The sequence below is a fragment of the Ruditapes philippinarum genome, unplaced genomic scaffold, assembly GCF_026571515.1.
Source record: "Ruditapes philippinarum isolate M1 unplaced genomic scaffold, ASM2657151v2 ctg315_1_1_1_1, whole genome shotgun sequence".
NCBI classification, from domain to species: domain Eukaryota; kingdom Metazoa; phylum Mollusca; class Bivalvia; order Venerida; family Veneridae; genus Ruditapes; species Ruditapes philippinarum.
In genome coordinates this window covers 154,164-291,491 of record NW_026854342.1, presented here as the reverse complement: position 1 = coordinate 291,491, position 137,328 = coordinate 154,164, and the positions used below count along the sequence as shown (strand labels likewise).

The 137,328-nt window shown below is 31.8% G+C and overlaps 1 protein-coding gene across 6 annotated transcripts; it reads left to right on the top strand.

Annotated features, from left to right (window-relative positions):
- Positions 1 to 31,012: 31,012 nt before the first annotated feature.
- Positions 31,013 to 136,290, top strand: LOC132739868 (BAI1-associated protein 3-like). Of its 6 annotated transcripts, none has more exons than XM_060727683.1 (29): positions 31,013 to 31,067; positions 36,871 to 36,958; positions 45,639 to 45,692; positions 67,853 to 67,936; positions 69,058 to 69,225; positions 73,016 to 73,082; positions 95,428 to 95,689; positions 96,156 to 96,372; positions 97,816 to 98,019; positions 98,714 to 98,817; positions 100,218 to 100,335; positions 101,474 to 101,491; positions 109,597 to 109,812; positions 112,173 to 112,333; positions 113,476 to 113,527; positions 114,840 to 114,875; positions 120,901 to 121,070; positions 121,701 to 121,824; positions 122,398 to 122,466; positions 122,796 to 122,972; positions 123,691 to 123,897; positions 124,649 to 124,717; positions 126,628 to 126,774; positions 130,940 to 131,050; positions 132,134 to 132,217; positions 132,734 to 132,815; positions 133,089 to 133,251; positions 133,731 to 133,933; positions 134,647 to 136,290. In XM_060727683.1, exons 3-29 carry the CDS (start codon positions 45,690 to 45,692, stop codon positions 134,742 to 134,744), a joined length of 3,414 nt encoding a protein of 1,137 aa, XP_060583666.1. In that variant the 5' UTR covers positions 31,013 to 31,067; positions 36,871 to 36,958; positions 45,639 to 45,689; the 3' UTR covers positions 134,745 to 136,290. The 6 variants fall into 6 exon arrangements, with proteins under 6 accessions (XP_060583666.1, XP_060583661.1, XP_060583663.1 ...); XM_060727684.1 differs by having other exon boundaries at positions 31,060 to 31,075; XM_060727678.1 differs by lacking the exon at positions 45,639 to 45,692 and having other exon boundaries at positions 31,022 to 31,075.
- Positions 136,291 to 137,328: the final 1,038 nt, after the last annotated feature.

The following is a 137,328-nucleotide window of genomic DNA, read 5'->3' as shown; positions in this document are numbered from 1 at the left end:
AACTGTATTGTTTACTTGAATTGCTGTATTATTTAGAAAACCGTGGTTTCAGGCCCTTTGTTGATAGCGCGATACAGGGGAAGGTTGGGCATTAAGATTTCATATGGGGTAATGATTTCCCTTTGTATGGTGCTTAAGCTGATTACAACACTTTTATGGGTAATTTTTTGCATAGATGACTTGCTCTCATTTAGGCAATTAAGAAATATATTTTTTCTTATTTCTCTGCTGTGATGCAATTTTTTTTTCATATATACTACCATTAAAAAATCTGCCCAGAACAATTTTTTGAATGTAGTTGATTTAATGTTATTACCATTTGGTACCTTCTAAATAGTTGAAAATAATTTCAAATTATGTAAGTTGTAAATTGATCACATATTACTATTTACTTTTTTTGGCAAACTAGAATATATTTTTAATTTGTATGTATTTAATCTTTGATTGATTACACATATGCTAAGTTACATATTTTATTTACTATTTTGTTAAGATTGATTGATTCTGAGAAAATCCGAGTTTCATTTCCATGCCAGTTTAACAGTTTTGTCCTTGAATGTATTTCTATATATTTCTGTTAAACTATTTTGTTAAGCTACCTTATCAATTTTTGTCATGAAATGTATTGATATATACTTAATTTATTTATTGTGTTGAAGTAGCTTAACATTTGCATAACAATTTATATGGTAGTTTTAAAATATTACTTAGAACTTTGGAACTACAGTAAACTTCACATATAGCGAACACGGTTATAGCGAACTTCCGGTTATAAGGAACAAATTTTTTGGGCCCAGATTTTGCCCTTCTTTATTTAATGTAAAAAATTACGGTTACAGCGAACACGGTTATAAGGAATTATCGCTTATAAGGAACCATTTTTCAGTTCCCAATGCCATAAAAAGTACAGAAAATTACACTTTTATAACGAAACTACAAATATTGGCTATTCCGTAAACAGAATCACGCATTTTTTCTACTTTCGTTTTTTCATCGGCACAGATTACAACTTGGCCGAATGTAGCGGATATATTAGGAACAAATAATGACGATGACAGTCAATCTTCCGAAGACGAGATCTATTTGGATTATCTGCCGGTTGTGTCAAAAAATGAAGCTATTGATTGTTTGCACTAGATTAGGTTATACTTTGAGTCTAATGCACATGTTGGAAAAACAGTTTTTAAAAGTTTATTGAATATTGAATTTAACCTGAAGAGTTGTAAACATTCCCACACTAAAATTAGCGACTTCTTCAAAGCAAAGTGATTATTTTTGTGCATGATACTGTATCGTTAATAAATAACAATATTGCATATGGTACATATCATATAATTATCTTATAGATATATTTATACATACAAATTATATTAAAAAGAAACAACATTGCAATTATTCCTTAATCAATATAAGGGAGACAACAATGACGAACTCAAGAGTTATTTCTCTTAATCAAATGCTCTTCTAAATGGAGGACGATGGTAAACAATTAGTTCGTTATATGTAAAACTGTTCGCTATAAAAACTTCTGATACAAGGAACTAATTCGCTATATGCTTACAAGGAACTCCGGATATAAGGAACAGATTTTGAATGTCCCAGTGAGTTCGTTATAAGCGGAGTTTACTGTACAGTAATTCTTAGATAAACAGGCGCTCCAATGAATTTCAGTGGTTCAGCTAACATATAAATTTATCGGTTAACTTGAAATTTTATGCTGTTCTTCTACTTGATATTATACAAATGTTAGCTGGTTAACATTTCAGCTAATGAAATTAATTTTAGTTTTGTTAAATCAGCATCCCAGCTTAACTGTTAGACTTATTGATAATTTACGTTCTACTTTAATATGAGATTTATCCTACAGTTTAAAATCTTTTTTTGAAATATTACTTTGATTTGAGAATTTGTAAAGCCGGTGTAATATTTTTCTTCATCTAATGAAACTGATTTTTCGATTTTGTTAAACTGGCTTAACAATTTATTTGAGAATTGATATGCTGTAATTCCACTTGGATATGAGAATTTGTTAAGCCAGCTTAACATTTCTCTTCATGTAAGGAAAATGATTTTTCGATTTTGTTAAGACGCCATAACAATTTATCTTACAGTTTAAAATTTTCTTTGAAACATTACTTTGATTTGATAATTTGTTAAGCCAGCTTAACATTTTTCTACATGTAAGGAAAATGATTTTTTGATTTTGTTAAGCCGGCATAACAATTTAACTTACAGGCTGTAATTCCACTTTGATTTGAGAATTTGTTAAGCTGGCGTAACATTTTTCTTCATCTAATGAAAATAATTTTTGATTTTGTTAAGCTGGCGTAACAATTTAACTTACAGGCTGTAATTCCACTTTGATTTGAGAATTTGTTAAGCTGGCGTAACATTTTTCTTCATCTAATGAAAATAATTTTTGATTTTGTTAAGCTGGCGTAACAATTTAACTTACAGGCTGTAATTCCACTTGGATTTGAGAATTTGTTAAGCTGGCGTAACATTTTCCTTCATCTAATGAAAATGATTTTTTTATTTTGTTAAGCCGGCATAACAATTTAACTTACAGTTTGAAATTTTGTGCTGTAATTCCACTTGGATTTGAGAATTTGATAAGCTGGCGTAACATTTTTCTTCATCTAATGAAAATGATTTTTTTATTTTGTTAAGCCGGCGTAACAAATTAACTTTGAAATTTTGTGCTGTAATTCCACTTGGATTTGAGAATTTGTTAAGCCGGCGTAACATTTTTCTTCATCTAATGGAAATTATTTATCTTACAATTAAAATTATTTTCCATTTTGTTAAGCCGGCATAACAATTTGTCTCACAGTTTGAAATTTTCTTTGTAATATTTATTTGATTTGAGAATTTGTTAAGCCGGCGTAACATTTTTCTTCATCTAATGAAAATATTTTTTTGATTTTGTTAAGCTGGCGTAACAATTTAACTTACAGGCTGTAATTCCACTTGGATTTGAGAATTTGTTAAGCTGGCGTAACATTTTCCTTCATCTAATGAAAATGATTTTTTGATTTTGTTAAGCTGGCGTAACAAATTAACTAACAGTTTGAAATTTTGTGCTGTAATACAACGATTTGAGAATTTGTTAAGCCGGCGTAACATTTTTCTTCATCTAATGAAAATGATTTTTTGATTTTGTTAAGCCGGCGTAACAAATTAACTTACAGTTTGAAATTTTGTGCTGTAATACAACGATTTGAGAATTTGTTAAGCCGGCGTAACATTTTTCTTCATCTAATGAAAATGATTTTTTTATTTTGTTAAGCCGGCGTAACAAATTAACTTACAGTTTGAAATTTTGTGCTGTAATTCCACTTGGATTTGAGAATTTGTTAAGCCGGCGTAACATTTTTCTTCATCTAATGAAAATGATTTTTTTATTTTGTTAAGCCGGCGTAACAAATTAACTTTGAAATTTTGTGCTGTAATTCCACTTGGATTTGAGAATTTGTTAAGCCGGCGTAACATTTTTCTTCATCTAATGGAAATTATTTATCTTACAATTAAAATTATTTTCCATTTTGTTAAGCCGGCATAACAATTTGTCTCACGGTTTGAAATTTTCTTTGTAATATTTATTTGATTTGAGAATTTGTTAAGCCGGCGTAACATTTTTCTTCATCTAATGAAAATATTTTTTTGATTTTGTTAAGCTGGCGTAACAATTTAACTTACAGGCTGTAATTCCACTTGGATTTGAGAATTTGTTAAGCTGGCGTAACATTTTCCTTCATCTAATGAAAATGATTTTTTTATTTTGTTAAGCCGGCGTAACAAATTAACTTTGAAATTTTGTGCTGTAATTCCACTTGGATTTGAGAATTTGTTAAGCCGGCGTAACATTTTTCTTCATCTAATGGAAATTATTTATCTTACAATTTAAATTATTTTCCATTTTGTTAAGCCGGCATAACAGTTTGTCTCACAGTTTGAAATTTTCTTTGAAATATTTATTTGATTTGAGAAATTGTTAAGCCGGCGTAACATTTTTCTTCATCTAATGAAAATGATTTTTTGATTTTGTTAAGCTGGCGTAACAAATTAACTTACAGTTTGAAATTTTGTGCTGTAATACAACTTGGATTTGAGAATTTGTTAAGCCGGCGTAACATTTTTCTTCATCTAATGAAAATGATTTTTTGATTTTGTTAAGCCGGCGTAACAATTCAACTTACAGTTTGAAATTTTGTGCTGTAATACAACTTGGATTTGAGAATTTGTTAAGCCGGCGTAACATTTTTCTTCATCTAATGAAAATGATTTTTTGATTTTGTTAAGCCGGCGTAACAATTCAACTTACAGTTTGAAATTTTGTGCTGTAATACAACTTGGATTTGAGAATTTGTTAAGCCGGCGTAACATTTTTCTTCATTTAATGAAAATGATTTTTTTATTTTGTTAAGCCGGCGTAACAAATTAACTTACAGTTATGTCAATTAAATCACTGTTAATTAAAAGATACAAATACATTTATGTTGATTTTTTGCTTGTCTTTGTTCTTTTCTTTCTCAAAAATGGTAAAAAGGGCATCCTTTTTGTAGTGTAATTTGGCCATAATTGGTACGTGAATTGGGAATGAGTGGACATTCCCTTTTTAAAATAGAAATGGTTATATAATGTGTTATTTGTCTAGCCATTGATAAGCAAAATTGGTGTTTATTTGACAACGTTATCATACAAGGTCTGCTTTTTAATTCCCTGAACATATATATTACTCCTAAATGTATTTATAGTTGTGAACAATTTATTGTTATTAATGTTTTAAGTAGTATTGGTAATTTGTTTTGAAATTTCAATATACATAACTAAGATCAAACCTGTAGGAATAATTAATTTTGTCATAATTTTATTTCATTCAGTATTTGTTGTATTTGTTATATGATGTGGCAAGAATTAGGTTCGCGGTCAAATAGGAGGAATATCCGAAACTTAACACAGTTCTTGCATAGAATGTATCAAAGTCGCCCTGGTAAACATCATTTGTTCTAATATATCTTTGAAGACTAGCATTTTGTTTTAGCTGAAAATGTGTTTAAGCAAGTCTCAAATGTATGATACATGTTAATTGTTTATTCAAGGTTAATGAAAGTAATGGACGTACATTAAAGTAATTCAAATAAAATTATACTCGTGTACCCGCTCGTAGCTGAAAATGCACGAAGGTGCAAATTTGACCCTCCCCCAACTATTTGCTCGTTTTTCTTATGTCAGTTTCAAATACTAAGTTTTGAATATATGCTATATCTTTTTGGATCGTTAATAATATGCCACTGTATATCATTTTTTGTTTTGAAAATCAAATGTTTTACTTCAATATCAAAATGATAATTTAAGTATCAACACTTGATGACACATATTGATGACACATATTCACAATTATGGTTTTAAAAATTGTGTTGTTTTTTGTTGTTTTTTTTTCAATGAAGATGACCTTCTTTTGCACGTGTTTGATATACATTAAAATCTCTATATAAGCATTTCTTGTACAACTATAAGACAAATTATACATGTATATAATTGCTATTGTACCGGGCGTGATAAGAAGGCTTAAATTTTCTTCCCCTATGGTTTGATCCCATACCATTAGGTAGTTAATACTTTTACATAGATGCAGCCATAAAATAGATATGATATATTTGAAGAATTGCGTGATATCACGGAAAAGGTCATTTCATATACATTTATATAACAAAAATAATGATGGCCTTAGTTAATGCCTTAATTGGCCTCTGTGAGATTACTTTACATCTTCCAAAATATAACATCTCTTCACGATGTACTGTATAATGTATACATCTAAAAAAAACACCCTAAAAAGGATTTTAAAAATTAAATTTGCTTCGGGATGAGTTACATACAGTTTGATTATTTAATATTTTGCTAATACTTGTCTTTGAGGTTTAAATTAAAGTCGGTTTTAAATCCTTTAATCATGTCACGCATATCAATTTTATTGTCAGTATCTGCTCTCAATCTTGATTTCGTCACAAACAGAAATGAAAATGTTTGCAGAAGTCTTTAAATATATGTTCTGCTGCATCGTCAAATCAAATATTCTTCGCATGTGATTGCTTATCATCAATGTCATTCTAATTTTGGGGTTCTTATGGGGTTAATTTTATGCTGTTCTGAAATAAACTTCTTAATATTCTAGAACAATACAATAATTTCATGTTTGTAATTTGTAGGATAATTGTCAATTATTCTGCTATCATTGCTATCATGAAACGAACGGTAAAAATCGCTTTAATGGTATTTTTTTCTGTTTATCTTTTTAACTCAATAGTCTATTTTTTTCGTTTATGTTATTGAATTGTCTTTAAACGCGGGAAAAAATATTGTAAGAGAAACTCTGTTATCTTGATTGTTAGATGTTTTGTTTAAAATGTGTTCCTTTACCCAAAATTGTTGTTCCCTATTGTCATTTGTTCCTAAGCAGTATGTTTTTCTAAGACATCTAAATATTGATGAATGTTGTCAAAAACATAAAGTCGAGTCTGTTTGATATTAGGACATGGAGAGAAAAAAATATTCAAAATGTAAAAATAACGTGTGCGTGATGATTTGCAGTCTTCGGAGTTGCCATTGCAAAAAAATAAAAAAAAAAAAAAAAACACCAAAATAAAAAATGATAACTATTAGAACAGGACATGTTTGTTTCCATCTTTTAAAATTATTTTATTAAATTTTATTAACTTGAATTTTTTTAGTGGAAGGTTGGAAGGGGCGGAAATATTACTTTTTTTCTTGCATAAGAAAATATAATGTTAAAGAATGATTTGTGCACGCAAAACTTATTCTTAAGTTTATGATGCAAATACAGATTCAAGATTCAAATAACTTTATTTGTGTTCAAAGGCCTCAGGCCCAAAATACATAGCATACATACAACAATATAGTAATATGGTTGTGTCACCTTAACAATGTTTATTAATGTGAACAAAGACTAGTTGTTTATGTTATCCATTAAAACATATACATAAAACATAAGCTTCCTTAATGTGAATATATCACGTGTACCTATTAATACAAAAATATCATGTAGTTCTTTTCCGACAAAATACCAATTGAATAAATAATTATCACGGATTTGTTTGTATTTTTTACATATAAAGAAAGCATGGAATTCACAATCTATACTATCATTACAAGTTGTACACAAACGTTCTTCCCTTGGGATATTATTATGTCTGCCTATTTCTATACCTAATTTATGGTTGGAGCAACGAAAATTACAAAACGCCTTTTTATGTTTAAATGGTATTTCTATTAATAAGTATCGTTCAACATTTAAAAGTGATTTAAATTTATTATAGTGAAAACATCTACTAGAATTCGTTATATTTTCATACCATTGTTGAGTACAACAATCAATAAGTCTTTGTTTGAAAAGTTTAAGGAACATATTCGTGTCACCAATTTCTTGAGATATCCAGACAAAACCAAAACCATATCTAAACAGTACATGTTTAACTTTGGTAACCCAACATATTCGACCTACATCGTCTAGTGTCTTCAACATAAAATAACACTGTTTAGGATATCTAGATGAAGGCATGGTCAGAAGTTTACAAACATATCGTATGCAGTTTGTCATGTACGAAATACTTAAGGGCAATCTACCACATTCCCCTAAAACCATAGCTGTATTTGTAGTCTTTTTAACAGATAACAATTCGCATGTAGTATAAAGTTAAAGCTAGTCACGTATTAAACAAATTTCATGAAACATTTGAAATGCAAACCGCGCGATTAATTTACAATAAAAAGAATGTGAATGTCTCTCTCATAAAATATCATTATAAAGTGTAAATTTTATTCAAATTAGTCAGAATATATTTAATTACTGGAAGTAAATTGTTAGAAATTCTAAGCACATGGGGAATAGGATAAAAGCAGGGATCAGAAAATCAATCACTATGCGGGCTTCAATAAAATGGCGTCGTTTTATCTATATAGAAATCTGCATAAAGAGTGATCCCTCGGAAGCAATAGTTACAACACAATATAAAGGGATTTTTCATTATCCTTAATTTACAGACTCAATCAAACCGAGTCTGTAATTTTCATTTAATTTTGTTATGACTAATGCGTCCAAGGATCATTCTTAATTCAGATTTTTATCGTGTTTAAGATTGAATACTGCTTAAGACCATGCTAGGGTCGTGAGGGATATGGCAGTTTTTCACTATCCCTGAATTGTACAAACTCAGTCCAACCGAGTCTGCAATTTGCATGTATTTTTGGTGTGAATAATGCTTTCGAGATATCACATTTTATCCAGATTTTTTGTGTAAAAAGGTTTAATACTGTTTAAGCCTGTGCTAGGCAGCGTGAGCGATTTTGCACCTACATTATTTCTTATAAACAGACTTAATCACATCGCATCTTCAATTATCATATTATGGATTCTGCTTTCATTGCTCTGTAGGGATCTCTCTTTTACAAGAGTTTAACTTATTTTGATTGCAACAATTCTGTGCAGCGTCTTTTTCATAACAGCTATATAAATTTGCCGATTCATCATTTTCTAACTTGAGAATTACTGTGTTCTCTCAATAAGTAATGCATTTCAATCGTTGCATGATTATCACGATAATGATAACAATCAGAAGTCATTTCTGATTCATTTAAGTGAAGAAATATGTTCTTCCCTAAGTAAATTGTAGACATATTTCTTTGAAGACGTTATCACGGAAATTCAGACAATAATCTGTATCTTATTTATTCGTTGTCACACAATAAAGTGTTTTAACAAAAGTACCAGTGCATGCTTTCTTTTTTGCATTTGGAATTTACTATTTGGTAAACAACAAAATTGTAAATATCATTAAATGCTGCAATTAGCATGTTTTCTAATCATCCATTTCTTTGGTTTTGCTATATGTCTGTACATGTACAGCTTCTTTGGACGTCCAACATACACAACATACCTGTTTAGTATGATGAGTGAGTTTAATTCTAACAGACCTGGGTCCGTACTCACAGTGTCTGAAAAGGCGGATGGACCTTCATTAAGCCTATAATATATACATAATTATAACAGGGTACCTTCAACGTGAATTTTTAGTCTTCGGTAATCTGCATTGACGTGGAAGTTATTGTGTTACGTTTCATACGTCTGGTCAGTCATGTCGGAATTACAGGGGCGCACTTTGTCAAGTTTGTGGGGGGACACAAAATATTTAGGTCTAATTATTGTTGATTATTGACCATGGTTTACATTATTATTTCAGTTTTCATAAAAAAAATCAATTAATGGTCATAGTTTTATTCAATATGCTCTGCCTATGTTTTGATTTGCACTATTCTTTTCTGTCGTTTTCATTTTGTTTATCATAACAGATATACGCTTTATATTGTGGTGTTTTATTTTATATTTGACATTTTCCAGTACAAAGGATTGATTAAAACTTCACACGTCAGATGAAAATAATTAAATGAGATAAAATACCCGCGTTTTATTAGTGCGTAGGAACAAATCTGTTTTCAACAAATAATTTTCTCTGTAAGTACAGCGTTTGCTATTTTGAAATTTAGTGTAGTCTTATAAGTAAATAAATACTATGGGATGTTTCTGTTGTCAACCAATATAATAAAAGACCTTTATTATTTTTAAAGACCCATTAAACTTTATAAATGCAAACACTTTAATTGTTCTTAAGTTATTTATGTTTTGTATTCTGTTACAGTTCTCAAAATGTTCTCATTGGCCGCATAGTTGAATTACATTTAGCTTCTTTGCGTTTTGGCAATAAGTACATTTTTAGTGATAAAGTACTTTGTATGAAAGTCCAAATACAAATTAATTAACGGTTTGTTACCTTTAACACAAATTATTTTTAAAACTTGGTGTTATAAAGCAACTAACATTTTCTTAATCCATTAGTGCGAAGTTATAAACAAATTTTTGCCCTTTCTACAGAAAAAAAATATTTTTGAGGCTAAATATGCCTTTATGTAAAATAATTTTATCCCAAAGTCTTTGAACAATGTCTTTTAAAAAAGAACTGTTTCACCAGGTGAATTTCCTAAAGACAAAGAAAATATGTCAACTAAATTGTCAAATTCTATCATTTACTTTAAAGTTACATTGATTACCATTTGTTTAGGTTATGTCTCTTATATTTATCTTTGAATAAATTGGTAAGATGTATTTTTCTATTACAAAGCTTTTCCTCATATAAAAAGAAAACATAAACATCATACATCATCATTGTGACATACAATTTAGTTATATTTGTAGTAATAACTTATGGTGAAAATACATGTTTAAATTAATGTTCTTTTCCTCTAGGCATGTTTCATATACAATGTTTCGCTTCCCGCAAAAGAATATGCTCTTTGTAGCAAAGAGGATAAATTTGATTGATTGATTGATTTGTGTATCATTTTCATCCATTTAGAAAAGGTTTTGTAAAATTATGTATATTGTTTTTGCTCGTCTCAGAATTGGTTTACATTACATTATCAAGACATGAAAATTTAACGTTTTCTTTAATGTAATATATTGTGTTTTATTCAATAATAATTTGATTTGAGAAGAAAATATAACAATTTATATGGTTCATTATTGATATATATTAATATACGATTGCTCGAAAGAATCCAGCCGAAAATGAACGTTAGAAGATAGATGTTCAACCTTATATTCCAAGCTGTTTCGAGTCAAAATTTCTACAAGCTTACCAAGATGTAAGGTTTTTGTAACAGATATGATGAGTATGTCTTTATTTTTCTAAAACTGTTTCAAAGTGTTTTACCATTTAACATATCTGTTTTACATCAAAGCGTCGACCCTGTGTGTTATGTATGGGAAAATATATAAATTTCCCATATATTCTCCCTAACGTAATATAATTTGTTCCAGTGCGAGACGATGCTTTTATGATAATTCTCTTTTTTACTTATTTGACACAGACTTACTCTATTCTCTCTCTTAGATATACTATACTATGCATTTTGCATAGTTCTTTATCTTTAAGTGCTTCGTATTTGCAATTAAAGGCGATTCTTAGTTTTTTGACGCAACAATTATTCAAATATATCGAGAAATGTTGATATAATGTGTTATTTGTCTAGCCATTGATAAGCAAAATTGGTTTTTATTTGTCAGCGTTATCATACTAGGTCTGCTCTTTAATTCCCTGAGCATATAATTTTAAGTCCTAAATGTATTTATAGTTGTGAACAATTTATTGTTATTGATGTTTTAAGTAGTATTGGTAATTTGTTTTGAAATTTCAATACATATAACTAAGGATCAAACCTGCAGGAATAATGAATTTGATCATTATTTAATATTGTTTTTATATTAAAATTTGTTGTATTGAATTATATAATGTGGCAAGAATTAGGTTCGCGGTCATATAAGAGGGATTTCCGAAACTAAACACAGCTCTTGCGAAGAATGTATCAAAGTCGCCATGGTAAACATCATTTGTTCTAATATATCTTTGAAGAGTAGCGTTTTGTTTGAGCTGAAAATGTGTTAAAGCAAGTCTCAAATATACGATACATGTTAACAATGGAAAGTAATGAATGCACATTAAAGTAATTCAAATAAAATTATACTCCTGTACCCGCTCGTTACTGAAAATGCACGAAGGAGCACATGGGACCCTCCCCCAACAATAATGCTATTGGCTCGTTTTTCTTATGTCAGTTTCAAATACTAAGTCTTGAATATATGCTATATCCTTTTGGATCGTTAATAATATGTCACCGAATATCATTATTTGTTTTGAAAATCAAATGTTACTTTAGTATCAAAATAATCATTTAAGTATCAACACTTGATGACACATATTGATGACACATTTTTAGCTCACCTGTCACAAAGTGACAGGGTGAGCTTTTGTGATCGCTTTTCGTCCGGCGTCCGTCCGTCCGTCCGTCCGTCCGTCGTCCGTCCGTCGTCCGTAAACTTTTGCTTTAAATGACATCTCCTCATAAACCACTGAGCCAATTTCATCCAAACTTCACAGGAATGTTCCTTTGGTGGTCACCTTTAAAAATTGTTCAAAGAATTTAATTCCATGCAGAACTCTGGTTGCCATGGCAACCAAAAGAAAAATCTTTAAATATCTTCTTTTAAACAACCCTAAGAGCTAGAGCTTAGATATTTGGCATGAAACATCTTCTAATGAGTGTCTACCAAGTTTGTTCAAATAAAAGCCCTGGGGTCAAAATTGGCCCCGCCCCGGGGGGTCATTGATTTTCCCTATATGCATATAGTAAAAACTTAAAAAATCTTCTTTTAAAGAACTGTAAGAGCTAGAGCTTAGATATTTGGCATGAAACATCTTCTAGTGAATGTCTACCAAGTTTGTTCAAATAAAAGCCCTGGGGTCCAAATTGGCCCAACCCCAGGGGGTCATTGATTTTCCCTATATGCATAAAGTAAAAACTAAAAAAAATCTTCTTTTAAAGAACCCAAAGAGCTAGAGCTAAGATATTTGGCATGAAACATCTTCTAGTGAATGTCTACCAAGTTTGTTCAAATAAAAGCCCTGGGGTCAAAATTGGCCCTGCCCCGGGGGTCATTGATTTTCCCTATATGCATATAGTAAAAACTTAAAAAATCTTCTCTAAAAGAATCGTAAGAGCTAGAGCTTAGATATTTGGCATGAAACATCTTCTAGTGAATGTCTACCAAGTTTGTTCAAATAAAAGCCCTGGGGTCAAAATTGGCCCTGCCCCGGGGGTCATTGATTTTCCCTATATGCATATAGTAAAAACTTAAAAAATCTTCTTTAAAAGAATTGTAAGAGCTAGAGCTTAGATATTTGGCATGAAACATCTTCTAGTGAATGTCTACCAAGTTTATTCAAATAAAAGCCCTGGGGTCAAAATTGGCCCCGCCCCAGGGGGTCATTGATTTTCCTTATATGCATATAGTAAAAACTTATAAAATCTTCTTTTAAAGAACCCAAAGAGCTAGAGCTAAGATATTTAGCATGATACATGTTCTAATGGGTGTCTACCAAGTATGTTCAAATAAAAGCCCTGGGGTCAAAACTGGCCCTGCCCAGGGGGTCATTGATTTTCCTTATATACATAGCAAAAACTTAAAAATCTTCTTTGAAAAAACCCAAATAACTAGAGTTTAGATATTAAGCATGAAACATCTTTAAGTAAATATCTACAAAGTTTGTTCAAATAAAAGCCTAGGGGTCAAAACTGGCCCTGCCCAAGAGGTGTCAATGTTTTTAACTATATGTGTATAGTAAAAACTTAAAAAATCTTCTTTTAAAAAACCCAATGAGCTAGAACTTAGATGTTTTGCATGAAACATCTTCTTATGGGTGTCTACCAAGTCTGTTCAAATAAACAAATAAAAGCCCTTGGGTAAAAATTGGGCCGGGGGGCGGGGGGGGGGCTATATACAGGTGAGCGACCTCAGGGCCATCATGGCCCTCTTGTTTGTTGTTGTTGCTGTTTGTTTTTTGGGGTTTTTTTTGTTTTAGTTTTTTTGTTGTTGTTTTTTGCTGTTGTTTTGTTTGTTTCTTTTTTCAATGCAGATGGCCTTATTTTGCAAGCGTTTGATGTAAATTAAAATTTCTATATTAGCATTCCTTGTACAACTTTAAGACAAATTATACATGTATATAATGGCTACTGTACCGAACATATTATTGTCTGCGTGATAAGAAGGCTTAAAGTTTCTTCCCTTTGGTTTGATCCCATACCATTAGGTAGTTAATACTTTTACATAGATAAAATACATATGATATGCTTGAAGAATTGCGTGATGTCACGGAAGAGGTCATTTTATTTACATTTATATAACAAAAATAATGATGGTCTTAGTTAATGTCTTGTCCTCTGTGAGATTACTTTACATCTTCGAGTAATTACACATCTTTACGATCTACGGTATAATGTATACATCTAAAATACACCCTCAAATGAATGTTTGCCATTTTAATTTGCAACGGGATGAGTTATATAGTATTTGATTGTTTAATATTTTGCTTACACGTGTCTTCGAGATTTAAATTAAATACGATTTTAAATCCTTTAATCATGTCACTCATATCAATTTTATTGTTAATATCTGCTCTCAATCTTGATTCCGTCACAAACAGAAATAAAAATGTTTGCGGTAGTCTTTAAATATATTTTCGGCTGCATCATAAAATCTAATATTCTTCGCATGTGATTGCTTATAATCAATGTCATTCTAATTTTGGGGTTCTTATGGGGTTAATTTTATGCTGTTCTGAAATAAACTTCTTAATAGTTGGAAATATGCTAGAACAATACAATAATTTCATGTTTGTTATTTTTAGGATAATTGTCAATTATTCTGCTATCATTGATATCATGAAACGAACGGTAAAAATCGCTTTAATGGTAATTTTTTCTATTTATCTATTTAACTCAATAGTCTATTTATTGCGTGTATGTTATTGAATTGTCTTTAAACGCGGGAAAAAATATTGTACTCTGTTATCTTGATTGTTAGATGTTTTGTTTAAAATATGTTCCTTTATCCAAAATTGTTGTTCCCTGTTGTCCTTTCTCCCTAAGCAGTGTGTTTTTCTAAGACATCTATAAAATTGATGAATGATGTGAAAAACATAAAGTCGCATCTGTTTGATATTAGGATTCGGAAAGAAAGAAAAAATATTCAAAATGTAAAAATAACGTGGGCGTGATGATTTGCTGTCTCCGGAGTTTGCTATGGCAAAAAAAAAACAACAACAACAAAACACCAAAATAAAAAATGATAACTATTAGAACAGGATATGTTTGTTTCCATCTTTTAAAATTATTCATATTTCGTGTCAGATCAACATTAATTTTATTGACATGAAATTTTTAAGTGGAAAGTGGGAAGGGACGGAAATATTACTTTTTTTCTTGCGTAAGAAACTATAATGTTAAAGAATGTATCAGAATTTTACAAGATGATTTGTGCACGCAAAACTTATTTCTTAAGTTTATGATGCAAATACATTTGCATGTACTGTAAAGTTAAAGACGTATTAAACAAATTTCATGAAACATTTGAAATGCAAACCGCGCGATTTATTTACAATAAAAAGAATGTGAATGTCTCTCTCATAAAATGTCATTTTAAAGTGTAAATTTTATTCAAATTAGTCAGAATATATTTAATTACTGGAAGTAAATTGTTAGAAATTCTAAGCACATGGGGAATAGGATAAAAGCAGGGATCAGAAAATCAATCACTATGCGGGCTTCAATAAAATGGCGTCGTTTAATCTATATAGAAATCTGGATAAAGAGTGATCCCTCGGAAGCAATAATTACAACACAATATAAAGGGATTTTTCATTATCCTTAATTTACAGATTCAATCAAACCGAGTCTGTAATTTTCATTTAATTTTGTTATGACTAATGCTTCCTAGGATCATTCTTAATTCAGATTTTTATCGTGTTTATACTGCTTAAGACGGTGCTAGGGTCGTGAGGGATATGGCAGTTTTTCATTATCCCTGATGTACAAACTCAATCAAACCGAGTTTGCAATTTTCATGTATTTTTGGTGTGATTAATGCTTTCGAGATATCACACTTTATCCAGATTTTTATTGTGTTTAAGGTTTAATACTGCTTTAGCAAGTGCTAGGCAGTGTGAGAGATTTTGCACCTTACATTTTCTCTTATAAACAGAATTGATAACATCGCATTTTCAATTATCATATTATGGATTTTGTTTTCATTGCTCTGTAGGGATCTCCCTTTTACAACAGTTTAACTTATTTTGATTCCAACAATTCTATATAGCGTCTTTTTCGAAAAAAAACTATATAAATTTGGAGACTCATCATTTTCTAAATTGAAAATTGCCGTGTTCTCTCAATTAGTAATGCATTTCAATCGTTGCATAATTATCACGATATTGATAACAATCAGAAGTCATTTCTGTTTCATTTAAGTGAAGAAATATGTTTTTCCCTATGTAAATTGTAGACATATTTCTTTCAAGACGTTATCACGGAAATTCAGACAATAATCTTTATCTTATTTATTCGTTGTCACACAATAAAGTGTTTTAACAAAAGTACCAGTGCATGTTTTTTTTTCGCATTTGGAATTTACTGTTAAGTAATCAAAAAAAGTGATAAATATTATCAAATGAATAATTTCTAATTATGTGCTGTGCTGTGCTGTGTTATGTGCTGTGCTGTGCTGTGCTGTGCTGTGCCGTGCTGTGATGTGATGTGATGTGATGTGATGTGCTATGCTATGCTGTATGTCGAATTAGGCTTGTCATAATTAAACGGGCCCACTTTGTCAAGTCTTTGGGGCAGGGACAAAATGTTTTAGGTTAAATTATTGATCATAATTTAAATTCAGATTTTATTAAGAAAACTATCACTGGTCATAGTTTTATTAAATATACTTTGCATATGCTTTGATTTACAATTTTCTGCCATTGACACATCTAGTTTTCAACAGATGTACGCTATATTGAGTTGTTTTATTTCACATGTGACATTTTCCCGAAACAAAGGATTGATTAAAACTTCACACGGCAGATGAAAATAATTTAATTAGATAAAATGCCCTCTTTTTATTAGTGCGTAGAAACAATTCGATTTTCACAAATATTTCCCTCTGTAAGTACAGTGTTTTCTATTTTGAAATTCAGTTTAGTCTTATAAGTAAATAAGCACTACTAGATACCAATGTTATTGAAAAAAAACAGTAAAATTAACGTATGTTTGGAGATGAGTTTTTATACTGGCCGTAGGGATTAACTATATGGGCCAGAGTATCTGCGCACTTGCTTGTCTGATCATAGGGGACTTTTCAAGCAGAATCTTCCTTGACCTTCTCTTCGTTGTTGGTGACTGGAGGAGACGACAATACTGTCAAGGCATCACGTTTTAAACGAAATCATAACAAAAACGGACCTTGTTAGCGCCACCCTACCGAGTTAGTCTTGACAGGTCAACCAATCGTCTCTGGTACTTGAGATGACTTGACCTTTACCTGTTGTGTGCCTTCTCCGCCTCTGGAAGGATTTGGCGAAGACTTGACTTAACCGCATTTACGTCATAATACAAATACATGTTTTAACAGCTTTGATCAATTTGTGACAAATAAATCACTATTTGTTCTTTTACTTTAATTAGTTCCTCACGTCCTTCTTGCGAAACGTATCAAATGTAGTTGATTGCGTTTTTACATATAACAGATATTTTATATATACTGCAGCAAAAGAAACAAAAAACATCCTATATATTTCTGAAAATCAATAATTAGTCACCGTACAATAAAAAAAATTCTTCAAAAAAGCAATTGGGGCCGTTTTAATAATTATCACAGATAACACCTAAAATAAAAAGACATGTTTTGCAGCAGAAAAAATGCAAGACGGTCTTTCCTTGTAAAAAGTAAAACTTGTGTTATAACACTGAATCAATAGATATCACATTTATTGTTGTTAAAAGTGTCTCTTTTCCAAGGATACAAAGGGAGGATGTGGGTACAATTTTCCGTTGCTTGAATTTAGTGCTAATAACAAATGGCAATGTGAATTATTCCAAGTGTTAAAATGTGAGGAACTCTTGTTTTATTACAGGCACACTATGCCTCAAGACATATGTTTCCTTCCTTGATTAAATAGGGCAATCAAGTTTTATAATGTTCTTCAAAGAGCATGTTAAATACTAATCACCTAAAGAGAGTAGCGTTGAATGAGACAAATTTGTCATAAAAGTAGCAAATTGTAAACAAAGTAGTTTTTTGACTTCCATGCAAAATACTATCTCACTTTAACTTAACTAACTGCCAAAAGGCAAACGATTGTTCAAGTAAATATCCAATGAGAATTGTTTCTAAAACTGAGGACCTCCAAAATGAAGAAAATTTCTTAGGAAATAAAAATAAAAGATTTCTTGGACTTAATTGGCCTTTAAATGTAGTATGTTTGAAGTATCATGATTTGTTGAGCTGAAATAACGAAAAATCAGTCTTACTAATAGTATAAGCAACGATTAATTTAACAGCAACATTAAGACACTAAAAACTGGTCGAATTTCTTGTTTCAGTTTCTGTAACAAATGTGACCCTAAAGTTTTGAAAATAATGAAGTATTTCTTTACCTTGCACTTTGTGTAAATGTTATGTTATGAGACAAATTTTGAATAATTATACATTGATACATAGTGTCAATGTACCGGATAATCTTTTTCACTTATGACATATGACATTGTACATAACAAACATACCAAGCAGAAACGTTCAAAAAATGTTAATGTTTTTTTGTTGTTGTTTTTTTTCAACTATAAATTTCTTTCAAACGCATTTAAATACATGTACTTTAGTTAGCGAATGGGAGTCTGCGGTTGATAAGATAAAAGTAAGATGTTAAATCAACAAAAAGAATACTGCCTTGCCTACTATTTTGAAAAAAAATGCCCATCTAAATCAATATTTTGTACATGTATTATTTTATCTATAACAAGTACATAAATCAATGTTTTTGAGATGTAGGGAGATAACTGAAATTTAAGAAGTATTGCATTAGCTTTGGGTTCATTTTAACTCCTACCTGTTTGGTCTAAAGAATTATGGCAAATCAACTTGGGAAATTTCACAATAAACTGATTTATCTTATTTCAAAATCTTATCACTTCAGTATTTTGCTAGTTATACATCGCAAAGCGATAAATCGTTTCCGTCGCTGGTACAATTTGTAAAAGTTCGCCTTTGTAGTCACTACTCATACGTGCACATTTTGTTGAGGCTGTTTATTTCCATGATTTCGAGTTATGAAAAATTACAAACTTATTTCCTTTGTTGGTTAAAATTCTACCATAATAATGAGTTAAACATTTCGGTTTCAGACCAGATCAACTACTCTTTTTAGTTAAATGTAACTCAAACGCATGTACCCTTAAATTTAATAGGCATATTTATAGTAAAGTACTTTTTTATTTTAAAGATGAAGACTTTTCATGAAATAACATACAACATATGCAACTGTAAAACATAGACTATGGCATCCAAATATACTGTTATCTTTACACAACCGTGTTTTATGCAAAGTATGCATTGTTAAAAAGTGCACAACATTTAAACGTTTTTAATGGCATTTTGCATCATAAAATATCATTGAATATTATACAGAATTTATATTTACATGTTGGCCAGGGCTTTTGCATTATCTATCTTCAACTAATGTCATACCCCTAGGGGTGACGTAGACATGTGTCAATGTTTTTTCCCTATCTTATACACAGTAAATCAAACATCCAAAAATACGAGTACATGCACATATATCTGTCTTGTCGATTTATCTCTTTTTTCATTTTATGTAGGTCAAGTTCAAACCAACATAACTGCACTACCCATAGTGTCATTAGTGTTCTAGTTCATTCAAAGACCACGAAAGCATCAACATTTTTGAAAGTTGAAACTGTGGTTATAGCGAGGAGACAAAAAATAACGACCGACCACATTGCATATCACATGTTTTTGTTTTTTCTCCTGAAGGGCCATTTAAGAACTATTTCTTCACTTTTGACATTAGGAGCAAATATCTATACAACAGGCACAGGCATTCATAAGCTTAAAGCGTTTAAGGATTGCCAATTAAGAAGTTTACGTAGTACATGTATAAAAAATCATTTCTTAGAGGATATTTTTAAAAAGAAAATTTGAGAAAATTAATGAAATGAAAAGAAAATGTTTCTTTTCTCCAGAAGCGCCATTTTAGAACTGTTCCCTCACTTTTGACATTTTCCAGCCAGAACGCTTGATTAAAATTTAGCATTAGAGACAACACTTATTTAATTATGTATAATAGAAGCACTTTTGATGTTACGTGGGAAGTGTTGAAGATCAATGCTAGGTGTCGTCTGTTGTTTTCCTGAATATAAACATTTTTTTTACTGTAAAATTGAAAATGTTATTAAGTTATTTGGAATTAATGAAGTCTCGTAGCTGTTTAGCAACTCAATATAATAATGCCATAAAGCTTTGAAAATTGGTAAAGATTGTACCAGGGATTTAATCGTCATAACTATTAAAAATCAAAGAGAATTTAATTTTACAATTCTCTCGCATTTTGCTATTTTATTGCTTTTAAGAAAATTTCTTTCATAATAAAGAATTATTCCAAAAATAACACAATTTATAAAATAATTATTAATCTTTTGGTTTCTAAATCAGCTCGTGTACATATCAATGAATAGTTTCAATAAGGTCGAAACATAGTATTTAAGTAATTTCAATAAGCCATGTGCTTGTTCTGTAATAAATTTCTTTAGATGACAAAATGCGTAAAAATTAACTTAACGTTAGATACAAGGATAATCAATATAAAGGCTAGGGAGTTGTTGTTTTTGAAATTTGAAAATACTTATATAAGAAATTAATACTTGGTCAGTCAAATTATTTTTAAAAAATCCTGAATAATTGAATTGGTTTATGTTAGGATTGTACTTTATGTTGGCCCTACATACATGTATACCGTTAGAAAGCTTGATTCACAACAAAAGTTGACAAGTTTGTGGACACACTTTCTTGAGGACCCAGCTTGTAACAGGAGAGGAGTTTAACAAAAATGTTAATGACATCTCAAAAAGATATTTAATTCTTAAATATTAAGGAAAATACTACAGAATTTTACATTGTTAACCATTGGGAATCATGTATGGTCATTGAAAACCAAATAAATGTCTAAATTATTAAAATGATTTGTTCATGATTACTAATAGTAACTATTCTCGTTAGCTATGGACACAGAAGGTAAACAAACATTGCAAACATGAGTGTGTAATGTGCCAGTTTATAATAGCTGTTTTAAATTCATTGCACATATTAAACATGCTATGCTTATATTAAACATGCTATGCTTATATTAAACATGCTATGCTTATATTAAACATGTTATGCTTATATTAAACATGCTATGCTTATATTAAACATGCTACATTAGATCAGATTGACGGTATTGTAATGAAAGATTAGTAATATTTATAGCTAATCATTTTACGTGATGTTTGTATGACTTGTCAATAATCCTCCAAGAAAAGACTTAACACTACGTCAGTCAAATTTAAAGAACATTCTAATTAATCTTCTAGATATTTAGCAATGTATCATTTGGCTCAATGCAATCATGCAAAGGCTATAGGTGTCTCATTACTGCAAATAATTGGCAACAATGTGATATGACACTTTGATCAAATATTTATCGGATGCAGTCAGTGTGTAATGTAATATATTGTGCAGCAATGAATACCATTATCGGAATAAAAATTAATTTCGTTCATTTAAAAGACCTGATATAGATTGACATAAAACGTGAAATTTGTTAGAACAATCATTGTATCAGTGTTCTTTTAGCAATATGAAACATATATTTAGAATTATTTTCTTCACCATTATTAACTTTAGACTGAAAAGAAATTTAACTAGTCTCACTAGAAATATATTCGTCTCTGTGTGTGTGTTACATTTTCTGAAGCTATTCTGAAGATTGTCTGGCTTTCTGTTTCTTTATGTTTCATTCACCATATTATATTACTTCAAAAGCAAATCTTTTGAAAAGGCTCATTATGCCTCAGAAATGCGTCAAAAGCCTTTCATGTTATGTGTTTTTATTTTTTCTAAAAGATAGTTAATTTGCCAATTACCTGAAGTATCCTTTCTTCTGTTGCTTTTTGGCAATTAGTACAGTTATATTGATTACATATTTTGTACCGAAGCTAAAATACTACATTATTTACATTTTGCTACCTATATGGCAAATAATTTCACATTTAGCGCTACTTTGTTCATGTTATAAGGATCTAACATGCACTCAATGTATTATTTAAACATTTTAAAACTAAAAGTTACCATATTTAAAGAAGTAAACTTTAATTCGTTTCTGAGGCATAATGTGCCTTAAAACAATGTTATCACACTGAAACTGTAAATTTACTTTCATTGAAATATTAAAATATGTTTTTATGGTTATTTTTTACTGGAAAAATGTTCGCAATTCTTCATATAGATTTCTAGTTACAAAAATTTCATTAATTAAAAATATACTTTATGTGCAATTAAGAAGATTTTAAAGTAGAGGTTGGGGTCTGAAATATATCAAATTTACACACAAAATATATGTGATATTTATTTATTAATTTTGTTTATTTATTTATTTATTTATTTATTTATTTATTTATTGTTATGTAAATAATTGGAATGATTCGGATTTACTACATTATCTATCTACATGGGTGTTTGCTTGTTACATGGTGAACGCATATTATGAAACATTTCAAATGCATATAGCGTGATCAATTTACAAAAAAAGGTAACTATCCCTCTCTAAAATGTAAGTTTTATTTAAATTACAAAGAATATATATTTAATTTAAAGCAATAGTTTGTTTAAAATTCTCTGTCCACATAAGTAATGTATTTGGCTACTCTTATTGATAAAAGATTTGTTGTTAATTAGGTTCAGTACAGCAAATTAAAAGTGATCTATATAATGCGAGATAAAGCGAATGGTCTTGCCCTTTGAATGCAAAGACCTTTTTTTTCTAAATACAATGACTCAACATAAAATCAATTCGTTTATATTTATTTTGATTTTGACACACATTTTATGCAACATTAAGAGATATCAAACAAAATCACTCTGGAAAGAATTAATAAATAACAATCTATATTTCACAAACAACTTCGAGCGTTGAAGGTTGATAAACTGTGTGAAATATATAGTTATTCAGATAAATTAAAAGTGATGATAAAACTTTGAAATATTACTAGCAAAGGACAAAATCATTTCACAAAGCTTATTACTTATGTGTATAATGCCATCAGGCGACAATGTTTGCGGATTTACCGATGAATGAGTGAAGATAAATGAGTATGCAAATGCATATGTTTTTTTTTTCTGTAGAAACAAGAAATAAACCCACCCTGGGTTGCGATCTATCTTCAAAAAATATACAATAAAAACCATTTGGAGAATTCCTATTTGAGCGGTTGAAAAAGAATGTGCCTATCATTTTCACTATCTGGGATTTATGTTTTCAAAAGAAAACAAAACAAAAGCAAAACGACTGTATATAAGTTCACATATATAAGCAGACATTAAGCTAATACTTAGCTTTCAAGTGTAGCGTAAGTAGAAATTACATTCAGTGAGAACATATTCTATCGTTTATACGTAAATATTCTTATCTTTGTTCAATATAGACCGTGCTTCCTGACAAATAAATATCCATTACTATAAAGCAATAACTTATCGAATTTGTAGTTAAATATTGTTTATACCACGAGTAAAAGTATTCAAATTGCCAACATGAAAAATGGCAGTAGTTTGCGGGAAAACAAATGCTAAAAGACCTTACACCCTAATATCAGCGTACGTCTTTTAAAACAGTTATTTGCTTATTTGCTGGCCGTCAAAGTCATTTCTCATTGCATTTATAAATAAACGTTATTTTTGCTGTCGCAAATATAAGCTTATTTTAACTGCAATAATTCTGCACGGCTTGTTTTCAAATCTGCCAAGTCATCATTTTCTAAATTGAGAATTGCTGTTCTGTTAAAAAGTGTTGCACAAAATATCATTTCATTTGTTTAGTTGATAACAATCAACAGTTATTTCCAAGATCACATTTAATTGAAAAATGATGTCCTTTTTCTAAGTGAATAGCAGACAGAATTACGGAGGCTCTCTTACCGGAAGGCAAAATTAAAAAGATATCTTTAAAACATTTCGAAACATATGTAAGACAAATTATTTGACAAATAAATAGTAATTTACGCCTTCATAAAACTTGTAACAAATTGTTAGTCATGAATTATTTCAATTTGTCAGTCAGTGAACTTCTCTGTGTGCACATGTGTTACGCAAATAGATATACATGTACAATGTACTGTTTTCATTTTGTTTATCATAAAAGTTAAACGCATTTCATTGCGTGTTTTATTTTAGATGTGACATTTGCCAGTACAAAGGCTTGATTAAAACTTCACACGACAGATGACAATAACTGAATTAAATATAATGCCCTCTCTTTTTACTAGTGCGTAGGAACAATTCAGTTTCCAACAAACAATTCCCTCTGTCAATGCTGGCAGTGCGCGTTATTTTTAAATTCGGTTTTATCATAAAAGTAAATTCTAGTAAGTATGTGTTACCTTTTAGCCATGAAACTAGAACCAATTTTCTTTATGATAAAAATACAACGTATTAACAGATTGTTTCTATTATTGATAACTACATCACCATTAAAAGCACATTATTTATCAGAAACGTATAATTTTTAATTTCTTTAAAAAGGGCAAATATGAATTTTATTATCTTTAAATGATAGTTTCAAAGCATGCTAGATGTTTGTTCCTTGAAAAAAGTAACAGAAAATGTGAAATAATCTGTCATAAAATAAGAAAAATGTTAACAAAGTAGTATTTTGACTTCAATACAAAATACTAATTCACCATAACTATATTGCAAAAAAGCAACAGATGAAAAATATAGTTCATGTAATTGGCCGATGAGTAACTTTTTGGATGCTCTAAAAGTAGATCAAAACAGAAAACTTTTGAGAAACAAAAATAAAGCATTTCTGAGGGAGGCGGCGGGAACTGTAAATTGCAGTTACTCTTGCATTTAAATGACAATGCCAATTACTCCAAGTGAAAATTGTATTTTGATGGATGATTGAATTATCATGAATTTGTTGAGTTGATGTTAAAACACAAAACAAAAGTTTGAGACCATTGTTAAAAGAACATGGACTTCATCAGATAGGATGAAATATATAATATGATATGATATGATAGGACAGAAGAGGGGAGGAGAGAAGAGTATGGAGGATAGGATAGGATAGGGATATTTTTTGTTCTAACACTATTAAATTTATACCATATTATTACTTGTATTTGCCGCTGTATGTATAAATATATTAATAGATAAATAACATACCTATGAAAAAATATTGTGTTTTTTTGCACTTAGTGTATATGTTATACACAAGAAATATTTGAAGTCCTAATAAATTTCGTGATGTTCAAAAGAGAAAAATCTTTCATTACCCTGAACTAAATGATCGCTAATACGATGCCGTGGGATACTAAGATATCCGGTGTAATGTATATGTAATTTCCTGAATGCCCATTACATACATTATTTCAAGGGACAATAGTTATAGAATATATTCATCGGGATATATGATTAGAATGTAGTTTATTAATATCTCAACTAATTAATCTCGCGTAAGCATTATTTTGAAACATACTTTGAATAGTTAATACTGACAGAGTTATTCAGAGCCCTATCAAGGCCAGGTCATACCGGGAAGTAGGACTTTTGAATAGAAAATAGCGGTCTACCAGATTTTTGAAATTTTTGTGCTAAAAAGTAAGCGTATTTCCGTCTTATGTTGTTGTGGGATGCATTCTACGACAATGCAAAACAACTCTTCATATACGCAGTCTTTACCGTTACATTGTTGCAATCACGTTTTATGCGACCTCCTACGTCGACACAGTACGTACTGTTTGCGTTAACGCATGTGACGTGATCACTGGAAAGATCGAAATATCCATCAATGGGCGGCAACTCGGCAAGCTCCGTTACTCCCTGTGCCTCCTTTTCCAATGCAGGGATTTCGACTCCCTTATTTATTTTCCTAGCTTATTTGGCTGGTATCTTTTCTATATACATGTATAAAAAGAAAGGTCATATATTGATCATGACAGTCTTACCTCAATGCACGAGTACGTGCGCGTTGACGCAGAACTAGTTTAAACAGGACAAATTAACGCAGGAGTATCGTTAAAATCAAATACAATATTCAGTTATATTGACAACAAAAAAGCAGCTATCTATACAACACGAGCGCGCACATACATATGCTTAAAACGTTTAGAGGATTACGAATCAAGAAGTTTTCCGAGTATAAGAAACACATTTCTTTGATGATATTTTAAAACACAAAACATTGAGAAAATTAATTAAATGAGAAAAAAATGTTGTTTTTTTCTTCTCTTGAAGCGACATTTTAGAACTGTTTCTTCACTTTTGACATTTTCCAGCCAGAACGCTTGATTAAAATTTAGTATTAGAGGCAACACTTATTTAATTATGTATAATGAAAGCACTTTCGATGTTACGTGGGAAGTGTTGAAAGACATAAAAACATCATTATTGTTTTTTCTGCAGATAATCATGTCATTTAAAGCAACTTAAAAAATACACAAGTTCCCGGGTATTTTAAAGAAGCCACCTAGCTGTTTATAGTAACACTTTAGAATAATAGCAGATTTGTAAACCGTGGGTTGTACTGTCATATCTGTAATGGAATAATGTGATGGAATAAGGCTTGGGTCGTACAATCATTTTCTGTAATGGAATAAACCAAAATGTCATAACTTTTGTATAAAAAGGGGCAAGGGTAATTAAACCGAACAGTTCTCTCGTGGATTTAAACATGAGTTTCAAACAAGTTAAATGAAATGAAAGTGAATAGAGATTCCTCTTTTCTTGTTGCGATGCGTTCTCTTTGAAGATATTTTCGTTCATATATACAATCGCGAAGCACAAATGATTGTCACGAAATCATTTAGAAAATGACACAAATTGTGTTTTATTGTTGATGGTTTCATTTTATAAATCTGGCCGTGCACATACTAATACCATCAAAACAGTTATTATATAAAATGCATAGGGTATATTTAAAGAAAGAAAACATATACACATATGCAAAACACAACCTAAATCATTGTAATCGAGTCCGGCAGTAAATCAAATGATGATGCTTTAAACATTCATTCTGATAATACACATACAAGATTTGTTAAGTATCACAGTCATCTGATACATATATTTTAACTACTATGTAAACCATACATGTATTAAACTTTTTCAAAATAAACAACACTAGTTTCAAATTTTCAAAACTTCTCATGGAGTTGACAAAATGTTTGTACTAAGGTATAATATTTTCTCGACGGCCCAAAGTTTATTACTACATATTTTGACCGAATATTTTACAAAATCATCAATTATCAAAAACATAAAATAAATACGCACTTGCCGAATACATTCTATCCATTAAGGGATCATTTTCTTAAATTGAAAAACAAAATATATATTACAGCTTTAAAAATAATTTTTGAATGATAATATGCATGTATATGGTCCAAATGCATGCATCATTCTGAAAAAGTAAATTGGTTTATAACATATTTTATTCCTTTCTTTCTACAAATATATAGGAAAAAATAAAAATACATTTTTGAAATAAAAGGTGTTGGACCACAAGTTCATATAACATTAGTAATTCGGTCCGTCCCTGATACGGAAAAAAAAGGTAAATCTGATGGTAATGGCTGAAAACAGAAAGAACATTGGCTATGAAAAAAAAGAAGGAAACTGAAAATATTGACTGTACAATCATATAAAACGCGCTGCATTCAATATAATTGACAACATTTTAATGCAAGATTAGCAATGTCAGATCTTCTTGCGTTATTTCTGCAAGATATATCAATAATCCGCCAAGAAAAAGGCTTAACACTTTGTCAGATATATTGAAAGAACATTCAAATTGTTACTCGTAGTTTTTTTTTAATATTTGAGACATTTAGCAAGTTATCATTTGGTTGAATACAATTGTGCAAAGCCCTGAACGATTTGTGATGAAGCTTTGATTAATATTTTCCAAATGCTAGTGAATATTAGCGTACTATTTTGTGCAGTTTCACGCTTAATCAATCTAATGCTCAATGAATACATTTGCAGGAAGCATTTTTTTCTTCATTCGTTCATTTAAAAGACGTGATAAAGGTTTACATCAAACGTGAAATATTTTTATAGAAATCATTACGCTAGTGCTTTCATCAGCAATACTATACAGTATTAATTTGGAATGATTTTCTATCTTTGTCATTTATACGCTTAAGATTGAAAAGAAATTTAATTAAGAAAATAGTTTTACTTCAGATATATTCGGCTGTCTTTGTTACATTTTCTGACGCTATTCAGCAAATACAAGTCTGCTTCCTTAAAAGAAGCATAAGTAGAGTGTTATTGCAGCTGTGGAAGATTTGTTTAATTCGATGAATGTATAATAAATAGGCAGAATAATTTAATAATCAGCTATTTCCGTCAGTCTCCGGATGTAACGCAAACGATATTTTCCGGTTTTCCCTTGTACCGATTTGTTCAGCTCGATGTTATTTTTTCGTTTAAGTAAAGTCGTGTTTTGAAACCGAGCATGCGCATAACATTTTTGTAGACTAGTTCTAATAACTTTAGGCTTTAAATGAGATTCATTTACTTCAATTTGATACTCAAAAATGGATGCCACTAGCAATCATTCTCAACACTGTTGATAGGTCTGATGACCTATGTAATGTGTAACGCCGGATAGCGTTAACTGAGAACCAAATCTCCAAACCGTAATATAAGCGGTTCTTATCCGATTCTTACTCGGCTAATCTGTTCTTAATCAGGCAATGTCCGTTCAATATTCGGCAGAAAAGTGCAAGATTTTAAAATATGCTTTTGGTTACTTTTTAAGAAATTCTTATCAAAAATGTGATGTTGCGAAAATTGTGATCCTATGAATATGTAATATACATTTTTCTATTCAGAATTTCTTGGATGTCCCCTTACCTTTGCAATAACATGCAAAAATATGGGGAATCAATGTGCACATGGCATGTTCTTGGAAGTTTGTTAAAATATACTAGATAATAGCAACAATTAAAGGTTACACATTTTCTGTTTTCATAATAGCCCATATTATATATAGCCCAACGGTAGTTTTTAATAATAAACAAAAGAAATACCTAATAAAATGGCAAAACACCTGTAAAAATGCAACATTATATACATTACTTATCCGATCTTTACTTGTAACGATTACACCCGGTGAAATTGCTTTATTATTATGTTTCATTCATTCTATTTATACATAAGGCATAGAGGGGTGGAAACCGGATGCATCGGCTTCTTTCTCTCTTCTAAAAATTGTAAATATTTCTTTGCTGTTCAATTAAAATTAGCTAGCTGTACATAAGTCCGTTAAAAATGTACTGGTGTCTTTAAAATTGCATAAAATATATGTAAATTTTCATGTTTTCCTAAAGAAAACATTATTCCCGGTGATTTTGTTTTTACAAAATATTAATGTTAACAGAAAACAACACCTGTTCATGTATCTACAATTTTCCGACAGATTAGTATTATTCTATATGTAGTTTTAATCATTTCGTGGATAAACGATGTATATCAGATTTATGTAGCGTGAATATTTAGTTTTACTAACGTTAGTTACTTTAAATGGCCAAAAAGTTTTCATATACACCGACAAAGCGTATTTCAATAATGTACCAAATGAGTCGTGCATGAATTCAAAGCTGGTGAATAAAAGTGAAAGTAAAGATGAGAAGAAATTGATGTGTTTGATAAAGGAATGTTTAAAACATATGAGGATTATTATGTGTATATGTATGTTTCCTATAATACTTTTTTTGTTTTTACGATATACTTAGTTTAATAATATTTTATTACCTTTTTTTCTTTGTTCACAATGTCGTATGCAAATATAAGACTAAACATTAACAAATAAATTTACAATATTAACATGGATGTTGTAGTTGTTCATGAAAAGCAAAAGCGTCGGACCACAAGTTTTAACAACATCTGGGACACAACTGTTTTAGTCCCAGACAACATTGAGAGTTGGCCCTTCCCACATTGTATGTCCAAATAAGCGTTTGATAGTGGTTAATATATCCACGGATTTATAAATCCGTGATATATCGAAACTTCATAAAGTAACATATAGAACGTTGTATTTTATGCATGATACTTCGGTGAGGAGGGCTTTTAAAGATTTCTTGACAAAACTCTCTTATGTATTGAATACATGTGTTGGACTGTCTTTTGAACCGTGTTGCAAAGGGAAGATTTGAAATCAAAATAACAACGGGCGAAAATTGCCATTAAATTGCTTTTTCGATCAACAAAAGTAACAAATAATACGGAATTTACATTTATCACACTGGAACCTTCAAACTCTAAAGTTTTTCAAAAGCATATTGTAACATTTGATCATTATTGCACTCGTGTCTATCATCTTATATTACCTATACATAAATATTACGAATTATTATTTCAGAAAAGTGTAGATCTGTTCGCGTAAAGTAAGCAATATTATTCACGCATAAGATTGCAACTAATTAAAATGCTTTTAAATGCTATTTTTGTGAACCTTTATTTGGAATTGAGACACATATTTTTTCTAACTTGTTGAACTTCAAAACCTCCTGTTTTTAATAAACGAGTAGAAAAGAGTGGAAAACCCGACGTAAATAAACAGTCATTTGTCAACTTTCAAACTATATACACGGCCATCCTACATGAATACCTTAATTGTATCTTCAAAATTACTAAAGGTCAAATCCGGATTTGACAAGTTATTGAAGACATTCATATACATGGTCATGTACATGTACATAGGTCGAAAGTTGACAACTTAGCTAACACTTTTTTGATTAAAGGAAACCATGACATATCCTTGATGGGGCTTGGACTACATTGTGATTGTTGATGATTTTTTTTTTTTTTTTTGCGAAATAGTAATAAGATCTAGATCTATGTTCTGAAGTGACTTGGTGTTAGCCTAAAGTTTAATGTTCTGTAAGAAACTCATGATTAGAAATTTGTAAATTCCTAAATAGGACTAAGAAACTCATAATCATAAGTTTATGTGTCCTAATTAGTGTTTTCCAACTCTTTAAGTTTTTGAAAGCATTGAATCTGCATGAATCTGGGAAGACACATATTGTTGTCAGATATGGGTTTCGTATACGCACTTGTACTTGTAGCATTAAAAATACTTATTTGTATTGAATTACGTTCTATCTGCATATTCTAGAAGTAGTAAACTTTTCAATAATATCAAATACGTTTCTCATTTCCTGATCCTATCCAGTCTACGATATTAATAAAGCAAGAGTTACTTCCCTTAGAATTAGGAACGCCATTTGCAAATAGCCAATGCATGTGTGGAAGTCATAAACAAATTAACAGAGTAAGATGGTAACAATTTATGTTTAAGAATGATCTCATTTTAGATGTTTTAGCTCAGTCAATAATCATTTAATGATAGTTAAGATGCTGATGTTTTATTAGGCAATCTTCTTAAGTTCTTTAAATTTCAAATTCAAAGCAGGACAACAAACAAAAATTGATATAATTGTCCGTGTCTCCATGTGATTTAAAATGTTTTACAGGAACGTGAAGTCTTATTAATAATTTCCAGAGAGTTTTTTTAAAAAATGCCTTCTTTATTATCAGTGCTCTTTTTCAGATGTTGGGGAAGCAGCCATGCCCTTAATTTTGGGGAAAAATTACACAGAAATATTTGCAAAAGAGGAAGAAAAAAACTTAATGCAAATTCAATTTTTGGGAAAAACTGCATGATTTTAAAGATTTTTGGGGGGGTGGGGGAGCAGCCCTTAACCTGTTCCTTCTATAGAAGGAAAAAAGCCCTGATTATCAACTCATGTCACGATCATCAATATAAGAAACCAAAATAAAACACTTTTTTACTTATTTAAGATTATATTTTGAATATCTAGCATGACAGCTATAAATTGTGCCACCTTCTTTAATTGTTGTTTACAAATTTACATTTGGCATTAAGGTGTTTTGCTCTGTCCTTTTAATTTATCGAGATAAAAAAAATGTACTGTAAGTCTGTATTATTCTTATTACAGGAAGTTAAATACACTTCACAGAGTTACTCCTTTCAGCACTTTCCTTTGTTTTTTTTTATACAAATATGACTGTATGGAGTAATCCTGATGGAGTAGTTTTAACTATAAAAGCTACAAAACCACCTGAGACATGTTATTTATTGACTATTTAAGGTAGATGTATTGAAGAAGTTTCATATTATGGGATGGTGCACATTAACTAAATATCTCCCACAGGAACAGTTCTACATATTAACCAAACAGTTTTATTATATCAAAGCATTTTTTCAGCAAATTGATTGTCAGGTTTTCTTCTATTATTCTGTATGTTCTGGGGTTGTTATTTAGTTGCAATTTCAGATTCAAGGGTTTCATTAAGACAATTATACAATCAAGGTTTTAGTAAGACTCACTGCATAAGGCAAACTATATTTGAGGGTTTCTTTAAAGCAACTTATATTAAAGATTTTTTTATCAAGACAAGTTGTATTGGAGGGTTTCATCATGACAAGTTGTATTGGAAGGTTTTATTATGCCAAATTATATTCAAGGGTTTCATTATGGCAAGCTGTATTGTAGGGTTTTATTATGCCAAATTATATTCAAGGGTTTCATTAATATGGCAAGCTGTATTGCAGGGTTTTATTATGCCAAATTATATTCAAGGGTTTCATTAATATGGCAAGCTGTATTGCAGGGTTTTATTATGCCAAATTATATTCAAGGGTTTCATTAATATGTCAAGCTGTATTGCAGGGTTTTATTATGCCAAATTATATTCAAGGGTTTCATTAATATGGCAAGCTGTATTGCAGGGTTTTATTATGCCAAATTATATTCAAGGTTCATTATGGCAAGCTGTATTGTAGGGTTTCAAACTTTCATTATGGCAAGTTGTATTCAGAGGTTTTTATTATGGCATTATTAGATTCAAGGGTTCTGTTATGGTTCCATTAAAGCATGCTGTATTCATGGGTTTCTTTATGACAGGCCATAATCAATATATGAGCCGCATCATGACAAAACCAACATAATAATCCGCGCAGTCTGATCAGGATCCATGCTGTTCGCTTACAAACCCTATAACAAGTAGAGAAACCGATAGCGAACAGCATGGATCCTGATCAGGCTGCGCGGATGCGCAGGCTGGTCTAATTCCATGCTGGTCACAAATGCACTATGTTGGTTTTGTCGTAACAAAAGCATGTTTGAATAGAGGCTGCTTGAACACACACTTTTATTGGGTAACTTAATGACAGACCTTAAGTTTTTGCAAGTTTCCAATGCCAATAACAAATGAATATACATGTATTTTCTGATTTTTCAGTGAAAATATTCAGATAAAAGAATATTAGTTGTATTCAAATTTATTACCTGGCCAAATACATTATGTATTACTCACAGCAAGAGCGTAATGTATTAAAGTAGCAATTATCAACAACATAAAGCAAATTCACTGTACAGTCATTTTTAATGATTTGTAAAATTTAAGAAGATATATCTTCCTTTGAAAAAAAACAAAACCTTCTGTAGGCTATCTAAATTATCTTCGGAGGTACTTTTACCCAGTTGAAGAGAACTCTTTGAAATATTTCTAGTGTGTAGTTAGGAGGAGTTAAGGGAATACATCGTCACTTTAGTGCAGTAACGTGTTAAATCTTTCTAAATTTGACAGGAGTTAATGAGTTATTGCAGTATGTTGATGACATATTGTTTAACAGGAAAGATAAACATCAGTGAGCTGGTGACTCTACAATAGCTCAATAGTTATTGGTATGGTGCCAGCCTACCATTAGAGCTTTCAATTTTCCTCCTATTCTACGTAGTGCCGCAAATCATGTGCTCATGTATTATGCATAGTAACCGGAGCACTGTTAGTTACTGTATCTCGTAGTATTACAGGACATTTGTGCACGACTAATTCAATAATCTGAATATTTTCCCCGAAAAAACAGGAAATGTAATCATTTGTTATTGGCATTGGAAACTGGCAAAACCTTAAGGTTTGTCGTTAAGTTACCCAATAAAAGTGTGTGTTGCCTCTATTCAAACATGTTTTTGTAAACTATAGAATATATATTGATTATGGGTAACAGAATGAAATACGGTCAGGTATAATATACAGTGTCGCTAAAAATCATTAAACCTTGTCATCTATATATTTCATCCATCCGTGTTTGCAGTGTTTTAACATCAATGAATTTGGATAAGTGTTGTATTGAGGCAGTGCTCCTGAAAGCATGGTTTAACGGATAGAACTAAAAGACCTGTATGGTAAATGCTTTCCAATTGGATTTTACTGAGGCATGAGAGTGGAAATGGTTATTCTAGAGTGCTTGCGGATATTTATTAAAGTAGAGTTCGTTCAACAGGTTTAATATTGAACAATTACAATGAATTATCAAGGGTAAATTATATAAATATTTTTTATTTAATACTTCGCAAATATAATTGATATACAAGATTTACTTTTCTGATTTAAGATTACTATCTTTAAATTGTTGTTATTGAGATTATTTTCTTTATATGATGATATTAATTTGAGATTGTTGATGATTCATTAAAGGTTTAGCAAACATCACATTTACAAAGTGATCTGTAAACTTCATCTAGCTTAATGCAATTCTCTTTGAAGAAAAAAAAACAGAACAAAAAAGAAAAAGAAAAAATAGCTGACACCAGATTAAGTTCTAATGTAGATGTAACAAAATTAAAAACTTACATTTACAGCCCTCGTATGGTGGGGTCAGCCAAAGCCAGGATTCTATTTTATTATAAACTTTAGTAAGAAAAATCTTAAAGAAAAATTTAATTCAGCAATCACAAGGCCAGTGTTTAGATATTTTACAGATATTTTACTTGACACTTGGCCTAGCACAGTGAGACCACAACAAAAATTACTAAGATCATGGTCCACATTGACTTTGACTTGGTTTTATAAAAGAGATAGAGACAATCTACAACAAAATCAGTCATTGAACTTAAGATTTTGAATTTACTGGCCCGAATTTTATTTTTGAATTTATTCTACTTTATATTTAACTAAATTTTATTAACATTTACGCTGGCCCGAAATAATTTTCCAAAATTTACGCAAGTTTTATACATGCTACCACCTAACATTTATGAAAAGAAAGAAAATACTTTTTCTTTCCACATGTGACAGCTGTTGTTATGTCACATGAACTCTGTTTTTATATCTGCCTTTATACATCTTTAAACAGGCATGTAACTTTTGGTTGGCCTTAATTCATGACCATTTGATTTTGCAATGAGAATTTATTATACCAGTAATGAAAATTATTTACTTACAAAATATGTTTATTTTTAGCGTTTTTGAAGTCAAATTTGAAAACATATATTGCCCATTGTTTATAATAGGAATTTGATAATTGATTAAAGGGACTCCACTGAGTTTTTTACAGAAAGGGACTAGAAATATTTTTTTGTACCATTAACTTATGTGCACATTTTCAGATCATTTCCTGCCAGAATCATAAGTTTTTGTATTGCAAAATGAAAAGTGTTGCAACACTTCACTTAAGATAAATCATGCTAAGAATCGCACAAAAAATTGATTTTCATTAATGAGCAGCGTCAGGACAAAACCAACATAATGGGTTTGCGACCAGCATGGATCCAGACCAGCCTGCGCATCCGCGCAGTCTGATAGGATCCATGCTTTTCGCTTACCAACCCTATTACAAGTAGAGAAACTGATAGCAAACAGCATGGATCCTGATCAGACTGCGCAGGCTGGTCTGGATCCATGCTGGTCATAAACCCATTATGTTGGTTTTGTTGTGATGCTGCTCATTTAATTTTAAGTGTTTCACTTGATTTATGTAAGAATTTCAAATTTGATTGTTTTAGGCTTTTTGTGCCCCCACGTTAGTGGCGGGCATTTAGATTTACCCTTGTCCGTCCGTCCGTCTGTCCGTCCTTCCGTCCGTCCGTCCGTCCGTCCGTCCGTTCACTTTTGTGTCGCACGTAACTCAAAAAGTATTTGACCTAGAGTCATGAAACTTTACAGGAATGTTGATCAGCATGTGTAGTTGTGCACCTGGGTATTTTCGTGTGGATATTTTTAGTATTTTCAGAGTTATTGCCCTTGACTTAGTAAAATTTTGCAATTTTCAACTTGTGTCGCATGTAACTCAAAAACTATTTGACCTAGAGTCATGAAACTTTACAGGAATGTTGATCAGCATGTGTAGTTGTGCACCTGGGTTTTTTCATCTGGATATTTTTAGTATTTTCAGAGTTATTGCCCTTGACTTAGTAAAATTTTGCAATTTTAAACTTGTGTCGTATGTAACTCAAAAAGTATTTGACCTAGAGTCATGAAACTTTACAGGAATGTTGATCAGCATGTGTAGTTGTGCACCTGGGTATTTTCGTGTGGATAGTTTTAGTATTTTCAGAGTTATTGCCCTTGACTTAGTAAAATTTTGCAATTTTCAACATGTGTCGCACGTAACTCAAAAAGTATTTGACCTAGAGTCATGTAACTTTACAGGAATATTGATCAGCATGTGCAGTTGTGCACCAGGTATTTTCGTCTGGATTTATTTAGTATTTTTAGAGTTATTGCCCTTCACTTAGAAATTTTTTGCAATTTTCAACTTGTGTCGCAATTTACTCAAAAAGGATTTGACATAGTCATTAAACCTTATGGGCAGGTTGCTCAGCATATTTAGATTTGCACCTGGGGTTTCGCTTCTGGATTTATCCAGTATTTGTAGAGTTATTTCCCTTGACTTAGTTAAAAGATTGACAGAACAGTGGCGCGGTGGGGGCACCCGTGTCCTATGGACACATTTCTAGTTGAACTCAGTAAAGCCTTTAAAGAATCCAAATGCAAAAGAACAGTACTGTTTTATCAAATTCTTACTATTATATGAACTTGAATCCTTGACAGGACAAATTTAACATTGAAATATATTTTGTCCTATTCTCTTGGTCATTTTAATGAAGATTCATACTTTGGATTTGAAGTTACTTCATAGTTGGAAAAAAACAAATTTTGTTTTACAATTAATATAAGGTACTTTATATTAATGAACTTAATGCCTGCAAGCTCTTGCATTGACATTTTGTTCAGACTGTTATTGTCTGCATTTTGTTTATTTTCAGGGTCCAAGAGTCGGATGGTAATTTCTTTGAAAATTTTACAGCGTTGTCATGGCGTCAGGAAAATAAACGTCTTAGAGCAACCAATGAGGTTTGTTTTTATTTAAATATATATATGAATACAAATTTAATTTCACCAAAATATGAAACCACATAAAAAATACATAATTATTATACAAATCAATTAAAAAAAATTTTAGATCCGTAGTTTACCTGTTATAAGAAAATGATTGTTTCTTAATTATAAAATAATTTCGGTGAATTTAAACCTAAGCCTCCTTGTGGCAATGGATTCCACACCTGGGACCAGTGCAGACCAAAATCAAGTGGCACCATCCATGCTGTCTGATCATGGTCTGCACTGTTTGCTACTCTTGCAACTTCAAGTCGACACATATTTTAAAAATGATAAATGGTTTTGTCCAGATTGAAAGATGTACAAGTTCATTTAAAATATTTATTGTGCTAAGAGTTAGTTCAAGTTAATTCATTGTGGTAAGTGTAAATTAAATTTTTTTTAGCCTTCAGCATAGAAAGTATGTCATATTATTGAATTTATCTTTTTATTGTATTTTCATTTGTTCTAATAATTTATCATACACAAACCATCATTACTGTTGACACTTAAGGACACAACCTCTGGTGAAGGAGTTATAAAATATGAAGTAAATTCAGATGTACAGGGGTGTATTTTTTTGTCCTGTAAAGATTCCAAAATTTAAGCCTTATCAGCTCTGAAATAGAGATTTTTTTTAAACTCATATTTTTTTTTCATTTTCACCAAACCAAAATTGAAGGTCTTTCTACATGCATTTTCATTCTTTAATATCTCATACAAAGCTTTTTTTGAAAGTGCAAAGTAGAAAAGTTACAGTTACCAATACTGCAAAATTGAAAAGTGACAGTTACTGTAAAATTGAAAAGTTACTGGCGTCAATTTATTACAAATTGGATATTGGAACTTCATATATTTTAAGATCTTTGTCAAAAGCAATCAACTCTGATATTGATTTTTGTCTTGTTGAATAAAATTTCACTATTTTGATATTGAAATAACTTTATACATAAAATATTAATTGTTAAGAAACTCTTATTTTATGAAATTATAATGAAGACACTAGATCTATTAATTTTTATACAAAGTTATATTTGGTGAATATTTAATAAGGTTGTTATTAGAATTTCCCTTAGATGGTCAATTTTGAATTTGAAGGGGTGACATTTTTGGTTTTCCTGCTTTAAGTTTAGAATTATCTACAAGTGAGTTGAGACCAAAATAATGCACCTATTATGTGTAGATATACATGTACATACATATGGAACAATAAGTTCCACAATTTTTGTTGTTCTTGAAACTTCATTTTCTACTATGACCTAATTTCTACAAGCAATAAGTAAGTATGTGACATCTAAACAGTTAGTGCAGTTTATACTTAGTCAGTTGTTGTGTAAGACCAGAATCTGCCAGTAACAGATTGCACCTCTACTGTGAGTGTTGGTTTTGACATTATAAAAACAAAGGAAGGTCATTTAAGGTATGACTCCCCTAATGGCCACTGTAAAGAACTGAAAAATTGATAATATAATAATATTGTAAGCTCCATTATTGGACAACTCAGAATGCAAAATTTAAACAAAGCTGACCTTATGGAGACTTTATAATCTTGAATATTAAAAGAGATCTATTTCAGAAATAAGGAAACTCTAAATAAAAATTAATATCATACTTACGAAAAATGTTTTCCTATTAAAACTGCATGCCTCCAGATAAAACCAAAAATTTCAAGGAAATCAAGCTTCAGAAAAAAGTACTAAGATTTTAAAAAAAGAGTAAAAATATTGACAATTCAAGTAATAATTTACATGTACCATGCAATGAATTATTGATTTTACAGTATTTATCACCATATTTCTACTGTGCGACTAACACAGTGTTAAGGACTTTTTTGTCATGGTTTGCTCTTTATTCGGTAATTTATATGGATTGAAGTGCTGTTTGCAGTGTAAATTAATTTCTTTGTTCACTTAGAAATACTTTACTTTTTAATACATTTTCAAAATTTTCATGAAAATTAGTATGAATCTCATGCTGCTTTAATAATTTTTTAGAAGCATATTATACTATTCAGCTAATTAACAAACCACATAAGCTAAAATTCATGATTATTTCTACTCATTGACAAAATTGAATATTATTTTGGCTGAGTGGTTAATGTTGCGGACCTCAGATCACCCCTCACGGCTGTTACTAAGGTTTGAAGCCGTCAGGAATATGGGAAAGCTATCCGGGTAGTTTAACAGAATGTAGGTGGTTCTACTTAAGAAATGTAAAAAAAAAAAATGTAAAAAAAAAATATCATCAAATTCAAGAGAAAAAAAAAAGCTCCCTTTATTTATTAGCTCACCTGTCACAAAGTGACAGGGTGAGCTTTTGTGATCGCTTTTCGTCCGGCGTCCGTCCGTCGTCCGTCGTCCGTAAACTTTTACTTTAAATGACATCTCCTCATAAACCACTAGGCCAATTTCATCCAAACTTCACAGGAATGTTCCTTTGGTGGTCACCTTTAAAAATTGTTCAAAGAATTTAATTCCATGCAGAACTCTGGTTGCCATGGCAACCGAAAGAAAAAACTTTAAATATCTTCTTTTAAAAAACCCTAAGAGCTAGAGCTTAGATATTTGGCATGAAACATCTTCTAGTGAGTGTCTACCAAGTTTGTTCAAATAAAAGCCCTGGGGTCAAAATTGGCCCCGCCCCAGGGGGTCATTGATTTTCCCTATATGCATATAGTAAAAACTTAAAAAATCTTCTTTTAAAGAACTCAAAGAGCTAGAGCTAAGATATTTAGCATCAAACATGTTCTAATAGGTGTCTACCAAGTTTGTTCAAATAAAAGCCCTGGGGTCAAAATTGGCCCCGCCCCGGGGGTCATTGATTTTCCTTATATGTGTATAGCAAAAACTTAAAAATCTTCTTTGAAAAAACCCAAATAGCTAGAGTTTAGATATTAAGCATGAAACATCTTCTAGTAAGTGTCTACAAAGTTTGTTCAAATAAAAGCCCTGGGGTCAAAACTGGCCCCGCCCCAGGGGTGTCATTGTTTTTAACTATATGTGTATAGTAAAAACTTAAAAAAATCTTCTTTTAAAAAGCCCAATGAGCTAGAGCTTAGATATTTAGCATGAAACATCTTCTTATAGGTGTTTACCAAGTTTGTTCAAATAAAAGCCCTGGGGTCAAAATTGTCCCCGCCCCAGGGGGTCATTGATTTTCCCTATATGCATATAGTAAAAACTTAAAAAATCTTCTTTTAAAGAACTCAAAGAGCTAGAGCTAAGATATTTAGCATCAAACATGTTCTTATAGGTGTCTACCAAGTTTGTTCAAATAAAAGCCCTGGGGTCAAAATTGGCCCCACCCCGGGGGTCATTGATTTTCCTTATATGTGTATAGCAAAAACTTAAAAAATCTTCTTTGAAAAAACCAAAATAGCTAGAGTTTAGATATTAAGCATGAAACATCTTCTAGTGAGTGTCTACAAAGTTTGTTCAAATAAAAGCCCTTGGGTCAAAATTGGCCCCGCCCCGGGGGTCATTGATTTTTCCTTATATGTGTATAGCAAAAACTTAAAATCTTCTTTGAAAAAACCCAAACAGCTAGAGTTTAGATATTAAGCATGAAACATCTTCTAGTTAGTGTCTACAAAGTTTGTTCAAATAAAAGCCCTGGGGTCAAAACTGGCCCCGCCCCAGGGGTGTCATTGTTTTTAACTATATGTGTATAGTAAAAACTTTAAAAAAATCTTCTTTTATAAAGCCCAATGAGCTAGAGCTTAGATGTTTAGCATGAAACATCTTCTTATGGGTGTGTGTGTGGGGGGGCTATATACAGGTGAGCGACCTCAGAGCCATCATGGCTCTCTTGTTTATTTATTTATTTTTTTTTGAAATTTTTTCTCTCTCTTGTGTAGTATTTTTCTCATTAAGTTTCCCATGAGAAATCAGGAGTTGTGTTGAAGCAAATTGTATGAAACCTTTTGATAAGAAATTAGTTTTAAGAAGATATTTTATGAGCTGGTTATTTCTTCAGAGACTTTGTATGAAAGGTTACAATCATGAACTCAAAAGTTGTGAGGCTGTATTTCTTTCTTAATTGAGAAAAAGAAGCCCATATTTATGGATATATTATGGCACTGAGTCTGCTGTGAAAGGCTATATACATGTATGGAAGGAAGTACACTGCCATATATATAATAGATGAATTACTATTTTGAGACAATCCCCTTGGTTGTTTTGAAATGATGAATTACTATTTTGAGACAATCCCCTTGGTTGTTGAAACTTTTTGAGACAATCCCTTATGGTTTATGCAAGAATACCTTTTGATTTTAAAATGTAAAATATTTAATTATTTATGCATTGTTTCTTGCTCCATTCAATAAGGTTTAAGTGATTTGGTGTATAAATTTCTAAACTTAAAAGAACTTATTGACCTCTTTAGTAAAATTTAAAAATAACTGCTCAACTTCAATTTAAGTCTTTTGTAAAATTGTAAATTTATCAACTGTGAGTTGGGTAATATTTTTGAGGATTTAATTAAAATCAGCTCCTTTAAATAACCTTATACTTTAAGGATCTGATGGTCACCATTTGGAGGTCACTTTGAGCATATTTCTTTATTATCCGTGGTAGATTTTTCCATTACAAGTGATTCACTTGACCTAAGCAAGAATTTCAAATTTTATGTTTTTAGGATTTTGACCCCTGGTGAGTAAATCTCCTTTTAATGTAATAATGATGGAATAATAATATAGGTAAAGTTTGTTTTATTTGCTATATTGATGTTAAGGTAAATTCATTTGAAATAATAGCTCTATGAATTTGACTTAATTGCCAAATTGAGATTTTTTTTATCTATTGATTTAACTAAATCTTGTAAATCATGAACCATTATAGAAAAATAGATCATAAGAAGGAATTATTTTCATTAAAGTTATCTCTCAAGTATGGAAATGGCAAACAAAAATCAGTGTTTTTAGATGCGGGCAACTGCACAGATGCCATATTTAAATGTTAAGGGAGATCTCTATCAAATCATATTATATAATGATTTATAGGATGAATTTATACTGAATCATGCAGGTTTATCATGTTTGTTTTGTGAGATTATGATTGTATGAGGGGGCAATTGAGACTGCTGTCAATTTTAAAAACTTTTTTTCTTGTAAAACATGAATCATTATAGAAAAATAGATAAGCAGGATATTATCATCAAACACTTAAATAAGGGCTAAAATTTAAACTAGTACTTTGCTGTCTTTTGTGCAACTTTGTGAGTGCCATTAATTCATTTCCAAAAAAACCAAAAAACTTTAAATTATGCTATCAAAATATAATTTCACGATTATATAGGTCTATTGAAAAAAAAAAAACGAGAAAAAGGAAAAATTAGACACATTTTAGGACAGCAGTAAATAACAAATTTGTACCTTCATATGCTTTAAGTCAGTCATGAATATTAGCCATAACCTTTTTGCACTTAAAACTGTCCAATTTAAAGATGTTTTATTGTTGATTTGTTTTCAAGTGCAAAATAATAACTAGAGTATAAGATGATAGAAGATGTAGATTTCCCAGGGGGACTGTTTATTATTCTGCATACAGCAGCCATGATGTTTGGCTGAATAGAAAATATATCTGGGTAATGCAATTTATATTGATAAAACTGTTCATTTGGTCACTCTGGCTAGACATTTTTTTGTTAAATTATAGTTTTCCCATCAATCCATCATTATTAAGTCACAAGTTAAAGCCTGAAGGCTCATTATTTTGAGGAAAAAAAGTAACAGTGTCATAGCCAATCTATTTAGCATTCAGTGCAAAAATAGTTTCATAAGAATGGTTTTCTTTAACAAGATAAAGTTAGGTGTGCCATGAATGATGACTTTTGAGGTTCTCATCTTGTCAGAAAACAAATTTATCACATATCTGTGCCGCTTTTGTGACTAAGTAAAAATGGTATTGCACGGCCGTTCATATATTAAAAAATTGACGCGACGTCTTATTCATTATATAAACATAGCTTTAAGACGCACTAAATGTAAGGGTTATACTATAGGTGCGCCAATGAAAAATTTCACTGCAAATGATCTTTATTTTGGTTATGTGATAAAAAGAATATTAAATTCACGTAAGTTCATTACTAAATTTATCGAACTCGTTGAATGAAATATATTATGCTCACCAGACTGGCTTGCATAATATAATTTTAATCGACTCCTTCAATAAATTCAGTATTGAACGCTTACACTCATTCTGTTGAATATCCTATATAAGTTTTGATAAAGCTGCATACCCATGGAATTATAGCTGTCATTGGTCACTCATTATAGAATTTTTATTTCATGAATCAAGAACAAAGTTTATATTTTTTGTCTGGTAATTAGTAATTTACCCAAATTAACAATGTTTAATCAGCCATCAGTTATCATGTAACCAGAGGTTTTTTTTTTTGTGTATTTTGATACTTAAACTTTGCACTACAGATTATAAATTTCACATGAGTTTTTGTAAAATTTTATTTAACAAGCTCACAAAATTGTTATAAAGCAGCCTTGAGTGCTATATGGCAATGAATCTGACATTGAAATCAATGAAAATAAGCTTATTATAATGTTTTACAGGCCATGTTATGTTACACAATGTGTAAATGATATGAGTTTATTATAGATTGTTAAATACAGTATTGAATTCTATTTAGAAAAGTTTACAGCTGTCAAAAATAGCGCTTCATCCAATATAGGTTTTCCAGCTGTGTATGAGTCCAATAGAATCAGTATTGTATTGAACAGATTGTATTAGGAGTTCTTTATTAAAATGACACCAACAGTTTTTTAACATTTACGCGTATACAGAAGTACAATAAAGATTTGTATTTATGCACCCAGAAAATGAAAACAAGGCTAGACAGAAAACAATATTGATTTGACTCAGAAATTGAAAATGGGCCTTAAGATGGAGTAAAATATTGATTTGATAAGAAGTTTTGGACCCAGAAGATGAAATGGATCTAGATAGAGTACAGTATTGATTTAATAAGCAGTTTGGGACTCGTAAAAGGAAAATGGACCTAAATTGAGTGCAATATGGATTTGATTTGAACTTTTTGGATTCAGAAAAGGAGTTTTGGACTTGAAAAAATGAAAATTGATCTAGATAGAGTGCAATATGGATTTGATACCGATTTTTGGACTCAGAAAATAGAAACATTTAGTCTAATATGATAACTTTGGATCTAATAATGGAACATTATATGTGATGCAAATGCTGGAAGATTATTGGTTACATTTTATAAGGTTTGAAATAAAAAGAAATATTATAATAACAGTTACATTACATGAAAAACATTTGATATCATATGATAAATAATTATTCTCATTTCTAAGAATCTGTTATTATTATGCGATGAAAGAATTTTTCAGCTATTACTGCATTGAGAAAAATTATTGAATTCATTGAATTAATTCATTTGCGAAAATAGCTGTTTATTTGATATTGTGTACAGTATATATATAAATTACTAATATTCAAAGTTATTAGATGTGGGCACAGTGAGTGTTAACAATAAGCTAGAAGTGTTGAGAATCGCAATCAACTTACAGTTTTTTTTGTTGACATTAGATCCTAATAAACATTTTCTGAAAATATATGACACTTTATTGAGAGAAACTGAAGAACATGACAATTAAATATTGCTTGTCTGTTATTGTGAAGTCACTTTATTTCGTGGGCATGAAATTTCATGGTTTTGTCACAAAGAACATTTTATATGGGTATTGTTCGTGGACTGTTTATTTTTTCAACAGTTAAAAAGTAAATAATGTGATGCAAAATAATCTTAAAGCAGACAAAATGAAATTTCGATGGATATTAAATTCATGGATTGACATATCCATGACAACACAAAAAATTAGTGCCCCACAAATTATAATGATTTTGCAGTATATTAACAAAAAAATTTAATATTTTTAATGTTAAATGTAAATCTGGCAATTTCAAAGCATATAGATCTAATCCTAAAACAATAAATATTTCAGTGTAATTTCAGCACTGATTCAGTTTGGTTTAAAATTATGTCCCACTCAGGGAATTGTAATCTCATTGCTGGAAAAATTTAGACACAAGTGTGGAAACAAATTGTGTCAAAGTGTCAAAGACTGTGTTTATGTTTCTTAGAAATAGTAGAATATTGGAAAGAAAATTGAGTTTTGTTTTTTTAAGTTTAATGTTATACTGAGTAAGAGCAGAGATATGGAAGAAATATTTTTTTATTCAATGAGATGGTGTGATTTCTAATTGTAACATAATGAGCTGTTATAATTATGGTATTGTTCCAATGTAACCATCAACTGATTGAGGCCGAGACAATTTAAGATGTTGATGTCTAGCATTGTCTAGTTGACCGATTTCAGAAACAAAAATGTTTTATTAATCATGACCCCTAGAGGTCAGAAATGGTTCCCCTTGGCACAAAATTTACAATATGGGATATTGATATATATGGGAAATGCAACATTCATTTGGACCTTTAAATTTTTAAACTTTTATTGATTTCATGAAGACATTTTCAGTGGTAATATTTTTGAGTAACATTTCAATATTAAGTTACCCTTGTACCTTTGAAAGCATTTTTTCTTTAAAAAATGGTATCTTTTGCTTTGTAAACAATTTTAAATGTTGAAATTAAAATTCATACTTTTGCATGACCACAGATTGTAGAGTTGTTACCGTAGAATCAAGTTACAAAAGTATAGAGCCATCCAATGGTAAATACAATTGTTCTTAATTACAGTGTTATTGTTGTGTTACCATTGCTCATTGAATTATTTATTTCAGTTATTATTGTTCAATGTTATTTGAGACAATTATACAGTATCAAGAGAGTACTGGAATATCTAGGTGGGCATATAATGTTCAATAGGTTTTTGGTTACAATTATAAGTCAGTGCAAATTTTGTGCAGTCTCATTTATTGAAGAGGTTTCCTACAGTGTGAATTTGAGTCAGTTACTTACATTAAAGGCCCATTCTAGCTTTTTTTTCATTCCTCAAAAACTTTTTATTTTTGGTGTCCTGTTATAGCTTCCAGAAAGTTTTTAATTGGCCAATTACCTGCACCATCTTTTGCTACTGGTGCCTTAAATTGGCAATTAGTACAATTATCATAGTGATGTTGAGTATTTTGTATGGAAGTCAAATTACTTTTCTGTTTACATTTTATTACTTTTGTGTTAAATAATTTTACATTTAGCCATCTTTTCTTCAGGTGACAAACAACTGACATGCTCTAAAATCATTTTTTAAAAGTAATAAAACTCAAATCTGCTTTTTTAAAAAAAAGAAGAATTTTTTTATTTGTTTCTGAGGAATATAATGTGCCTTTAAAAGATCTATGTATGTTTCACAAGCATTTTTGGGGGGAATATTATAAGTTTTGCCATTGTATGTCTGTATGTCTGGCAATTGTTGGGGCAGCTTTGTCCTATGGTCACAATGCTTAGTTTCCTATACATTTATCTACATGTGGACTATTATCGATAATATTTTATATTTATTATGTGTGTGAGATGTTGTTATTAAGGAAGATATTGTGTTCTATAATTACTAGTAAGAATACAATCAGTAAGGTCATTAATTATGTATAGTTCTATACAAACCATTGATTTATCTCACAATTTTATTGTCTTACTGAAGACGCATTACTAATTTACCACTGGGCCATTATCCACTCATATAAAACAATATAAAGAGAGCTTAGAATTTGTTTCCATATATCTTGAGTAATCAACAGATTCTAATAATTGAAATAATTTTGAGACAGTCTAAAAGTATGAAAAGTGATAAAGGTGAAATCATATTCAAAAAACAGGCATCATAGATAACTCACATAAGGCAAAAGAATGTCACTCTTTTGTTTCTATTATTATGTTGTTTTTTTCCATAACAATTTTCTTTTGAGCTGTAACAATATTATTTTTTGTTTTGCATATTATTATGCCTTTTGTTTTGTGTTTAAGTTATGTCTTGTTTTTTATGCTAAAATGTCTTAATTTGCTTTATTAATTACACATTTTGTTGTTAGTTATAACAATTTTGTTTTGCATTTTGCCTTTTTCAATGCCTTGTTTCACATTATTTCATCTTGATTGTAAACATTATTACGCCTTGATTTGCATTAAAATACCTTTGTTTTAACTGCGCCTTTTGAATTGCTTCATGTTAATACACATTTTGTTCAGGGTTATAACGCCTTTTGTTTCACAGTATAATACTTTATCATTCTTATAAGAACCTTTTGGTTCACATAACCAATACCTTTACTTTGCTTTATGTATTTTTTTTTACATAAATATATTATGCTTTTCCATAATGTTTGTTTTGCCTTTGTTAGTGCTATAATGTCTTTGTTTTGCATTTCTTCACTGTTTTGCGTTTGAGAAGTAAGGGTCGATGACTTATAATCCAGTTTAACCTCTTTTGCGTGGGTTCGATCCCTGGGAGATGCTTTGGTAGTTTAGCGCAGAGGAAGCTAGTCTAGTGCTGGTGTTACTCTCCAGGAACGATGGTTAGGAAACTACCTGCCTATATGACTGAAATACTGTACGGAAAAGGCGTAAAATGAAACAAACAAACACTGTTTTGTTTTGTGTAACTGTATTTTAAATTTCAAATGTAACTTACTCAAACTACAAATAAAACACAACACTGATTTCTATTGTTTTCATTAAATTCTAGCTGTGACCTAGATTTCAATTGATCAAATCTGGCAATAAAAGTCATTTGATTGTTCAGATTTTAGTGACACCTGGGAAGATTAAAAAAATATTAAATTGTTTAACTTACTGATCAATGAATTGATTTTCACCAGTGAGGAAGAAGTGTTTAGTTATGGTGTTTGATAATTAAACTGCGGGTATGTAATCAACTGAAATGCATAGTGCAAATAGTGGAATGACAACATTTGCGCTATTATATCAATTCTGATTGTCATCGTGACTGGCTCATTATCTCTTGTTGCCATAGCAATTTTAACCTTTAACCTGCTTTAAATTTTTATAATGGATTTGCCCCGTTTTGAAATTGGAACAGTTCATTCTAAGTTTAAGGTACTTGATATAAAAGTACAAAAACTGAGCTACAGTTGGTCATGCTGCACAGAGATGTATGCAGAAATTTAGCTTTATCGCGTGCTCTATATTGGTGACAAAGGCTTAATCACTTTCGATTCCAGCACTGTTCAAATGTTAATGGTATTACAGGGAATATCAATGTTGTTTATTCGAATGATCGTACAAAAAAATTATTTATTTCATAATTTGTTTCTATGACCATTAATACTTTCTGAACTGACTAGTTGTTCCTTTATTATCCACTGCCGAAAAGGTGGTGGGGGATATAGAAATAGTCTCCGTCCGTCCTTCCATCCGACATTTTTGTCCAGAGCATATTTCAAAAAGTATTTGAGATATCAACTTGAAACTTCATTGGTGGATAGACCTCATTTAGAAGGAGTGCAGTGCACAAGAATGATAACTCTACTCTGAATAATTTTTGAGTTATTGCCCTTTGTTATTTTTCAAAATTAATTTTTGTCCAGAGCAAAACTCAAAAAGCCTTTGAGATATCAACATAAAGCTTCATAGGTACATAGATCTCTCTCAGGAGGTGTGCAGTGCACAAGAATGATAACTCTACCTTTCATAATTTTTGAGTTATTGCCCTTTGTTATTTTTCATACTATTTTGTCCTGAGCTTATCTCAAAAAATATTTGAGTTATCGACTTGAAACTTCATAGGTGGATGGATCTCATTGAGGAGGAGTGCAGTGCACAAGAATGATAATTCTTGCCTGCATAATTTTTGAGTTATTGCCCTTTGTTATTTTTGAAAATTAATTTTGTCCAGAGCATAACTCAAAAGGCCTTTGAGATATCAACATGAAACTTCATAGGTGCATAGATCACACTCAGGAGGTGTGCAGTGCACAAGAATGATAACTCTACCTTTCATAATTTTTGAGTTATTGCCCTTTGTTATTTTTCATACTTAATTTTTCACCCGAGTTGAGCATAACAAAAGTGTTTGAGATGTCAACATGAAATGTCATAGGTGGATAGATCTTATTGAGGAGGTATGCTGTGCACAAGAATGAAAACTCTTCCCTATAAAATTTTTGAGTTATTGCCCTTTGTTTTTTTTTTTCATACTATTTTGTCCGGAGCTTATCTCAAAAAATATTTGAGATATCAACTTGAAACTTCATATTAAGTGGATGTATCTCATTGAGGGGGAATGCAGTGCACAAGAATGATAACTCTTGCCTGCATATTTTTTCAGTTATTGCCCTTTGTTATTTTTGAAAATTAATTTTTGTTCAGAGCATAACTTAAAAGGCCTTTGAGATATCAACATGAAACTGCATAGATCACACTCAGGAGGTGTGCAGTGCACAAGAATGATAACTCTACCTTTCACAATTTTTGAGTTTTTGCCCTTTGTTATTTTTCATACTTAATTTTTCACCTGAGTGGAGCATAACTCAAAAGTGTTTGAGATGTCAACATGAAATGTCATAGGTGCATAGATCTTATTGAGGAGGAATGCTGTGCTTAAGAATGATATCTCTTCCCTATATAATTTTTGAGTTATTGCCCTTGGTTCTTTTTCATACTATTTTGTCCTGAGCTTATCTCAAAAAATTTTTGAGTTATCAACTTGAAACTTCATGTGTGCATAGATTTTACTGAGCAGGGGTGCAGCACACAAGAATGATAACCTACCCTGCATTAATTATTTTTCAGTTATTGCCCTTTGTTATTTTCAGCCATCAGTATTCACATAGGTTTCAAATCTGTTATCACTTCAGCCATTAGTTTTCATTACCAATAGACCTCTTAAAATTGAATTATTCTGCTGTACTACATATACATTCTTCCAATGAGCATACCCATTCGGCGGGGGATGGCCATGTTGACATGGCTCTTGTTGATACATGTAACATGTAATATACGTAATTTTCATTTTCTCACTTAATATTCAAACTTTATGTTCATGCTGTTTATCAAAATGACTGATAGCTATATCACAAAGGCAAAATATATCTTGATGGTGGGGTGTTGGTAGTTTTGACTCCAGATCACAGCAGTAAGCCACATCCAATTCACCAGAGCAGAGCCTAGTTCAGCCACCCTATCATTCCTTGACAGGATTTCAAGCAGTTTACCAGTACTCGTTGCCTTTACTTTTGCAAGGAACTGATAACTTTCGCACAATAATTACCAGAGCAGAGGTACAGTGCAAATGACCATACATGTATAAAGGATTTCATGATCTAAATCACAACAAAAGTGACCTGAATCAAACACGGTCGCCCGATTCAGTCTAATGAGCTATTGAGCATTAAACCGGACAGCTACCAAAAAATATATTTTGCAATGTTTTGCATCATTTTTTGACCAGATTATTTTGCCTTTTTTTGATCACATGAATATTGCAATCATTTGAAATGTGTGAACATTTTGTTAATATTTAAACAAGACTAGGAAGAAAGTGCCTTTTTTCTCAACATTTCTTATTTATTGCCTTCCCTTAAAACACTTAAGTCTCATTTCTTTGTACAATAGTATATAGTCATTACAGATCTTTTCCTTAGGTAAACAGAGATATTCTCAATGCCAAAATTTACATTTTTCCCAATCATTTTTGGAAAGCATAAAATTCCCAATTGTCAGTCTGCTTAAAACAGTAATGTTGTGGCTGATTTTCTACATGTTCTAAGACTAATATACAAGTGGTGGTGTGGCTGAGACTGTTGTTAACACATCAGACTTGTTATCTAAGGATTAGGGGCAAGACATTGTTTCCTTGAAAAAGAAACTTTACACTCATTACTTAATAGTACTGGTTGGTTCTAGGAACAGATTCTGGAGTATGTCAGTTATAAGCTTATATTGACTATCAATACAAACTAAAATAAATCAGTATAAACCATTTTTTTTTTACATACACGCCAGTATTACATGTTTTTTTAATGTGAAATTATCTAGCTAAACCCTTTGATGGGTTGAGTATTGTTGCTGTTCTTGCTGCTTTATTGACAGAAATGATAGAGTCTGTGGTCAATAATGATGAAGGAGAATTGGCATTTCTCATTTGTATCCGGAAAGTCACTGTTAGCAATTAATTGATTATTCGATTATTCCCAGTTTTGTCTTTCTTTGGCAGTCAGAAATTGTTTTTGTTGGTATCCACAAGAGGGTTTAGTGTAGTCAGCCCTTGTGTCAGAAAGAACATTAACTTATGGTCATTGATTTATTTTTATGGCATTTAGCTATCTAAATGTAAATGGACTTAGAGTGAAGAGATAACTCGGCTACTTTTACTTTATGATGAAGCTGTAATTCTTATCTATTTGCATGAAGACATTTTATACTTGCTTAAAGATGAAAGGATTTAGTTTAATGGAATATTCCTGTTTGTATAATATTGCCTTTTCCCATTGAGTCATATTATGGAGCATGACTTTGGTTACGAAACAGAAAAAAACAGAAATAAAAATGGTTGAGTCAGGAAGAAAAAATAGACTTATCTTCATAATTTATTATTATGTTTACTGAAGTATTATGCAGATATTCTTGTTGATCCCTCAAAAAAGTCATTACATTGCAGAGCATATATGATTTTATTTTATCAATTAATATATTGCATATTAATGCAAATTATTGTATTGTGTCTCCCCAGAAATATGGCTACATGATGAACAAGTTTGTTTGTGTTGTAAGATTATAAGTCACACCAAAACTGTCAAGGTTGCAGAGCAACCTTCTAGCTTTAAACAAATTTGAGTGAAGACCTCAGGTCCTACTCTGTGCATTATTTCAGGCATTGGCAGACCCCAGGTGTCCCCTGTGCATTATTTCAGGCACTTGCAGATATCTGGTTCTCCTCTGTGCATTATTTCAGGCATTGGCAGACCCCAGGTGTCCCCTGTGCATTATTTCAGGCACTTGCAGATATCTGGTTCTCCTCTGTGCATTATTTCAGGCACTGGCAGACCTCAGGTGCTCCTCTGTGCATTATTTCAGGCACTGGCAGACCTCAGGTGCTCCTCTGTGCATTACTTTAGGCATTGGCAGACCTCAGGTGCTACTCTGTACATTACTTCAGGCACTGGCAACCCTCAGGTGCACCTCTATTTCAGGCACTGGCGGACTTCAGGTGCTCCTTTGTGCATTATTTCAGGCACAAATTGACCTCAGGTGCTCCTCTGCATAATTTCAGGCACTGGCCAACCTCAGGTGCTCCTCTGTACATAATATGAGACACTGGTGAACCTCAGGTGCTCCTCATTGCATTATTTCATGCACTTTCAGACTTCAAGTGCTTCTCTAAGCATTATTGCAGGCACTAATGAACCTCAGGTGCTGCTCTGTGCATTATTTCAGGCACTTGCAGGTCATAGAAGAGCATTAACATTCTGCAAGGTAGCTGGATACCAAGCTTCCTGGCATGAAAGAATGCAAAGCCTCTTTCAGGATTTGAACCTGTAGCAGTCATGGAATTTCAGGCCCTTAACATTACTCGGCCATGGAAACCTTAAGAAGCCCAAGACTAGTATAAGCACAAGGGATCCTTTTGTAGTATGTAAATATTCTTCTCTGTTGAAACTACCAATTCTAGGAATGAGATATAAAGAATTTCCAAGATTTAGAAGAGGTGATAACTTCATAAGCAGGTACCAGATTTTTGAGGTCAAGGGTGAAAGTTCAATGTCAAAATTTTAATCTTGATTTTGAATCTTTTCATGATATTTGGTTCCCATGTTTATATCATATAGATCATTAATTTTTTTGCAGAAGCTGAATTTCAGACTAGATGTCAGGGTCTTTAGCCATTGAATTACTGCATTTTTTAACCATTAATTTGAGGGGTTTGTGATGTCTTCACAACTATTCTAAGCGTCTTTTATTGGTGTTATAGTCTTCACTTTTAAATGCACTGTGTGGCACTTGCAATTTCTGCACACCAAACTGGGCGGAGTGTTTTATTTCAGTAACTTTGAAGTTAATAAAGTGCAAACTATTTCTATAAATATTTCTCTGTAACAATAAACCAGTGTTTATATTAATTGATTGTGTATTACAATATAAATGAAAATACTAATGCACTCAATCTTTTGTTAATTATGATTATAATCAATGTATTGATTGTGCTTTAATGTTTATAAATGGATTGATTTTATAATTAAAGTAAATGAAAGCTTTTAAACTAGGATATTGATAATTAAGGTCCCAGCACAATATTCTATACAATAAAACAACAGTAGTACACTATGATAAAGCTATTCATATGACGATCTCATTAATGGCCCATTAAGTCTGAAAAAAAATCAAAATAGTCCCTCTCTTAGCAGCTATTTGAATACACTTGTTACTTCGAAAGAAAACGAAAGGTGGTGGGACATTCGACCAATGCACAGGAGCCTTTAGAAGTGCTATCCTTTTATCATTTCATGCTATCATTTAATCATTTCAAATTAGCTTTTTTTTTTTTTTGGTAACTGTGTCACGTAACATTTTCCAAAAAGTACTCATTAGCCATAATAACTCTGAACCATCATTTGCGTTTTGGCAATAAGTACAGTTAAAGTGATTAAGTATGGAAGTCAAAACACCGCTTAAATGTTTACATTTTGCTACCTTTGTCACAAATAGACTGTTAAACTCCGGAATTAAGAATGTTTGGGGGTTTTCCCTGCTAATCTGTAAGTAATAGTTACCGTACGAGGAATAGGTCTGCATAGTATTTACAGACCCGGGTGACGATTTGAAGACCGAGAGAGCGTAGCGATCGAGGTTTTTAAAAGGCCACCGGGTCTGTAAATACTATGCAGACCTATTCCGAGTGCGGTAACTATCTTACCTACATGCCCTTTTGTTTTTCTATCCATACATCAGTTTTTAGCTCAGTATTTATTAATATTACTCACAAGAAACATATTACTTATGTACTTTATCATGTTTAAGAAAGCATTCCAAAGCCAAGCAAAGATACCATCCGCTACGCTCTTGTAATTCATTCGTTCACAAATCAGGTGTTATTTGAATATTCTCGTGATTTTCGTGGGGTTTCATTAGGTAATGTACTTGTTGAGTTGAGTCACAGAAAATGAAAACAGAACTTGTCGAGTAGGGAAAGGTAAGATCATTATTTTGATATGTGAATACATAACATATTAATAATATAAACACATACTGAGGAAGATAAAAATGTTTTCTAATCATAAAAACGGAACACTTTATCTTTATATATAATCATGGTAAATAGATGATCAGGCTATTTCTTATAAATATGTAATTAAAATATACGATTTTTTCAAAGGAAAGTACAAGACGGGGTTCTATGAATAAATATTAGTAATACATGTAGTTACACCGTTATGTAAGTTGAGTTTTGTTGTTGTTGTTTTTTATGATGGCTGTTTTTAAATGTTCTTAGAATTTCATCCATGTTTGGAAGAATTTTCTTTCCGTGTATTATTAATTAGCATCATCCGTTATTAGACCGCATGTGTAGCAACGCTATATGTCGCAACAACGCTATATGTCGCAACTAACGCTAAATGTCGCAACGCTGACGCTATATGTCGCAATCAACGCTATATGTCGCAATCGCATACCGCTAAATGTCGCAACGTTGCCGCTATATGTCGCACAAAAATCGATTGCCGCTAAATGTCGCAACGTTGACGCTAAATGTCGCACTTGGTAGAAAAAGTAACAGATGGAACTAAAACAAAAAGTAAGTGTTAAAACATTTAAAGTTTATACCATTTACACATGAAAACATATCCTAGTAAGCAAACAAAAGTTGTATTTTGCGGTCTATGGCAAAAACTTTGTATGGCCATAGAAACGGCTTTTGATAAAAGGGATGGATTTGGTTCTCAACCACGGACCAGGTGTGAGATCAAACTTTCTCTTTGAGGATGTCTTTCTCACAAAATGCATCAACAAAAACGTTTGGATATACATGTATATTTGTTATATTATTTGACATAACTGAGCAAACCGCTTGTTAATGCTAAGGGTGGGCTATATCTTAATCTATATTTTATAATTTTATTATACATGTTCATAATCTGACTAGATAGGCTTTACTGCATGTAAGTATTAAATAATATCCAATTGATATGTTGATCGATATTCGTAACTATGCGGTGTATTAATTTAGGTTTATGACAGAATTGTTATACTTTCATAACTTTTTATATCTATCTCAATACTTCTTTGGGAACATTAATGAATCAATATACTATGGAATTGCCAAATGTTGACTGCCTACTGCTTACTGTCAACTGCTTACTGTCAACTGCTTACGGCTTACTACTTATTATTCACTGCTAATAGCATTAAAATAAAAATGGACGACCTATTACAACTATGTTGGTCAAAAAATTATTCAGTTGCCGAAATAGTTGCCGTTCTGGAGGTCAAACACAATATAGTGCAGTGGTATGTAGGCCACTTCCAACAGCATTGATGTTGGGTAAACCCTTTAGCGATGTGGTTGAGGTGTCCGCCTACGGACCAAGAGGTCTGTTGTTCAAAACCCGGTTGGACCCTTGGTATTTTTCTGCATTCTAATTTACTTTAATGGTGTCAGAAGTGTTTGACGGACTCATGCGGTAAGCAGGGAGTGTCATTCAGGAGAGCTGGCTAGCTCTGAAAAGTAAAGAGGGGAGGAGTGTAGTGGTTGTAGGTATATAGGCCACTTCCATCAGCCTTGATGTTTGATTAACCCTTTAACGACGTGGTTGAGGTGTCCGTCTACGGACAAAGAGGTCTGTGGTTCAAAACCCGGTTGGACCCTTGGTATTTTTCTGCCTCCTAATTTACTTTAATAGTTTACAGGTACATATATATTCTTAGATCAACATTTAAAAGAATTCACTGATAAATTAATAAATGCATGGACTATAACATGGAATTCCATAAACGACAGCCAACTGTTGACTGCTTACTGTCTACTTCTGACTAACTACTGCCTACTGTTAACTGCCTACTGCTTACTGTCAACTGCTTACTGTCAATTGCCTACTGTCAACTGCTTACGGCTTACTGCTCATTGTTCACTGCTTATAGCATTAAATATACCAAAACCTAAATAATTATGCTTGTCTGTGCAATAAATCGTTGATAACTCGGTCGGAATCCTTTGGCTGATACATTGCAGTAAGCAATAGTGTAAGCAGCGCGCAGTAAGCAGTCAACAGTTGGCTGTCGTTTATGGAATTCGAGAATATACTGTATTATAATCAGGAGACTGCTTATGAATTTTGGACGATTTAGTGGCCTAATTCTCGAAATAAGACGTATAATTAGAGAATCTCGTTGGGCAAATGCCTGGTTACACCTTCGCCTTTGCGTTGATGCCATATGTTGGTTTGAAATTGTAGATATATGGTATGGAAGGCCGTAAACGTTTGTAGGTCATATAATAATGTTTTAAAATATATGAGATAGGTGAAAGCTGAAACTGATATAACGTTGGATTTCATTTTTTTTTAAATATCACAATTAGTACTAAGAATTTGTTTTCGTCATTGTACTTCGTTTATATTTGAAAGTTTGCTTTCCAAAAGTTTTGTTCTATTTCTTTGATTACAAATGGGAGATTTGTACATAATATTTATCATAACATTTACATTAAGTTTATAATTTACTATTCTTAAAATGATAACTAAAACTCTAATGCTATATCATGTTTTATGTAGTTTTACGGTTACACTAGTCGTTTATGAATATTATTGTTCACTTAATCATTACAGTATCAATTAGCATTATTTGATTTCAATATACTTGTTCTTGTTGGAAAATATGGATTAAAATGATTTGCACAAACTTGAGTTTATTTTTTTGATTTGACTTTGTAATCATGGTACCTTACCACATTATTAACTGTATAACATTAACGTGTATTTTATTTCTTGCGGTGCCTTGTGCTGCAGCATTGCGGCCTTGCCGCATAAACTGGTTCAAAGTTGTTCATGCGGTGATTTTCTCCGCATTAAAGAAATACTTTTTATGCGACACAAAGGTTCCCTGTCACCGCATAAAAACAATTAAAATGTTTAAGACTTTTTTGTATTAGTGACGGGGTGTTTTTTGACGTTAAAAAATAAAATAAAGATAAAAAAAAAACATTTATCTCCTGCTAAAGTTATGTAAATGTGCATCAATCAAAATTGAATCGGCGTATGACATATTTTTTACCATTTATTGGACTGACGGACATTTATGATCATTCGTAACGTCATTTTAAACATTTTTAAGAGATAATTGTTAATGACAGGCCACGCAAGTTTGCCCGGTTGTGTACTAAATTTTTATTATGTCGTGAAATTGATTTCGCTAAATCGTGAAAATTTGCCGCCGCATTTGTCGGAACAGGCGCGCAAGTTTTAGAGGCATATCTAGGCATACCAGTAACTCGATTTTGTAAATGAAAGAAAATTATAAAATAAGATTATTTTACTTTAATGTATTAGAACCGTTCTACGGTAGTCTACAATGGAATCCCTGTTTAAGGGATAAATTATTATCGAAAGTTGTTGAAATATTAATACTTTACTTTGTTTGGCTTGAAAATATATAAACTCAGGTTCAACGTCTTTATGTGGCAAAAAGGCACTGTTGCGCCGCATAAAAGCAATTTTCGCTTTATGCATTGCACCTAGCCGCATAAACGTGTTCACCACTATTATGCAAGGAAAATCACCGCATCAATGACTTTGAACCCGTTTATGCGGCAGGGCTTCTATGTGGCGTCACAGTGCCTTTATTCGGCTGCGAAGCATCCAAGTCTTATATGATTTTATATACTGTATTCCTAGAAATGTTCGCGGATACAATATTTCGCGTTTTTCACAACGTCGGCATTTTCGCGGAGACAAACTTTCGCGGATATGTAGTAACCGCGAATTCCGCGAATGTTAAGTCGCTACGGTCTAAATTACAGCTTTTAGAGGCTACGTTTTTGATGCATAACCTTGCCTGTTGGGTGCTTTTAATTATTTTATTTTTTTGACAAGTCGCGCCTAAAGCGCAACGTTACTCGATTCATTTCATCTATTGACTAGTTGAACAAGGACGGTTGTTCCGTGAACACTTTCATGTTTCCTTACCTTTTTTCATTATGTTATTAAGTAAGATTTAGTCAGACCCGTTAGCTTTTATTTCTAATTTGAATCCTAACTGACTTTATCTTCAAAATGTCGATACTTTTTTTTACACATTATCGGACTGTACATCGCTTTCATTATAACAACATAACAGCTGTTTATCAATGTAGCACTTTATCGCTTTTGTACTTTTTTAACAAAGGATTACACCTACTCCAAGCAAATAAAATCCAAGTCATTCAATGTTCGCAAACTGTAAATGCGTTTGTCAACGCTGTGACTAGCAAATAACGTTAATAAGCATGATAATTACTAATAATTGATATTTTGTTTTTCAGCGTGCAAACTAGTATCAATAACATACATAAATTATTCTTTACACATTTCTATAGCTTATGTGTTTATATGTTGTTTTTTGTGTAAGTAGATTAAAGTAAATATTCTGCACTTTTTATGTTATATTTGGCTGAAGCTAGAAATGTTCGCGGATTTGTTATAAGTGACATATTCGCGGCTATAAAGATTCGCGGAATCAGGCCTACCGCGAAAACCGCTAACTTAAAATGCGCGAAATCTTTTCTAGGAATACAGTAACACACATGATTTACTGCGGCACTACACGATTTATTTTACGAGTTCCCAATAAAAACACAAGTAAATAAAAAATGTCTCGTACATAATTTTAACACTTTGGGGCACATTTTAAATTTCTCGCATTGTTGCAAAACATTTTTATTTTTCATTTTTGTCAAATGAAAAGAAAGTATTTTCTCATGTCCGTAAACATCCAATGGACTGGACGATTTCAGATTTTCATGTATAGGGGGTAGGTAATCGAGACTAAATATCATGGTACTAGACTATAAAGCTCAGGAAATGATGACGCATAGAATCTTGTTACCTGACCTGTCTGGATCTAAAGGGACACTGTTATGTATTGGACAAACACGCAAACTGTGTTACATTCTCATAATACAAAATGTATATCTGAAACTATCCATCTAACCTTTTTGCCTTAAAACTAGAAAATAAGTTCGTTATGAAGAAATGTATATTTTTTATATTTAACGCATTAAAGTTTTTGCAATCAAATAAACCGTGTGATAAGGAAATATTTTACTATTATAATTATACTTTAGTAACAATTCCCCTTTAACCCAGTAAAATGTTAAGATCAGATTGTAATTTATAACTTCGTGGTGTAACATAGTAATACATTTTTTTGTTTTTTACATGCTGTTAAGCAATTTGGTAAAACTCAACAGCTGCCTTTTAAATAACAGTTTTTCATGCCTTTCCATCAAACAATTGTTTCGCAGCCATTTTACGCTTGTATAGTTATATATATTATATTAAAGTATCACGGTTCTGTTATACCTAGTTGATGTTATTGTGACGTGTGTGCTTTTCATTGGTCAGAAAACTGTTTGTGGTGCTAAGGACAATGCTTCAACGGAATGCCTGGGTTACATACAAGTTGTTTGAAATTTGTTCAAATTCGCATAATAAATGATAACGTTATGGAGCGGACAAGAATTTGACCTTCAAGTGTGACCTTGACCTTGACGCGGTAGGGACCTTGATGCTGCATGGGACACAATATCTAATGCCGGTGAACATTTGTGTGAAGTTTGATCAAATTAGCATAATAAATTAAAACGTTATGGAGCGGACACGAATTTAACCTTTGACCTTCAAGTGTCCCGCTACCAACTATTTTGATGTTTGGTATTAAATAGTAATAAGACACATCACGCAGTAATAATATGAATTCACGCGGCTTATATTTAATTTCATTTTGTTACCGATATAACCTCTGTTAATGCGATATATGTATTTGTGAAAGGTAGTTTTGTTACAAATATAAATGGAAACCAATCGGTCAATGTGCCTGATCTGATTTGACTTTTCCACCAAGTGCGACATTTAGCGTCAAGGGGTTGCGACATTTAGCGGCAATCGATTTTTGTGCGACATATAGCGGCAACGTTGCGACATTTAGCGGTAGGCGATTGCGACATATAGCGTTGATTGCGACATATAGCGTCAACGTTGCGACATTTAGCGTTAGTTGCGACATATAGCGGCGTTGCGACATATAGCGTTGCTACACACATGTAAGCACGCGGTCTAGAATGGAAGCGCAAGTCGTATTCTTGGTACTGGTATACAAAATCCAAATTGTAATGTAAAAATAACTGGGAAAAAATGAGAAAAAAGGTCTTATACTTAAGATGAACTATACAGTACTCTCACTGAAAGTAATATTTTGGAAAAAGGAAAGATGCAGAAGTTGACTTTGATTCGATATACACCAATAATATAATCGTCGTATATATCCTATAATGCAGAATTGTTAAAATAATGCAGGATTGTGCAAATTCAGACATAGTTGTGGAAATAAATACCGAAAACTAGTATCTTATGAATATATATAGTTCGGCAAATGTGTTAGGTATACCGAAAAGCAAACTTTAAAGAAAGGCTTAATGTGCGTTGTTATACTCATTAATATCGGCGAAACACAAAACTTTAACGCCAGAACAGTAGCCAGTTCGTTTTTCTCACAAATAATCTGGAATATAAGTTATGAGGGTACTTACAGCCGTATACGCTAATTTATTTCGATTAATCTTTGAAATATATATCGACCCTTTTTCCTATTCAAAGTGGTCATTGTCCCCCCCCATCCCCCACAATTTAGAGTTATTTTACGGTGAATATTGTGTACTGTAATGCACGAGTTTCTCGACTTCACATAGTTTCTATTGTATAGAGAACAATAGAACAATAACCGGTCGGTATCTATTTGCAGACCTGTTAACCGGTCGGTAAGTGATTTACTAGACCGCTTTTAACAAGGAGCCGGTAGGTAAGTACAAATAAACTTTTACTGTAATAGTTTTGAAAATAAGCCTAACAGGTTGACAAATCTATTGTGACAGGTTGTGCACCGTGAATTTCTAATACTGGTAAAAGTTTGTTTGTAATAAATAAATAAATGTTTTAATAGGTGTTAATATGAAACTTGGTATAGTCTTGCTCATCATGATAAGATGCAATTGTAAGACAAAAAGCATAATTCTGAAAGCTATGTTTTCAAAGTTATGGTCCCTTTTACTTTTGAATTTTTATCAAAATTGCCTATAAAATAGAATGATTTTGAAAATTATAATGAAAGGTATCATCATGAAACTGGGAATACTAATGATTATCATTACAAGATATGATTGTTAGACAAGGGGCATAATTCTGAAAGCTTAAATATTCACTTATAATGCCCTTTTTAAATTTTGAATTATAATTAAGTTGAATAATTTCATAACTTATACATTTGTATTATTAAAGATATCAACATGAAACTTGGAATACTTTCATTATGACAATGTACAGTTGTAAGACTGAGGGGCAGTTAATCATTAAGACAATATTACAGGAGTTATGTCCCTTTCTAACTTGAATACTGATAGAAAGCATTTAGAATTGACAGACAAGCATTTACACTGCATGCGGTGCTCTTGTTTATCCCATGGGATTGCAGTATTTAGAATTATTTCTTTTGGTAAATTGACTTTAATAATCTGGCTAGAAAATCTACTGTTTATGAAAATAATTTCAAACAATGACTTGGTAAGTGTACATTAGAGCTAGCACATAATAGTTTTCAAAAGATTTACACATTCAATAAATGAATTCAATGATACATTTTCACAGAGAAACTAATTCAACAAGTGTGAAAATAACGGTTACTTATGTGAACATAAGTAATTTAGCAATTACTAAATTGAATTCGTGGCAGTATATAGCCCCCTTGACAAATCTAATTTTGTAAATGCTTATTAATAAACTAATGAACTTAAATGCTTAACTCTTTGACCAGTCATTCTAATGTTGTAAAAACAGGTGTTTTTAAATGACATAATATGCTCATTTACTTAAAATTGATTATTAGAATTTTAGGTGAATATTGCATGATGATTGATTTTGCTTTTAAAAGTCAAGGAACTGTTATGTATGTAAATGTCAACTTTGATATATGAGGTGGAACTTAGATAGAGAGCCTAGATTTGTAATCCTCCAAGGACTGTAGTTATATTCTGCTTTCTGCAAAGTAATGATATATATTGTAAAGTAGAAAATATTACTCTTATTACTTTACTTGTGTATAGATAAATCATTCCTACAGTAAAAACGAGTATACTCTGAAACTTGAAATTCCACACTGGTGAAAATAAGCGCTTACGAGGCCGTGCTAAAAGTTATTTATTCTGTCTTCAGAAATGTTTGAAAACAGCAAAGTTAAATATGACATCAGGTGCAACAATTACAAAAAGAGCATCATACATATTGACTCAACATAAGGCTAATGAGGGTGTGACATTTTCAAGTAAATTTGTATTTTGTAAAATCAAGAAATTCAATAATGTTTAATCATATTGAAAACAAGGAAAATATATAAAAAAATCAAAGTGACTATACTGTTGGACACTTTATGTGGGACAGCTATGCAGCTAGCTTAATTGGAATGTCGGTGGTTCTCCTCAGGTGCCGCCTGTTTGTGTCTGAAATTATGCACTTAAGGGAACCAGTGAAGTCTTTAATTGTCACAATAAAGCTGGAAAGTTGCTTTATGACCTCTACTATGTTTAAATTAGCACCACGTAAAACCCAACCACGTAAAACCCAACCACGTAAAACCCAACCACATAGCTTAAGTTAACCACAAGTGCGAACTATCAATCATAATACTGCGCTAAATGTACAAGTTGTTGTAGCTTTGTGCTCATATTACAAAATTACTCGCTATCATTGATACTGACGTGTAATTCATTATTAATCATGATTTTTTTCTGTCTGAGAAATGAATAATGTTACAAATATGTCTTATTGAATTGAAGAAGTTTTTTTTTTCCATTTCTATGAAGTGAAGTTAAATTCATCGAAATTTTATGAAGAAAAACGCTTATCTTTGTGTAAAATTCCATTTTCTTCTATATCATCCCAAATCTATGTGCCAGAAAAGATAAATGATAATGTTGCCGTGTCTTTATATATTAGGAGAAATTCTCATTTGTTAGAATGGAGAGATAAATTGTCACGCCAGAACTTGACACAGTTTTGTAACTATCTGTTCCGTGAATGAAAGTAAACTTTTCTCTTCATTCTTCCCATGAGGGTAAGGAAGAGTTTTCTTCAGTTTATTGGCCAATTTCAGCTTTTGGCCAATTTTATGATATTTGTTTAACTGTAGACTTTATCACAGGGTTGTAAAAACTGGGTATTTTTTGTCAAAAAATGAAGATTGCTTATTTAATCAGCATTTGATTTTGTTATTAAAAAGTTGGTCTGTTACTGGTCAGGGACCATCAACCGGACACTTTTTGAACATTTTTCTATACAAATTTCATAATTTTAAAGCTAAAGGTACGAAAATTTGACACAGTACAGCTAGGTTCTTCTCCTAACTAAGAACTAGTTTGTTTAGTTCTGATTATGTTGACACTTATATCCGAGGCCCGTCAAGGAGGGTATCAAAATTACCTAAATTGTACATACTACAGTACCATGTGTCCGGACAGATATGTAATAACGTTGATTTAATTCAGATAAAAGCTTTGGTGTTCTTTTTTTTTATTTTTAACATGACACACAATATTTCAGCAGCAAATGCTGAAGATTTGGATATTCTATTGTTTACTTTGCAAATAATTATTGCTGTTATATGAGGTCAGGCATTGCTTTCTTGACCCCCGAATTTCAACGTCAACATTCTTGAAATAGACATTAAAATATTACCATTTACGGAGGTTGAAATAAATTTATTTACTTAATTATAGAAGAAACATGCATTTATTGTTGATAAAAAAGTGACTGACAACCATTGAACAAAGAAAATTCTAAATCAAGCATTTTCGGGGCCGTCCGGGTTTGGTGGTTGTCCAGTTTTGGTAGTCCCTAACCAGTAATGTGCCCATATTTGAATTGCCAAGTAAAATGTGGTATGTTAAGCCAATATTTGTTCTTGCTAATATCACATTTGCTATGTAAATATTGAAAAATTTGGTCAATATCTCTGATTTGCCTAGAGTGTTGAATAAAGCGTTTTACATTTCTGAGCCAAGATGATATTTGTAAGGCAAGCTGTAATTTTTTGGTAACACAGTTTATTTCTTTAACCCTTAAACTATGCTAAATAATTGTTAAATGTACTTGTTCATCTTTTGTTCCTTGAGTGCTTGAGTTAGAATCAACCAACTTTACAGGAATAATGATCAACATCACTAAATTACAGGAATAATGATTCACATCACTGTGAAGCTATGCACCTGGGACTTTGCATGTGGATTTTTTTCAGTTTTGTTATTGCCCTTGACTTACAGTAGTATAAATTTGCAATTTTCAACTTGTTCACGCATAGCTCAAAAAAGTATTTCACTTGTAGGCCTGAAAGTTTGCAAGAATGTTGGTCAGCATGTGTACTTATACACCTTGGGGTGTGCTTGTGGATTTATTCAGTATTTGTAAAGTTCTTGCCCTTTACTTAGTAAAAGATTTTTAGTTTTCAAAAAATATTTGACCTAGAGTCATAAGATTGACAGAACAGTGGCGCGGTGGGGGCACCCGTGTCCTATGGACACATTTCTAGTTATGTGATCGATTGTTTCACTGTACAATGTATTATCACAAATTTAATATTCCCTGTATATAATTCACTGTATTATCTCAGATATTATATTCCCTGTATATATGTTTAACTGTATTATCTCATATCTTATATTCTCTGTATATATATTTCATTGTATTATCTCAGATATTATATTCTCTGTATATATGTTTAACTGTATTATCTCAGATATTATATTCTCTGTATATATATTTCACTGTATTATCTCATATCTTATATTCTCTGTATATATTTCATTGTATTATCTCAGATATTATATTCCCTGTATATATTTCACTGTATTATCTCAGATATTATATTCTCTGTATATATTTCACTGTATTATCTCAGATATTATATTCTCTGTATATATATTTCACTGTATTATCTCATATCTTATATTCTCTGTATATATGTTTAACTGTATTATCTCAGATATTATATTCCCTGTATATATTTCACTGTATTATCTCAGATATTATATTCTCTGTATATATTTCACTGTATTATCTCAGATATTATATTCTCTGTATATATATTTCACTGTATTATCTCATATCTTATATTCTCTGTATATATGTTTAACTGTATCATCTCAGATATTATATTCTCTGTATATATTTCACTGTATTATCTCAGATATTATATTCTCTGTATATAATTATGTTTCACTGTATTATCTCAGATATTATATTCTCTGTATATATGTTTAACTGTATTATCTCATATCTTATATTACCTTATATTGACATAGAGTTCTTTTGATATTTATAAAATAGTAGTAGTTTACTTAGTTTGTGTTTTTATTGCTTTATGGCAATATTCATAACAATTCATTACTTCCTAACAGGTGCCCGTAAAATTCTAATATATCCAGTCAAGTAGCTTTGCATAACCATGTCTAAAATAAAAATTTCTCTCCAATTTATTCGCGAAATCATACAGACTTATTCGCGCAAACAAATATTCGCGCTTCGTGGCCATCCGCGAATAAAGCGAATATTAATTAATATACGTTGGGTTATTTCACTGTATCATCTCAGATATTATATTCCCTGTATATATTTCTCTGTATTATCTCAGATATTATATTCCGTCTGTATATATTTCACTGTATTATCTCAGATATTATATTCCCTGTATATATATTTCACTGTATTATCTCAGATATTATATTCCCTGTATATATATTTCACTGTATTATCTCAGATATTATATTCCATCTGTATATACTTCACTGTATTATCTCAGATATTATATTCCCTGTATATATATTTCACTGTATTATCTCAGATATTATATTCCCTGTATATATATTTCACTGTATTATCTCAGATATTATATTCCCTGTATATATATTTCACTGTATTATCTCAGATATTATATTCCATCTGTATATATTTCACTGTATTATCTCAGATATTATATTCCCTGTATATATATATTTCACTGTATTATCTCAGATATTATATTTCATCTGTATATATTTCAGTGTATTATCTCAGATATTATATTCCTTCTGTATATATTTCACTGTATTATCTCAGATATTATATTCCCTGTATATATATTTCACTGTATTATCTCAGATATTATATTCCATCTGTATATATTTCACTGTATTATCTCAGATATTATATTCCCTGTATATATATTTCATTGTATTATCTCAGATATTATATTCCATCTGTATATATTTCACTGTATTATCTCAGATATTATATTCCCTGTATATATTTCACTGTATTATCTCAGATATTATATTCCCTGTATATAATGTTTAACTGTATTATCTCAGATATTATATTCCATCTGTATATATTTCACTGTATTATCTCAGATATTATATTCCATCTGTATATATTTCACTGTATTATCTCAGATATTATATTCCCTGTATATAATATTTAACTGTATTATCTCAGATATTATATTCCCTGTATATATTTCACTGTATTATCTCAGATATTATATTCCCTGTATATATGTTTAACTGTATTATCTCAGATATTATATTCCCTGTATATATATTTCACTGTATTATCTCAGATATTATATTCCCTGTATATATTTCACTGCATTATCTCAGATATTATATTCCCTGTATATATTTCACTGTATTATCTCAGATATTATATTCCATCTGTATATATTTCACTGTATTATCTCAGATATTATATTCCCTGTATATATATTTCACTGTATTATCTCAGATATTATATTCCATCTGTATATACTTCACTGTATTATCTCAGATATTATATTCCCTGTATATATATTTCACTGTATTATCTCAGATATTATATTTCATCTGTATATATTTCAGTGTATTATCTCAGATATTATATTCCCTGTATATATATTTCACTGTATTATCTCAGATATTATATTCCCTGTATATATATATATTTCACTGTATTATCTCAGATATTATATTCCATCTGTATATATTTCACTGTATTATCTCAGATATTATATTCCCTGTATATATATTTCATTGTATTATCTCAGATATTATATTCCATCTGTATATATTTCACTGTATTATCTCAGATATTATATTCCCTGTATATATTTCACTGTATTATCTCAGATATTATATTCCCTGTATATAATGTTTAACTGTATTATCTCAGATATTATATTCCATCTGTATAATGTTTAACTGTATTATCTCAGATATTATATTCCATCTGTATATATTTCACTGTATTATCTCAGATATTATATTCCCTGTATATAATATTTAACTGTGTTATCTCAGATATTATATTCCCTGTATATATTTCACTGTATTATCTCAGATATTATATTCCCTGTATATATGTTTAACTGTATTATCTCAGATATTATATTCCCTGTATATATATTTCACTGTATTATCTCAGATATTATATTCCCTGTATATATTTCACTGCATTATCTCAGATATTATATTCCCTGTATATATTTCACTGTATTATCTCAGATATTATATTCCATCTGTATATATTTCACTGCATTATCTCAGATATTATATTCCCTGTATATATTTCACTGTATTATCTCAGATATTATATTTCATCTAATTATATATTTCAGGATGACAGGGACAGCACAAAGCCACCTCCCTCTGAGACACAGTTTGTACAGAAACCTAGATTACCAGATCTCTCCAGAAAAGAGGTAGATGTTGACTGTTGTTAGTATACAAGTTGCTGAGATGATATATGGGAAAAGATAGCTAGAATGACGTAAATAAGACTGGAGGTGCTAGCCGAGGTATTTATATAATATTTACTTCAGGAAGGCTATTTTCTCCCATACATCCATCAGTAATTGTATAATGATTTTTTTGATAAGGTAAGTTATTATTGACGATAAGTTAATAAGAAAACCAAACAACTTTTAAGAAGCGCGGGGCAATTTTAATGATTTTAGTGTTGTACAATCAGGGCCTTTTGAATTAGCGTGTTTCCTTTGGGAACATACAGTTAATCAGATTTCTTGAGTTCACAATATATTTTTGTGAGAAAATAAGGAAATGAAATTAATTTATGAGTACGATAATTTATGATATTATGGTGTGGTATATGTAATAGAAAGAGCACCGAAACACAAGGCTATCTGATTTGTACGAGGGGGCGTAGCCCCCGAGTATAAATCAGATTGCCGAGTGTTTTGGTGTTCTTTCTCTTTTGTATCATAGTTAAACATAAAAACACGTTCCCTGTTGTCATATACATTCCCTGTTGTCATATACATCATATCATGTACATTTGATTAGTGTATAACCTTTTATACCCTCAAATTACTGATTTTATAAACTATATAAATGTATTGTATAACAATAGTATTTGATGCCCAAAAAATGTGTTGAGGTTGTGCAATATATTCTTACTTATTGTCGCTGTAAATCCAGGATAATTATAAGAGCTGTCATCGATAGAAATGATATTAATGTATCAATTATTTTCTGTTGATCAATAACCAATACCCATTTTAGAAAATTAATAATTTAGAAATTATGAAATTTCACCCAAAATATAATTTATGTGCAGAAGCAAATTTCATAGAATGACAAAAACTGGTCAGCAAAAATCATGCAATGGGTATTTATAATTAAGACACAATCATGTTTTTTTTACTGAAAGCATTTAAACAGGTTTTAAATAATGAAAAAGAATTACAGACAAGTAATTAATATTTAAAGTATAAGTAATTTATAAATTTTTAATTTATCGATGTATCTTTGATATATGTTGATGTAAAAGACATGATAATAATAATAGACACTAATTTTACAGTTTGAGCTGCTGTATGTGGAAGTATTGTACACCATCAAACATAAGATTGGCGTGACCATCGGAGGTCATCTACCATTTATACAGGATCTCTACCAGTATGCACAAGAGGCCTTCAAAATCTCTCCCGAGGATCATGCTCGCCTCTTAGCACAAGCCACTAAAGAGAAGGTATGCCACACAATGTTTTATATTGTAATATTGCATTCACTTAAAAGAAACTTAAAAATTGAATATGAAAAAAAGACATCTAGGAACAACAAATTGATTATCCGTCTGTTGTACAATATTTAAATTTTCTTTGATGTTTTTAGGAGTTAAACTAGAATTGTTCAAGAAGAAAGGTGTTGACCTTTACCAAATCACATTTTGAGCTATTGTGCACACCCAGGTGTGGGCGTAAGTGTTACCGCCGCCGTCGCCATAACACTGGTTAAGTTTTTGCGTTCAAGTTGGTAACTCCAAAACAACTGAAAGGAATGTGTGAAAACTTCACACACTTATGCAAGAGCATAATAGAAGGACACTACCAAGGCTCATAACTCTTAACATGTATTTTGACAGAATTATGGCCCTTTTTGAAATTAGAAAATCTATATTATCCAAGCTCTTGTTTACTATAAAGCACTGAGATAAGTAGAGCGCACTATCCTACTGGCAGCTCTTGCAGGCTTTCTACTGGTCCCTACTTTTCCTACTTTTCCTACTTTTCCCTACTTTTTTCTTTTGATCCCTACTTTGCCCTACTTTTTTCTAAAATAGCCCTATTATCCCTACTTTTTCATTTTGAAATGAAATGAAAAAAAAGGAGATATTTAAAATGGTGTTTCAGTTGTATTTTCAGTTGCAATTGATGAGTAGTTAAGGTGTGTTAGTGTCTCCTTGTGATGTCCATCCTTGAAAGACTCATGGTCAGAGCTGCATTACTGGTACTGGTACCTCAGTATGTACTGGAGCAATTTTGCAAGTACTGGTACTGATACTGAATTACTCTTACAAAATTTTGCTACTACTCAGGTACTGGTACTGCATTACTGTCTTAAAAAAGTGGTACTGCTACTGCATTACTAGGCAGTATTTTTGGTTTTGATAAAAATGTCATTATTTTTATTCATAAAGTAAAGCTGTAAATTCCATGTATTATTTTATTTTTGTGAAAAAGTAAGTTATCAAATCTATAAATAATTTGCTGCAATATTCCTTCAAATGTTAACATAATAATCATCATAAAAAAGCACCAAAGACTTAAAGTAAAATTAAATTGAGATAAACAGAGTCAATAACTCTTTACTGGTAAAATATTCGTATTGCGATCTTATTACTTTGTATTTACTAGTAAAAAAAAAGCAAAATAAACACTAATTTATTACTTCTATTCTAAATAATCATATTTCAAGTGATATTGTTAGCACCATAAAAAAGTTATTTACTTTGGTATAAATTGAACAGAGGTGTGAAGGTGTAAAAGGCAACAAAAAGACTGGTGGGTTTAAAATGTAAGATTATTGCATTGTATTACAGTTGACTGGTTACAAAACAATAACATATGACATGAATATATGATGATTATTGTTTGTAAAAAAGTATGTTTGTTCATTTAAGTTGTAAAAATGTAATGTCAACTTTAAAGTAAATGATTTTATTTCTTTGTTGAATAATGTTTGCAATTATTTTGTATGACACTGTGTATTTATTCAAACTTTGATGAATATATAAAAGTATTAGTACTGGTACTTAATTACTTCCCCCAAAAAAGTACTGGTACTGCAGTACTGAGCTAAAATCCAGTACTAGTACTGGAAATGGTACTGCAAAACTTGGCAAGTACTGGTACTGGTACTTAAGTACTACACCCTTAGTACTGATGCAGCTCTGCTCATGGTGCCTTGGCAAAACATTCAGCAATATTCTGCCTATGAGGTGCCTGTCTTTCAAGCATGGACTGAACTGAAGATACACACAGCCTGATGTGGTCTTGGTGATTTTATGTTTTGCTAATTCTTAACTAAAAAGGTAAGAAATTCCTACTTTATCCCTAGTTTTTAACATTAGAAATCCCTACTTTGCCCTACTTTTTGGTAAAAAAATGCCCTACTTTTTCCCTAGTTTTTTTTGGTAGAGGCAGTAGAAAGCCTGCTCTTGTACAATCTTAACATGTGATTTCAAAAGGGAAAAGGAGAGGTGTAACTCCTCATAACATCCAATGAATTTAGTTTTGTACATAGGCAGATAAGGAATGCTTAAGGTTCTGGTTTTTGAATTTTCTGAAATGTAATTGAATTGTTTTAAAGTGTGATGTTGAATTATATCAGGATTCCTCATTGAGTAAGATGTCTGTTTGTGCCACAGATGAGATTTACAAGTACAACTAATGAATTGCTGCACATCAAAGCTAAATTTTGCTTTGATATTGTCATAATGAAGTGGATGTTTCAATGAAACATGTCAATCTGTATTGAACAAATTACAGGGCTCTGTGTGGGTAAATTGAATAATGTGATAAACAAACTGTGAAAATACAGCCAGTTCATCATTGTTAATTTGTATGTTACCTGTTACCAAATGTGACATTTCTGCCTTGTGTCACATTTATCTGAGTGTCACAGACTAACATAGACATCACCTACTTTGTTATATGGTCTGCTTTCACTCTGTCTTGTTTTTAATCTAGTTAACTGTACAATGATTTGATAGATATTTGGCACCCAAGGTTCTGTATTGCTTCAAACATGTTTTCATGTCACACTAGTTAAACTAGATTCTGCATCAGTGTGACAGTCTACTGAGTTGAGTCTTTTGAGTAAATACTCAGTCAAATCAATTAAAACTTAGTCTGTTGACATTGTTACAGTCTATTAACACTGAGTATAATAAGTTAATTCTAAGTATATTTATATTGCCACAATCTGTTAAGGTAATACTAAGTCTGTTAACACTTCAACAGTAAAAATTTAGTCTATTGAAATCATGACAGTCTTAATTCAGTGAAAACTTAATCAAGTTACATTGTTATAGTCTTAATTAAGTTAAAACTTCATCATTTGACATTGTGACAGTCTTAATTGAGTTAAAACTTAGTCAAGTGACATTGTGACAGTCTTAATTGAGTTAAAACTTAGTTGGCATTGTGACAGTCTTAAATAAGTTTAAACTTAGTCAAGTGGCATTGTGACAGTCTTAATTGAGTTAAACTTAGGTTGGTGACATTGTGACAGTCTAAATTGAGTAAGAACTTTGACATTGTGGAGGTCTTAATTCAGTTAAAACTTAGTCAATTGGCATTGTGACAGTCTTAATTTAGTTAGAACTAAGTCCATTGACATTGTTACAGTCTTAATTAAGTTAAAACTTAGTCAATTGACATTATGACAGTCTTATTTGAGTTAAAACTTAGTCTGTTGACATTGTGACATTCTTAATTGAGTTTAAACTTAGTCAAGTGACATTGTGACAGTCTTAATTGAGTTAAAACTTAGTCAAGTGACATTGTGACAGTCTAAATTGAGTTAAAACTTAGTCTATTGACATTGTGACAGTCTAATTGAGTTAAAACTTAGTCTTTTTGACATTATGACATTCTTAATTGAGTTAAAGCTTAGTCAAGTGACATTGTGACAGTTTCAATTGAGTTAAAACTTAGCCTATTCACATTGTGACAGTCTATTGATTTACAACTGAGTATATCGTATATTGAGTTAATAATTTTTCTATCAAATTTATAGTTGAATAATGAATTTAGTAAGTTAATTCTGTGTAAAATACAAATAATTTATAAAAATTATTTCGTTTAAAAATGTAACTATTATCTCTTATCTATTTAAATAAACTCTGCAAGTCTTTATTATTTGAGGTTTTCTTGTTTTTTCTTATATCCTTAGAAGCTGCTTTCAGCAGCATGTCATTAATTTCACATTAGTCCCAATTAGTTATTGATTGATTTATTTTGTTCATTGTCTTTCAGCCTCCAATAGTTATCCTGAATGTTACAGTGTTACAAGCTAGAAATCTTGAAGCCAAAGATGCTGATGGTATGTACATTTAGTATGAAATATAAAAACATGCTATATCATATTGCCTTTTATATACCTCAATATTTGGTAATCTACATGGCTATTTCATGCTGTCGATAAAGCTATATCACACTGCCCTCTATATTTAAACAAGACTATATCAAACTTTACATGATAATTGAGGATTTGGCCTATCTGAAACTGCATATCAAAGGTTTTTTACTTATTTTTGTTTTAGAAAATAAAATAGAAATGGCCCCTGATTTCATTTCAGTCCCATGTATGTCTATTAGCAATTTGGGTTCACTTGTTATTATATTACTTCAACACAGATACAAAATTCACAAAAGAACTTGAGTCTATTATAAAATTGTTTGTTAGCCTAGGACAATCATGCATGCTACACATCATCTCCTCATTGAAGTGACAAAGTTACTTTTGCACACTTGAAGAATATTCCTTTTCTCTTGATCTATAGCCATTCATGTGTCCTGCAGGTTTCTTTGCATGGCTAATAATGTGTAGATCTTAGAGTTCAGGCCAATTCACTTAGTAATTTAGTACTTCCTTTTCCTCATAAAAGTATAATAAAAACAAGTAAAAACTTTTTCTCTTAGGTATTAAAACAAACTCTCAAGTGATGTTAGAACTATTGAATTAAAGTATATTAAACTTTGATTGCTTTAAAATCTCTTTAATCAAGAGGCAAAGCCAGAAATAACTTCCAAACAAAATACAAATTTTTATTTGATTGTCTGCAATTCTATAAAATAACATGTTATAAATAAATTACTGTCATACAAAAGATTGTCTGCAATTCTATAAAATAACAGGGTTTTAAACCTATCAATTTCACATTTACTGTCATACATATACTGTTACATGAGACAAGTAGAAAACTGATATGTCAGCAAACAATTGCCATAGAATTAGTAACTGAAAATGCAGAAATTTAAGAAGATGCTACATTATTGATAAATGCCAGAGAATGTATTGAGAGTGCTATATTAGAAACTCTTAATAGTTTTATGACTAAAGTTAATATACAATGCATATAAAGGTTTCATATAGTATAATTAACAACTCTTAAAGTCACACTTAAACATCTGAGTCTAGATATATAAAGTATATGCATTGTTCTGACTTAAAAAAAGAGAGAGATTCATTCTGCAAATTAAGGATTAAAATGATACTTATTGAAAATACTTGCACATTCAGCATTATATAAGAGTCTGAATGTGTGCATTATTGTCTAAATGTAAAAATAAAAAGTATTTGATAGTTATTTAATCTTAATGGAACTTTTGCCGTTTAAAAAACTAATTAGATACCTAAGGAGAGGTTTTATGACTGACTGGAGGGTACAACTGGTTTCTAATAAAATATTGATAGTTTCATTATATTTCAGTAATTATCTGTACTCTTTTGCTTGTGTCAGAACCAGATCATAGCAGTATTGTCTGTTCCCAAAAGTTTTTTATATGTCAGTTTTTATATCACATTAAGTCTAACTCAGTGAAGGCCAATAGTAGATAGGTTACAGAACTTTAATATCCAGGGAACCATACATTATACCCACACCCCAAACCATCCATCCCCCACACCCATATACCCCCACACCTGCACCTCCTTGAACAGCAATTTACTGAAAGGACATAAATCTGATGCCATTAGTTTTATTAATACCAAATCAAATAAGAGAAAGTATATTTAAAATGATCAATATAAAAAGGAAGAATTTACATCCAAGGCTGTCAGGTAAATTCTAATGTCCAGTATAGGAAATAGCTCATGACTGAAGAACTATACATTGATGTTAACCCTTTACCTCATATATACGCGAAACAACGCATTTTCGACCCCCCCCCCCCCTTTTTTTTTAGGCCTGAAATAGTGAAAAAATGTCCTATTTGAACCCCAAACACATGTTTTCGTTTGAGAAATGTTGCTAAAAAAAGTGAGCACTTTTTCCGCGCCGTCCCCCATCCAAAAGATACATCAGGGGGTTGCCAGAAGGGGGATGTGCCCCCTTCTGTTTGGGGGGTTTGAAGGGGGGCTGAGTCCCATTCATCGCCAAGAAAATTTTGGACTTGTAAGAGGCTTAAAATGACCCCAGGTCGATCATAAGGTAACGTGTAACCAACGCTGAAAAGCCTTTACCCTATCTCAATCCCTTGAGAAGTTGCAGCACTTTGAAATAAATTTTGATGGAAAAAATTGAGGCAAAATAGTGTATTTTGGCAATTTTGAGATGTCCCCTCATTGCCATGGTAACAGGAAATTTTAGACTGAGCATGTCGTTACAAAGGCAATGGTCCAGTCAACATTTCTGCCAAGTTTGATTAGTATTGAAGCATTTTTCATAGTTTCATAGCAGTTTGAACTTGTAAGAGGAGGCTTTTCAGTGAAAATGGCCATTTTCACAATATGCTCATGGGGGAAAGGGTTAACTAAAAAAATTATAAATGTTACAAAACAACAATTTTTCACCAAAATTAGGTAAAAGACCACATGTTAACATGGAAAAACTAGATTTTGGGTGATTCCAAAGTTTTTCATCATTTTTTGTTAAACGCCAAGTTCATTTCATGATAAACTTAAAACTATAAACTGCCATGAGAAATGAATCAATATAAAATGGGAGTTACTAGAATATTTGAATCTCTTTATCAATAACTTCTACAGAACTTATAGCTAGTGTCTATAGAAGTTTCATGATCATGTTTAATATTTTATCATTCTGTAAATTTCTGTTATATCTGCAGCTATTGTTAAGATATTATGACAAAATTTGCGACTGAATGAATTAATTATGCTCATACAAGTATTTCTAAATTTACATGATGCACTTTATATACAAAGTCAGACAACCATTCCCAATGGTCCAGATAGTAATTTTTATGTCAATATCAATGTGGAGTAAATGAATTATACATCAAAATCTATTCCAGGGACTTCTGTTAATGATCTAGAAAATTACCTAATTACATTAAAGGTGTTTTATTATGGCAACTGGTCGTTAGCAAAACTGTTGTCAGAATGTAACCTTGTCATAACTGATATACATTAACAAGTCTGATTATGTCCTGCTTAATTTAACTGGTTATTGACCCTCAACCTTCTGGAACTGAAATGATTAAAAAATAATGGAGAATAAAGATCAAAAACGTTTTCTGACAGCAGCCCCCAGCTTAACCCTGAGCCACGCTGATAATTAACACAAAGGCACCAAGTTAAGGGCATCTAACCAAAAATTTGAGAAGACAGAATAATCTAATTAAAGGAGAGAAGGATCCAAGCAATAACTGTTATAATTTACAGTTTAATCAGAAGTATAATAATAGAAATACCAAAGAGCATGTTACCAAAAGGGCTGGTACAGAGGTAAAGCCTCTGCCATCAGTATGAGCCAGACCAACCTGTGCTTTTGTGCAATCTGAACTATTGCACTAATTTTTTTATATGTCTAAAAAACATTTTGACCTTATTGATATGCACCTGGATGTCTATCTGTTAGCATTATGCTGAGCCCAATCTGTATCTGATTGCACAAGCAAATTGTCATGTTGGTGTATTATTTCCCAGCCCTTGCTGTGCTCTTGTATTTTGAAATAGAAATCCCTTAAACTTAAAATGAACCGTTCCAATTTCAAAGAAGGGCAGATCTATTACATTGATTGAGCAGGTTACTAGAGAGACTAATATTTTGTTATAGAAATCCCTTAAACTTGAAATGAACTGCTCCAATTCCAAAAGAAGGGCTAATCCATTATATTAATTCAGCAGGTTACTAGAGAGACTGATATTTCACATTGTACAAGACAATTGTTACAGTCTTAATTAGGTAGCAGCCGCAGTAACTCTTTAATGTCATGGATAGTGAGATTATTGACACTTATATCTGTAAAAAATACTGAATTAATAAACTGAAAATGAGATATAACATAACAAATTAGATTATTCTCAATAAGAATGATAATAATTGAGCTGACAATGATATTATATTCATATTATATTACTTGATTAAAGTGCTGAGTTGATTGAATAATGTGTCAAATTGTGACTCCGGCAGCTATTAGGAAATTCTAATAATTTGTTTTCCTACCAATTTAAGAGGGACATGTCAATTTTTTCAAAGAGGTTTTGATTTAGGTTTAAATTTCATTATGTGTATTTATCCTATTTATGTATTTATTTTGTTTATTTAGTTATTTATCTTGTTATTTATACTTTAACAAATCATATATCTTATTATTAACATAATGTCTAAATCATAATTTTGTAAATCATGCTTCCCAGATGCCTTTATATCATACTTCAAATAGCATCAAGGAGTAAATTCAATCTAATCCTCACCCATTATAAAATCTTGAAAGTTTACAAAAAGCTAGACCATAAATCATATAAAAGTTTTTACTATGAACTGATTATCTTGCTTTGTTAAATTATGATTACACACAATAATGTTTCTGGGAGCATTTTACATTTTTCTCAGCCATATTACCCTCTTACCAGAGTCTTATTGTTTTAAGTCAATACCAGGGTGATCTAGAATAAAGATGAATGAAAATTAATGGTTTTAGGGATGTCATTTAAATTGACAAGAAACAGTTTGAATATTCAAAGAGATTCATTATTTTGTCTCGCTATATTATTGTTTTGGAAGTCTATAATATCTTATTATCTTCTGCATGTCAAAATTCTATGTCGCGTTTATTTTTGTCTCTGGTAAATTAATTGCTTAAAAGGAAGTACATGTATAAGATTTCAGCACAATATTATCTGCATTGTCTCTTGTTTTTACATTAGTCAATATACAAAATGAATATGAATTGAAAACTGTTTTTAAGCATGACAATCAAGAATTCAATTTAGTTTATACAAATTTATTTTAGTTTGATTGTGCTGGAAGCTAATACTGTATAAGCTTATTGAAACACTCTTGAATCCGTTTCCGGAACCAGCCAGTACTGCATGAGCTGAATGAGTGTAAGCTTTTAAGTTTCTTGCTCATGGAAATAACGGTTTGCCCCTGACAGGTTTCGAACCCATGCAACCAGCAATCCTTGGCATTTTTAGTCTGACATGTTTACCACTCTGCCATGCTGCCATTCAATGACATGATTCAATTTGAAGTTGGGTGAAAATTAGCAGATTCAGCAATTTTTCAATCCTGTTTTTTCCCCATAATATTCCATCAGTATTATTATTATATAGCAGTCCTAATTTTTGTTTCCAATTTTCGTGTAAAAAAAGCTTCAGATATGCCTGGAAGTCTCAGACACTAGCTGTTTTGCATACAGAAAAAAAGTCATGAGGGTCATTCACAGCAAATTAGCCTATAGTACTTTCAAAAAGGCCTATTATAACTTTCAGATATGCCCAGCAATTATTGCTCATGAAATCACCTTTAGATATTATATTGAACTTAAAGAAACACTGTTATCTCAGTGACCTAGAATAAAGCGCAAAGAAAAATATTTCCAGAATCTCTTGATTAAAATTAATGTATTTAAAGTTATAAATGAAATGTCATATTAATTTAGGACAATATGGGCAAATATTAAGATTCTAATTGTTTTTTATAGTAGAGTAAAATAAAGATTTGCCTTTTAGTTGGAAAAAAACTTGCAGAATATATTGCAACAATTCCCATTCCCTAAATTGTATGCCAAAACTGCCAGACAAAAGAAGACTAAGTTATTGGCGGCTTCTGTTTTAAAACAGAAATTCAAGATCATCTCCAATTAGGCCGAGTAACAACATTATTGTTTGAACTATATGTAAATCATTATATATAAATACGCTAAATCCTTGATCAATAAATCAGTCAGAAAATGTTTGGGCATGGTTTAAGTAAATTGAATTATTTCCTAGGAAAGTGAGAGAAATTACTTACTTTGATGAGTGTTTTAAAGCAGGAACATGTGATGTAGAACTTGTCAGAAAATATGATGGTACAGTGTTTATAGTATTATATAGTTCCCAGGGGGCTGTTTTTATCATTTCGCAGAACATATATCTCTAACTTAGAGAGCTAAATAGCTTAATGTTATTTTCTTCAATATGTCTTTGTGTTTATTTTGTCGCACTCTAGAGAAAAGTTTTTTTTTATTCTTTGCATAGATATACAGCTTATGCCATTATCTATTTTCATTGTAAATGAGTATTTATGCCCTAAGTGAATTTTTTTTTTGTATAGATTGAACTATTGTTTGGCAATATTGACCTGGGTCTGATTAATTTCATGAGGATTTTCATTAGTGTTGCAATTTATTACATTTTGCCCTGTTGGTATTTAATAATTATTAAGTAAAGTCCTCGAAAGTTTAATTGATAATATTATATGTCCAATGGCCTTTAAGTTGTAAGTTTCATAATATGATGGAATTGTAAATGTGTTGTTTCAAGTGAATTCTCAATAAAACATTTAAAAAAAAGATTTCTTGAATTAACTACTTATTTCTTTTTTTAAATTATGTGTAGCATTTTTTGTTTAATTAAGGCTGTGTATCTTATTTTTCATAACTTTGGTAACTTATAATGTAATTGTTCATTAATTCATGTCAAGTGGTGCAATGTGGTCAATAAAAATGCATTATAACACAAAGTGGTCAAGTTTGGCAAAATATAATCAAAATGTAAAAAAAAGAAAATATTAGGGAAAAAATGTTTCATCAGGACTTGAACCTTACTAGCTTCCCTTGTTACTGAGTCTAGCAAGACAAGTGTTACAAATAAATTATATATACTGGTAATTTTTGTGTTGCCTGCTGCAGAGTAGAGGCAACATTTTATAAAGGAATCCCATTTCTGTCGTTTAATGTCTGTCCGAGCAAACATTTAGATACTTTTGTAGCTACAGGAACAATAGGTGAGCTTTATGGCTAAAAAGACCTATAGAGAGAACAATGAAGTAGCTACATATAAGTATCTTCTTATAATGTCTGTCCATCTGTCCGTCTGTCACAAAACTTGTATAAACTTCTCCTCAACTGCTTTACTAAGGTTATCATCAGACAACACAATGTAACCAGTGATCAATCTTGTAACTATGTTATACTAAATTCAAATTTCTCAGAGTGAAAAGTTAAGACTAAAGGTCATCAAATATTCAAATATTTTAGGACACTATGTTGCCAAACAGTACATAGGCATAATAAATTATTGAGTTAAAATAAATTCTATTTTGTAGTTTTCAGTCTGCTCTATGTCTATATCTAACCCTTGTAGACGCCTTTAAAGTACATATTGGAGTGATTCAATTGAAGCAATGACAGATGTATTAGGAAACAAATAAAGAAATAACTATTTAATCAATAGTTAATTTATGTCATAAACTAAAGGAACCTGACAGTAATGCTTATAGATAGCAGTAATTGATTTTCTAACGATAATGTTATTGAAACAGCTTCTTAGACTTATCCCTTTGAGAGATTTTATCATATTTTTGTTTTATCTTGAAGGCTACAGAAATTGGCTGAGTATTTGTTTTCAGTCATGCAATCAATAGCTTGTTTAAGTTGATTAACTTTGTCAGTTCCAATATCTAGTATGTCATTTACAGAACAGAATTGATATACAGGATCTTACAATAAACTTATTTGTTAACGTCTCCCCGCTTCCCCCAACCCTTACAGTCTCTCAGATGTGAAAAATCATTTATCACATTGAAATATAAAAAAAGCCATCCTCCCCTGAAAAAAAAAGCACTGTGCCTGCTTGAATTGAAATACCTTAATAATTCTATTTAGCGCCCAGACTTTTATTAGAATCATAGACTTTTCGAAAGTTGGGGATGGGCGTTAATTGGAGACGCATCTTCATAAGACAAACTAATTTTCTAAGCAAGGCTTTATAAATCCACTCGCCCCTCATAACGAATCCGAAGATAGAGCGGATGTTGATTTATAATTGCAGACAACGCTAAAGTCGATTTCGGTATCGTAACGTACCGGCTTAAGTCTGTTCTTTTCCGCACTTTAATACCGTGCATGTAGAGTCCGGTTTCCGAGCACGGGAATAAAAAATGAGCCTCACGCATTTTTACTGCAAAAATATTATGATTTTTCCCAACGAAATATTTATGTAAGGTTACCAATTAACTCTGTAATCTGGGATGTTCTATACAATTCAAAAAGTCAATGGAATATTTTGAGTCCGATCATTATGCATTTTTTACCCGCCAATATAGATCTAATTGTTAAAAAAAAGTAAGAATAGTTCTGACCGATTTTACTGACACAAGCATATATGTTCCTTAAGGGATTGATGCGGGATTTTGATATAAAAAGACAATCGTCTATTGTTCAAAATAATTTTAATCAGAACTAATCTCCCATGTTGGGCCCCAATACATTGAACCACGCACGTCGACCTTGCTGACGTAATGAAATAGGCGCGTGAGTTTTGGCATCTCGGAATGGTTATTTTTTATACATGTATATATATCTTATACACAAAACACATTGAATTATGGCAACACCTATGCTTGTGTCTATAAAATCTGTTATTAAGGGATATCACGTTTACAAATATACATGCCCAGTCGGAACTATACTTCAGTGTAATTTGGAACCAGAAAATGAACATAGTGATAGCGCAATTATCGTAAAAAATAATGGATCTCTTGTTGGAGATATACCGGAGGGATTATGTCAGCCTCTTACAAAATTATTCAAAGATGGACTTATTGTAGAAATCAGTGCCGAAATACTTGGAGAACCGCGTTCGTCATCAAAAGGAACTTTTGTAAAAGGTGGTGGCATTGAAATACCGTGTACATATAAACTTTACGGAAAAAAAGACAAGAAAAAGGAAGTTCGTTCCTACGTGAAAACGGAAATAAGGAAACTTGAATTGTAAAGGTAAGCTCAATTGTACTCAAATCAGGGGATGGGCGTTTAAAAGGGGCAGTTAATTTTTCAACTTTGGGCTGAAAAATGGCCGTTTTTTGTCCAAAATATGGGGGGTGGGCGTCTATTAGAGGATGGGCGCTAAATAGAATTATTACGGTATATAGTTTTTGCCACCAGCATAGAACGTTATTGATATTTTGAGGTAGATTATCTTGGACTGTTTAACATTCTCTGTGTATTTTATTTTTAATATGAAAATCATTTACATAATAAGAATTACCCAAAAAAACATGAATTTATTTGACCAATTTTGAAGTTCTTGTGATTCTTTTGTTTTGCAATGAAGATTTTTTGTTCAGAATTATTTTAGACTTGATCAGATTTACTTTAGTTTTTACATTTCTCTTTATATTTGAGATATGTTTGACAGCTTTTCATTTTCTTTTCATACCTTTAAGTGTTACAGTGTGTCACTCCACAGTCTTCATCCCTATAAATATTGTTATTATTAGTCCCCTACCGGTTTACCGGAGGGGACTTTAGGTTTACCCTCCGTCCGTCTGTCTGTCTGTCCGTCCGTCAGTCCGTCCGTCCGTCTGTCCGTCCGTCAGTCCGTCCGTCCACAAAACTGGATCCCGCGATAACGCAAAAAGTACTGAAAATATTTTAATGAAACTTGATATATGGATAGATGGCAGTATGGAGATTATGCACGTCTTTTTCTTTTCTTCCTATGTTGAAAATTCTGGTTGCTATGGCAACAAATAGACTGAAAATATGGCAAATTTTACACATAACCTGGATCCCGCGATAACGCAAAAAGTACTGAAAATATTTTTATGAAACTTGATATATGGATAGTGGGCAGTATGGAGATTATGCACGTCTTTTTCTTTTCTTCCTATGTTGAAAATTCTGGTTGCTATGGCAACAAATAAACTGAAAATATGGCAAATTTTACACATAACTTGGATCCAGTGATAACACAAAAAGTACTGAAAGTATGTTTATGAAACTTGACATATGGGTAGATGGCAGTATGGAAATAATGCACATCCTTTTCTTATCTTCCTATGTTGAAAATTCTGGTTGCTATGGCAACAAATAGACTGAATTTCAAGATTTCTGATTCTAGTTTTTAAGTTTTTTTTCACTATAAGTTCTTTATTTCTTAAGGTATTTTCTTCAAACTTTAAATATAAGTTGCTTGTCATCAACCACATCATATGTGACAAGGTTTACAGCTCTAGCGCAAAATTTATCAGAATTACCTCCCTTGAACTTAAAATTTTCATGAAAAAAACATTTTTTTTTGAATAACTTCTTTTTCTGATGTATCTACTTCAAACTTCATATAAATGTTTCTTATTATCACTCAACATTTGTCATATAAATGTTTCTTATTATTACTCAACATTTGTGAGTGTTCAATACTCTAGCAAGACTATTTCCAGAATTTTGCCCCTTTTGAACTTAGACTTTTTTTTGAGAAATTGGTAATTTTTACTCCAACTTCTTCAATCATGATAGGATTTTAAAAATGTTATATTTTGATAACAGGGATGTTTAAAAAATAACTTTAGAGTGTCCTTCAGTCCGTCTGTCTTTACATAAAAACTGTTTCCTGTGATCACTTTAAAAGAACTTTTTCAACAAATTTACTTAAAATAGGAACATAAGTGAATGGCCAATGGCCCTTCAGAATGTTGCTTGGGCTCTTACCGGTAGGGGACTTATGGATTGCTTGCAATACTATGATAATTGCTTGTTTTACTGGTTATAAGGGATCATTGATTTGCTGGTCATTAGCGATCATTGATATATTATTGATATACTTGTCCATTTTTTAACACAAGTTTGGAAAAAATCATGATTTTGGTGCCTGTCTTGAAAAAACCCTTTAATTTGACATTTTGCCTGAGAAAAAAAAACAACAACAAACAAACAAAAAAACAAAACATAAAAATTAACTGAATGGTCATGAAAAACCCTTGAATTTGAAATTTTAACATTGATCATAAAAAAAAGTTTCCTAAAAGTTGTTGAATTGCAAATATTAATTTTTTATTAATACAACTATCTCGCTTCTTAGACTGTATCTTACTCTTTTAAATTTTAAGGCTTTCAAAACCCACAAATCCCCCTAAAATTCTGCTTTGACCAGAAAATTTCTATCAGTTTTTTCGTCATTGATTCCAATGAGAAATGAGCCGTGTCACGACAAAACCAACATAATGGGTTTGCGACCAGCATGGATCCAGACCAGCCTGCGCATCCGCGCAGTCTGATCAGGATCCATGCTGTTCGCTATCAGTTTCTCTACTTGTAATAGAGTTTGTAAGCGAACAGCATGGATCCTGATCAGACTGCGCGGATGCGCAGGCTGGTCTGGATCCATGCTGGTCGCAAACCCATTATGTTGGTTTTGTCGTGACGCGGCTCAAATGTTTTTACTTTACAAATTGTCTGGATGATCAGACTCAATGAAATTGGGTTTGTTATGTTATAATTTTAATGTTTCTATTATCTCCTCTACTCTTTAATTCTTGATGAAGTTATAATACTTGAATAAGTTATACTTAAATATTTTTCTTTTCATAGAGACAAATTACAAAACTACTCAGGCTTAATACAGAACAGAGTTTAATTGACAGTTTTAATATGAAATAAAAAATAATACAAATATCCCAACTGCCTGATGAGGAAATTAAGTGGATTCCTATTTATGCCAAGCATGCAATATCGTAATGAGAAAATAGACACTTAGACTGTAATATTGAAATATTGTGGGGAAAATCAAACACCAAATTGTCTAGAATAAAAGCAGTAGTATAATCTTTTGTAATATTTCAGTCTTAATTTTAAGTAAAAGAAAACATTCCTGTCATCAAAGATAAAGCAAATTTAATGCAGGGAGATAATAACTAAAAAATAGACCTGCATAATTATATTTTTTAGAATTTGTGCAGAATGATATAACTATAAAATAAGATGCTATGTAGTTAACCAGGTGCATTTATGCCTTGTATAAAACAATAAGACTGCCAATAATTGTTGATTAACTGCATTAACTGCTCTCCTTGCAGTCCCAGTGTCCTAGCAGTATTTGTGTCCTTACTGTCATTGTGGCTTTACAGTTCTGATGGCCTGAAGTCCTAGTGGCATTGCAGTCGCAAGTTTCTTTCAGTCTTGCAGTCCTTATGTGATTGCAGTCCAAATATCCTTGCAGTCCAAATAGTCTTGCAGTTCTTAGGGCATTAGTCCTAGTGTCATTGTTCTGGCTGTAAAAATCCTTCAAATAGATCAATGAATTCTTAAATAACTAATCTCAAGCAGATGTTTTAAGTGCACACAAACCAAAATCATAGCTAAATATTATCTTGATGATAGTTTGAGGTCAGGGGTAAAATTTAGTGCACTTTAGCTATTGGCAGGGCTGCTTCTTTGTCAGATTTGATGAATTGATTCCAAAATAGCATGTCACAAATGTGAAGCTCAATAAGACACAGCTAGTTAATGTTGCAATAACAGAATTAAAATGTCAAATACCAGAATTAAAACAATATTGTTTTAAAACTGACTCTCTGCAAGACAATATGGCTCTTATTTGATGATAATTCAGCATAGATGTTTAACATGATGAGACACAGTGAGTGTGACACTGGCAAGTAAGCCATAATGTGTAATAGCTCAAGGTTCAAGTTACAGAGGTTGAATTTCAAATATTGGTTTAAAACAGTTTTATAATCTTCATCTCTTTTATTTGATGGGGATTTAAATGTGTCAGGTCATTCATTGGTCTGTTTAAAGGTTAAGGGTCAAACTTTTGTTTAAAGCATTTTGTCCATACAATCATGCATTGATCATATTCATGTAAAAGAAAGGTTACTTTAAAACAAGCACAAATGACTTGAGTAAGTATGTCTTGCCATATGTGTATTTAGTTCAAAGGTCAAGGACACACAAGAGTTAAATTTTGGACATTTTTTTCAACAATTTTAGCAAGTACTGGAACTGATATTTGATGCTGGATTCTGTGATCACTATCATAATGAGAAAACATCACATGCAGAGCCATTTGTGTAGCTGAAAGGTCAAGGTCACAATTATAGTAAATTAATTTATCTGGAAAATCTCTTAACAAAGAAAGTGCATCACATGCAGAGCCATTTGTGTAGCTGAAAGGTCAAGGTCATCATTATAGTAAATTAATTTATCTGGAAAATCTCTTAACAAAGAAAGTGCATCACATGCTGAACTATTTGTGTAGGTGAAATGTCAAGGTCATAATGGTAAAATAGTTAATCTAGACAATCACTTTGTCATATAATGGGGGATTTAACAACTTCACTTTATCATCATATATGTTAAGCATAATCAGACACTGGAGACTGGAATACGACCTTTTGAAATCTGGTTGCCTTGACATGTTGCCCTAGGGCTTCTAGTTATTAAAGTGTCTGCACTTGTTGCAAGTCTGTATTCAATTAACCTTTTGAAGATAAACACTCCAGAGGCTTTACTTTTATTACTGGATTAATTTTCAAGTATACCATAATTAGGCAAAGTCTGGGAAGTAAGATAAAAAGGGAAGGGTTTTATTATGAGATTTTTCTGATTAATAATGTAGACAAAAAAGAGTAAAGTTAAAAAATTCTAATCACAACAATGTCTCAACATGGTATGATAGTCTATTTTGGTGTTACACCATGTTATGTTCTTTAAATGATTTCAATGCTGCTATATTTTTGTTGGAGATGGTTGCAGAGTTTAAGAATCTTACACTGGCTGCTGGTACAGAAAGGAATATCTAGCTTGAGGGTAACTGTTTACGGCAGTAACGCGTGGCACTGCAGTTTTTCGGCTAAACAGTTACCCGAGAGCTAGATATTCCTGTCTGTACCGATAGCCGGTGGTTGATTCTTTTTCTTGCATATTACATGTCAATTTCTTTCGGAACAGAAATTACGCAAAACTGATATTCTCATTACGCACTTTTTTTATAGTAGCGTATGAACTTACAACTTCATTCATAATGGTAAAATGACGTCATCCTAAGAACGCAATTCATTCATAAAAGGCGCACGGCAATGACGTCATTTAAAACACGCGACTTGTCTTACATGGGGGTGTAAGACAGGGTTTTCTAGCACCGGAGTAAACAGTAGATAATCCTGTCTGACATGCAAGAATCATGATTATTGCCATGCCATACAGCATTGTGATACAATGTTGTCTTTTAATTGATACATGGTGATACATTCCACTCTTGTCAGGTTTAATTGTTTAAACATTTACAATTGTTTTGTAAACATGTAATTGCTTATTGTTTATTGCTTTATGGCATATTTAAAGATAGAGGAAGGCTGAAAAGTCTAAGTGTTTTGTTATACAACCAATGTATCCTGATAATATTGTGTAACATTTTCAGCAGAGATACCCAACTCTAATTTGTTATCACAGTCCTGTTTGGAAACTTTTCATTATTAGGTCAATTTCTTTTTGAAGAAAAAATAGTGGTATGATGTTACAGTCATGGCAGCATTCCCGTTGCCATACAAACGTTAACCTTGATCATTTTTAGCTCATCTGAGCTTGCTCAGGGTGAGCTTTTAGGATCATTGAATGTCTGTCGGACATCCAGATTTAGTTCGTTAACACCCTAGTGGTCACATATTTGCCTCAATTATCATCAGATTTTGTCACGATGTTTGTCTAAGTAATTGCTTACATGAGTTTGAACATGGGTCATCTCAGATTAAAACTAGGTCACAGGAGCTAAAAATAGAAAAAATAAAAAACACTCTAGTGCCAATTATCCCGGAAATTGGACTGAAAGTTTGTTTTGATGACTTCTAGGTCAAGTTCGAATATGGGTCACCTTCGGTCAAAAATTAGGGCACACAGCCCTAATATGAAAACACCTTGTTAACACTCTAGGGGCTACTTTTGCAGTCCAAATATCCTGGAAATTGGGATTTACCCTTCATAATCAGGTGAGCGATATAAGGGCCATCATGATGGTCCTCTTGTTTAAGTTGTTGGTGTATTGTTTTCATACTTGAGCACAACAATCCTGTAGACAAGACCTTCAAGTCGACCAAACTAAACCTGACCTTTATTCATAAATGACCTTGACCTTTAATGTCAAATGTCTTAATTTTGCTTGTTAAATTCATGTTAGGGTTCTAAATTATGTAAAGATACAAAAACTGAACCATCAACATATACAGAAGTTACTGCAGCTGTTATAGATGGTATAGACATAATTATATAGGCTATGCCTAGGTCTAATTACTGGTAGCATTAGAAACTGGCATTATTATCACCTAAGGAGTCAGAGTTAGCTCTTAACAATGCTGTAGTGAAGTGTATAGAGGCAAGGAAATAATGAAAGTCTGTATTAGACATTCACAAGATTGTTCTGCAATCAATAGCATAGATAAAGGGAATATGGGCTTAATTGGTATTAGGAATTGATTCAAGAACGACACTTGTTACAGGCAATAGTTATAACATTATTATGCCTACTGACACATCACACTGCGTCATGATAAAAAAAACAAAAAAACATTTTATTTTTTTTCAAAATTGGTGAAATTGTTAGTGTGACAATACTAATGATTCAAAGTGTTGGTTTGCAGATCATGTGACTGCTTTATCATCAACTCCCATAAATGTTCTTGCTTTTAGCACAGCTTTTCAAGGAAATTAAAATATTTTCTTCACACTTGGTCTGGCTTTAACATGGGGTTTGCTACTGAATTTATCGATGTGTTGCCAGCAGGTTTAAGGTTTTAATATACATGTATTTTGTTACAATATGTCACTTTTATATAAAACTTACTGAACTTATGGTTTTAACTTTGGAAAACAACTGTCATCTGACTCTGTCCCCTACCAAGTGCTTGTAAGCAAGAGTTACCTGACTCATGATTACATCCCCTTTCTAACTAAGGGCTTTGCATAAGCCCTGAAGTTTTAATCAAACAGTTTCAGATCCGAGATATTGCTTGGAAACTTGGAACATTTGTTTATTATCAGACTATCATCTAAAGAAAATTGATGGCAGCAGTACTTAAATTATATAATATATTTTGACAAAGTTATGTCCCATGCTAATTTGAGTTAAATATCTCTTTAACTTAATTTTAAATAACTTCATTTGAAAAAGAAGTCAATTGGGTCAAGGTCACTGAAGGTAAAACCTTATTTTACTACTAATTCCCCATTGATGGTATTTTTACAGCCAATCAAATGTCATTTGATATTGCTTGTAATGAATGTATCAAGGGGAGATAATTTAATCATTAAGACATCAAATTCCACAATAATTGTTGCATGTATTATTCAGTACCATCACAGGAAATGACAGATAACCAAGCAAGCGTCTGTTTGACCCAGAACTGAGGAAATTTTCTGTAAATCTTGATTAAGAAGACTATGTCTGGCTCTTATAAGCATGAAGGGAATGCTAATTTCATCACTGTTGATCCCATTTCAAGACATGATGATTATTTAAGTTATAATTGAAGGGAAAAAAATGCTTAGACATGGTATATAGAAGAAGGTTAATTAGAGTCTTACAGGGCAAGATTTACATGAAAATGTATTCATTCCAGACAGATAGTATGCCTATGAATTGGTAGTAATGAGGGCATATTGTAGCTTTTTTGGAAACTGGTTGACATTACTTTTAGTATAACAGTTTTATGTAGCCATTCCTGTGTTTGAAACCATTTCTAAATAAAGATAATCTGATTCTAGAACATTAAAGATAAAATAGTCACTATAAGTGCTTTGATTATAAACTGTGGATTGAGACTAATTAAATAAGCCCAACATTTTGTAGTAAAAATCCCAGAGCTTTTTTACCGTCATAGTGTTGTTTCTGTTGCCATTCTAACACTTTAACATTTATCTGCCGACTATTACTGAACTTGATCTTGATTCATAAATGATCATAAAAGACATTGACCTCGAATGTAAAATTATTGGATTTTGCTTTATTTTTGCTATAGCTGGCTATTATCTTTGTTGTTTTGGATGGAGTGTCTTCATCCTTGGACATAACATTCTTAAGGGCAAGACCTTTGTCACTCGTAAATGACCTTGATCTTGAGGATAAATGTTTGAATTTTTCTTAGTTGTTGTGTTCTAATTGGTGATTTAAGTCTGCAATGTGAATGTATTGTCTCCATACTTGGACACAATCACCCATGGGACACCTTCAAAAAGTGAAAACTGAATTTGACCTTGCCTCACAAATGACCTTGACCTTGAATGCCAAAATGTTGAATTGCTGAAATTGCCATATCTTTGTTATAAATGGATGGATTTGTTTCATATCTTGGACACAGCAACAAAATACAATACTTCTGAATGATTCAACATATGTTGCATAATTCATGCATGACCAGCTTGACTTTTAAATGATACAGACAATGAATGTCAAATTATTGACTATACCTTAAGTTGTCTCTAGCTTTAATGTATCTGATATCAAACATAAACAAAACAATACTTATGACAAAACCAACCTGTTTAATAATGCAAATATAACCTTTACCTTTACATGACCAAATTGCTAAAATTGTTATAACTTTGTCATTTTTGGGAGATTTGGTTCATACTTGGACATGCGTTGGCTGAGACCTGTTGGAAACATCTAGTTATTTAATTACCAAGCAGCTGCTTATGATTTTCTCTTTGATACCTCACTAGGATACCTCATAATTGTTACTTTTATTTCCCTATAAACAGTCGGGGCATGATTGTGTAATTCTGGGGAAAGTTCAATGTTATTTTTCTTGCTGATTGGAAACTAATTAGTTACTTGGAAACAGTTTATGTGGCTGCCTGGAGGATAACAACCTTGTCTAGTTTTCACAGTAAAAATTTATTTCATCATTCTTCAGGGACCCATTTTTCGTCTCTATAATTTGGCTGATGTTGGCTACATTATGATTGCATTAATAAGAACAATGTAATGGTAGCCACAAAAAAGTCTTTCTACCTCTTGTCACAATAGTCTTTATTTATTGGCAGATGGCTTAGATAATTAGTATATTGGGCACTTTGCAAAATCTTCTTTCAGTCATCAAGGTTAAGGTTACCAATACTGAAAATACATTTTTGTAACCTACTTCTTAATTGAGTTAATCATATTATATAATTATATAGCATGTAGTTACCTTATCTTCTTGCAGATATGAGATCAAGAGGGTCAAGGTCATAAAAGGCCTTTGATTTACCAATGGATTTTTATGCTCCCCGACAAATTTCGGGGGAGCATATAGTCGGCGCCTTGTCCGTCTGTCCGTCCGTCCGTCCGTTTTCTTATCCGGAGCATAACTTGAAAACCCTTGGAGATAATTTGTTTAAACTTCATACAGTGGTAGAGGGCATTGAGAGGGAGTGCAGTGTCAAAGAACCATAACTCTATTTTGCCCAGTTTTTGAATTATCTCCCCTTATAGAAAAATCTTGTCCGGACATAACTCTAAAACTATAAGAGATATCAACATGGAACTTTGTAGGTGAATAGATCTCAATGGGTAGATGTGGTAAGAACAATAACTCTTTTTGTCCTAATTTTGGAGTTATTGCCCTTTGTTAATTTCAACACTTTGAACTTTGTCCGGAACATAACTCTAAAACTATAAGAGATATCAAGATGAAACATTGTAGGTAGATAGATCTCATTGAGTAGAAGTGCAGTGCAAAAGAACCATAACTCTGTTAAGCCTCATTTTTGAATTATCTCCCCTTATAGAAAAATCTTGTACTGGACATAGCTGTAAAACTATAAGAGATATCAACATGAAACTTTGTAGGTAGATGTATCTCAATGGGTAGATGTGCAGTGCACGAAAATCATAACTCTGCCTTGCCTAATTCTGGAGTTATTGCCATTTGTTTATTTTTACTTTTTGAAGTTGTGCGGAACATAACTCGGAAACCATAAGAGATATCAACAAGAAACTTTGTAAGTTGATAGATAACAGTGATTAGAAGTGCAGTGCAAAGAACAGTAACTCTGCCTTTCTTAATTTTGGAATTATTGCACTTTGAACTTTTTCCAGGGACATAACTCTGAAACTACAAGAGGTGTACTTTCCTGTGTCCAAAACCTATTCGGGGAGCATCACCCGGCTCAAACCGGGCTCTTGTTCTCTATATTTTCCTGTTTTTCATTATTTTACCAAAATATTTTGTATTTTTATGCATAGTTCTACCCTTGGGATTTGAAGTAGCTTTAGGGTTAAATGTCACTCAGGCGAAAGATACATGTGAATGTCAATTTTTTGCTGCTTAAAGCTCAATAGAAATTCAGCATCAAATTTTGGGTCACCGGTTTAATCTTTTGGCGAGGTGAAATTTTTGTGGGTTTGTTGTCCTTGGACATTTATTGAGTCTATTTTCAGCATTTGTCTCTCAACAGACTGATTCAGATATTATGTGGAATTAGTTATCTGTTATACTTGTGTAAAAAGCCCTTGTGGCTGAGGGGTTACCTTTATGGGTTGAGGCATCAGAATTGCAGTCACCGTTTAACCCTGTGTGATCGTAAGAGGCGACTAAATGGGTTTGAATTAATTTGTAGTCGATGCATCTCTTAGCTCCAGCAGGTGAGGTGGTTTTAAGTTTATAACACCTGAGATTAGCCAAAATAATCTTTTCTGTTTCGGTCCCTTATGATCTAAATAAACACACAAACAAAAACTTGTGTAAAACTTTGTTGTTAATGGTTAGTTATCCAGGAAAGCCGTTTAGTGGACTGATGGCTGAAATGTTACCACAAAATTTGTTAAATTCACAATTAAAATGAAAGAAACAAATTTTATTTCTTGTCATAGAGTTATGCTTTGGCAGTAACTACTAATGCATTATCAGAGATAATAGACCTGGAGTTATATTATATTCACCCCTGAGTGGGCAGTAAATAGGCCATTCCCTGTTCTTATATCTGTATCAAATAACTTTTGTGGTTCCATGGATTTTTTATTTGCTATGATACAAAATAGCATGACGCGATAATAAAAATGGATGGATAAAAAGCTTCTCTGAGAATAATTAAAAGATCAATTTTCAATCAATATTCAAGATAAAAAGAGCATGCAATCGGCCTTATCATTTGTAATTGATCAGCTGTTGACACAGTCGTATCCTAAGCTTTGGTCTATTAGAAGTTTTTTATGTGACTTTTTGTTTACCCCGGAAATGTCAAGTTAGACATGATACTACATACGGCTTTTAGTCAGGCAGTATTCGTTTAAATTGATGACCCATTAATGCTTAGCTCTTAGACGTGGGCACACTTTAATTACCTGATCACTTTGAAGTAATTTATCTTACGATATAAACGTTACTGTGTCACGATACATAATGTCCTAATTTAGTGAAAAATGTCATACTGTCAAATGATACATTTTCATGGAGTAATTTAATAAAGTCAGGAATACATGGCCATTTGAAATACATTATTGACCTTGAATTCATAGAAACAATACATGCATGGTTATGTATTTAGTATGTTTTAGATTTGCAAATCAGTTTAAAATGTCGCCATTTGAGATTGAATTGAAATCGGCAGTGCTGTTGTAAGGAGGTGGCTGTTGGTAAGAGGTGACTGTTTGAGGAGGAAGTCGCACTGTAGTTACTGCCAATAGTAAAGCATGAATATTTTTAAGAATGTCATAAAGTACTGTGCATACTGGTTGGGAAGAATATTTCTCAGAATATTTCTCAGAATATCTTAAAGAAAAGTACTGGTTGGCAAGAATGTATCTTAGAGTATCCTTGAGAAAAGTACTGTACTTATATATTCTTTGGCAAGAACTTACAAACTTTTCTTAGGATATCTTGTAGGAATAAAGTATGGCACCTCAGTGCTTAGAAAATTGCCTGGTTTTGACAAGTAAGCTTAAATACAATGAGATGCATTTCCATTAGAATGAGAGATTCAAGAAATTAAAGTCATTTATTCAGAACTGTGTGCAATCAAAATTGGCAGATAATATACGTGTGAAGAGACCTCAGGAAATTAGCGAGCAGAACTTTTATATTCAAGTATAGTTAAAAATGGGATGAAATATTTTTTGCCTTTAAGACAGTTGATATGGAATCCACAGAATGCCTTAATGGTTTGTTCCCAAAATTGATGGTTGAGGCCATTATAGTATTAATAATAGGCCAATGTGGTTGTAATATATAAATGAGCAGGCTTGATTGTTATTGTATAAGATGTTATTATAGTGCTCTAGATTATTTTAGTGCTTTAGATAATTATATATGAGAGGAGATATTAGATAAAAAAAAAAATTAAGGACCTGATAGTGTGTGTCCTGGTGCCAGTATTATAAAACAATATGCCATAGAGAAAATGGTTGTATAATAATTTTTATTACCAATAAGATTGTTTGTCCCTTGTGGTTACGCAAGGCATTATTTTTATACTGATCTACATAATTGTAATATTATAAAAGTTCCTAGTATAAATATTGCAAACAAAATTTTCATGTGCTAGCCATAATAATGTTTAACATGGATACAGTTTTACAAAATATTTATTATTTCATTATTAGACAAAGTCTAATTGGACGAAAGTTTCTTATAAATGATGTATTAATGAATTCAGAAGATATTCGGGCAAACCTTAAACATCAGCTGTAGAGACATATATATTATTAAGTTTCTCTAGTGCCACATTGTAGCTTAGCTTGGAAGAGCGTATTTTTACTGACAGACTTAATCCATTGAAAAAATTGATTTGTACTTAAGAAACATACAAGATTGTCTTTTGCAGGAGATAATGTGTCAGAAAATATTGCCTTCTTCTTCATTACCATGAACTTTCAATTACTACTCTGTAACAAACATATCTTTATTTATAAAATTGGCAATGGCGTAAAGTAAAATGGTGACATGGATATGAAAATTGGTAATGGCAGACTGACATTTTGTTGGCCATGGAGATATAGCAATGATTTATAGAGTTGCCCCCATGAAATCTTTGTATTTGAGCTTTAAGCAGACATGTGACATTTGTATACATACACAGGCTAACAAATACAAACTTTGTAGCTTTATAAGACAGATTCCTAGCAGGAAATGTCCATTATTAACTGTCAGCATATATAAAATCACAATTCAATGTATTTCTGTTGCAATTTCAATAGTTAGAGCTGTTAAAAAAGTAAGTTGTTTTACAATCCATGTAAATTACCAAAAGGAGGTCCAAATATGTGAAAATAGCCCTTACTGTGTTATTACCACAGAAGAAATATGTTTTTAAAAATACTGAAATGTCTGTCATTAATCGCAGTGCTAAATGAGCCAATAATTGCACATAACATGTAAATCTTTACTTGAATCTTTTTACTTCTATTATTAAAAATCTTATTACATTTTTCTCAAGTTTGATTTTCTTAAAATATTTTGGCACATATGAAGGCATGCAGCTTGTAAACTTATTATAGACATAAAAATAATATCTATTTACAGGCTTCAGTGACCCTTATTGTATGTTGGGTATCATGCCTGCCCGCAGGGTGGAGAATTTTGAAGGGTCGGAGGGCGGAAGTCTGGGCTCGTCAGATGAAGAAAACTCGGGACGTTACAAAGATAAGGACAAGCGTGGTTTGAGGAAATTCTCATTAAGAAAGAAATCTGCTGCACTAAGAGACCTTTTACCAGCAAAATATATTCAAACTACAAGAGTTATCCCTAATACATTGAATCCAGTATGGAATGATAAATTTCGATTGTAAGTTGAGATTAAATACACAGGACATAGTCACTTTTTTAAAAGATGTATAATGTGTGATAACTTCTTGTAGTAAATTTATTTTATTGCATTTCATTTCAAGGCTTTCTTTCAAACTGCTTTCCTGTACATGGTAGTGTGATGATGGGATACAGGTTACAACTCTTAAAATGTACAGGTTAAAAGATTTGTGAATGTTTGCAGACCCGACAATAATCATTTCTTGTGTGCCTAACTGCTACATAAGTATTCAAAGGACTTTTAACCAAACATTCACAGAAGGATTGTCATTAAGTACCCTGACCCTTTGTTGTTGTTTTTCCTTAAGCATGTTTATAAGTAATCGAAAAATACTCATCTGTACACAAGGCCTGAAACTGAAATTTCTGAAACACTACATATTGTAATGTCCTTTATATTAGTCACATGACTTTCTCAACCATATAATTTCTTTTTGACCTTCCAGTGACCTTGAAGATGTGGAAAATGACAGTTTACATTTAGACATCTGGGATCATGATGATGAATTTTCTGTGATTGAAGCTGCGAAGAAACTGAATGAGATACAGGGTATTAAAGGCCTGGGTCGTTATTTTAAGCAAGTTGCTCAGTCAGCCAGAACTAGCAAGAGCAGTGGTAAAAGTGTGGACGACTTTCTGGGCTGTATAAACATTCTTCTGGATGTAAGCTTGTTTCTAGTTCTGTTATTCTATTTTTAGCCTGATAATCCTGACCAAGGTCATGTACTCTTAAGATGTGACAGATAGATAGTAACAAATAAACCGGCATAATCTAGTTTTCTTAACATCTTAATAGAAGCTACAGCATAATCTAGTTTTCTTACTGTCTTAATAGAAGCTATTAAATATGCATTGTTAGAGAAAATAGATTTAAATTTAGGGCAATAAAGGAACCCATTCAGCAAGAAGGTAATAATTTGTATGAATATTTCATTGAAGAAACATGTAATTTATTCCTGTAGAGAGTATAGAGGAAGATATAACAGCGTGTTTGTAGCCTCGTAAAATGTTGAATTTGTGATTTACATAACGCTAATAGATTCCTACATTATATGGTGGTATTGTTTTATTCAGTGGAATTGTCTAGAATTGGTAGTGTTATGAAAGAAGAGAAGAAATTTTCTTGCATGAGGGAAAAATGTTTCCAGTCACTCCTATAGTTGCCTTTTATTTCATGTAAGGCCAAACATAAATTAAGGTTTGCTTTAGGTGGCTTCAGTCACTTTGAGTTCCAGTCTATTTTCTTTTTTAAAAAATCGTTCTATTTTGCAACGATGAAGGCATCTGGCAAAAATGTCTGTTATAAATAATTACTGAATGTTAGTGTTTGTGTGGCTTGTTTTTTTTAATCTATTTATAATTTTCCATCAATTTTATGCTAAGAAATATTTAGTCATCATGCTTAAGCATCATCTTTTCCATCAAATGATAGCACGATTCCGTCACCAATCATGTTTGAAGTGTTTCTGTCTCCAATGTGAAAAATCATTTAGAACGATGTGAAGAACATGTAAATAGAATCCTTATAATTGTGACACAGTAAACAATTTGTCTTAATGTAGCCATAAAAAAAATGTATTTGTTCTTTCGTCTGCTAATGAATCCCGACAAATGAATGGTGCCCGAGAAGTTTTTTAAGATGATGGCAAATTGTTGCCATGAATAATGCAAGATGGTTGAAATGCCGTCTGTTTATTGTCATTTTGATGTTCGATAGAATGATATGGATAAGGGTCATTTTTTTAGCTAATGTCTGTTTTGAAGAAAAAGTCGAGCTATGATGATCACTACATGGCCAAGACATCATTGTGGTAAGGAGGTGATATTATGATTGTTTTAATATTATTCTGGCGATCCAAAAATGTAATTATAATAATCCAAGATAATAATATGTTTTTTTTTGTGAATAATTATAATAATTTAGCCGTGCCATGAGAAAACCTACATAGTGCGTTTGTGACCAGCATGGATCCAGACCAGCCTGCGCAAACGTGCAGTCTGATCAGGATCCATGCTGTTCACTTACCAACCGTATTACAAGTAGAGAAACTGATAGCGAACAGCATGGATCCTGATCAGACTGCACGTTTGTTAATTCTATTTTAGGACATACCTTCATCTGGTCATGAGAAATGGTACCAACTCCAAGGTAGAACAGCAAAGTCAAATGTTGAAGGTCAAATTAGGTTACGGTTGGCCCTAGCAACCAGAGAGGATCGTGGGATACCAGAAGATGACAATTGGACAGATGTGAGACAACATGAGGACTTGATTAGCATATTCATAGAACATGAGGTCAGAAAGTGCAAGGTAAGGGATAGTTTTGCAAACTGTGAGTACTCTCTAATGACAACATCTCAATATTAAAACTTTTAGCAAAAGGTAGTGAACAGTTATGTCCTCTTTATCTGATGAAGACTTTTGGAGTTGGCATATTGTGTTTTTATGAATAAAGTACATTTTTTAATACATTTATAAGTTTTAACTTGAGAGTTGACTTCTGTAATGTTTTCCTATTTATAATATTGGTTTCCAAATTTTAACATTCTATAGTGTCATTTTCATTGGTTATTTAAAGATTTATTTAGTCATTCAAAGATTTCTTAAGTATTTAAAGAAATATCATCAAGTCATTAAGAGACATTGTATCATAGTTTGGATACCTTTCTATTTAAAAGGTGTCAGAGTTAAATCTTATACCCATACATGCACAGTGTGTTAACTGGAGTGCATGTATTAGTAACCTGGACTCTAGTTACCACACTGTGTGTTGGGTATGCTATGCCCCCTCATACAAATCAGATAGTCATGTGCTGTTTCTATTACTCTTTTCATTACATTGACAAAGACATTGTGTTGCATGTTTTACCTGACATACTGTATGAAAATCTGGAATGGATGCATTTAAAGCAACAGTCTACAGTTTTTCATTTTAATACATGTATAAAAATATTAGTCATTTTCAAATTATAACATATTTATTTCAATAATACATTGATTACAGGAGGGGTCGTATCGTTGGCATGGAGAACTTCCTCAAGCTGCACAGACCATCATTCACCAACATGCTGTACAAGGGGACATCACTCCTGTACAACAAGCTGTCTGGTAATTACATCCCTTTTTCTTTGATATACCTGTTTATATATTTGTATAATAAGTAAAACTAGAACTCGATATTTATAATGGTTTGTGACAAAAAAAAAACATGTCTAGAAAGAAAATGATCTTTCTTCTCACCTGTGCCAAAAGAAAGCTTCTGTGATCACCTGATGTGAATTGTCCTTTTACTGTCATATATCATCCACAATTTCTTTGAACAACATCTCCAAAACTTTTTGTTTGATTTGAACATTTGATGTGGCCAAGTGTCCTGCTGGTCTTGTGGTTTCAAACCCTTCAGGGACAAACATTTACTGGTCAAGGAACAAATTGAAAGGTATATCCTTTTAGCTATAACTTCCTACACGATTGAAGTAAAACAAATGCTGTACAAAAGTTTTTTTTATAAGAGGAGCTGCACTGATGTCTAAAAACCTAAAAACATCACATTTGGGGCACTTAGATATGCAAAATATTTACAAATCTATACGAAAATCATATTTTATGAAAGTATTTAAAAATCTTCTTCTAGTCTTGGCCGGATGAGAATTGTCATGCCCCTTGTGTATTATGAAGTTTAAAAACCATCAAGGATAATCAAAGATTTAAATTTAATGTATGCATGACATGATGGTAAAAGATTCTGTGTGTACCAGCGTGTCCGCGCCATTTGATCATGGTCTGCACTGTCAACTATTCAGTCGGTACATACATTTTATTTTGAAATTTTTCCATAAATACATGTATAATGATTGGTTTTATCCAGATTGAAAAAACTGTACAAGTTCATTTAAGATATTTTGTGTGGGTTAGGGATAAGATCATTGTAGGTAACCTTATGACTTATTTGTGCAATATGATCTTGTGCATCATCTGCAGCAATTAAATGATTGATAGCAGTAATGATGTTTTTTTTTCGTTTTTTTATAATTACACAAATTGAGGTGAGTAATGAGTATATATGGCTGCTTGTTTTGTCAGTTAATCATTCAGAGTGATCTGTGGCATCCACAGTCTAGACTGATCTTGATTGATCATCTCACAAACATATGGCCTATGGTCATTTGATTTATCCTGAGAATCCATATGTCAATGAAATACTGCAATACAGTCTCTGCCAAATGTCAAGGCCAAATTAACATTAAAGCAAAACAAGTATAACAGACTTAATGCGGTTTTAAGTACTGAAATTTTAGTTACACCAACCTTTCTTCAAAAGCCCATCATAAACTTGCTGGAACCAAAAGTGATTAGCCATAAGAATATTCAAATGATACATTTCTATTGTTTTTAACAACATTTTAATTATTTTTGGAAATTGTGCCCTTTGTAGACCAATTCACTTTTACATGTTTTCCAATTATGCTGACATTATTATATATTTCTTTTTTTCTATTGATATTTAGTCGCTGGATGGCCTACAGCCGTAAGCACTATGACCACCCGTTAGATTATCAGTTATTGCTCAGTCTCCTTCAGGAGCTTGACAAATTGTGGGAACCAACTTCACTCTCCCGGGAGGAGGTAAATAAAGCCTAATTAATAGTCTTGTTGTCATGTTTTATGTTGTATTGCTGAGATGTACAGTAAATTATCATATTGAATCGTAATAATAGATATAATGATTAAACTCTTGTTTAATTCAATAATAATTTGTATGCCAGAAAGATAATGAGTAAAATAATGTCATCTATACCTTGGCAAGTGTGGGTTTTCCCCCCATTTAATCCTGAAGTACAACCAAACTTTTACTATGATACCTTCACAGTGACTATATCAAGTTTTTTTAGATATAACTAAATGGTACATTCGATGTTTTAGGTCCTATATATGTCAAGAAGAAATTTTGATATGAATTTATATTTATTTGATTGTAAAGAAAATGTTCATTAAGATCTTTATGTTTTTATTGGATAAAATGCATTCAAAATTTTAAATACAACGTAATTTCATAAATATCATACAATGTGTGAATTAAAGTTTTTGTCATCAGCTGTTTAAAGAATTACGTTTCAAGACTAGTGAAGTTGTCTGATAATGTATCTAGGTCAGTGAAATGTTGGATCTCATTTGTCCTCATCAGAATTAGGTTCAGGAAGTGATTATTATATTAAGAAAACAGATTATTACCAGAAACATTCAGGAAATAGATATCAATTCTGATTGCATTGTTATAGAATAATGCACGCTTCAAATGTGTAGGAATTGCTCACGTAGGCCAATAATTGCCTGAGTGATTTCTTACAAAGTATTTGAATGAAAAGCGTGCATGATTATACTATATCATGTATATTGCACAAAAGTTAATATCTTTATCCATTCTAACATGCTAATAAAAAAGAGAATTGATAAAAATATGTTGACCTATACATTGAGTGTAGGAGAAATTTTCCTGACATCATCTGGTTTATTGATGTCATATCTGACGTTTTATGACGTGTAAGCATATATTGTGTAACAATGCACTTGACTAGCCTATCTGTTTAATAGTTGAATGTTGTGAAGCCATTAAGCGTGTTATGATGTGTTACTACTTTACCAGTCTTTCATAGAGAATGTGTTTAAAAAAGGAACAATAACAAAATCTAAGAAAATAAGAAATGATAAAAATATATAAATAATTCCACTTTTTCTTTTCTTTTTTTTTATCAAAAATTTGCAGCTTTACCTCTTTACATTGGTAAGAAAGCAACACTCACAAACATTTTCAAAGAGAATCTTGTGTTGTTTTTTGCACCAGATAACTGTTGTTTCACAAAATATTTTTATAATGAACAAACAAAGTATACATGTTACCAGCCTTACTAAACACATGTTTTTCGATTTTTGCACAGAACTTTTTTGGATAGAATTTTTTTTTTCAGTTTTGTAGAAGTTGCATATTCACATACGTTTGAAAAGTCACATAAGATGTTTAGTTGTTGTTTTTTTTTACATTACCCATTAGAATATAATGTCCTTATAAAAGTTTTTATTGCTTGGCCACTAATTAAAAGAGAACAGTTTTTGAATATACGGTATACCTATTTATAAAGTTTGTTTTAAAGAAGAATTGAAGTTAACACTAATTTTTGCATAAAACTGTGCATGCATTTACTGATAAATTCAAGCAAGCATACTGCCATTCTTACACATATTTTTATATGCCTGAATCCAAGGCAGCCATATAAAGACTGCAGTGACAGCCCTTGTAATTTTATTATCAAAACGTAACTGTCAAATGCATGTTAAAAGCAATACAGAATCACTATTTTCATAAGTAAAACACATAAGAAATCATGGAATTTCTAAATCAGAAGTACACTTTTATGCAAGAATAGCGTTAATACATCTTTTTATACATTAAGCATCTGCAGTAGCTCTCATACTTAAAATATCCTTCCCCTTTGTGGGCTCGTGCATTACATGTGTCCTTGTGCTTCTGCAGATGTTAATGCAGGAAAAAAGGTGCATTAACTCCATATCTATATGCATCTTTAAACCCATAGTGACAATCACAAAGTTGTTTCTTAATCTTTAAGAGTAATGTAACATGATTTGAAGTTATTTCTGAAAAAAAAATGTAACCATTTATAATATATAAACAAACTCACTGAATGTTATTTTGGTTAAAATATGTTTGTATATTTGTTGTACAACTCATTTAATACAAATATGTTCTATCAATACTCAGGGAGTCAAGTTAAAGGTAGATATGAGACCTTCGTGTGATATGTATCCATGTACTAATAGTCTATTCCTTGTAATGAGTGTTTGTCCTTCATAAGAGTTTAAACCATGTTTTGTACAAGTTTAAACCATGTTTTGTACAAGTTTAAACCATGTTTTGTACAAGTTTCAACCATGTTTTGTACAAGTTTCAACCATGTTTTGTACAAGTTTCAACCATGTTTTGTACAAGTTTTAACCATGTTTTGTACAAGTTTCAACCATGTTTTGTACAAGTTTTAACCATATTTTGTAATCTGGAGCAGCTTACATCCTTTGTTTGCTAATGGGTTGTCTTACAATATTTTACAAGACCTCTTTGTTTACAAATGGATTGTCTTACAATAATTTACAAGACCTCTTTGTGTACAAATGGTCTGTCTTTCAATAATTTACAAGATCTCTTTGTGTACAAATGGATTGTCTTACAATAATGTGCAAGGCCTCTTTGTTTACAAATAGATTGTCTTACAATAATTTGCAAGGCCTGTTTGTTTACAAATAGATTTGTCTTACAATAATTTGCAAGGCCTCTTGGTTTACAAATGGATTGTATTACAATAATTTGCAAGGCCTGTTTGTTTACAAATAGATTGTCTTACAATATCTTACAAGGCTTCTTTGTTTACAAATGGATTGTCTTACAATATCTTACAAGGCTTCATTGTTTACAAATGGATTGTTTTACAATATTTTACAATGCCTCTTTGTTTACAAATGGATTGTCTTACAATATTATACAAGGCTTCTTTGTTTACAAATGGATTGTCTTTCAATATTATACAAGGCCTCTTTGTTTACAAATGGATTGTCTTACAATATCTCACAAGGCTTCTTTGTTTACAAATGGATTGTCTTACAATATCTCACAAGGCTTCATTGTTTAAAAAAAGGATTGTCTTACAATATTTTACAAGGCCTCTTAGTTTTCAAATGGATTGGGTTATAATAATAATTATTAGATATTGACAATTGCATGTACTCCAGCATATCTCAAGGGATTTCCAAATGTGATAGAAAGATTGTTATCAAGTGCCTAATGCATATATTGTCAGGATTATTAATTTGATCATTTTTGGCAGAATTATGACCTTTTCAAGTTTTGTGTTTTTTCCCTTAATTTGTAAATACTGGCAGCAAACCTTGTTTTGTGACAGTTTCATGTGACTTGTTTAATTCTGATACAATTAAAATCCAAAACCTCTTACTTCTGTAATCAATAAAATGATATACCTGTCTTTGTCCAAATGTAGGAAGCCATTTAAGAGAAGTAACCTGTTCACTTTGCCAAAAGCTTTTGGCATAGTAAATTGTTGTTTTTTTTGTTGAACTTCTCACCCAAATATATCTTGTATCATTCATGAATATGTAAATAACATTTCCATTTTTGGCTGACTTTTTCATGGCTAAACAGGATACAAATTCAAATGGGAATCATTTCCATGATTGTTCTAACTGATAATAGAAACATTATTACAGTGGAATGCGTGAAGGGTGAAATGTTTATTGACTTTTGTTGTTATGGGAATACATTTATCACTCAGTATCATACCAAGTTAACATAAGAGCATTTCCTGTAGTGTATCAGTTGTGATAGGAAATAAAACATTTTTATGGTATTCAGTTACTAAAAAAAGGAACTTTTTTCCATTTTTGTCATACACTCATTGGTTTTTCAAATGTTACGCAAGAATATTATCGGGGGTAATAAGTTCAAAGTGCCTTGCAAAATCAGGCAGAAGGTTTGTAGCCTGACAGGTTTTACTAGGTAGAAAAAACATGTATTTAAGGTAAACAGGATTAACTGGGCAGGAAGGTTTTGAGGCTGTCAGGTTTTACCGTGCAGTAGAGTTTGAAGCCTGACAGGTTTTACTGGGTAGCAGAGTTTGAAGCCTGACAGGTTTTACTGGGTAGCAGAGTTTGAAGCCTGACAGGTTTTACTGGGTAGCAGAGTTTGAAGCCTGACAGGTTTTACTGGGCAGCAGAGTTTGAAGCCTGACAGGTTTTACTGGGTAGCAGAGTTTGAAGCCTGACAGGTTTTACTGGGCAGAAAAGTTTTCAGATTAAAAGATTTTACTGGTCAGCAGAGTTTGGAGTCAGGTTTTATTGGGCAGAAAAATTGAGCCTGACAGGTTTTACTGAGCAGTATGATTTAAAGGCTGACAGGTTTTTACTGGGCAGCAGAGTTTGAAGCCTGACTGGTTTTACTGGGTAGCAGAGTTTGAAGCCTGACAGGTTTTACCGTGCAGTAGAGTTTGAAGCCTGACAGGTTTTACCGTGCAGTAGAGTTTGAAGCCTGACAGGTTTTACTAGGCAGCAGAGTTTGAAGCCTGACAGGTTTTACTGGGTAGCAGAGTTTGAAGCCTGACAGGTTTTACTGGGTAGCAGAGTTTGAAGCCTGACAGGTTTTACTGGGTAGCAGAGTTTGAAGCCTGTCAGGTTTTACCGTGCAGTAGAGTTTGAAGCCTGACAGGTTTTACTAGGCAGCAGAGTTTGAAGCCTGTCAGGTTTTACCGTGCAGTAGAGTTTGAAGCCTGACAGGTTTTACTAGGTAGCAGAGTTTGAAGCCTGACAGGTTTTACTAGGCAGCAGAGTTTGAAGCCTGACAGGTTTTACTGGGTAGCAGAGTTTGAAGCCTGACAGGTTTTACTGGGTAGCAGAGTTTGAAGCCTGACAGGTTTTACTGGGCAGAAAAGTTTTCAGGTTAAAAGATTTTACTGGTCAGCAGAGTTTGGAGTCAGGTTTTATTGGGCAGTAGGGTTTGGAGGCTGACAGGTTTTACTAGGTAGCAGAGTTTGAAGCCTGACAGGTTTTACTGGGTAGCAGAGTTTGAAGCCTGACAGGTTTTACTGGGTAGCAGAGTTTGAAGCCTGACAGGTTTTACTGGGTAGCAGAGTTTGAAGCCTGACAGGTTTTTACTAGGCAGCAGAGTTTGAAGCCTGACAGGTTTTACTAGGTAGCAGAGTTTGAAGCCTGACAGGTTTTACTGGGTAGCAGAGTTTGAAGCCTGACAGGTTTTACTGGGCAGCAGAGTTTGAAGCCTGACAGGTTTTACTGGGTAGCAGAGTTTGAAGCCTGACAGGTTTTACTGGGCAGCAGAGTTTGAAGCCTGACAGGTTTTACTGGGCAGAAAAGTTTTCAGGTTAAAAGATTTTACTGGTCAGCAGAGTTTGGAGTCAGGTTTTATTGGGCAGAAAAATTGAGCCTGACAGGTTTTACTGAGCAGTATGATTTAAAGGCTGACAGGTTTTACTGGGCAGCAGAGTTTGGAGGCTGACAGGTTTTACTGGCAGCAGAGTTTGAAGCCTGACAGGTTTTACTGGGCAGAAAAGTTTTCAGGTTAAAAGATTTTACTGGTCAGCAGAGTTTGGAGTCAGGTTTTATTGGGCAGAAAAATTGAGCCTGACAGGTTTTACTGAGCAGTATGATTTAAAGGCTGACAGGTTTTACTGGGTAGCAGAGTTTGAAGCCTGACAGGTTTTACTGGGCAGCAGAGTTTGAAGCCTGACAGGTTTTACTGGGCAGCAGAGTTTGAAGCCTGACAGGTTTTACTGGGCAGAAAAGTTTTCAGGTTAAAAGATTTTACTGGTCAGCAGAGTTTGGAGTCAGGTTTTATTGGGCAGAAAAATTGAGCCTGACAGGTTTTACTGAGCAGTATGATTTAAAGGCTGACAGGTTTTACTGGGCAGCAGAGTTTGAAGCCTGACAGGTTTTACTGCCAAGAGATTAATGCCATTCACTTCAAGTGATTTGCCTTCTCTGCTGTGGGTGGAAATCCTACCATAGACTATGTATTCTTTCATGTGAGGATGCGATCTAGCTAACATATGGAAAGTCAGTAGTTCTGCTGGGGTGCCCCCTTGTTTCTGGAATACTGCAAAAGAGGCAACATTGGTCTTATCCTACCAGTTAGGCCTGAAAGTAGTCGTTTGACATTAATCCTATCGCTGTGTGACTTAATATGGAACAAAAACAAGTGACCAATCTGCATTACCATCAGATTACAGACTTAGATGTTTACATTGTCAGCCTGCTGTCACAAAGTTTATTTTGTATTCCTGATTTTGTTAGATAATTATTCCCTTGACAAAACCTAATCTCTCTGATATCTGACAGAACTGAAAATGTAGCATTATAAAGAGAGATAATTGGACTTTTAAATTACACAAAGATTAGCTTATTTTAATCTTTATAATCTAGTAAAATTCTGTAAATGTGCAAGACTATTGTTTTAATTAAATAGAAATCCTCTCATTAGTCGAATTGGAATTTTTGTATTGATTTTTTTTCAAGCAAAATGTTCATTGAAATTGAAAACAAAAAACAAAAAATTAAAAGATTTGCCAAGACAGGACTTTTATATATAAAAAAAATATTTCTGCCAAGATTATACAGTATTAATGTTGGTCTTTCAGCAGATAGTACAATATGTACATGTGCAATCTGTGCACACAGTGCACACCAAAATCAGCAGGCAAAACTGTGAATTCTCTGATCTTAGCACATGTTTTGAAATTTTTCCTAAAAAAATGATGTATGATTGAAAGATGGACAAATCCATTTAAGATATTTCACTTATAGGAGCTCCACTGAGGTCAGTTTGCTCTGCAAAAAAAATAAAATTTTGGAACAACGTTGTGAGAGAATGATTTGACAATGTGCACACAAGCTAATGGTTGAGACCTACAACAAATAGTACACAAACCTCGGAAAAATATTTTTAGTCCTTTTTTGTGTCTAAAAACCTCAGTTGAGTGAGTCCCTTTAAGGGGATGATCTATCCCCAAAAAACAAGATGTCACACAGAACAAAACTAACTTTTCTTGTGTTTTATTATATTTACCTCTAAGATTTAATTCTTAATATACTAATATTTGATAAATTAAATGTACTTTTATTGCCTTTCCTTGTGTGTTCCCTCTAATCCAGTGTTTGTTATTTTGCACTATGTAAAACAGAGTAGTGTATTTGTGCCACTTTCCCCACACAACTTTGCTTATTTGGCAGGAAATATTTTGATACATTTATGTCCCTGTGTAAAGTTGTCTTTTAAGTCATTAACCTTGCTCATTGTATTTCCCTTGACCTAATTGTGTTTATGAAATTTAAATCTTGGGTAGATCATGCTAGATGGCTGTGTGTCAGATTTGTGTCAGTAAAGTTTGCCAAGAATGACAAAATTGAAGAAGGCTTGGTTTGATGGAGCTTGTTTATAGGTGGCAGTACTGCATGCAAGCCTTCAGGCCAAACTGAATAAAAATTGCCAGGAATTAATATAATCCATGCATGAAATGCTACTAGATTTGTTCAAATGCATTATCTAAAAGTGACAGGAAGTAAAAAAAAAACAGATTTAAAAAGTGAAATCTTCTCAGGAGAATCTTGGCATACAGCTTTGATATTTATTCTTCTGAACCTCTTCCTAATTTAATCATATATCAAAACTCTACTGTCAAAATTTGTCATGCATTTAGCATCATCAAATTTAATACAGACTTTATTGTTTTTTTTTTCTTAAATAAAAAATTCATTGCGTAGGTACATCATTACATGACAATTAATCAGGATCAGGGACAGTGAGTCTCGTTGCCATTTGTCTCTGACACTGCTGATTCAAAATTCATGTGGGATTTATTATTTGGTCGGTTACTTGCAGAGAAATAGGTAATTACAGGTAAGTTATCAAGGAAAGCTGGTCAGGTGGACAAACTGTCAAGATATGACCAAAAATATGTTAAAATCAGGGTAAAACAAATAAGCGTTGCATTGTTTTCTACCCTATGGTGTGGTTTGAAAATCAGTGGGGGTCAAGGTCACTGAGGCTTTAATTATTATATAGATTGCTTTCATTTTAATTTATCAATTATGCTGTAATATTCAGTAAGTTATGGCTATAAACGCAAAGTTATAAATAAAATTTGTTTCATTCTTTTAAATGACATAAACATGTTAACTTTATTGTGGTGAAGCTTAACACAAATCATGTCCTTCGATGATGTAAAAAAGATGCAGGGCATTGTTTCTTTAAATGATGTGAAACCCAATTATTAATGATTCCTAATGGTGAAACTGACCCAAAATAAGCTACATGATGATTGCCAAAAAGTAGAAAAGTCATGATCCTGCCTCTTAATATAGACTTTCACTAATATGCTAAGTAATAATTTTTATGTTATTTGATGATTGTGTTATGTTCCATATACACTAACATTAATGAGCCGTGTCACGACAAAACCAACATAATGGGTTTGCGACAAGCATAGATCCAGACCAGCCTGCGCATCCGCGCAGTCTGATCAGGATCCATGCTGTTCGCTTACAGACCGTATAACAAGTAGAGAAACTGATAGCAAACAGCATGGATCCTGATCAGACTGCGCGGATGCGCAGGCTGGTCTGGATCCATACTGGTCGCAAACCCTTTATGTTGGTTTTGTCGTGACACGGCTGACAATTTTTGTTTTACTATAATACTGGTGATGCAATACATTTTTTAAATTTTTCATCTTCATTTTAAGAGGCATCTTTATTTAGTGATACCATTTTTCACTATTCAATATCAAAGTAATCAAGTTCACAATGTCAATGGTCATGACAACTCTTGTTGATTTCTTTAAATCACGTTTTGTTTGTTATAATTTTTCTGACAATTTGTTCTTGTTTTTCTATTTTAGCCATATAAATTAAAGCAAGAAACAGCTTTTTGTGCATTATATATAAACTTCATTCGCTAGTATGCAAACTTGAACAAAGATGTGCATTTAAAATCATATCTTTTTACAAGGATTACGCAGGGTTTCGTACAGTCTTAAAAAGTTTTAAAGTTACTTTATCATTGGTCACAAATGATATATGTGCAACAAAATGTGCTTGAAAAATGGGAAAACGTGCTTAAAAAGTGCTGAAATTTTGACATTGGATGTCTGTATGAACCCTGGAATAGAAAACATTCTATTATGAAAACACAATCTTTTTAGTTTCAAGCTAACAATATAAGATTTCATGTGTTTAAGTTTGTTTTTACTGATTTAACAAAAGTCAAGTCTAACATAGATCTATTGTTACTATATTTACCAGGAGGAGTGCCTTGCTGAATCCTTCACACACTTTATCAATCATTCCCTGACCCTGATTAAAAAACAACGAGATGCGTTTCCAGTGAACAACCGTCAAGCAATGCTCCGTCTCGATGGGATGCTACAGTGCCTCGCTGCAATTTACTCACTAGAAGTGTTTAAATGGACATGTCCTTTCCACAAGGAACTCCATCCTGAGATTACAAATGTTATAAAGGTATGTGTCATGTGAAAATAAAAACAAACAAATTATAGAGCTTGACTGTGAGCTGAAAGGGTAATTTGGCTGTCTGTCTTCTACATTTGTTTCAAAAACCATCTTTACCAAAACGAGACCAGAAATTAACGAGGCTTGATTTGGATGTTAATTGCCTGAAGCCCTACCATGTTTATATAAGCGGATTAGAGATTGTCACATATCTAAAATCACAGGAGCTTAAATAAATGTAGATTTTAAATAAGGAAATCTTTTAAAATCCTTTCCTGAGGAAACACATGACAGATCAGTGTGTAGCATAATGTGATGGGCTGGCATTATTTTTAATCATGACTGGTACTAGTATCTACTTATGTCTAGAAAATTACCCACAGACTGGTTTCTGAGATTATCTTCCAATTAACAACAGAAAAACCTGACAGTCACCCGTGTCAATTGCAGCTGGACCAAAATAAAACATACAATATACAACATATTTATGTTGTTTACTATGTTACTAGGTTGTAAAAAAAAAAGAATTTAATTTTGAATCTTGCTCTTGCACAGTAACTAATGAAAAACATGACTTTTCGGCATTTATTAGTAATGTAGGTATAAAATTGGAAACAATGTTCTAAGAAGGCAATAATTGCCTTCCAACAATGATTTTTCATATAAAAACTATGTGGAAGTTTCTCTTACTGTAGCATTTTTCTGAGAAATCTTGACATATTTGATTTGATTATCTGTCCCCCTGTCAAACTTTCTCTTCTGTCTCATTAGTTTAAACATGACAATGATTGGCTAAATCATATAACAAATGAAAGCAGAAGGGAAATAAGCATGATTTTTATATGATTGCTTTATGATTTGCATGTATAGAAATTGATTTTAGTAATATGTAAGAGAGAAAATGTTCCTAGAATCTTGACAATACTCTTGTTGCATTGATTTTTGTGTCTGCCCACTTAAACCGCCTCCGTGGTCGAGGGGTTAGAGTCGATGACTTCTAATCCAGTTACCTCTCTGGCGTGGGTTCGATCCCCGGGAGATGCTTTGGTAGTTTAGCGCGGAGGAAGGTAGTCTGGTACTGGTGTAACTCTCTAGGAACAATGGTTAGAAAACTACCTGCCTATATGACTGAAATACTGTTGGGAAAAGGCGTAAAATGAAACAAACAAACAAACAAACTTAACTCAATTAGTAGTTGTGGGTTACTGGTTAGATCCTCAAGTGAGCCATGATTTCTCCATGACAATAGATCTTGGACATTGTGTGTAACGGTCATTTAACTCTCACAGCTAATTCAAATATCATGTGGGATTAAAAGTTAGTGGAGAAATTGGTAATTACTGGTAAGTGATTCAGGAAAGCCAGTTTTGCGGAATGTCACTGCCCAGATTGAAACAAAAGCATTTTAATATTGGCATTAAAAGTGGATTCCCAAACAACAAACAAACATTGTCTGGAAGCATTGTAACTGGCTGTTTAAGTATATATTATAAGTCAACCATTTATAATTATATTAATTTTGTATGCAGAAAGAACAGGTGCAAACTCGGGTTATAAAATGGTGAATGTCTTGTGGCGGGCAGGTTTGGAAAATATTTTTGTAACATTTTTTTCTGCAACTACTTGTCACAGCCCCCTTATATTTGGTATGCAGCATCAACACTCAATGGTCCCATACCGTGGGATTCGATTTCAGACCTGTCGCTCATCCATTTCCTGTTTACCAACTTAGTTAAATTTTCAACATTAATGGTGAATGGTAAGAAATTTTCGTAACAGTTTTCTACAGTCTCTTGATATTTGGTATACAGCATAAACACAAGTCATAGTCCCATACTGTTGGATTTGATTTCAGTTTTGTCGCTTATCCACTTCCTGTTTACTGACTTAGTTGAATTTTTGACATTAATAGTCAATGGTTAACATTGTTTGTAACATCACAGCCTTATGATATTTGGTATACAAATGCAACCTGGCCTTTTTCTGTCTTTTACCCATTTTTACGATGAATATTCAAAATATTAGGAAGAGCTGATCAAACTATCCGGTTGTCAGTATATACTGGTAAATTAGGTTGGTTACACACCACTAATTGGCTGTCAGTAGAGGAATATACTGTCATTCTTACAATACAGCATGTTTGTAACGTCAGTTTTCATTGGATAATCCTGACGTTTATATAAACTATATAAATGCTGCTGTCAACTTATAAAGAAATTCCTTTTTTCCTTTAATAAAGGAAGTTTGCTGTGCATAGATTTGTTATAAAGATTAACAATAGGTTATATGGCTGTATATAAATCGTTGCTAGTCAAAAAAATTTATACCTAATAATGTTTCAGGAACAGTTCTTGTTATTTTATATATAGAAAAGTACATTGGAGTGGTATGATCGTACTCACAAGCGCTGTCGACAGCATACGCACGTTGATACAGAGGAAGATATTATACAGGGCCTACTGGAACTGACGAACCTGCTCAATACAGACCTTCATCATGCCGTCATCTTTTACACTAAACTTTATGAACAGTAAGTTACTACTTCTATATATACAGTCGACTCTCGTTATCTCGAAGTCATCGGGACCGTCCAAAAAATATCGAGATAACGAAATGTCAAGATAAACATATTAGGGTTTTAATAATGCAGAAACTGATTTTTACAAAAGACATGTGCATACCTTATGTCAAATAAACTATGATATCCCCATGTTTTGTTTCCATAGGCCTAGTCAATATTTAACAAAGTAACATTTGCGGATGTTAACCAGCGGAAATACGGGTGCCTGCGATAAAATCACATAGTGAGGTTTACTCAGTAATACACCAATATAGTGATTGGGTGGTTGATTCAGATAATCCTCCAGGGTTATTTATCGGGTCTTTCTTGAGATTGTTCGACGGCTGATTGATTTGGAGGTGATGTTGTGAAACAATATTGCAACGATAGCATTTCTATACTTTTACTATTTCATTTACATTTAAAGTCATAATGAATTGATACAGTGTACAATTATTTATAAAGAATGTAAGATTCACTCATTTTGGACATAAGTCAACACGCTAATTATTAACTTTTATAATAACAGCTAAACTTGTTACAAACATAATCATGATTATGACACGCGCTATTGAGCAATTATCGTCTAGTTTGTGTTTTTCACACGTCTGAAGGGAACAGATGAAAGAAAACTATTAGTCGAGATAAACAAAGGATAATAGTGTGAAAATAACTATTGGGGCTGAAATTTTACATCGAGATACTAAAAATATCGAAATAAAAATATCGAGATAAACAAATATTTCCAATATAGATAAAGAAGGAAGAAAATCGGGACTTTCAAGATTTCATCGAGATAACGAAATATCAAGAAAAGCGATGTCGAGATAACGATAGTTGACTGTATAGAGTATATTCAATATATATAGTGGATATTGAATGAGTGTAGGTTCAATACTGAAGTAATTGAACAAGTTGAATAAAGTCATTTTATGTGAGCCTCTAATTTAATCACTTTAACCAACTAGTTTTAATTATCATAATTTTGCTCTACTTCTGGATTTTGCCAGGTTAAATGGATAAGGGGGATTACTTGCAGTGATTATGCACAGTATAAGTTTGTCTAGGCTATATAAATTTACTGTAACAATGCATTATGATTTATATTACAGAATTGTTGGTGTCCAATACTTCAGAATAACATATCAAATTGTTGAGAAAATGGTAAGTAAAACAGTTAGTATAGGTCACTCATGTAATATGACATCATAAATGACATCATAGATGACATCATAAACATGTTACATTCAACATAAATCATCGCATGAGTAATCAGTACATTATAATCCAAAACTTGGTTTGCATTTTCTTCGTAACTGAACTGTTTTCATTGAAATTGTATACCCCCAAAGTCTACCAGCATGGTGTTTTAACCCTTCACCCATACTAATATTTTGAAATGTATTTTTGTGAGTAGAAAAAGTCTTATTTTATTGATGTATAAATGTCATAATTGTTTGCAATTTAATTTTTTTAACCATCTAAATAATATTGAAATGAATTGCAGGATAGCATGCTGGTGTTTATAAACATACATTACAATAAACAGATAGTTGATTAATCAGATTAATGTTACTTTTGTGAGCATATGATTTTAGTGCTCTTTGCTGGAATGCCTGGCTTGGTTTGCATTAACCCCATCCTGCTGTTTTTTGAAATACCTGATAGTTCATTGACTACCCAGTAATTAGTTAATTGACTACCAAAACTGGGAGCATGTGTGGCGGAGTAGTAATAGAAGTTGACTTCAAACCACTTGCCCCTCATCACTGTGAGTTCGAATCCTGACACAAACTTTGGATTCTTTCATGTGAGGAAGCTTTATAATAGTCCAGCTAGCTTACGGAATGTCATTCTCTCTACTCAGGTGCTCCTTTCTGCCTTAAGTAATGTACAGAAGGGCACCTGGGGTCTTCCTCCACCAGTAAAGCTGGATAGTCGCCATATGACCTATACTGTGTTGGTGCGATGTTAAAGCCCAACAACAAAACTACTCCTGGAAATATAATATAATTTAGGTCTTTTGAGTAAACTACTGACTCAGATCAATAAAAAATTACTATTATTGAAGACACAAAATATATTTAAAAAAACAAAACTCAAGTAATTCATACCAAGTCTTTAATATGTCTGGAAGAAAGAGTGATAGGTATTTTATTACTTTATTTTTCATTTATTATTTCTTTTTAAATAATATGAAACTGATAAGATGTTAAACCAAAATAGACCAAATAGTTTAAATTTTGTTTTCTTCACTAGAGCAAAATATTATACATTGTAGTTAAATCATATCAGTTGGTTTGTTATTTAGTTGTTTAGTATGAATTAAGGTTGTGAAAATTTGATTAAGTTTGTATGAAATAAGCTTGTATGAACATTAAGCTTGTATGATTTAAGTTTGACATTGTATGAATTAAGCTTGTATGAATTAAGCTTGTATTTTTGAGCTGACATTGAAGAATGATTATACACTCAGCTTTCAGCCACTGTGAACACTGGTTTACTAGAGGAGGTCTGTGATTTAATTCTGTTGCTTTGATTTTTATTCTTTCACTTTTAGCATGTTTTTTTTAACACACCCTGTACATAGCTTTCAATACAAGATTTTAATTTTCTGCCTATACAAAAACATTGTATTTAATAACAGCATACAATCTTGTACTATTGTAGTACTTTAAAGGAAAAAATTATTTTCATGAAAAAAATATATCAATCAGACAAACATTTAGAAAAAAAGATATTATAAATTATACATTTATTTATGATATGTTGATAATATCATATGGTGATGTTATCTGATTTCAAAATTTCATTATTATCACTATAAACGATAGTTTATTTTGAAAATTCTGAAAAAAAATTTGTCAGTAATTGAAAGCTTTGTACAGGAATATATTACATGACTGCAATCTCTATATCATATATATTCTGTCATAGAAATAAGTTCCCAGGTACATTTTGGGTACAATATCCACAAGCTTAGTCTAAACCCTTAGTCTACTGGTGGTAGCAGGTTCCTAATACATATCACCATGATAGAGTTTCATATAAGCTTAAAAGGCACAATTTATGCCCCAGAAATGCTTTTTATTACATTTCTCAAAACCTTTTTATTTTTGGTGTCCAGGAAGTTATTAATTGGTCAGTTACCTAAACTCTCTTTTTGCTTCTGTTGTACTTTAGCATTTTATTAGTACGGTTATAGTGATTTAATATTTTGTATGGAAGTCGAAATCCTACATTTTGCTACTTTTGTGACAAATTATTTCACATTCATCACTGACTTTTCTCCATGTAATAAACAACTAACTTGCTCTAAAATAATTTACTAAAAGTAAGCAAACTCATATTTGCCCTTTCTAGAAATGGAAATTTTTATTTGTTTCTGAGGAATTATGTGCCTTTAAGCTTTCTTCTCAATCCTAGTTGCAATTTATGTATTAATTGTAATTTTGTTTTGAAAATTTGGAAAAAGAAATATTGTTTAAACCAACACATGCAACTGGTGCAGTCACCAAGATCAGATGACTCATCAGTGCCGTGGGATCATGGTGTGCGCTGTTAGCTATTTTGTCAATAGTTTGAAATTTTTCCCTTAAAAAATAATGTATGGTTTTGCACAGATTGAAAAATTTGACATGTCAAATTTAGACATTAACTCTCAAGACTGTTTCAATAAGCTTTAAATGTTTCTAACACAAGCAAAATAAAATAAATTTGTATAAAATCTATGAACTAAACTAAAATAATTAGCCTAGTAAGGGTTAAAGAATCAAGTAATGATAGTTTTACTTTTTTGCCATTAGATTTCTGTGCATTATGTGAGGCTTGATTTGTTTTAAAATTGGCACAGCTGTTATAAGTATAATATATGGAGATTGTGGTATGTAATGCAACTGTTTGCAAAATGTATTTTGTGAAGTTATTACAATATATTTGAGCCGTGTCACGACAAAACAAACATAATGGGTTTGCAACCAGCATGGATCCAGACCAGCCTGCGCATCTGCGCAGTCTGATCAGGATCCATGCTGTTGGCTATCAGTTTCACTACTTGTTATACGGTTTGTAAGCGAACAGCATGGATCCTGATCAGATTGCGCAGATGGTCTGGATCTATGCTGGTCGCAATCCCATTATGTTGGTTTTGTCGTGGTGCGGCTCATTTATGTTAACCTATATTCAGATTTTACCTCATGCACATATTTCATTATAAGTACAAATGTACTATATCTGCTTTACTGGAATGGAATCATTTTACTGGAGAACTCTTTAATAAAAATGGATTAGAGTCTTTATTTCTCAATATATTTTTACAATAATATAAGCTTATATAATTGATTGAAGGGTTGTTACAAATTTACTAATGGATTTCTTATTAATGTTTTGCAATTTCCTTTAAGCTTTAAAGTCAAGCATTATTTGAAACAATTCTTGATTAATATGATTAATACGATTTCCATTTACATGATTTTGAATCCTAATATAGTGAAAACTGAAATGTGTTAGAAAACATTTTTGTTCCCATGTTAATTTTTACAAAATCAACATGTTAAAGCATGCCTGCAGATTCAAGCTAATTTTCATGCAAATTTTAAAGATGTATTTCGTATTATAAGTGAAATATTGTGAAGTGAACAAAGGAATTATATCCCTTACTGAATTTAACTAACGCAGTAGAAATATTGTGATAAATACTCCAAAATCAGTCATTAATGCACAAAACATGTAAATTATTACTTTACTCTTGAATCTTTTTACTTATTTTGAAATCTGTGTACATTTATCTCAAGTTTAATTTCCTTGATATATTTTGGCTCATCTGGAGGCATGCAGCTTAAAGGGTTAGTACTCAAGGTGGTTGTTGGTGATGTTGAAGCATTTTTAGCACAATGTCTGGTGATGGTCTTAGTTTAATTAACACTTGACTTGCTGTCAATTAATATTATAATTATGTTTACACTTAAATTAGTTCTAAAATTTAGTGATAGATATAGAGCTAACACTGATTGTATCTGGTGTACTTGTTACTTTTGACACTTTATACCCTCATAAACTAAGATAAGAGAGGTTAATATAGGAGTCAGTTTGTCAGTCGGTCCACTTCATGGTTTCTGGATTTGGAATGAGTTATGTAATCAAACTTGGTATATAGCAACCTTTTGTTGAAACCCCAGTTAGGATTACTTTCGGACCTCCTGATCCTGGTCAAAGCCAATGTCACTGTTACTTAATATAGAAAAATGGTGTCTGGAAGATAGGCAAGTAATTGTAATAATCATTGGAACACAGATGAAACATCATGAATTATAGGTTGAGTTCATATTTCACTTCAGACCACTAATTTTTCAAAAAGGTGTGACTGCTGGTGGGGGTATGAATCACCTTTAGTGTATAATTATATTTCAATGCTAACTTACAAGTCTTGTAGATTGTTTTATTTGAGAAATTTTGGTTCAGACTAGACATTTCAGTTGGGAGATCATGTGCATATACAGTTTGCAATTACTTTTACATCATTCTTATAACTATACGCTTTAATTTGATCATTTCAAAACAAAGCAGTTTCTTCTGTGCAATTTGAGAAGTATAATTGTATTTACTGGTGAATAAATGTTATTAAAGTGATGGATACAAGTAATTTTTGAACAAATTGATATATTTTGTGATGATAAACTCTCTTCTTTTTTGAAATATTACCTATAGCTTTTTACCCATATTTTTGCTTTTCTAACTTTCAATTTGTCACTATTAAACTGTTTTGTATTTCTTTAAATTGTTTGTATTTTTTGAATTAGTTGACTAAAATTCTATTGAAAGAAATATTGGCTATATCAGAAAGATGTAGAAAAAAGACTTATTATATAAAAAGATGTGATGTATTTTATTAGCAGTGTATAATGTATCTTTACAAATGTCTCTTCATTTATACTGTTGTTGCTGTTGTTTTTGTTGTTGTTATTTTGTCCTTAGGCGCTGTTATAAATATATATAGATGGTTTCAGGAATTACAGTTATTGTCATAATGATGTATAAAACACCTTGTATTAATCTTTACCATTTACTTAGGGTCAAAGTCACAAGAGCTTAATATAGATACAGTCAAACTTGTATTAAGCGACCGCGCAAGGGAAACACCCAAAACAGTACTCGCTTAATGAAACAGTCTCTTAAGACAAAGCATGATATAAAAGTCAAAATTTATAAATGACATCTTTCTTTTACGGTGGGAATGTTTTTCAACTTCATTTATATAAATGTTGAATAATTAGTAAGCTCCGATAATCTAAACGGATGCTTATGTAAAAAATAACTTTCTGATATTTATTGACAAAACAGTTTTGATCCATTACGTACATGTTTGACATTTTTCCAGAATTTTTTTAACTTCTCCGTTGTTTTTCCTTGTCTCCAACACGAAAACCCTATTAGTGAAAATGTTTTCTGTTGTGCATTTTTTCATTTGAAATAAACAAACTACATCTAATTGTTACGATTAATTTAATTGCTGATCAAGTTCAAGGTCAATTCAATGCAGTCTAGATGTCAACAAGCGAAGCGTATACACAATCTAAGTATAGGGGCGGGGCGTTGCATTGTTTATCTGATTTTATTGGATAATACCTGTCACGAGTATACTTAACTTCTTTTGCACCTACGCTAAAACGGTTTGGGAAATAGAGTTTTTCACACATTTATTTGTTGTGTTTTGATTGTTGACACTTCTGACATTTAACGATGCGGCGTTCTCTAAAAACACAAGTCGCTTAATACATTAAAGATATAGAGAGAAAATGATCGGGAGGGATTTAAAATGGTTGTTTAAGACAAAAGTCGCTTAATACACGTGGTCGCATGGGCAAGTTAGACTGTATTTTACTACATTTTCTGTAGCGAACAGTGTCTTATGATTAGTAAATAGGTCAATTTAAATAGGTAAATAGTAAATCTGGAGTAACATGTACCATAAGGTGGGAAGGGGGTTGAGTTCATGGTATCAAGGTCAAGGTGATAGAAGAATAACTTACTTCATTTCACTAGGATCAAGGTTGAGGCTTTTTGGGTTAAATATATTTTTGATACTTCCTGTTATTATACCCCCGCACAACAAAGTTGTAAGGGGGGTATACTGGAATCAGATTGTCCGTCTGGCCGTCCGGCGTCCATCGGTTTTTTCTTGTCCGCCCAATAACTTAAGATTTCTTTGACCCACAGTCTTCATATTTGGCATGGAGGTAAGTCGTGATTAGTAGATGACCCCTATCGATTTTGAGGTCACCAGGTCAAAGGTCAAGGTCACAGGGGCCTTGACTTCAAAAAGCTTGTCCGCCCAATAACTTAAGATTCCTTTGACCAACAGTCTTCATATTTGGCATGGAGGTTAGTCGTGATTAGTAGATGACCCCTAACAATTTTGAGGTCACCAGGTCAAAGGTCAAGGTCACAGGGGCCTTGACTTCAAAAAGCTTGTCCACCCAATAACTTAAGATTCCTTTGACACACAGTCTTCATATTTGGCATGGAGGTTAGTCATGATAAGTAGATGACCCCTATCGATTTTGAGGTCACCAGGTCAAAGGTCAAGGTCACAGGGGCCTTGACTTCAAAAAGCTTGTCCGCCCAATAACTTAAGATTCCTTTGACCCACAGTCTTCATATTTGGCATGGAGGTTAGTCATGATAAGTAGATGACCCCTATCGATTTTGAGGTCACCAGGTCAAAGGTCAAGGTCACAGGGGCCTTGACTTCAAAAAGCTTGTCCGCCCAATAACTTAAGATTCCTTTGACCAACAGTCTTCATATTTGGCATGGAGGTTAGTCGTGATTAGTAGATGACCCCTATTGATTTTGAGGTCACCAGGTCAAGGTCACAGGGGCCTTGACTTCAAAAAGCTTGTCTGCCCAAAAACTTAAGGTTCCTATGACCCACAGTCTTCATATTTGGCATGGAGGTTAGTCATGATTAGTAAATGATCCGTATTGATTTTGAGGTCACTGGGTCAAAGGTCAAGGTCACAGGGACCTTGTCAAAATAAAGCTTTTCCCCAATGCCTGTCCAGATTGTATTGATTTTGACATTTTCACATTTGAAGCATGTAGAATACAAAACTTAGCAATGCACTGGCTTAGTCACCTCAGATTTGGCAGGGTGGTTGTCCTTGAGTTCTAAATGGCCACTGTTGATTCTGACAAAGTGGTATGCGGGGGTATTCACGCCATGATAGTGGCAGTTCTAGTTGTTAAATGATGCCAAAAAAAACTTATTAATTGGATGGTATGATACAAATAGCAGGACTTTGGTCTAAATTAATTTTGCACAAGTACATTTGTTAAGACAATATTGAAGCAGTTGAACTACAGGTGAGCAATTTAAGGTCAACTTGGCCCTCTTGTTATATTTTTTATACCTAATATGTTTTATGACTTTGTTATTGTCAATATTTAATAGTGCTTTTTGTTATGAAATGAATTAAATATTGTTTATTAAACAGAAATTTAAGGTATCAGTCTGAAAGTATCCTTGACTTTTCTCCAGTTTGGTGATGAGGTCAATGATGACCTTCAGATGACCTTGTCAAGGTTAGAGAAGGTTGACAATGATTCCCCGGATCAACACAGTGTTGTAATCTCCATGGGAACACAACTGTTTGAGTTGTATCTTGCTCTACAAGAATTCTGCAAGTTTAAGGAACATCTGCCTAATAGGTAAGATATATTGTCTTTAAATTTTACAAATAATATTCTTCATTGATTATTGGTCTCAATAGAAATGGTAAACACTTAGTTCCCTATTAGTTTGACTTTTTGAAGAAAATAGAGAGCTATTCTCTGACCCAGTGTCAACATTGACTTCCATGTCAGGATTTAAACTTCCTTGGGATTTTTTTGTATGCCATCAGCTCCTCTTGCCATGGACTTCAACTAAATTATTTAACTTTTAAAATTTGGTGTTTGTTGTACAAGTTATTTTAGTCATTTTTAGAGCTATTTCTATGACTCACTCGTCAGTGTTGGTTTATCTTTTTGGGTTTAGTTAATCATCAGTAACTTTAATGCAAACATGGCTATAACCACTTTTCTATCCAATACTGAGAGAAAAAAAGAGCACCCTACTCCTTGGACAGCTCTCGTTCATCATGTTTTTAATAATTCTAAAAATTACCAATTTTAAGTTTATTGTACTTGTTCAGCTCTCTTTTGTAGCTTTAAAATTAACATAAAAGTTACAACATTTACTGTAATTAAAGAAATGTCAGCAGTTAAGTCATAGTAAAATAAGCCATACATGTATAATCATGTGATATTTTACTGTTTGTTTGTCTTCTGTAATCGCAGTATAAAGAAGGATTTATCCATCTGCCAGTTCTATCAGTGGTTTAGATTTGCTGTAGAGAAATGGCTTCGTATTGCTAAACACAGGGCCTACAAGAGAATACACAAAGCTGTTGAGCTTGACAAGGTACATTTATAACAAATAATAAACAAATAATAATACTATAGTTTTATTATATATATATCTGAACAATTGTCATATTCAATTTACCTTAAAGGGACTCTACTGAGGTATTTTGATATGATGGGGCTGGAAAATATTTTTCAAGATGTGTTTCATTTGATGAAGATCTACATAAATATCTTACGTGAAAAATTTTAGATCATTCGCTCACTCGTTTTTCCAGAATAATTATTATAATTGGAAAAAAAGAACAAAAGTTGAAAAGTGTTGCAAAGCTTTTCACTCAAATCAGACTAAGAATGTTAAAAAAAAAATACAATTTCTTATTTTACTTTTGCATATCATCCTTGGTCCATGTAAGAATTTCAGATTTTATGTTTTTTGGCTTTGGGACCTCAGTGGAGTTCCTTTAAGTTCTTCAAGATTATAGAGAGATTTTTTTCTACACATTTCAAAACTTATTTTGTTATCAAATTGTTATCGATGCTTATTTAATAGATTTTAGTATATCTTGATTCCAATAATTTTGGTCACAATAGTAGGAAGTTACATAAATGATGAATTTTCTATTTTTAGACTGTGGATGTGAAGAGTGGGGTAAGATATAGTACATCTGCTGTTGACGTCTGCTGCTGTTTCTCACAAGTAGGTCAAAATTTTACAAATAGTTTCTACTATTTTATTACTTTGTAGTATGAATGCATTCTGATCTCTATGTAAAGGATTGTCAACAACATTGTGAAATATTGAAATATTTAATGCTGAAAAAAAAAAGTTTTTAAACTAGTGTATGGGTCTGTTTTAAAGCAGCATGCCTCCAGATTCATGCTAATTTTAATGAAAATTTTGAAAATATATTTAAAAGTAAATTTAAATTTATATTGAGAGTGAATCATGAAAGTAAACTACACATAGCATACACTACTTACAAGCCACTTTGATTTTTGCTATACATCTTCAATATCTATTTTTAGATGACAGAATTTTGGAAGAATTTAGACTGGCCTGACCTGATAGATGCATTACCACTAGTTCAACAACTGACTGAGGACACATGTGGTGGTGCCGTGTTGTATGCCGACCTTGTACATGAGAAACTGAGGAAGGCAGGGTATTATGATGAAGATGGACAGTTTGATATCACTGAACAAGTATATATTAAATTAATATTTGTTATAACACTTCAACAGAACAGAGATATATATATATAAAACGTTATTTTGTTGCAGTTTACGACTTGAAGAAGGTCAATCCAGATTCCATGCCCCAATAAAATTACTGTGCAAGTTTAAGTATACAAATTTTCTGCCACATGGTGATTTCATTTTCACCATTTTCCAGTATTTTGTGGCTTTATAATATCATATGTTCAGAAAGAATCTTATATGACTGATCATTACATGTGAACTAACTTATATAATCCTCTTACCTTGCAAAATATATTAAATGTACAAGACCATTTATCATTTTCAAGGCAAGTTTAAAAAATAAAATGTATGTCTGAATAGGTAACTCATGGGTATTACTCAGTTCTTGCCTTATGTATTTATAAAATGTCATCTTGTCAAATTGTGTTATGTATGTAGTCTATGTTTAATGAGGGTCCGGCACTACAAGCAGCTTTTGCTGTCGAGTACGAACTTCGGACATGTCACCAGTCATGCCCTTAAAGAGTTAATTTTGAAGCACAAAGTGGTGATAATTTACCCTCATCAATAAGCAATTTCCATGGAGTATTAGCCAAAGATATGAATTTTGAGCTAAAAGTAGGTCACTGTACGGCGGTCAATGAGAACCTAAATGTACAGTAACCTGAGCAAATTGTGTTTAATAATACTATAATTATTTTTATATCTCTGATGATTACAGCTATGTGTCACAATTAACAACATAGAGCAAGTACGTAAGTCCCTGTCACCAATGCCGGAGATGTTACAGTTTAATGAGATTCAGACGACATTAGAAAATCACAACGTAAAAAACAAGTCCAGATATGACTTATCGAAGATTCTCGCTAAAGCTGATGCTCAAATGATTCAGAAGATTAAAAATGTCGTGGACAGAGTTGCTGATAAAGTAATTCTGAATAAATATCATTTCTTAATTCAGTTAATTCTTTAGAAATGTCAAACATGTGTTTTAAAATGTTTAAAGAATGGATTAAGAGCGTGTTAGATCTTTTAAAACTGAAAAAAAAAGTAGCGCTGAACATGCAGTTATGTGTCATAAAGGTAACAAAACGTAAACAAAGTAGTATTTTGACTTCCATACAAAATACTTATTCACTATAATTATACAAATTGCCAAAAGAGCTTTAGTTAGAAGTGCAAAAGATAGTCCTTTAATGTAACAAATGTGTATATTTTTGAGAGATAAAATGATAGCATTTCTGAGGCAAAATGGGCCTTTAAGGAAGTAAAAGCACTGTTAAGGTCATAGAGCTACCTTCCAGCTTTACTGGTGGACAAAGGCCCCATGTTACCTTCCATGGACTTTTTTCCCAGTCACAAATGAGCACTTGAGTAGAACAAGCTTGCTGGATAGCTTCCTTACATAAAAATTTTCTTAAGTCCCTGACAGGATTTGAACTGACAGACAATAGAAGCCACTAATTTGCAGTATTTCTCATACATATACAGGACATTTACTTACCTCCTTATGAATCTATATATCTATTTTAAAAGTTAACAAGTAAATCTTAACTTAATTCTTATAATATCATGCAAAAAAACTTGACATCTATTGCAAGGCAACACATGATGACATTCTTTTACATGTACCTTGTATTTTTTTAATGGTAACAAAATTTTGTGTCATTGTGTTACAGATGCGTCCAGATATAAAGAAAGATGTATTCCACTTGAATTGGGCTCCAGAGGCAGTTCCAGCAGATGATGTAAGTATTTAATTTAAATTTTTTAACAATCAAATTTGTATTTATTGAAGATCACTTCAATTGGTTGTTTAATGTTCATTTCCAGTATGGTATAGTACTAGTAATAGTATATTACAGTTACTATCATGTAAGTTTTTCTTTGACTTTGTGACAGGGTAGTTTCTTCCTTTTTGCTTTTTGCTCTCAATACCTCTATTGTGAATATATTAAATTGGCTGATTAAAACCAAATGGTGAAAAAAAACAAACATATATAGAGTTTGTTCAACCTTATGGCACAGCTTATCTTTGACTGTTCTAAAATGCTGTTTGATTTAAAGCAGCCTTCAGTTTATCTAAAGGTTAAATGTTATTTTTAAAAAATTGTTTTATAAAATTATCAAATCAAAAGAATTAAGGTGTAAAATGTGATTTGTTGTCAATAAAATACATAACAATAAGGAAACCTCCCGATATCCTTAAATCTACCGGACAGCTCTCTATATGTAAATTAGTAAAGTGAACAATTTGTTTCCCAATCTTCTATTTTTAGAAATGAATGTCACTGCATGCTATAAATAGCTCTCATGGCCCCCTTTTTAAGAAGGCGTAAACATCTGCGGATGTTTCAAAATTCTAAATTTTACCAGTTCATGTTAAATGTTGAATTCTGCTTAAGCCGGTGCTAGGGGGCGTGGACGGTAGTTTGCACTTGACAGTACTGTCCATGAACAGGCTCAATCAAACCGAGCCTGCAACATTTTCAATTTTGCCGTGTTGGGCTTTCTTTAGGGATTCTTATTTCTCTCTATTTTAACAGTGATATAATGCTCTTTTCCTAGGTAATATTACTGAAATACGTAGTTTGGAACAGCACAGAAATGTTTTTCCAACAAAAAAAATAAAAGCTGAAGGCCACTTTAAATTTTAATAAAAAATTCCAGCTTCACCATACAGCATATGTCTGCCAATTAATAAAAACTTGCAAAGCCTCCAAATTGTAAATGTCTTCCTTGAATTTTCTTATTTGATTTTAGAAAATGTCACACAAAAAAACAACCCAAAAAAACTATTGGTTTAAAAGACCTGTAGAAATTCTAATTAGGAATAGCAAAACTGATTGTACTGGGGAATAATTGAATAATCAACTGTAGTTATTCTATTTTAATTCAATTGATCTAGTTCCTGAAGATTCAATTAAGTGTATGGCATTCTGAGAAGAGAGTATTCCCTAAGAAAATGCTGTAAACCCAATATTATAGAAAAGTGCAGAATGTAGAGTTTGTTATAGAAATAGAAGACAACAATCTGTAATTTCAGAAGCTCATTAGATTAAAGTTTGCTGAAGTTTTCATACATGAATGTTGTGTTACATTTTGTATGTTTAAACATCGTGAAAAATGTCACTTTGACAAGTATTGAAAGAAATCTGTTCGGCAGCCCATCTTTAGCTCAACTATTAAAAAAATAGGGAAAATTATTGTACTTACCCAGGTGTCGGCATTGGCATCACACTTTGTGAAGTTTTTCTATAATCTCAAAAACTACGGAATTAAATGGGTTGAAAATTCACACACATATTTGAGAGCGTAATAGGAAGTGTTTATGTAAGGCCAATAACTCTTAACATTGGTTTTACAAAATTATGGCCCTTTTTGAACATTCAACATAACCCAGGCTCTTGTTTTACTAACAAGCACTGAGAATAGTCGAGCAAGCTGTCATACTGAAAGCTCTTGTTTATGGTATGAACTTGCACAATCCTTTACTTATCAACAGAAACCTTTCAATGAGTCTTATATATCAGTATCAAAAGAAAATTATCTGTTGATGAATCTTTTTGCTAAGCTCAATGTATTGTTAGTATAGTAATATTTATATTTTGGATATAAGGTTTCTACTTTGTCACTTTGTTTGTCACTTCATTTGTAGGCTATCGGAGATTTACTGGAATATCTTGACAGTAATCTTCTTGTGCTCAATACACATCTCCTCAAGACGAACTTTGATAGAATACTTGAATCAATCTGGATTGAATGTCTGGAGGAGTTTAGAGATGCTCTCGATACTGAGGAGGCTGTAAGTCATATTGTCTTGTCTGATATCTATACAATGCATTAAAAAACAAGGTATCGTGTAAAATCTATATACAATACATTAAAAAAAAGGTATCGTGGAATATCTATACTCAACACATTAAAAACAAGGAAGGGCACCTGAGGTCTTTTTCCACCAGTAAGGCTGGAACGTCGCGATATGACCTTTACAGTGTCGATGTGACGTAAAACCCAAAACAAACAAACAGAAAACATTACAAACATATTAGTTATAGTGTAATATCTATACATAATGTAGTATGTTAGAAACTAGTTATCATGTAATATCTATACATACCATAGCACATTAGAAACTAGTTATCAGCACATGAGAAACTAGTTATCATGTAATATCTATACATACTGTAGTACATTAGAATTTAGTTATCATGTAATATCTATACATACCGTAGCACATTAGAAACTAGTTATCATGTAATATCTATGCATACTGTAGCACATTAGAAACTAGTTATCATGTAATATCTATACATACTGTAGCACATTAGAAACAAGTTATCATGTAATATCTATACATACTGTAGTACATTAGAAACAAGTTATCATGTAATATCTATACATACTGTAGCACATTAGAAACTAGTTATCATGTAATATCTATACATACTGTAGTACATTAGAATTTAGTTATCATGTAATATCTATACATACCGTAGCACATTAGAAACAAGTTATCATGTAATATCTATACATACTGTAGTACATTAGAAACTAGTTATCATGTAATATCTAAACATACTGTAGTACATTAGAATTTAGTTATCATGTAATATCTATACATACTGTAGTACATTAGAAACAAGTTATCATGTAATATCTATACATACTGTAGCACATTAGAAACTAGTTATCATGTAATATCTATACATACTGTAGTACATTAGAATTTAGTTATCATGTAATATCTATACATACCGTAGCACATTAGAAACAAGTTATCATGTAATATCTATACATACTGTAGTACATTAGAAACTAGTTATCATGTAATATCTATACATACTGTAGTACATTAGAATTTAGTTATCATGTAATATCTATACATACTGTAGTACATTAGAATTTAGTTATCATGTAATATCTATACATACTGTAGCACATTAGAAATTTAGTTATCATGTAATATCTATACATACTGTAGTACATTAGAATTTAGTTATCATGTAATATCTATACATACCGTAGCACATTAGAAACTAGTTATCAATGTAATATCTATACATACTGTAGTACATTAGAAACTAGTTATCATGTAATATCTATACATACTGTAGTACATTAGAAACTAGTTATCATGTAATATCTATACATACTGTAGTACATTAGAAACTAGTTATCATGTAATATCTAAACATACTGTAGTACATTAGAATTTAGTTATCATGTAATATCTATACATACTGTAGTACATTAGAATTTAGTTATCATGTAATATCTATACATACTGTAGCACATTAGAAACTAGTTATCATGTAATATCTATACATACTGTAGTACATTAGAAACAAGTTATCATGTAATATCTATACATACTGTAGTACATTAGAAACAAGTTATCATGTAATATCTATACATACCGTAGCACATTAGAAATATGTTATCATGTAATATCTATACATACTGTAGTACATTAGAAACTAGTTATCATGTAATATCTATACATACTGTAGTACATTAGAAACAAGTTATCATGTAATATCTATACATACTGTAGTACATTAGAAACTAGTTATCATGTAATATCTATACATACTGTAGTACATTAGAATTTAGTTATCATGTAATATCTATACATACCGTAGCACATTAGAAACAAGTTATCATGTAATATCTATACATACTGTAGTACATTAGAAACTAGTTATCATGTAATATCTAAACATACTGTAGTACATTAGAATTTAGTTATCATGTAATATCTATACATACTGTAGTACATTAGAATTTAGTTTATCATGTAATATATCTATACATACTGTAGCACATTAGAAACTAGTTATCATGTAATATCTATTACATACTGTAGTACATTAGAAACAAGTTATCATGTAATATCTATACATACTGTAGTACATTAGAAACTAGTTATCATGTAATATCTATATATACTGTAGTACATTAGAAACTAGTTATCATGTAATATCTATACATACCATAGCACATTAGAAACTAGTTATCATGTAATATCTATAAACAACACATTAGAAACATATTAGTTATAGTGTAATATCTATATATACTGTAGTACATGAGAAACTAGTTATCATGTTATATCTATACATACCACAGCACATTAGAAACTAGTTATCTGATGACAACACATTGGAAACAATTTAGTTATCATGTAATATCTATAAATATTGTAGCACATTAGAAACCTAGAATGGCTTGCCCCTGACTGGGTATTACTTGTCTGATGCATACACCACTCAGCCACCCTGACACTGTTTAATAAAGAGATGATGTTAGAACTATATATTCATTCTGCAATCTTCTAATCATTGAAACAATTTAATGTTTACTTTGTATGCAGATAATTATTTCAATATTAATTGTTTTATAAGGAAATGTAACAGACTATTACTTACAGACAGAATGACTTTACAAATAAGTTGATACAAATACTGAAGATTATTTTTAAAGCATTGAAATTGATTAAAGTAATATAACTCCGTGGAGAATATTGTCTTTCAGTCAAAAAGTAGACAATATAAACTTTGTCTTTTGAGAAAATGTTCTGTTTTTGAAGAATATCTGAAAAGCAGATTTATATTTCTTTGAGAGAGATATTTTCATTTATCACATGATGTATCTATGTGTTTTGTTGCAAAATGTCATTTTATTTTATTTCATTGTATGACATTTACAGATTAATCATTGATATTCCAGGAGAATTACATTCTGGTTTATGTCATTTAATAGAAGTCCATAAATATTTTTCTTAGGCATTTGAAATTTTATCTCTGACAAATTTGTAGCAAAATGCCTGCCAATTGACAGAGCAGTTTTTATGTTGAACAGAAATTATCATATTAAACTAGTCAGGAATGTATTTTAGAGTAAACCTTCATGTAAATGACATAAAAGTATTGATTGATTTATTTATTTTTTGAAGGAATGGGGTTGTAAGAATTTAGATTGTTTCAGATGTGGACTGTATTGTTATTGTTATGCTCCCTGAAAAATTTCGGGGGAGCATATAGTCGTTGGGTTGTCCGTCCGTCCGTACGTACGTACGTCCCGAATTTGTGTCCGGCCCATTACTTTGTTATTTGAAGTCGGATTTTAAAACTATTTCACAGAAATGATCACCATATTGAGATGATGTGTCGCGCGCAACATTTGGCTCGCTACCTTGAAGGTCAAGGTCACAGCATGACCTTGCAGCAAAATCGTGTCCGGTCCATAACTTCATTATTTGAAGTCGGATTGTAAAAATATTTCACGGAAATGATCACCATATTAAGACGACGTGTCGCGCGCAACATTTGGCTCGCTACCTTGAAGGTCAAGGTCACAGCATGACCTTGCAGCAAAATCGTGTCCGGTCCATAACTTCATTATTTGAAGTCGGATTGTAAAAATATTTCACAGAAATTATCACCATATTAAGACGACGTGTCGCGTGCAACACTTGGGTCGCTACCTTGAAGGTCAAGGTCACGGCATGACCTTGCAGCAAAATCGTGTCCGGCCCATAACTTTGTTATTTGAAGTCGGATTTTAAAAATATTTCACAAAAATGATCACCATATTGAGACAATGTGTCGTGCACAACATTTGGGTTATTTTTACACTTTGAACTTTGTTTGTGACAATAACTCTGACACTACAAGAGGTATACCTTCCTGTGTCCAAAACTTATTCGGGGAGCATCACCCGGTTCAACCGGCTCTTGTTGTTATTATTATTGTTAGTGTATATTGTAATACTTTTTCCTATATTACTAAATTTAATATTTTTTGCTTCTTGTCATTTTACACATTTATATTGGGAATGAATTTGTATGGGGATGTCCTCAGGCCCTCTGCATCAATAATGAAGTCTATAATAAAAGAAAAAAATATTACCATACGCTCAACTTTGACCATGAGACCATGATTATATTTTGTTGTTTATTTTTTCAGAAACCATTATTTTACCAGAGGATGTATGATGCTATAGGACTTCTTGTACAATTCTTCAATGCCAATGATAAAGGTCTACCAATGCAGAATATTGTCTGTCCCTTATATAAGGTAAATATTCAATGATATAAGGGAAATAACCATTGAATGTCTTATGAAAATCACTGCCCAAAGTTAATGCTCATACTAATACATGACTGTATTTGTTTTGCTTTGTTGTTTTAATATATTGGTATGAATGTGCTATTATTGTCATGGATTAGGTCGATGTATATACCGGTAGTTTTGTTCAGGAAATAGATATTTACATTGTTCTATTATTTTGTATTGGTTGTGACAGATGCACATTAATATTTTCAGTTATTAAGATCTTGGACAGGTTATATGGCCCTCATTATTATATAAACAGTTGTTTGGAAATATAACCCGAGCTGTTGTTTATATGCTGGTGGCTAAGTCTACTTACTTTAAGTTTCTGCAAATTATGAGTTAATATCAATTTCCACTATAATACCAGTATTTAATTTGCCCTTTCCTACTATGTGTTTAGAATCCACCAGGATTTTAAATTATTACATGTCGGAAAGTTAAACAGCTAACTTACAAAAAAAAAACACAAATTAGTGGTTCTACTCGTTTCATGATTATAAGGAATTTTCCTCCACCTAATAAGTAAAGCTGTAAAGTTATCACTGGACTTTAACATTTGTTAGTTTTAAAGTGAATTGGTCTATAAAGGAAGGTTTGTAATACAATAAATGATTATGTTGATAGTATTAATAATTAGATATAACAACAGTCCGCGAAAGAATTATATATCATTGATGTTGTTGGCAAGTGTGAGATACATGATCTGATATTACATATAATTATACATGTATAGCAGATGATAAGATGTTCTGGAACAAAATATCATTAATATTCACCATATAAATGTTTATGCTTAATCACTAACTAAATCACTATGACTTTATCAAAAAAATTTCAAGCAAAATGTTATTAGAATATCCAAATGATACATAATACAGAAATTTAATTTTCTATTGTTTTTATCAATTCATGAAATACTTATGAAAAATGTGCCCATTGTAGACTTTAAAAGAGTGAAATTTATTAAACTACTGTCTTCTTGCAAATTATATAAAGAAGTATTAAGATGAATGTATTCTATTTGATGCTGTTTTATGAATTCAGAAAGTAAGACAAGAGTTGTCTCTACATAAAATGGACACATACAGCCTTATAGAGACATTCTATCAAGAAAAACTGGACGAACAGGTAGGGGAGTTAACTCTTCTTATAATATTTACATCTTTATGATAAAACTTGTTTAATATATTCTAGCCTCTGGTTCTTTTATAATGTACTTCTGTAGAATTATGAATCAAACTTTTCTTCTTAGAATTAAGTTGGAAGCATAAGTGGAAGATGTCCAGTAAGCTTACAGAACTTGAAAATTATTCACAAGTGTACATAGAATCTTTTTTAGCCAGCTGTTAGGTCATCCTGAAACCTCAACATTGTCACTGACCCTTTAATTCTAACCCAGGGGCTACTTTAAAAAAAATCAAAACTATTTCCATGATTTCAGTATTGCTTGTGTTGGTTTTTACTTTGGAATATTCATATTTTTATATTGGCTCAAAGAAACTTGTTATACATTTAATATTTGACTGTCAATGCATAAGATATTTCATTAAGGATCTAAATATCAAAAAATAATGAAAGCAAAACATGAACAATATATGTACAAATCAGTAAGTTATAACAAACAATTTGATAATAATATTACAGCGTCAGTGGACGAGTACAGAGTACGGGACTCTCAGTGTTCGTGTCTGGTACAAGAGAGATTCTCATACCATGCTGGTTGAAGGTACAATAATTACATATACAAACATTTTTCTCATTTCCTTGATTTATCTCATAAACTATTTCTACACTTCTGCACATAAATTATTTTATATACATTTATATGCATATGTATAAAGCTTAGCTTGCATGTGTTAGTGAATGAAAAGACATGTGAAAGTATGACTTAAGATCAAGATAAAAAGAGATTCAGAACAAATTTAATATTTGGCATGTGTATCTCACTATCTGTATTTATATGTGTTTACCTAATAAAAGTATTGATATTAACTTTCAGTACTCAGCGCCAAGGATGTGATACCATTAGATGCAAATGGACTGAGTGACCCCTACGTAGTCGTGTCATTTTGTCCTGAACATATGTTTGCCAATGTTCCTACACAGACGACAAAAATTGTAAAGAAAACGCTCAACCCAGTCTTTGATGAATCTTTTGAATTGTAAGTGTTTGTGATAGACACTACTTATTCTTTTTGATATTTTATCACTTTAATCAGGATTTATTTAATTCATTAAAAGTCAAAATTTAAAGAATGCCAAGAATTTAATAATTATTTCAGAACTTGATAGCTTTTTGTAAGCTTTTGTTCATAGTTTCAATTTTTTCAAGAGAATTTTTTAATTTTATTTATTTAATTAATATAGAAACTGACTGAAGAATTGGGCTGTTGGTTGTTTAAAAGTAATTATGGCCAAGCCATTTAGTTGGAGTTGACTTGAATGAGTGTAAATATGTGGTTAGAAAATAACTTGGCACAAATGTTTGCCATGATTTGATGCTCTGAGATGGACCAACTACCAAAGTATGAACAAAAATGTATTAAAATTGGCATAAAAAGATAAAATGAAAAAACAATTGTTGCATGCCCTGTATGTATTACAGTAAATTTGAGTTAGACTGATTGTTATTTTCTTGTAGTAATGTGTCCTTGCAACAGTGTCAGAGGAAAGGAGCTGCGCTGGTGTTCACGGTCATGGATCATGACTATGTGTTCCAGAATGACTTTGCTGGTGAGGTGTTCATGCCACTTGCAGAGATCCCAGGAGTATATGGGGATGATGTGACAGGGTATGAGGCACTCAATGTAGTCACTTTACCACTCATGCAGCCTGGCAGAAAAAGTAAGCAATATTCTTACAGATTTTTGAATGCATTATTATGGTACATGTATAAGTGAGAATTTTAAACCAGACTTATCCTGATGAAGGTCTTGAAAGACCGAAACTGGTAGATCCTAGAATAAACCAGTTACAAACCATCCTGATGTTTGATGTGTGTTCTTTCCTTCCCTTGATTTACTTGTTAATCAGACTTTTACTTGATATATAATAGTATAGTTCTCTATCGTTGATGTGAAAGCAAGACGCACATGATCAATCTTTAGGAAAACTGTCCATTAATTGTTGCCTCTCAACCACTTTAAAAAGTGGCTGCGTGGCCGAGTGATAACAAGTCAGACTAGTTATCTAAGGATTGCTGGTCGCTTGGGTTCAAACCCTGTTTGGGGCAAGCTGTTGTTTCCGTGAGCAAGGAACTTAACACTCACTGCTTAGTACTGGTTGGTTCAAGGAATGGATTCGAGAGTGTTTCCATTACCTTATAAAAGCTCATAACTTCCAATACAATCAAACTAAAATAAATAAATATAATCTAAGCACTTTGAAAGTCATAGTGACTTTATAAACCACCTGGTTAGTTATATCAAAACTTCATAAGATAACTTAAAATTTGGTGACATTGAAAAAAGTAAATTGTATAAATATCACAAACATATTTAATAAGAGTATATTGTAAGATGATTTTTAACCAGATGTACATGTATTTTCAAATTCAGAGACAGGTGCCCTGGCAGTACTAGCAAAGCGTGAGTGGGATAAAGCGGCTGATGACTTTGTTAAATTACGTAGTAAGGTCCAGGAACAATCCTCCTAGATATGTCCATGTGGATGACTTCAGTTTTAAAAAGCAAGGATTTCCATTGGCCAGCCAGGATTACTAAATATATCCTGACCAATCAAAGATTTTGATGTTGGAAGATTCAGCGAATCATGAGTGCTGTTACTAAACTGTTTGGTCAGTCAGAAGGTGTGGCTACAGATCAATCCTGTCCAATCAAAACTGGGATAATTGAAGATTCAGCGAATCATGAATGTTGTTACAAAACTGTCAGGTTTTCAAAGATTGTAGAGAGTTTAACATATGCTCAGAAAAGACAATAGGCTTTAACAATATTATACTTTTTGGAAGATGAGGCTTACCTTGTATTTGTATGATAACTGAAAATGTGATTGGTTACAAAGTTTGAAACATAGATAAGAAATTTATTGATGTTTATTTAAGAAAGAATTTGAGCAATATTTTCCTCTTTATGATCTGAGCTTTGAATGAAGGAAGGTTATGAGCTTCTTGCTGACAATTTGCCGTAGAAATTGTTGCTTGTTGTCTGTCACAGAGTTTTATGGATGAATGAGGACGCGAAAATACACATGTACTTTATGACATGAGGGTAATTAATAATTCTAGTCAAAACTCAAATTGTAAATATTGTACAGACAGAATTTTTATAATATAAATTATGATTATATATGTGAAATAATCTTTTATTTGTTATCGTTTGTGCATAATAATATCAGTTTTAATGATAGATAATTAATTATCTTGTTATTATAGAATTGTTCTCACATTTATAACATATATTAAATAATTACCTAAAATATTTATCTAAAAATATTATGGCAAGATATATTATATTTCACATAAAAGAAGTTTTTGTAAAAGATGACTCTGGGAAATCCAGTGTATAAGAGTATCTTTTTTGTATGTTTATTCTGCATATAATATTTGATATTTCACATTCAATTAGGGATTTGTTTACTGTCTTAATATTACACAATCTTATAATCTATCTAAAACAATATATATAATCTGGAATGAGGAATGACTTAAAGTCTTCTCAGATGTAATGTAACATAATAAGATTTGCACTATGCCTTTAAGCGTTTGTATATATGTTTTAATTAAGATGTATTTAACTCATTTTTTCTATCTTATTTTAAATATTTTTTCCAATAGTACTACCTATATGTATAGTGTTGTTTTTATAATGTTTTAGAGTTTATTAAAGGCCTATAACTGAGTATGTGTCACAACTGTTTTTCACTTTATACAGCAGTGTTTGTCTTCTATTATCAATGTAGTTTCTTTTCTTACATTTTTGTTTTCTGTTTAGTTTAAGAAATGTAAAGTATGCAATAAGTTTTATATTAATTAGCTTGTTTAATTTTAGAAAACAATTGATATTTTGTAATTACTTATTACCATATGAAATAAAATTAAAATAATTAATAGGTTTTCTTAAGACGCATTATGCCACAGAAACGAAGACATTTTTTACTTCTTTTGAAAAGGCAAATATGAATTTTTATAACATTTAAAGAATGGTTTTAGAGCATGTAAGAATTGCTTGTTACCTGAAGAAATTAGAAGTACACAAAAATTAAAAAGGTTTCAGGAATAAGAAACAAAACGTTTTTGAGGCATAATGGGCCTTTAAAAATATCAGTGTGATAACAAATCAACGTAATGAATAAAAAAAATCAGTGAAATAGTTAATTTTACACTCTTACAAAATTTGGTAGATTGTCATGAAGGTTGCAGATATTTTTGTTATTTTTTTTTAACTCGTAAATTTAAACTTCAGTTTAGTGAGTTGTTCAAATAATAATAAAAAATGGAAAGAATGAAAATATTTTTTTCTTATTTGTATTTTTAAAATAAAATTTTGTATTTGTGAAATTAGTTAAATATTTTGCAACAGTTTGGTAATTTGTAATACATTTGTGTATGTTTCGTTTTCAGATTTATTTATTTATTATTTTATACATCTAAGTGATCAATGGCACAGGTTTGACATGCTTTTTGTTTTATGCTGTTTCTTCATTTCACCAATTTTAATATTATATTTTTACAAAATTAAATTTATTGCAAATATATAAATTTTGGCCATTTGTAAATGCTTTGTGCTTTTAATAAGTTATGATTTACTTTTTGAATTAAAGAAAGTATTATATGAATTACCATTTGCAAATACAAACATTTAACAGTTTCTAATGAGCTTTTTAGAAACTAATACTTGCTGTAATATAAATTTATTAAATTTATGAAATGATATGATTCACCAAAGCTTTTTCTTTTTAGTTACAATATGCTAATGTGTTTTTTAAAAATAGATATATGAAGATTATGAATAATTCAGAGATTTTGGTTAAAATATATAAAATTAGGTTATATAAATTGCTGATGTGATAAATACAAAATGTACAAGAGAATAAAGTCAGAATGAGAAGACAGTTATAATTGGTAGCACCCTTCGAAAGTCAGTTATCTGCTTTACCATTTACTCAGATGAGCAATATAGGTCCACGTCGATCTCTTGTTTACTTCAGGAGATTTTCTGATGTTTTTTATTTTGTCATTCCAGTATAATAATTTGTTAGTAATGTGCTTTTGTTGTACT

What these genes read in the sequence shown, in the direction of transcription:
- LOC132739868 (XM_060727678.1), top strand. Translation starts at nt 31,038, where the DNA reads ATGTGTGGAAGTCATAAACAAATTAACAGAGTAAGATG. An exon ending in GTATAAACATTCTTCTGGAT is followed by an intron (nt 96,373 to 97,815) that starts GTAAGCTTGTTT and finishes ATTCTATTTTAG; the next exon opens with GACATACCTTCATCTGGTCA. An exon ending in AAGAAAAACTGGACGAACAG is followed by an intron (nt 132,218 to 132,733) that starts GTAGGGGAGTTA and finishes ATAATATTACAG; the next exon opens with CGTCAGTGGACGAGTACAGA.